This window comes from Schistocerca americana, chromosome 5 (genome assembly GCF_021461395.2).
Source record: "Schistocerca americana isolate TAMUIC-IGC-003095 chromosome 5, iqSchAmer2.1, whole genome shotgun sequence".
NCBI classification, from domain to species: domain Eukaryota; kingdom Metazoa; phylum Arthropoda; class Insecta; order Orthoptera; family Acrididae; genus Schistocerca; species Schistocerca americana.
In genome coordinates, this window is record NC_060123.1 from 495,072,758 (window position 1) to 495,216,936 (window position 144,179).

At 41.2% G+C, this 144,179-nt stretch overlaps 1 protein-coding gene and 1 pseudogene across 1 annotated transcript; one reads left to right on the forward strand and one right to left on the reverse strand.

The window, feature by feature from the left end:
* The first annotated feature begins 2,338 nt into the window (after positions 1-2,338).
* LOC124616471 (glycine-rich protein 23-like) lies at positions 2,339-70,023 on the forward strand. The gene is made up of 2 exons (XM_047144780.1): positions 2,339-2,511; positions 69,708-70,023. Exons 1-2 carry the CDS (start codon positions 2,339-2,341, stop codon positions 70,021-70,023), a joined length of 489 nt encoding a protein of 162 aa, XP_047000736.1.
* LOC124616930 lies at positions 48,267-48,384 on the reverse strand (annotated as a pseudogene).
* Positions 70,024-144,179: the final 74,156 nt, after the last annotated feature.

A 144,179-nucleotide genomic window follows, 5' to 3' on the forward strand; every position in this document is an offset into this window, starting at 1 on the left:
GGACGCACACTACCGGATGTGTTACCTGTTTAACTACTTTGGTAATTCTATAGACAGTTTTTTGGGAATTCAGCGTCCAAATACCATTTCATGAGAAACAGGGCAACATGTCGTCCTTTTGGCATTATGTTGTATACTTCAGTACCAAGCTCATGAAATGCAAGTGGTAAATAGTACTGTTTTCCCCTATATTTGCAAGGCGTGCGTATGAGTAGCAAAAACGTTAGCTTTCCTGTGCCTCTATCCCAGTTACAAACATTTGCTGTAGGTGATTAGCTATGTGTGAACGACAACCCGTAAATATTCTGTGCTTAAAGTTACAGATGCTCTACTTTATAGTAACATGTAGTGTTTGTGGTTAATAAGCACTTTTAGTCATTCACTATCAGTCAAATGTATTACTTGCTTCATACAGATTACGTGAACGTCGCTAGTTATATTTACTTCGCGAAGGGTATTTAGAAATTGTATATACTTCTGAACTAGGTATTACACTGCAACAGAAGTATACAACGATGATTCCATTTCCGTTCTCCTACAGTTAATTTTGGCTCTTCTTTTTGGCTACTGTTTCTCCATTTACTCCAATTAGTGCTTCTTACCCAGTAGTACAATTTTTGCGCTGTTTGCGTGACTGTATTGGCTGCTACCACTCTATTGACATATATAAGCGAGTTCAGCGATAAGTTCTAAAACTTGCTGTACCATATAGCTGGTATGAATGCCGCTAGTTACAGTTCTCTCACGAATCGTATTTGCGACTTGCTTATAGTCCACTAACAGCTGTTTCTTATAACACATCTGTCCTCACGCCTCCTTTCCCCTATAGTTACTTTCCTTCACTTAATATTAACTAATGACTGAGAATCCCCTCTCTCCTTGTTCCAGCTACAAGCTCCGGCCCCAGAATAAACTTTGAACTTTGTACATGTTGACAGATTGCCTGCTACGTTTCTACTGATCACACTACACCTGTTTGGAGATTTGTTCCCAAATTTCCCATCCATTGCGCCACTTGTCGTCGGTATTAATTTATTTGTCGTTAAGTTTTATATATTACTTATTATGCTGCTTATGCGCACTTATATTTTCGTTGCAAAGATTTAGATTTATCATTTTATCGTACTTTTACTCCCACACTGAGAGCCATCTCAAGATGTGCATGTCATCATCTGATTAACTCCAGTTCTGGCATGATTTCTGTACGTGTTATGTAAAACATTCTGTTTTCTTGCCGCTACAGTTGATTTCTGTACATGTTATGTAAAACATTCTGTTTTCTTGCCGCGTCAATTCAGGATAAAACTAAAACTTTCTGCGCTAGCCTCTATCGTCATCGTCAGGAGCAGATGGCTGTCTTCATTACTGCGGTGGCGGCCTTATATAGCCTGTGGACGGCTTCTAATTGGTCGGCTTGTGATTCGTCGCCGATTACGTACTGCCGTTGCAGACGGTGTAAATGTCTGCTCTGATGGCGCCACCACTTCCGTGAGACCGTAAACCCTGCAAGGAATGTCTCTGCTGCTTCTATGCATCCAGCGCCCGTTTCCGTGCACCGCTTGGATAGTATCCGGTATCACTTGTTGTTTGCTTTCCTTATACCATTCTTTTTTTACAGCCACTATGAACAACATGTAAGCATTTAAGAAATTCTTTCCTATTAATGGATTCATTATTTTATTACATTTTTTTAGGACCACAGAAATATGCTGCATGCATTTTATGTTCGACAGTCGCAAATAATGCAATGATTATAATATGTCGTATTTTGGAACCTTTGAATTAAAAAAAATTATTTAAACATCAAGTTCGGAAATTTTAATATTCTTATCTAACGTAAACTTAGTTGTCTTACATTATTCTGTACAACCTTATGAAGAAGGGCACTAAGTGCCCGAAACCGGTTAAGGAAATAAAATATCATCTGTGCAACTGGTTGCTGATTATTTCAAAAATACAACTATAGTTCCTGGAGATGGATATAACACTTAACAAAAAATGTGTGTGAAGTCTTATGGGACTTAACTGCTACGGTCATCAGTCCCTAAGCTTTCACACTACTTAACCTAAATTATCCTAAGGACCAACACACACACCCATACCCTAACACTTAACAATTACAGACTGTAGGTAATTCGGTGGGTCATTTACAGTAGCTGTCCACGATACTCGTGCCATTATACAGATATTACTTACCTTTTCGGTATTGTTTGGACTGACCTTCGGAAGTATGTCTTGTCGCAGGTGACTTCTGTCTGTTCCTGGAACAGTGTAGGCGTGGTACACCCGAAGATAGCGCTGATGACGCCATCGTCGCTGACGCCACCCCTGGGATGGAATGGCCAGAGCGCGGGCCGCCCACCGCCGGCGACTATATTTAGTTGGTGAACAACGAAGTTTGCTGAGCAAACACGGGGGCGGCAACCCCCGGCCGGGTGGTGGCGGTGGGGGCGGCGGCGGCTACGGCGGCGGGGCTCCGATGCTCGCTTCATTAGTTGGCTCGACCGCAGCGTGCATATTGGCGAGAGGCAAACACGCCGGTTGCAGAGGGCGGCGTCTCTGGGGCATCGGCAAGTCCCACGTCACACACCAAAAGTCACCCAGCGAGTGTACACAGCTCGAGACAACCTGAGTCTAAACGCACTGCTAGTACTACGGCACGTGTGCCCAGATGGCATACACGGTATCTGTCATAATTAATAACAAAAACTTAACGTGGAGTTACACGATGATAGAAACGTAATATTTTCGGTAAATATGGGGGCGGTAAAGGCACCAGAGGGGCAGTTGTAACATTAAGCTTGATAATGAGCGCTAAACTTAAGATAATTCAAGTCAGGGTGTGTTTGCCTATGTACCCGACAACGTAACATCGTAGGCGTACAAGATGTTCGAGAAGTCTAAGCTATAGGGAAAGACAAGTAATACAAGGCCGCCCATAGAGGGGGCCAGTAGGAGCAGCCGCCCGTAGTGAGAATTTATTTCGTTTACGGACAGGAAACAGGACCAGTAACTGCAGGGTCCGGATTTTTACAGCAGTAAACACCTGCATAATTATCACTGAACTAAGCTCAAAGATCGGTAACATGACGTAAAACACATACAAAGTGAGTTACAGAATGAATTACAGTAATGAAAAACTTTATTACAGGTTGGAACTGAAAGTACAATAAGTACAATTAATTTAAAGTCGTTATGTTGTCCCTCAAGATATCACATACTTTAAAGATGAACGAAATTTTAGTATAACCACCTTAGAGCTATTGCGGTGTATGGCCCCACCAAGACGAGAGTGAGGGACCATTTGTTATAGCACAACACGTGCTTCTAGTTTGAAATTCTTTGCATATTTTCTGTAAGAACTCAAGCGTGTGCTTTGATATTTTGCTTTCGTTTCAAAAAAGAACAGTAATAAAACGACGTACAAATATCGATATTTCACAAACGAACAAATTACATTTGATACAAAATCGATACAAAATATCAATATTCTTTAAAATAATATCCGTTTTGAGTCTACGGATTGCCTTTCTTTATTTGCATATGACAAGTTTCGGGTCAGCTGCCCATGTTCGGATCATTTGTTATAGCTACAGAGTAATTTGCTGATACAGTTGTTCATTGTCATCGGTTATTTGAAAACAAAGAAGAGGAATTGGCAGACTGAGATTTGAGACATTTACCACTATGGATCGCGGGCACTCTCTAATTGGTAATTATGTTTGACTTAATGAGCATACCTGGCAAAACTTAACATTAGTAAGTGACACGACAATGACGATAAGAAGATGAACCATCATTCTGTTTCCTACACGTACGAATTTATTATTGAGCAACATTATCACAATTTTCGTAGATCATGCAGTGTTCGTTCTTACTAATAAAGTGTGATTTACTAAGTCATAAATCCACATTAGAAAAAAAAAGCATGTAAAAAATCAAGCAAATTTTTTAAATGTACACCCTTGTGGTACGCGTTATCTACACGTTATGTAAGAATGGGAACGCAATGTAATTTCCACATAATTTGATTTGAAAATAGACGATAAAGCTTGCGGCAGTGGTTCAAAAGCGCAAGATGTGGCAAATATAATCCATAAGAAATTTAAATTGCAGAAAAAACTTAATTGAAGGAATAAGGCTTAAGTTAAAACGAACAGAAAATCACTTGAATGCTGACAAATGTGAATGTAAAACGTAGGTCTTACTAAAACTAAACTGTTCGTACATATTTACAACACTCTCTGGGTACTATCAGTGCTTTGTAGAAACTAATATGGGGAACTGACGAGCGCACAGCAGTGTTCTCAATATTTGTGTACAACATCTATGGGAGAAGTATAATGGCTCTACTGACAAGAAAACACGTACAAGAGCCAAGAGGCAACACAGTAATCATATTGATTAGGGTACAGGGCACCAATTCATCCTTTCGTCCCTACTATATAGTATGTAGAGCCAAGGAGCCATGAGGGAGATTAAGAGATACTTGCATGTAAGAAGAGGTTTAAGGTGAATAGACATCAATCTTAAGATTCGTTGATGACATTGCAATGCTCAGTGAAATTGAGAACCAGCACCTGCTGAAAGGTAAGAACAATCTAATGTAGATTGAGAGTCTCGTCCCCATCTGTGAAGGACATCTTCGAGGGGGAGGACAGTTTTCTGAATGATCCTGTGGTGCTCAACCTGGCTCGCTACCGAGTGAAACACGAAACAGTTTCCAAATGACAGCGCAAAATTGTGATGTTTTGAAAACTTGAGTTCAACTGGTGGTAGTCGGTTGCTGTCACCCGATATTGTGTGGGGGTGGACTGATATATATCTTCTTCAGCACTGGCTGCTGCCAGAGTCTGCATCGGACCTTCGACAAAGTCGAAACCCCACTAGAAGATGATCTCTGCATATGCGGATCAGATGCTACTTTTCAACATGAAATTCATACGACAACGACTTAGTATCCAGAGTATTTTAATAAGTGTAAGTGTGAAATTTCCGGCCGTGAAAGCTTATCTTTTACACTTCCAAGAAAGATTAAATTAATGCGGTGTAGAAGAAACAGGGATAGCAAAATGGTTCAAATGGTTCCGAGCACTATGTGACTTAACATCTGATGTCATCGGTCCCCTAAACTTAGAACTACTTAAACCTAACTAACCTAAGGACATCACACACATCCATGCCCGTGGCAGGATTCGAACCTGCGACCGTAGCAGCAGCGCGGTTCCGGACTGAAGTGCCTAGAACCACTCGGTCACAACAGCCGGCTTAGGACTAGCGCAACTGGCGTCCATGAAGCACACAAAGTGAAGCAAAACCTTCGAAGCAAAATAACCTGCTTAGGATAGACAAATAGCATAAGGAAGTAAGTCAACAACTGCCTTTTTCCCTCTTTCCCACTAAGTCATCACTCTTCTTACTTTTGCTTTTTTTTCTAGTGGTTGTCTATTTTTGATGTCCTCCTTGCTCTGTCTGTTATTGGTTATTTTGCTGCATAGGTAGCAGAATTCATTAACTTCATCAACTTCGTGGTCATCAATACTGATGCTGAGTTTCTCACTGTTGTCATTTCTGCTGCTTCTCATTACTTCCTTCTTTCTTCAATTTACACTCAGTCCATATTCCGTACTCATTGTTTATTCCATTCCACAGATTCTGTAATTCTTCTTCAATTTCACTGAGAATAGAATTGTCATCAGTGAATTCTATCATTCATATCCTTTTACCTTGGATTTTGTCTACAACCTTGAACTTACTTTTATTTCCATGATTCCTTCTTCGATGCATAGATCGAACAAAGACTACATCAATGTCCTCGTGTCTTACACCCTTTCATAATCTGAGCACTTCTTTCTTGGTCTTCCGCTCTTAGTATTTTCATCCTGGGTCTTATACATGTTGTAAATTACCCATCTCTCCCAACCGTTTACCCCTACTTTCCTCAGAATTTCAAACATTTTGCACCATTTGACATTGCCGAATTCTTTCTCCAGGACGATAAATCCTACAAACGTGTCTTCATTATTCTTTGGCATTGCTTCTGTTATCAATCGCAACGTGATAACTGCCTGTCTGGGGCCTTTACCTTTCATAAAGCCAAACTGATCGTGCTCTAGCACGTCCTCAATTTTCTTATCCACTATTACGTATATTATTCTTGTAAGCAACTTATTGAGTGAGCTGTTAAGCTCATTGTGCGATGGTTCTCGCTCTTGTCAGATCTTGCAGTCTTCGGATACGTGGATGATATTTTTCCGACAGTCGTATGATATATCGCCAGACTCATTCATACTATACAACAATGGGAGCAGCCGTTTGCTTTCCAATCCACCCAATGAGTTTAGTAATTCTAATGCAATATTATCTATTTTTTCCGTCTTTTTTTGTTTTTTGAGTCATCTGTCTCCTGACTGATTTGATGGAGCCCGCCACGAATTCCTGTCCTGCGTCAACATCTTCATCTCAGAGTAGCACTTGCAACCTGCTCCTCAATTATTTTCTGGATGTATTCCAATATCTGTCTTCCTCTACAGGTTTTGCCCTCTGCAGCTAACTATAGTACCATGGAAGTCATTCTCTGATGTCTTAACACATGTCCTATCATCCTGTCCCTTCACCTTGTCGCTGTTTTCTAAATATTCCTTTCCTCTCCGATTCTGCGCTGAATCTCCTCATTCCCTATCGTATCTGCCCACCAGATTTTCCACATTCGTCTGTAACACCACATCTCAAATGCTTAGATTCCCTTCAGTCCGGGTTTCCAACAGTCCATGTTTCACTAGCGTACAACACTATCCTTCAAACTTACATTCTCAGAAATATCTTCCTCACATTACGGCTCATGTTTGATACTAGTAGACTTCTCTTGGCCAGGAATGCCATTTTTGCCAGTGCTAGTCTACTTTTGATGTCCTCCTTGCTAAGTCCGCCATTGATTGTTTTGTTGACTGGGTAGCAGAGCTCCTTAAGTTCATCTGTTTAGTGACCATCAATGGTGGCGTTAAGTGTTTCGTTGTTCTCATTTCTGCTGCTTCATATTAATTTCGTCTTTTTTCGATTTACTCTCAGTCCATATTCTACACTCATCAGACTGTACATTCCATTCAGGAGATCATGTAATTTTTCTTCACTTTCACTCAAGACAGCAATATCATCAGCAAATTGTATCACTGAGGTATTTTCACCTTGAATTTTAATCTCACTCTTTAATCTTTCTTTTATTTCCACAATTGCTTTTTCGATGTACAGATTGAACAGTATGGGCGAAGGACTACATCTCTGTCTTAAGCCCTTATTAATGCCAGCCTTTTGTTCTTGGTCGTCCACTCTTATTTTTCCCTTTTGGCTCTTCTGCATATTGTATACTACCCGTCTGTCCATATAGCTTACCTCTATTTTCTCATGATTTCGAACATCTTGCATCATTTTACATTATCGAACGCTTTTTACGGGTTGAGTGATCCAATGGACGTGTCTTGTTTTTCCTTCAGTCTTTGTCAACCGCAACCTTTTGCCTTATCTGATCTTAGGTCTTCCAGAGCTGTTATAAATTTTTATTTAATACTGGATCCCCTACCTTTATCGACTTCTGTTTCTTTTTCTGTCATATCATAGAGGCCTTCAGTGTACTCTTTCCACCTCATTCAACAAATGAATACCCGTTTCACTCTTAATGTTACCACTTAAGACTTAATGTCACTGGAAATTGTTTTGAGTTTTCTGTATACTGAATCAGTCTTTCTTTTGAGATTTCTTCATAGTTTTCATGCAACCATTTTGCTTGCTTTCCCTACACGTCTTATCTATTTCGTTCCGCAGTCACTTGTGTACCTCTATTCCTAAATTTCCCTTCACATTTTTGTACTTCCTTGTTTCATCGATCAACTGAAGTATTTCTTGTGTAACCCATGATTTCTTCGCAGTTACCTTCTTTGTTCCTATGTTTTTCTTTCCAGCTCTGTGGTCACCCTTTTCAGAGATGTCCATTGCTCTTCAACCGAACTGCCTACTTAGCAACTATTTATCACAGTATCTATAGCTTCGGAGAACTTTAAAATATCTGTTCATTAGTACTTCCATATAATACATCTTTGTGCAGTGATCCTTTCTGATTAATCACTTACACTTCAGTCTACTCGTTATGACTATTAAATTGTGATCTGTGTCTGTATCTTCTCTTAGGAACTCCTTACAACCCAATATCTGACTTCGGAATCTCTGTGTGACCATGATGGAATGTAACTGGAATCTGCACATGTCTCCCTGCTTTTTCCAAGTATTCCTCCTCCTCATGTGAGTCTTGAATAGAGTTATTGCAAGACTTAATTCGTCTTTCTCCTTTCTCATTCCTAATATGAAGTCCATATATTCCTGTAAGTCTTTCTTTTAATCCTTCTTCTACCACTATTCGATTTTCATCACCATTTGCGTATTGGCTTGCCCGTCCAGTATCCTTATATACTTTCACTGTCTCTTCATCTTCAGCTTGCGACGTCGGCATGTATAACTGAAGTGCTGTTGCTGACGTAGATTTGCTGTCGATGAGAACAAACCTACCACTGAACTACTCACAGTACCACTTTCTTCCTATTCACATCGAACTCTATTCCCGTCATACGATTTTCTGCTACTGTTGATATTATCCTTTACTTATCTTGCCACAAATCCTTGTCAACTTCCCATTTCACTTCACTGACCCCCACCATATCTTGATTGAGCGTTAGCATTTCCCATCTAAGATTTTCTAGCTTCCTTAACAAATTAAAATTTTTGACATTCCAGGCTCTGTCTCGTAGAACATCATCCTTTTCGTTTGCTATTCAATTCTTTCCTCGTTGTCACCTCCCCCTTGGCAGCCCCTTTCTAGAGATCCGAATGGAGCACTTTTCTGGAGTATTTTGTTAACGGAGAGATCTTCATGACATTGTTTCAGTTACAGGCCATCTAACCTGCAGATTCACATTATGCTTCTTTGGCTTCCATTGCGTTCTGCATCCTCATGCCGTTTATGGCTCCTGATTCTTCCTGTTTTTGGAGCGGTTTCGCTCTCAATTGAGAAAGAGAGTGCCTTGAATCTCTGTCCGCTTCTTCACCCTCTTTGACAAGACCATTGGCAGATTGAGGGTGACTTCGTATGCAGGTTGTCCTTGGCCTCCAATGCTGATTCTTGTTATTTAAAATTTAAGCAGTGGCCGTGTTCGAACCACGTACCGAGGACCTTTGATTTCAAATCAAAGACGCTAACCTTTTTGTATAGCAGACTTACTAGCACCGGGAGGGGGGGGGGGGGGGGGGAGGGCAGTGGGCAAAGGCCCAAAGGCCGCCACCCGCAGACTGTCAACCACGTCCCGTTCCCACCTAGAACCAATCGGCCACAGCGGCCGGCTAGGAGGCGGGGAAAGATTTCGCGTCTTCAGTAGCAGGGTCGTCATCCTACGCACACTTTCGATGGAGGCAGTCATTAGAAGAGGTATGACGTTGTCTCTTCCGTTTCCTCGGCGACCGTTGCTGCCTATAATGCTGGTTCGCGTCGGATGACCGAGCGAGGTGGCGCAGTGGTAAGACACTGGACTCGCATTCGGGAGGACGACGGTTCAATCCCGCGTCCGGCCATCCTGATTTCGGTTTTCAATGATTTCCCTAAATCACTCCAGGCAAATGCCGGGATGGTTCCTCTGAAAGGTCACGGCCGACTTCCTTCCCCATCCTTCCCTAATCCGATGAGACCGATGACCACGCTGTCTGGTCTCCTTCCCCAAAACCAACCAACCAACCGTGTCGGATGGCGGGCGGCTATCGTCCGACATGTGGCCAGATGGCACAAAAGCAGAGGTCAGTAGATCTCCATGATCAAGAACCATGGTTCCGGGACAGGCAGCCTGTGACAGCTGAGGGTCATAATTCATTTATATTGCCTCCGGCAGGAGTGAACTAGACACAGGCAAAATGTCCATCTCGTCTTCGAGAAGAGTCGATGACGATACCGACTGATTCATTGGGATGCAGAAGGCAGCACCTCCGAAGACGCGTAAGGTAGAGGTAACACAGTGTGCGCCACAGGAAGAGCGACGTCTCCGATCGGCGTCTGAACCAGTCCACGTCGGAGACATTCAGAACGCATATGGCCTTTCCGGCTGCAACCAGTTCTTGGCTGGCTATCATACATTACGACAGTCCTGCAGCAGGCAATAACCAAGAAGGAAGGCACGTGTTTCCGCAGTTCAATTTTGGTCTGACGAATACCACTGAGGAACACCATTGAGGACACGGTACGTTTCGAACGTCTTCAATGTTTCAGCAACGTGACTGAGGACATTGCCGTAAGGTCTAAAGGAGGCCACCACAACGTCAGAGTTCGAAAACCTGCAACGTTCGGAAGCTAAAACCATCGTGATCAACCACGACTGTCCCCCTATGTCCGTCAGGGTATCAACTTGAGAGCCTTAGCGTGGCGCGCACAATGTCGGCGCACAGCTCGTCATTCGCCAGCTTTATGTACACAGCAACCGCGCAAAGTAGCCGCGCGGTCTTGGGCGCCGTTCCACGGATTGCGCAGCTGCCCCCGTCAGAATTTCGAGTCCTTGGTCGGTCATAGATGTGTGTGTTGTCCTTAGCGTAAGTCATATTAATTAGTGAGTAAGCCAAGGGATCGATTATCTCAGCAGCTTGGTCCCTGAGGAACTTATCACAAAATGTATACAGTTGTACCGAGGATCAGAAAATGAATTCCGAGTACATCTTTTGGCAGAAGATGCATTTCATCCCCTATAAAACGTTCTACTTCATGTGCCTACGGTCGTTCGTGATCCAAAGGGAACGTTACTAATGTAATTCTGGTTTGGCAGTAAGTAAACGCCATGATGGTCGATGAAGTCGGACTGTGAGTTTACGCGGAAGTAAACAAACGATCTAGACTGGGTCATGGTAAAACCGACATAAATGACAACTACAGTACTTGAGATGTGATGCTATAGAAATATGATAATTAGGTTCATTAATGAAAAATAAGGTTTAACGCATAATCTGCGGGGACAGGAATGTGTAGATAGGACTGACGTGAACAGAGGACAGGATGATAGGCTACATGTTAATACTTCAGCTACTAACCTCCGGTGTAGGGGATAAAACTGCTAAAGATGTCAGAGGTTGGGATGTATCCAATAAATAATTCAAAACATCGAGTACTAATGTGAAAATGATATAACGAGCCGCCTTTGACTTCACTATGAAGTATTGTCGTAGCAGGTAAAAGCGTATTTCAAACGCTAATTTTTCTTATAGATTATCATTTAATTGGGCTCAAATTCCGTTGATGGCCCACCTTAATCAATAAATAAAGTATTGTGTCAGGGCGTTTCATCTTTAGCTCATAGCATCATAGCAATCGAGTACCTACTAAAACACTGTGTCATCCCCATATATGGATGGTTCAAAATGGTTCAAATGGCTCTGAGCACTATGGGACTTAACTGCTGTGGACATCAGTCCCCTAGAACTTAGAACTACTTAAACCTAACTAACCTAAGGACATCACACACATCCAGGATTCGAACCTGCGACCGTAGCGTCCACGCGGTTCCAGACTTTAGCGCCTAGAACCGCACGGCCACTCCAGCCGGTTACATGGATGTTTTTTAAACACAGGCGGATACCCTTGTAAAGACTGACAACTTTGGAAAATTCACTACTGCAGTTCTTGAGCAGCCGGCCGGAGTGGCCGAGCTGTTCTAGGCGCTGTAGTCTGGAACCGCGAGACCGCTGCGGTCGCAGGTTCGAATCCTGCCTCGGGCATGGATGTGTGTGATGTCATTAGGTTGGTTAGGCTTAAGTAGTTCTAAGTTCTAGGGGACTGATGACCTCAGAAGTTATGTCCCATAGTGCTCAGAGCCATTTGAACCATTTTGAGTTCTTGAGCAGCATCAATGGGAGTGTTGCATCTCCTACTGATGAGATGACACCAGGCCTCAACCCAAAACACAAAACAAAAAAGTAATCCCAAGGTCAGGTAAAATTGGAGGCTAAGCTACATACTCTGCTCTACCTACCCATCTTGGATCGTACCAGCACATTATATGTCATATTACATCTGGAACAAAATCTGGGAGTGCCCCAGCATCCATGTACATTTCCCAAAGTGGCGCAAGGAGCATGGGTATAATATGAGCCGAATAGGGTCTTAATCTAAAAGATTACACTCAAATACATTTTTACTAATTAGGGCAATACTGCTTCATTGGTTCACGGGCGTTGCGTCGGATATAGTTGGGGAAACTGCACAAAATAATGCAATGTTACACACTGATGTCTGTGGAATCTCGTAATCACTCATTCGCAATTATCTTACAAACAACATGTTTGCGGACACAGGTTTGGTGGACCATTTTGGTCTATTATTATTTGGTTCCACTCCTTACTGTTTTCGCCACTAATTATGATACTTTCTGTATTATAATAGTATAACCCAACAATGAGTTCTATCACACAATTGTATTTTCGGTTTCCAAGCAGGATGTTCAGCTTCGCAGCAGAATAATTGTCATGAGGGCTATTATGACATTAAACTGCTGTCTTTGTTAGAAGAACCATTTCAACGGAAAAGCAGAAACTTTCACGCATTTGTTTTCTGACGAAATGTGGCAGGGCAGGCCGAGGAAACGAAGGACCAATATGGGTTCAGCGTCCTTCTCCTTGACAGACATTCTAATGGTCCCAGGCAGTGAGATATTCTAAATGAAGTTCGTGGTCCTCTGCTAAAACATCTCCTTGGTAGGATAAGGACATCCGTTCTTTCGAAATAATCCCACCAATGAAACTACTATGGCGTGTATATCAATAAAGAATCATCATAATTTTTTTATTTTTTATGGTCATAATTTCTCGCGCAAAAATTTTGTATTATTCTGTTAGCTTAATGTGCAGCAAACACGCTGTAGTAGTTTCATTGTTGGGACTCCCGGTTCCTGCTCGTGAGAGGCAGGCAACATCGGACATGTTCAATATCGCCTACCGTTGCACTGGAGGTAACAAGCGAGAAACAATATGCGGCTTTGAAATCCTGCTTTCCTCTGAACAAATCTTCAGCTGAGGCCTATGCAGTGTTGCAGGAGGCCTATGGAGAGTCTGTTCTTCGCTACAGCACAGTTGGATGTTGGTTTAAAAAGAGGGGAGACAATGAAATTCAAAGGAAGGTGGACCCGTTGCTCCAGTTACTGCTCTTACGGATGAGAACATCAACACTGCTGTTGTCATTGTGAGAGAGGATCGACGAATTACCATAATATCACTTTCTGAAATAATGAACATTTCATTGGGTGCCACCCACACGTAGGTGACACAAAAATTTTGCGCGCAGAGTGGCCTCGTGGTTTGAGGCATCCTGTCACGGACTGCGCGGCCCCTGCCGCGGGAGGTTCTAGTCCTCCGTCAGGCGTGGGTGTGCGTGTTGTTCTTAGCACAATTTAGTTTAACTTAGTGTAACTAGTGTGTAAGTCACGGACCGATGATCTTAGCAGTTTGGTCTCTCAATAATTCAAACACATTTGAACATTTGACAGAAAAATTATACATGCCAAGTGTTTGTGCCGATGAGTTCCAAGACCGTTGAGTCCCGAACAAAACGACATTCCTGTGCAGGTTTGCGTGCAGTTAAAGTTGATGTTAGAGGGAGATCCGCAGTTTCTTTCAAATGTAATCACTGCAGTTGAAACTTGGCTAAATCATTTTGATCCTGAGAGCAAACAGCAAAGCTCATTGTGGAAATCTCCTTCATCACCAATCCCTAAAAAAGCATAAGGTGTGGCTTCTGCTGGGAAAGTTATGGTCACCTCATTCTTTGATACCCATGGCATGGTTTACTGCATGTTGTACCTGCACACACATCAGTAACTGGACAATACCACAGGGATGTCCTGAAAACGTTGCATCTCCATATTAGGCGCAAAAGGGCACATTTCCGTGAAGCAGTCTGGATGATACACCATGGTAATTCGCGGCCGCATATTGCCAATGTTGTTGCTGAATATCTTGCAAAAAACAACGTGAAGTGCATCCCTCACCCTCTCTATAGTCCGGAATTAGCCCTACGTGCCATTTTATATTCCCTAACATGAAGAAGCCAATTCATGAGAGGCATTACCAATCATCAGAAGCATTGATGAAGGCCGCGGATGCGAATTTGAAGGACCCCTCAAAAAATGGTTTCCAGCATGTATTTGAAGACTGACAGAAACGCTGGTACAAGTGCATCGTATTCATGGGAGACTACTTTTAGAACAACCATCAAAATTATGAGGATGAGGAAAGGTATGTTGTCAAAAAAATTATGATAATTCTTTATTGAACAACCCTCGTATATATCTCCAAATTACGGTATGATCGTCGTGGAAAACTACGTTTATTTTGGGCTACTAAAGAGCACCCTTACTAATATCAGATGTTTAGTCCCGGTGTTATGTGTTGACAACAGAAAATACAAAAAAGAATTTTGACATGATAAGCGGCCAGGAAAGTTACGTAAACCCTACCCTGAGAGAGAAATAACTTGAGGGAAACGCCTGCGCCATTTCTCCGCTTTCGCCATCCGTGGACTTGATGAACTGATGGGGTCAGCACAGTTGCAGCCTTTTGCAGCAGAGGATTTTCCTACCAAACCAGTAAGTGAGAAACTGCTTTTGCTCTCGTTTTCTGTAACAGTTACAGTTTCCTTTATTTCCAGGTAACCCAGATCGTGTGTTTGTAGGTGGGTCCACTGTAATCAAGACAGTGTTTCCCATATTTCTCATTTCCGATTACATCAACTACGAACACGTAACAACAACTAAATAGGAATAATTCTTTCTTTTGTAATCAAGGTGGCATCGACTCTAATTTCTGCAAACGTTGTACCAGTGCTTGAGAGACCACAACTCATTCTGATACTCTATGTTAATTTAAGTCTCCACTTCTAAAAGCAAAAAAAAAATCTGTTGGTTTTCAGGGAAGATATGTGTAATGACATCGAATAAATGTATAACCATCTACATCTCAAATATCTGCAATATGTCTCACGTTTCACTCTTTTTTCTCGTTTTACTTGTATGATGTGGCTGTGGGTGATTGGATATTTAAAAATTGAGAGCAGTTAGTACTGCTCTCATTACTGCAACTGAATGGCGTAGCACGAGTCTCACATGTAACCAAGGCTTGCCAAAGGGCGGTACCGGAGTGAGTTCTTTGCAAACGCCGGCCGGTGTGGCCAAGCCGTTAAAGGCGCTTCAGTCTGGAACTGCGTGACCGCAACAGTCGCAGGTTTGAATCCTGCCTCGGGCATGGATGTGTGTGATGTCCTTAGGTTAGATAGGTTTAAGTAGGTCTAAGTTCTAGGGGACTGATGACATCAGATGTTAAGTCCCATAATGCTCAGAGCCATTTTCTTAGCAAACTGGAACTTTTCGTAAGGAGATGCCGTCAATGTCAGTGAAGCTTTTAAAGCTGATCTAAATTGCGCAGCATCTTAAACAAATGCCAGCTTGATCAGTGGAATAGCGTGGTGTACAAAACATTCTATTGTGTTTCCATTACGATCCTGGAATACCGTCATCAACGGATTTCTTTATTTTCAGCTCTTTGTTTCCAGCACGAATTCATCGATCTGACGAATATCTAGTGACAGTTGAAAATCTGTGCCTTGTAGAGACTCAAAATCATTCATTCCGGAAATTTAATTCACTTAAGTTCTTCAGGAGAGCCACAAGTCGCACTTGATATATTTTATTGACAGGTTTCGTTCAGTGTAACAAGAACATAGTCAGAAATTGTGGAATTTACGCTATGGAATATATATAGTGAATAGTATCTTAAAATGACATAACAGAACATATTCAGTTTACAGTGAAGAGCGCTAGTCGTCTCCATGTTTGTCGTTTTGACTCAAAAACGAAAGAGCTTTGGAGTAAGTCTCGAATATCCTTCTTCTTCGGAAACGTAAGAAGCACTATTTAACTTTAATGCGACCCTGAATTTCACAAAAACGAAGACATCGGTATATTTTAATGCAAACTGAAGGTCCCAGCCGGCCGAAGTGGCCGTGCGGTTAAAGGCGCTGCAGTCTGGAACCGCAAGACCGCTACGGTCGCAGGTTCGAATCCTGCCTCGGGCATGGATGTGTGTGATGTCCTTAGGTTAGTTAGGTTTAACTAGTTCTAAGTTCTAGGGGACTAATGACCTCAGCAGTTGAGTCCCATAGTGCTCAGAGCCATTTGAACCATTTGAAGGTCTCAATGTATGTATATACTTTCATTACTCATATCATACCTTCACAGTATATATACATCTACATCTACATGGATACTCTGCAAATCACATTTAATTGCCTGGTAGAGTGTTCATCGAACCACATTCACAATTCTCTGCTACTCCACTCTCGTATGGCGCGGAAAGAACGAACACCTATATCTTTCCGTCCGAGCTCTGATTTCCCTTATTTTACCGTGGTGATCGCTTCTCCCTACGTAGGTCGGTGGCAACAAAATATTTTCGCATTCGGAAGAGAAATTTGGTGATTGGAATTTCGTGAGAAGATTCCGTCGCAACGAAAAACGCCTTTCTTTTAATGATGTCCAGCCCAAATCCTCTATCATTTCGGTGACTCTCTCTCATATTTCGCGATAATACAAAACGTGCTGCCCTTCTATGAACTTTTTCAATGTACTCGGTCAGTCCTATCTGGTAAGAATTCCACACCGTGCAGCAGTATTCTAAAAGAGGACGGACAAGTATAGTGTAGGCAGTCTCCTTTGTAGATCTGTCACATTTTGCAAGTGTCATGCCAAGAAAACGCAGTCTTTGGTTAGCCTTCTCCACAACACTTTCTATGTGCACTGTTGTGGATTGGCAGGAGCCAACCCACGGAGTTTGGAGGAAGCCGAAAGGCACGCGTTTAAGCTCACGCAGGCTGGCGTGAGGTCTGGGACAGGACAAGGGAATGAGAACTTAGAAAAACGGACGCAGATGGTGGAATAAATAACTTTAATCCATTAATGTTGAACGTAGCTCTTGTCTGTACATTCTTTACAATATCAGTAGCAACTGATAATGGTGTCTTGCTACGTCGTAGCAAATGACGTAGCTGAAGGCTATGCTAACTATCATCTCGGCAAATGAGAAAGTATTTTGTCAGTGAACCATCGCTAGCAAAGTCGGTTGTACAACTGGGGCGAGTGCTAGGATGTCTCTCTAGACCTGCAGTGTGGCGGCGGTCGGTCTGCAATCACTGATAGTGGCGACACGCGGGTCCGACGTATACTACCGGACCGCGGCCGATTTAAAGGCTACCACCTAGCAAGTGTGGTGTCTGGCGGTGACACCACATGCACCTCCCAATATAAGTTGTTCGTAAACGTAATACCTAGGTATTTAGTTGAATTTACGGCATTTAGATTAGACTGATTTATCGTGTAACAGAAGTTCAACGAATCCCTTTTAGCCCTCATGTGGATGATCTCACACTTTTCTTTCTTTAGGATCTACTGCCCATATTCGCACCATTCAGATATCTTTCCTAAATTGTTTTGCATTTTGTTTTGATCTTCTGATGACTTTATTAGTCGATAAACGACAGCGTCATCTGCAAACAACCTGGACAGCTGCTCAGATTGTATGCCAAACCGTTTATATAGATAAGGAACAGCAAAGGGCCTATAACACTACCTTGTGGAACGCCATAAATCACTTCTTTCTTACTCGATGACTTTCCGTCAGTTACTGCGAACTGTGACCTCTCTGACAGGAAGTCACAAATCCAGTCACATAACTGAGACGAAATTCCATAAGCACGCTATTTCACTACAAGCCGCTTGTGTGGTGCGGTGTCGAATATCAGTTTTACATTGCTGGCATACAACGTTATTTACTAAAAGCATATACTGTAAGAATTTTTAAAAAGAGCTATAGTTCTAACAAGTTATAGTACAGACAGCCTCCCTCCTGACTCTTAGGCAAAGCTTATCGTTCTTAGATCACATTATTCTGAGTACACTTGTTGTTCCTTAGCTCCAAGGAGATTCACAAAGATGTAGATATTTTTGAAATAAGTGTACATAATACGTATTTACTAAAAAAGTAAAATAAATTTTATTCCAATGTCCTGCCACGGATCTGAAGTGAACTGGTCATCCTGAATAAGACACAAGTCAAAAAATCCTATACACATTTTTATTCGTGAGATAATAACGAACTTCTCACAGAACTCCTAAACATACGCATATGGTACATCTTGTGCTACTGTAACTGCTCGTTATCAAAGAGAAAATTAGCTTAGAGTATTAATTTTTATTGACAGCCTTACAGCACTGAAGATGTTCCATCTTCACATTCCATAACATTCACGTTTGATTATACTACTAATAGAATATAACGCATTAATGGGTTCTACTAAGAAGCTGGACACTAATAAACCATGTAGGCTCGTGTTAAACTGAACTTCATTAGCAGTTACCGTCTCTAGTGCTGTTGGCAAGTTAGTGGAAACACGAGTTCCTGAAAAATGAGCACCTTTCTACAGAAAAGTGAGGTATTTTAAGTCTTCAGGAAAATTATTCTTATGAAATCATTTCAGAAAAGTGAGGAATTTTAAGTCTTCGGGAAAATTATTCTCATTAAATCATTTATGTCCTAAACGGAGATGTCAGTTTGAGAAAGAGACACATTATTTATGAGGAATTTCGTTAGGAATAAACATACTGGGAAGCATTAGTCAGTATTCTCAGTTCCTTAAAGATAGTTCTGCAGGAAGGTCTTCACGCTACAAATAATTCGTATTACATATCTTTAGACTCAAAAAAGTACTGCGTGACTTGATGGGCTACCCATTAAATGATCCTCTATTATGGAATGAAAGCAAGTGATCAATAAGAGCTCTCTGGTTTCTATATCACGTATATCTGACGTCTACCTGTCCAAATAGTCATGCATGTTAAAGAACCACCATCGAGACAGGGATGTGTCCCAGTCCTAGAACGAATCCGTCCAGCAGATGGACGACAAGGGTCAGTCTGCTAGTTAGATTGGATGTGGTTTTAGGCAGTTTTAGCAGGGCGGTGTGGCTGAGTGGTTCTAGTCGCTTCAGTCTGAAACCACGCGACCGCAACGGTAGCAGGTTCGAATCCTGCCTCGGTCATGGATGTGTGTGATGGCCTTAGGTTAGTCAGGTTTAAGTAGTTCTGTCCTAGGGGACTGATGACCTCTGATGTTAAGTCCCGTAGTGCTCAGAGCCACTTGAACCATTTTAGGCAGTTTTCCACATCCCACTATTTTAATACCAGGCTGGTACTGTAGTCCCATCTTAGTTACATAATTCACAAACATTTGGAAATCTTTCAGTCACATTCACATGCATAACGCTACTAGCCGACAGTTGGGGGTACACATATTCTGTCCCAGAAAGTAACGGAGTGACGTCAGGTATTGCATCGCTAAATATATGATACGAACGGAAACATTGTTGCTGTTGAGCATAGTGATGCATTAGAGAAGCACAAATATTTCCTTAAATGCTACAATATCCTTCCAAGTCTATCTCCAGAAATCACGTACATCACTGGTAGCGTTCCAGTCAAGACATAAAATATGAAGCATCTGCAAAAACTTGCACAACATAATCTAGTATGATGCAGTGAGCTGTATCAGTTCTCTAATGATCCACAGCATAAACACAAGGAGAGGATAATCATTGAAAAGAAAGCTGCCTGTAATTACTCTATTCATATGTTTTCTGAAGATTCTTATCTATTTTGCTCACTTCTTAATTTTCTGTTATGTGAAATAGTGATGAAGAAGGTTCTTCTGGAAGTTTGTTGTTTGTTTCATTACAACACCTAAAATTTCTGTAATTGTATAAGTTTTACATTGCAAAATGGCATATGTACAGTACATATAATTCATAATAATTGCTAGATATGTCAAAGTAGTTTTCCTTTCAGTATTCTAACAAAATATACTGCAAAACTACAGAAAAGTTTTATATGCAGTCTTTCTGTTTCAAACGGTTCATAAAGTTTTTTGTATGTACCGAACATTTTCACATTCGTTAAATATGTCCTTGAACTGTATCACATTGACCTCAAAAACAGTATGAGCTTGCCACCGAACTGTATCAGCCTGCCACCAAATTGTATAAGTGTGCACTGAAAGTGTATCAACTTCCCCTCCAAAGTACTCCTGTGTGTCCCACAGTGCCATCAACTTGCATCATAACTATACCAACCTGCCCCAAAACAGTATTATCTTTGCCTCTGAACTACCACAACCTGGCTGAAACTAAACCAGATTCCCCCACTATTGTTTCAAACCTGCCGCCAAAAATGTATCAAGTTGCCCCATACGTAGGAGATGACATGAGCCAAAAATATATTTATCGACATTTAAATGTTGCCATTCACACACATTGATCGAAAATAAAAGGGGTTAAAGTGTCATTTACACAGTCCGTTTGAAAAACAGAATGAGATAGATCTTCGTTTACACAGACTGTTTAAAAGTACAGAACAATTTATGGACATACCTAAAGAGTGTATGGCACCTTGGATATTAATATATAGTATGTGTTACCTTCCACCTTTGTGAAGACTTAAACTCTTCTGGGTACAAGCATTAAGGAGGGAAAAGGGCAGGAAAAGTAACAGACCGTGCAAATATACTGCATTGTATAAGTCAGAGAGTTGAAATTTATTGTTACAATGATGAGACAGATGCTGAAATATTTTAAATAATTTTTTCATGTTCTATCCACATGTAACCTGTGTCATCTACCTCCAAACCTGTATCAGCTGTTTCCCTCAGAAATGTATGTACTTACCCTAACGTGCATTAACTAGTCCTGAAACTGTATCACCTTGCCTCCTGAAACATCATCTAGTTGCTTCGATATTGTATCCACTTTCTGAACAGCTTCTCACTGGTTTACACACCACAGCAAATTTTCGTCCATCTCTGTATTGTGAACTTTAATGAGATAAAAACATTATAATGTATTACAGAGAGAATGAAACGAATACATGAACACATTAAAGGCCGAGCGGTCTATGGCGCTGCAGTCATGGGCTGTGTGGCTGATACTGGCGGAGGTTCGAGTCCTCCTTCGGGCATTGGTGCGTGTGTTTGTCCTTAGGATCATTTAGGTTAAATAGTGTGTAAGCTTAGGGACTGATGATCTTAGCAGTTAAGTCCCATAAGTTTCCACACACATTTTTTGAACACATTGAAGGAAGATTTACACAAGTGTCCCAGCACAGTTCAAGTCACAATATAGGGAAAACGTGGGCACAAGCCTCATATTAATGTCCACCAACCATTCTGTTTTTTTTTTTTTAAAGTTCCATGTGAATAAAGTTCCGACCAGTTTCTTCCTTTTCAACTGTATGTATTCCAAACAGTCCCATTTTCTAAATGGACAGTCTGAAAGAAGTTTCGACATGATCTGTTTCTTAAATAGTCATTGTGGTTGAAACTGCAAACCCATTCCCTTTTTAAATTACTTGACTGAAATTTAAACCCTTTCTGTCGGTTTAAACCGTCTCTGTGAACAAAGCTGCGACGCCTTTTGGGTTTTAAATTGTTTCGGTAAATGAAAATCAGACCAGTTTTGTTTTCTTCAGTGGTCAGTTTGGATTAAACTTTAATCCACCCCCTTATGTGAACAGGGTGTACAGATGAAATTGCTACCCTCTCTGTTGTTTAAATGGTTTGTGCTTGTGCTATCAAACGTAGTTTAAGAACTATATTTTTATTTGTTCGCATCCACTAGATGTGGGCAAGTTGATGAAGGTTTTTTGGTTGGTTGACACATTTTATATCATTTTTATGGAATGTTGATACAATTGGAAGCAAGCTGACAGAGCTTTGGGGAAAGGTGATTTGGAGGTAAGATGGTGGACACTTGGAGTACAGTTATAAAGTTTTAGGAAAAGCTGATCAATTCCAATTAAAGTTGATATAGCCTCAGAGCAAGTTGATGTAGTTTTGGGCACAAGGTAACACAGTTTTACACACACACACACAGAGAGAGTAGAATGCTTCACCTCTCTAAATACAGCACTGTCTCGTAAACTTAGGCTTCCACGGCCGTTGTCACAGTCAATAAAATTCTACTGGGTTTGTGGCCGCGTTGTCATCTGTAAAATTCTGACGTTTAGGTGACTGTTGCAAGGTGCCTTCTTCGGGGTGTATTGCAGTTGACCTTGAAAATGTCCTCCGCAGATGGGGACGAAAATTCCGATTTTCAAGTGAGATCCCTTCGACCAAGGCACACCGGTCTGCAATATTTTATTAACTGTAGCAATTCGGGCTGTGAAAGTTTACATTTTGCAATTGACGTGCATGTTACGTTTTTCGTATTGCTGACCAAATTTTGGAGACATTTTACATGTTGAGTTAATATTCTGACATCTGACGTGCATCCCAGAAAAATTTCCATGTGGAAAAGATTAATTGGAGTGTCCGTTGCGCCTAACGTCATCTATGGTACAATAATCGAACACTGCCATCAATTGGTGAGGACAAGCAGTAGAAGCATAAGACAACAGTTGAATTTATTTAGATTTTCAAAGTTCTGTGGATTGGTAGTTAAAGTAAAATCTTCATCAACTATGTGATTAATTGCACTGCATGACTATTGGTTTTAATTATTTTTCGTTTGTTCTCATAGTGCATAGAAACTGCTACGTAGTTTGTAATTAAATTTACAGGATATTTTTGGTCGACACTTAAGTTTAGTTACTGATTTTAGAATCATTTCATGAAAGAACAGGCACTAAGGACCGTCATAAACAAAGTTGGTCATTTTCGACAGTTTTTGTTGTTGTTAAATATGAGGTTGTGGCTTGTGCATAATCTGTAAATATTTCGTATTCGACACACTTTACTTAAGCTATTTCAAATGTATTGTTAATTATTCAGGTTTAGAATTATTATGGTGTGTAAAATGCTGCATATTTTTCGATCTATATGTATTACATGTCACAAATTAAGCAGCATTGCGTCAGTTCTTGTACCTTGAGGCATGAATAGATCTTTTACCATGGAATATATGATACTTGCAAATGAAGTGAGTTTCTTTGGTGTCTTAAGAATTTTACTTCTCTTGAAAATTTATCTTTTTTCCAGTAACTTTTGTTTCAAAACGTAATTAACTCGTAATTAGTTTTGGATAATACTTCTGCTAAATTTAATGTCACTTATAGGTTATTGGTGTTCAGTAAGGTAATGATGAGACAAATAAACGATTAAATACAATATTGGCAACGTTTTATCGATTCGAAAGCTTTTGCATTTCAACAGAGTATTTGTTCCTAGATTCATTTATTATATTCCACCCTGGAATATTTCTTTACATTTGTATAATCTTTAATTCTGTCAAGCGACTTTTGTAATTTGAGAAAAAGACTACAGCAAATAAATGGTGAATAACAAAATTAGTAACATCTATTAGTGGCTGGTAGGAGGCAAGTAGTCTGAGAAGTGTATCATCACACAACACTCTCCCGTCCCATATTTGATACAAGCAATTTTTGTGGGAGGGTTACGTACGTTATGTACTTTTGTAATCGCGCGCGTGCGCCCATGGGTGTGTGTGTGTGTGTGTGTGTGTGTGTGTGTGTGTGTGTGTGTGTGTGTGTGTGTCTGTGTGTGTCTGTGTAAGTGTATGTTTGCGTGTGTCCACAATTCAGAGGCAGACATCTTCGAATATGGCGCCAATTGATGTTAAGCTTACATAATTACTTCGGGAAAGCTGCATATCTTTGAACTTGTTGCTGAAAGAAAGGGGAGTAGAGGTGATGGTAGGATTGCGTGACTTCTTATGTGACGATGACATCATGGTAACGTTAATGACGAAACTAATGAGAGTGATACCGTCACTCATAAGGAGGGCAGGGCTTCTGATGTCATATGAAGGGAACTGGTCTGCTCACATGGCGTCACAGATGTACACAAATTGGATCACAATACACATATACTATCACAAGGTACCTGTCAGATGCGGACAGAAATTTGTGATGCACTCTTACGACAAATGACTTGCGGCGAGAAACTAACAAGCTAGAAAAACGACTGGGCGGGTTTAAGTGTTTTTTCTTGCAGACATTCCAGTTAAATAAGCAAAATTTATCTGAAAAGACTAAATTGGTAACACTGTTCTGCAGGCTACTTCCAATCAACTGTTTTGCACCAAGTCGAGGAGCGTCAAAGTCTTCCAACTCAGATGATGGAGTATCATCGCGCCATCTGTGTGCCCCGGTTCAGCAAAACCGAGTAACGACAAGATTCTGTACGTAGGAACAGCTTCGAGATCTGTAGCCTTATATAGTCGAAGTAAAGTTTTAGGTGGTTCTCGAAAATTTTCAACCATAAATTGTTGATCCAGTGATCAACAATTGTTTAGTTCCTTTCTCTGATGAAGAGTTAATTTCAGTCCGAACCTCTCTTAAAAGTTGGTTTCTGTCTGTTCTCTACCCTATAAAAATGCTGGTCAAACACCAGTTATCACTACTATTCTGACACTTACTACAGTACCTAACGCCTTCCCCCAACCCATCTTAGGTTTTCTGCTATTAGTCCGGTTACTCTATCACCCCTTTCCTGTTCAGGTGAAGACCATGCCTAACATAATCCCATCTACTTACAAATCAATAACACCCATGCCAGCACACGACCCGACGGATGTCATAAGTAACTGTTCCGACAAATTAACTTCCCCGACCGGATAATTCAAATAGGGTCTGCCACGTCGCCTCAGAAGAGATATAACCTCACCATTGGACTGCCTCGGTGGTGACGCTATCCTTACCAGGTAGACACTATAACCACTGTTTCTTCTTTAGTGAAGGTTTCACGGAAAGATTCTAAATGTTTTGACGTACCAAGCAGTACTAAGATTGAAAATAAATTTTGACCTGCCATACCCATCCTAGAATACTATGCAGAAGTTATCTAACACCTCTTTATTCGCCTACCTAAATTTTTACTTTAGAATTTGATGCACCATGTCTACATCTACGTCTGGCTGAGGTTTATCCATTATAACTGAAAAATAGTCCGCAATTAACTTTTACATTCAGCACATAACTGTCAGCTAAAGTTCATTTCCTGTTCCTTCTATTAGCTGTTGCTACTTGCCATCTCTCTTTTCCCTTCTCACCACTTAACCTGTACAGATAATTCCTAGCCTTATCTAATTCAATCCAAATTACAGCAGTTTTCTTCCACCATTCCCCAATATGCCTACTTCTACTGCATATTGTACAAAACCGCCGAACAAATTCATTTACTTCCCCAGTTATCACGTCAAACCAGTCAGCCCAGTTGCGAAAGCTACAGCATTCATCGTACGATATCCACGAACTGACGAAGATGCGATATGTCTGGCACTTAACAATCATGGTAATGATTTGGTAAGATTAAGTCACACAAACGTCAAGAAAAAGAAAAGGAAACCAGTTCAGAAAACTTGATGTTTACTCAACCGTATGTAAACAACATAATTGCGCAAAATTATCTGTATCAGACAAATTAAAATATACTCAAAGTTTCAAAAAATTAAGTATAATAGTGAAGGGTTTCTCTAAGTTCACTGCCCCTAATTGGGAACAAAAATTAATCTACATTTCGACTTCAGGATCAAGCGTTTCCTGAAGCAATACGCAATGGAAAGAGAAATCTTCAATAGCACAAAATAGGCACTCCTTTCCTGGCATGGCGATACAAAGTGTTATGAAACGTGATGTAGTTTTATTAATGTCAGTTAAAATTCTGGCAAATAAATCGATCAAATATTAATCGTTTAAAATAAAACGTTTTAGCAGCTTTATTGATAGAACCCTAATAGCGAAATCAGTGAAACTCTATTACATTTTCCTGGCACTTGGAAGGAATGACTAAAGACTTTTGAGTACAAAGGTTAGGTGTTACACGTTTCGCACCCTAACTCACTTATTATCACAACTGAAACTCAAAGTTTAAATAATTATGTTTTAAACGCCTTAGTGTGCAAAATGAGAACACAACTAAATGTGATAGTTTCTAACAGAGTTATCAACAAAAGACTCTGTATTACGTACAAAATGAGGCAAATTATCGAGTTATTTGCGTTGTTATTTAAAGAAAGGCAAGTTCTTGATTTACGTGTTTTAATTTTGCACTGTTTGGTAGAGAACAGGACCTCGCTTTGGCAGCTTCCACACATTATTGATGTTAAAAGTTCGGTGTCGCCCATTACGCACGCCTACTGCGTGTTCCTTCGACCACAATACCGTTTCGGAGCCTACTATTTTATTATCTCGCTAAGTGACGTGCCATTGGCGCAAATGTTTGGCATTCGAAGCTAAAATGACGTTCCATTAGGGCTCAGAGCTGCTATTTACCCATGCTTTTCGATTCGCGGAACGGGGTTAATACGCATTCCACGGGTGAAACGCACTTTCAGATTCACTTCTGCTCATTGTCTCCCAATTGCGTTGTCCGTCGTCCTCTGCAAGCACTGTCACACCTATAAACGAAATGGACGTAACTGATCCGCAGTTTTTGAAACCAGTCTCAGCCTTAACGATTACTGAAGTATGAGAAAAAAATTTCGACGTTGATATCGATAGTTTATCGAATTAACTGTTAGGTTACGGAGAACTTTAGTGACTGATTACCTCCATAGTGTGGAAGACGATTATATCACGAATGTTACAAATATTATCTTCCTTACTTTTAGTGTTCAACCCTGAGTTTGGTTTGCAGCAGGGCGCCATTCCTCTATTCTTTCTGTCTTCCTCTTCATTTCCACGTGTGTGTTACATCCAACGTCATTCATGATCTGTTACCGTATGATATCCTTGGTCGCCCCTGCCGCTTCCTTCCTCTTAATAGCTCCTTCTGCTATTGTTCCAATGATCTTGTTGTATCGGAGGATGTGCCCTACAAGTTTGTCTTTTCTTGTATGGATGGGCTTCCACAGAGAAATGGTTTCCTGTACTCTTCTAATCACCTCTTCATTTGTCTCTCCAGCTGATCTTCATCATCCTTCCACTGCACCACATCTCCAGGGCCTCTAGCCGTCTTCTATCTACTCTTCCAAGTGTCCAAGTTTCACATCCGTATAGGGCCACACCCCAAACGAAACCTTTCTACATCTACGTCTACATCTACATTTATACTCCGCAAGCCACCGAACGGTATGTGGCGGAGGGCTCTTTACGTGCCACTGTCATTACCTCCCTTTTCCGTTCCAGTCGCGTATGGTTCGCGGGAAGAACGACTGTCTGAAAGCCTCCGTGCGTGCTCGAATCTCTCTAATTTCACATTCGTGATCTCCTCAGGAGGTATAAGTAGGGGGAAGCAATATATTCGATACCTCATCCAAAAACGCACCCTTTCGAAACCTGGCGAGCAAGCTACACTGCGATGCAGAGCGCCTGTCTTGCAGAGTCTGCCACTTGAGTTTACTAAACATCTCCGTAACGCTATCACGCTTACCAAATAACCCTATGACGAAACGCGCCGCTCTTCTTTGGATCTTCTCTATCTCCTCCGTCAACCCGATCTGGTACGGATCCCACACTGATGACCAATACTCAAGTATAGGTCGAACGAGTGTTTTGTAAGCCACCTCCTTTGTTGATGGACTACATTTTCTAAGGACTCTCCCAATGAATCTGGACCTGGTACCCGCCTTACCAACAATTAATTTTATTTGATCATTCCACTTCAAATCGTTCCGTACGCATACTCCCAGATATTTTACAGAAGTAACTGCTACCAGCGTTTGATCTGCTACCATATAATCATATAATAAAGGATCTTTCTTTCTATGTGTTCGCAATACATTACATTTGTCTATGTTAAGGGTCAGTTGCCACTCCCTGCACCAAGTGCCTATCCGCTGCAGATTTTCCTGCATTTCGATACAATTTTCTAATGTTGCAACTTCTCTGTATACTACAGCATCATTCGCGAAAAGCCACATGGAACTGCCGACACTATCTACTAGGTCATTTATATATATTGTGAAAAGCAATGGTCCCAAAACACTCCCCTGTGGCACGCCAGAGGTTATCTTAACGTCTGTAGACGTCTCTCCATTGATAACAGCATGCTGTGTTCTGTTTACTAAAAACTCTTCAATACCGCCACACAGCTGGCCTGATATTTCGTAGGCTCTTACTTTGTTTATCAGGCGACAGTGCGGAACTGTATCGAACGCCTTCCGGAAGTCAAGGAAAATAGCATCTACCTGGGATCCTGTATCTAATATTTTCTGGGTCTCATGAACAAATAAAGCGAGTTGGGTCTCACACGATGGCTGTTTCCGGAATCCATGTTGATTCCTACAGAGTAGATTCTGGGTTTCGAAAAACGACATGATACTCGAGGAAAAACATGTTCTAAAATTCTACAACAGATCGACGTCAGAGATACAGGTCTAGAGTTTTGCGCATCTGCTCGACGACCCTTCTTGAAGAATGGGACTACCTGTGCTCTTTTCCAATCATTTGTAACCTTCCGTTCCTCTAAAGACTTGCGGTACACGGCTGTTCAAATGGTTCAAATGGCTCTGAGCACTATGGGACTCAACTGCTGAGGTCATTAGTCCCCTAGAACTTAGAACTAGTTAAACCTAACTAACCTAAGGACATCACACACATGCATGCCCGAGGCAGGATTCGAACCTGCGACCGTAGCGGTCTCGCGGTTCCAGACTGCAGCGCCAGAACCGCGCGGCCACTTCGGCCGGCTACACGGCTGTTAGAAGGGGGGCAAGTTTTCGTGTACTCTGTGTAGAATCGAATTGGCATCCCGTCAGGTCCAGTGGACTTTCCTCTGTTGAGTGATTCCAGTTGCTTTTCTATTCCTTGGACACTTATTTCGATGTCAGCCATTTTTTCGTTTGTGCGAGGATTTAGAGAAGGAACTGCAGTGCGGTCTTCATCTGTGAAACAGCTTTGGAAAAAGGTGTTTAGTATTTCATCTTTACGCGTGTCATCCTCTGTTTCAATGCCATCATCATCCCGGAGTGTCTGGATATGCTGTTTCGAGTCACTTACTGATTTAACGTAAGATCAGAACTTCCTAGGATTTTCTGTCAAGTCGGTACGTAGAATTTTACTTTCGAATTCACTGAACGCTTTACGCATAGCCCTCCTTACGCTAATTTTGACATCGTTTAGCTTCTGTTTGTCTGAGAGGTTTTGGCTGCCTTTAAACTTGGAGTGAAGCTCTCTTTGCTTTCGCAGTAGTTTCCTAACTTTGTTGTTGAACCACGGTGGGTTTTTCCCGTTCCTCACAGTTTTACTCGGCACGTACCTGTCTAAAACGCATTTTACGATTGCCTTGAACTTTTTCAATAAACACTCAACATTCTCAGTGCCGGAACAGAAATTTTCGTTTTGATCTGCTAAACAGATAAACCTTCCTCCCTTTTTTTATATTCCTGTTAACTTCCATATTCAGGGATGCAGCAACGGCCTTATGATCATTGATTCCGTGTTCTGCACTTATAGAGTCGAAAAGTTCGGGTCTGTTTGTTATCAGTAGGTCCAAGATTTTATCTCCACGAGTCGGTTCTCTGTTTAATTGCTCGAGATAATTTTCACTCGATGCTCTGTCCCTACTAAACGTCCTAAACATCTGAGTGTCCCAGTCTATATCTGGTAAATTGAAATCTCCACCTAAGACTATGACATGCTGAGAAGATTTATGTGAAATGTATTCCCAATTTTCTCTCAGTTGTTCTGACACTAATGCTGCTGAGTCGGGAGGTCGGTAAAAGGAGCCAATTATTAACCCAGCTCGGTTGTTGAGTGTAACCTTCACCCATAATAATTCACAGGAACTATTCACTTCTATCTCTCTACAGGGTAAACTGCTACTAACAGCGACATACACCCCACTAACGGTTGCATTCAATCTATCCTTTCTAAACAAACAACGTCTGTGCCTTTGTAAAAATTTCGGTAGAATTATCTCTGGCTACAGCCAGCTTTCTGTACCTATAACGATTTCAGCTTCGTTGCTTTCTATGAGCGCTGGAAGTTCCGGTACTTTGCCAATGCAGCTTCGACAGTTTACAATTACAATACCGATTGCTGCTTGGTCCCCGCATGTCCTGACTTTGCCCCGCACCCTTTGAGGCTGTTGCCCTTTCTGTACTTGCCCGATGCCATCTAACCTAATGTGGAATGATCATATAAAATTAATTGTTGGTAAGGCGGGTACCAGGTTGAGATTCATTGGGAGAGTGCTTAGAAAATGTAGTCCATCAACAAAGGAGGTGGCTTACAAAACACTCGTTCGACCTACAGTTGGGTATTGCTCATCAGTGTGTGACCCGTACCAGATCGGTCTGACGGAGGAGATAGAGAAGATCCAAAGAAGAGCGGCGAGTTTCGTCACAGGGTTATTTGGTAACCGTGATTGCGTTACGGAGATGTTTAATAAACTCAAGTGGCAGACTCTGCAAGAGAGGCGCTCTGCATCGCGGTGTAGCTTGCTTGCCAGGTTTCGAGAGGGTGCGTTTCTGGATGAGGTATCGAATATATTGCTTCCCCCTACTTATACCTCCCGAGGAGATCACGAATGTAAAATTAGAGAGATTAGAGCGCGCACGGAGGCTTTCAGACAGTCGTTCTTCCCGCGAACCATACGCGACTGGAACAGGAAAGGGAGGTAATGACAGTGGCACGTAAAGTGTCCTCCGCCACACACCGTTGGGTGGCTTGCGGAGTATAAATGTAGATGTAGATGTAGATGTAGAGTTAGAAAACTGCTGCGGAAGCAAAGGGAACTTCACAGCTAACATAAACATAGCCAAAGCCTTGCAGACAAACAAAAATTACGCGAAGCGAAATGTAGTGTGAGGAGGGCTATGCGAGAGGCGTTCAATGAATTCGAAAGTAAAGTTCTATGTGCTGACTTGGCAGAAAATCCTAAGAAATTTTGGTCTTATGTCAAAGCGGTAGGTGGATCAAAACAAAATGTCCAGACACTCTGTGACCAAAATGGTACTGAAACAGAGGATGACAGACTAAAGGCCGAAATACTAAATGTCTTTTTCCAAAGCTGTTTCACAGAGGAAGACTGCACTGTAGTTCCTTCTCTAGATTGTCGCACAGATGACAAAATGGTAGATATCGAAATAGACGACAGAGGGACAGAGAAACAATTAAAATCGCTCAAAAGAGGAAAGGCCGCTGGACCTGATGGGATACCAGTTCTATTTTACACAGAGTACGTGAAGGAACTTGCCCCCCTTCTTGCAGCGGTGTACCGTAGGTCTCTAGAAGAGCGTAGCGTTCCAAAGGATTGGAAAAGGGCACAGGTCATCCCCGTTTTCAAGAGGGGTCATGGTACCGTTGCTATTCACAATATACATAAATGACCTTGTGGATGACATCGGAAGTTCACTGAGGCTTTTTGCAGATGATCCTGTGGTGTATCGAGAGGTTGTAACAATGGAAAATTGTACTGAAATGCAGGAGGATCTGCAGCGAATTGACGCATGGTGCAGGGAATGGCAATTGAATCTCAATGTAGACAAGTGTAATGTGCTGCGAATACACAGAAAGATAGATCCCTTATCATTTAGCTACAACATAGCAGGTCAGCAACTGGAAGCAGTTAATTCCATAAATTATCTGGGAGTACGCATTTGGAGTGATTTAAAATGGAATGATCATATAAAGTTGATCGTCGGTAAAGCAGATGCCATACTGAGATTCATTGGAAGAATCGTAAGGAATGCAATCCGAAAACAAAGGAAGTAGGTTACAGTACACTTGTTCGCCCACAGCTTGAATACTGCTCAGCAGTGTGGGATCAGTACCAGATAGGGTTGATAGAAGAGATAGAGAAGATCCAACGGAGAGCAGCGGGCTTCGTTACAGGATCATTTAGTAATCGCGAAAGCGTTACAGAAATGATAGATAAACTCCAGTGGAAGACTCTGCAGGAGAGACGCTCAGTAGCTCGGTACGGGCTTTTGTTAAAGTTTCGAGAACATATCTTCACCGAAGAGTCAAGCAGTATATTGCTCCCTCCTACGTATATCTTGCGAAGAGGCCATGAGGATAAAATCAGAGAGATTAGAGCCCACACAGAAGCGTACCGACAATCCTTCTTTCCACGAACAATACGAGACTGGAATAGAAGGGAGAATCGATAGAGGTACTCAGGGTACCCTCCATCACACACCGTCAGGTGGCTTGCGGAGTATGGATGTAGATGTAGATGTAGATGTACCTAAAAAACCGCCCAGTCCACGCCACAAAACCCCTGCTACCCGTGTAGCCGCTTGCTGCGTGTAGTGGACTCCTGACATATCCAGCGGAACCCGAAACCCCACCACCCTATGGTGCAAGTCGAGGAATCTGCAGCCCACCGGTCGCAGAACCGTCTCAGCCTCTGATTCAGACCCTCCACTCGGCTCTGTACCAAAGGTCCGCAGTCAGTCCTGTCGACGATGCTGCAGATGGTGAGCTCTGATTTCATCCCGCTAGCGAGACTTGCAGTCTTCACCAAATCAGATACCCGCCGGAAGCCAGAGGGGATTTCCTCCGATCTTAGCGACACACATCATTGGTGCTGACATGAGCGACCACCTGCAGATGGGTGCATCCTGTACCCTTCATGGCATCCGGAAGGATCCTTTCCACATCTGGAATGACTCCCCCCGGTATGCACACGGAGTGCACATTGGTTTTCTTCCCCTCTCTTGCTGCCATATCCCTAAGGGGCCCCATTACGCTCCTGACGTTGGAGCTCCCAGCTACCAATAAGCCCACCCTCTGCGACCGCCCGGATCTTGCAGACTGAGGGGCAACCTCTGGAACAGAACAAGCAGCCATGTCCGGCCGAAGATCAGTATCAGCCTGAGACAGAGCCTGAAACAGGTTTGTCAGACAAACTGGAGAGGCCTTCCGTTCAGCCCTCCGGAATGTCTTTCATGATACGTTTCCTTAGTTTCAGACTGATGTTGTTGCTGGTGAGTAAGTTCCTTCTCCGATTAAATGCAATTTTGGCCTTTTTTATTCTGGTTGCAATTTCTTTCCGGCTTCTACCATCTCTTGTGATTTTGCGTCCCAGGTAAGGAAATTCCTCTATCACTTCCGGCTCCTCTCCTCCAATTCTCATTCTCAGAGGTTCATATTCCGCTCCTGTACTGCATACAATCGTTTTAGTCTTTTTCTTGCTTATTCTCATTCCTTACTGATTGCATAGAATTTTTTCCATTGTTCTGAGGACTTCCTCTAGATCTTCTTTTGTCTCCGTGACTATAGCAAATTCATCTGCATAACGTAGCATGTCTATCTTCTCCCCATTAATTTTGATCCCCACCTCAGTAGTTTCTCGAACTTTGTCTATAGCTTCCTGGATGTAAGCAGTGAATATAAGAGGAGAGAGCGCACATCCTTGCCTTACCCCTTTTCTAATATTTGCTTCTTGTTCCTGGTGACAGTTATTAATCACTGCCACCTCATTCTTATAGTTACTGAGTATCACACGTATGTCTTTGTACTTTATTTTAATTTTCCTCTGCGCTCTGAAAATCTCTTGCCAGATAACGTTATTAAACGTCTTTTCCATGTCTACAAAGGCAATATAAGTTGGTTTATTTTTCTGTAATTCTTTTCGATAACGAGTCTCAGTGCCAGAATCGCCCCTCTTGTTCCCAAACCCCTTCTGAAACCAAACTGATCTTCACACAGCATATCCTCCACCTTCTCTTCAATTCCCTTCAAAACTATTTTTATGAGAATTTTTTAGGCATATGATATTAGGCTTAGGGTTCGGTACTGTTCGCATTTTGTAGCTGCTGCCTTCTTTGGTATAGGAACAATGATACATTTCTTGAAGTCTGTCGGTATCTCTCCTGTGTTATAGATGAACCTAATAAGTTTAAGCAGCCTAATTTTCATGGTGTCACCAGCATTGTTTATTAGTTCTGCAGGGATGTCATCAATATCCGTAGCTTTGTTGTCCCGTAGTCCTTTTAGAGCTCTGTCAAATTCTTCTTGCAAAATGTCATCTCCCTTGTCATCTTCGTCTACTTGCCCTTCTCTTCCTATTACGTCCTCCGAAAGAGGTGTTCCGTCATACAACTCCTATATGTATTCTTTCCATCTCTTCACAATGTCTTCACCAACCAGCATTTACCCTCTTCATTTTCTGTGTGCCTGAGAGTGTTGTTTTACGTTTGTTAAAAAACTGATTTGCTGTTCTGTAGGGTAAATCAGTTCTTCCGGTTTGCGTATTTTCTTCCACTTCTCTACACATTTCCTCAAGAAAAATTTCTTTTTGTTTCCTAGCTTCTCTATTAACTAAATTCCTTAGTCTTCTGTATTCAGCTTTTCCTTGTTCATCAGTTGCAGATATAATAATAAACCATATTCTGATACCATAAATCATTATTAGAACGAGTCAATCATAATAACACAGGGTTATTCAAAATGGCTAGACACTTCGAAGTGATTTTAAATCTGTTTGCAATGAGGTAAGGTATTATAGGATCATATTTATGAAAACACGAACTTCTTTTTTCTTTTCTTACAGTGATCTCCGGCAAGAAGGCTGCTGGACCGACAGAGAAGGCGGTAATGTGATTTAGTTCCGCAAGAGCCAGTAAGCAACCACATATCAATGCAAAACTGTTCCCGCAAATGTTTTTCACCGTAAGTAACGTCTTGCATGAGCTGAATCTGTTATGGTTTGATTTGCAGGAGTTTTCTCAGCAGTCTCCAAAGAGCTGGATTTAGAATTCCAAGGTCGCGACTGACAAGACGTCGACCTTTGTGGACCTCTGACGAACGTTTCCTTGATTCATTCAACCTGTTCCTCAGATGCCGATGGCCACTTCCTGTTTGCTTCAACTTCTATTTCCACTCGTAAATGAATTGTCTAGTAGGGAGAGCCTTTTCGAATGAGGTCCTGACTCTCTCGTGCCTTGTGATGGCGGACACGAACTTTGCAGAACTAAATAACGTGAAATACCTAACCGTTCGTTTGGAGAAATTCTGATGGAAATCATCCGAATAAAATACTTCTTAAATTGCTGTTTCCCCATATATCACATTTCTTAGTCGTTTTAAGGTGTCAAGATCATTTTGAATATCTCTGAATATGAGATGCTGCAATGTCTATGAAAACCGTAGCACAAAAGAATGAATTTATTTATATAACGCAATGAGATACATACCAAAACATAAACAATTCTGATGACGGAAGTTGCGTAATGATTCAGAATCTGATAATTCAGATTCGTGTTGTAATAGTGTCAGTAAGCTTCATGGCATGGTTCTCCGCAGAATCAAGAGGAAATGGACTTTCATAAAACACTAAATAGGACAGGATGATATGGCCTGTGTAACACATCCGATAATGGCAGGTATAGGACGCATAGTTATGTTCAAATTAGGCAGTGCAGTGAAATCTTGTGCTTTGGAACAAGACCTATCCTTATACGCAATCAAAATGTCTTGGCCCCCTTTTTCTCCTGTAACTGATTCTACATTTACATCCTCATACATCTCCGCAAGTTACCATGCAGTGCATGGCCGAGGGCACTACGAAACACTACTAGTCACTTTCCTCCCTGTTACATTCGAAAACAGAGAGAAGCAATTCGACTGTCTATAAGCTTACGAGCTCTAATTTCTAGCATCATATATTCGTGGTCCTTACACAAAATGTAAGTTGGTAGCCGTATCATCGTTCTGCAATCGATCTCAAACGTCTGAACTCAAAATTTCCGAAAAACTGCCTCGCAAAAACAGCGTCACCTTCCCTCCAGGGATTCCCATTTGAGTATACAAAGCAGCTCTACAATAATCGAACAGTACTCATGAATGGTTTGCACTATTGTTCAGCAAATCGGCTCCATTATAAATGAGCTACACTTTACCAAATCCTGCCATTAAAAGTAAGTCAAGCATTCGCCTTTACTAACACCAACATGACGAGCTCATTCCATTTCATACCGCTCTGAAAAGTTACCCCTAGATAATTGTTCGAGGCGTCTGTGTCAAGAAGCACGCTACTAAGGTTGTCTTCGGTCGTTCCAATATCGTTTCCCCCACTTCTAAGGATTACTTATGTTTATCTACAGTTAGAACAAGCTTCCATGCGTCACAACCACTGGAAAACAGTTTAGGACGTCTTGTAGAGTCCCACACTCGCTCAAAAGATTCACCTTCCTGTAGACCAATGCGTCATCAGCTACCAGCCATACATTGCTGCTGACGCTGACGTCAGATCATTTTTGAACGTAGAGAATAAAAGCGGTCCTCTCACACTACACTGAGGCACACCTGACGATACTCTTGTCTCTGATGAACACTCGCCGTCGAGAACAACGTACTGGATCCTATTACTCAAAATGACTACGAGCCAATGATATAATCTGGGAACCTGAACCGTATGCTCGGACCTTCGTCAAAAGCCTACAATGGGGCCACGTGTCAAACGCTTTCAGGAAGTCTAGGAAAATGGAATTTACCTGTTACCCTCCGTGCATTGTTTGTAGAATGCGAGGAAATGGCAAGCTGAGATTCTCACGAGCGATGCTATCTAAGTCCGTGCTGATTTATGAACAGGACCTTTTCTTTCACAAGGAAATTTACTGTGTTCGTACTCGGAATGTGTTCATTAATTCTGCAGCAGACCAATGTTAAGAGTATTAGTCTGCAATTTTGCGGGTCCGTTCTTTTACGTCTCTTATATATATAGTATACATAGGAGTAATCTGCGCTTTTTTCCAGTCGCTAGGGACCTTGTACTGGGCGGGATAATCGCGATATACCGAGCGAGGTGGCGCAGTGGTTAGCACACTGGACTCGCATTCGGGAGGACGACGGTTCAATCCCGTCTCCGGCCATCCTGATTTAGGTTTTCCGTGATTTCGCTAAATCGTTTCAGGCAAATGCCGGGGTGGTTCCTTTGAAAGGGCACGGCCGATTTCCTTCCCAATCCTTCCCTAACCCGAGCTTGCGCTCCGTCTCTAATGACCTCGTTGTCGACGGGACGTTAAACACTAACCACCACCATAATCGCGATAGGTGTAAACAAGCAGCGGGTCAATGCCACGAAGTACTCTCTGTAGATCCGAACAGGGACTCCATCTGGACTTGACGATTTATTTGTTTTCAACCCTTTTAGTTGCTTCTCTACGCCACTGATCCCTCTTTCTTGGTCCTCAATGCCGAAGTCTGAAAGACAGTAAAACGACAGTGCGGTTGTACGGTCCTCCTGTGTGAGTGATTTTTAAAAAACGAAATTTACTCTCAGTTTCGTCATTATTTGGCACATCTGAAGACTGAAAGTGGAATAAATTAGGCAGATATGGTATATATCGCCTTGTCGTTTAAAGTCTGCCCAGATCATTTACAAAATATGTACAGTGTAAATCACTATGAGGTAAAGTACCAAGAAAATCATTCCGCGTTATTAAGTTTTTTTTTTGTTTTCACAAAGATATTTTAATGAAATAACCGGAATAATATTTTTATTTAGGTCTATTGTTTGCAGTAAGATTCACACAAAAGTTGCAAATTTTTTAAAGTTTCCCTTCCTTCTATCAGTAAAAATGAATATTTTAGTCTGAGAAACGCAGGCCAAACTAAATTCCATATAAGTATCTGCAAAAGAGATAAGTGCAAATGCAAGAAATGGAAAGAATTTATTAGTTTTGTTAATAATAAGCACTGTACAGATACAGTATCCAGTGACTAAATTATTTTCAGTCATTCCTTTTATTTTGTAAAGCACAAAACAATTCTAACTGATTAAATGTTCGAATAATGTTCTATTAGGTACTTTCAAGTACGGTAGCATTCGTTGCAGATCCTTTATCTTTTCAACTGAGAAGTTCATGTTACAATGTTTTGACGAGGAGCAAACTTCTTTATTATGTCATGAAAATCTTGTAGGTGCTTGAGGCTTCCAGTTCTTTAAACACTGTTCTCATCTTGACGAGATCACGTTGGGAAATATTCTTTTTTTCGTTGTGATAACACTGAACAACAAATCTGAAATGGAAGTGTGTAAATAGCATGATTTTGAATTAGCTATGTTTATTTCGGTATAAGATGATACAAAATCATCATCTCCATAAATATTTAACTCTAGCATTTTTAAAAAAGTAATATAAATTTTTGTATGAATAACTCACTGACTAAATTTGCATTCATGTTTCAAGATTCAGCATAACACATTTTAAGTGAATAATTACTTGAATTGTGTTATGTGTTATGCATTGATGAATTTTAGTGCCATTCTGGAAATACAAAAGTAAAATATTAAGGAAAAGTGAAGATAATATTACATGAATGAAAACAGTTTGTATGTCCACTTTGTACCAGAACTACGTAAAGCCCAAAAGAAATTATATAAATTAACTGCTCACAGATGTATATAAGGGATTAAAAATGTTAAATATCCATATGTACAGTATATACAATTACATATTTTTTTCAGAGATAAATTCAGAAGACGACCGTTTTCGCTTGGATTGACGTTTATACACATACTCGGGAACATCCCTTATGACAGTAAAGCAGCAATCTGCTAAAATAATAGATCCCCACTTTGCGGCATACCTCTTCTCAAATGTTTCCATATCTTGATCAAATCAGTCTTCACGTTCGTGACTTACTGTACCACAATCTTTGGGGAAGAAGTCAAAAGGACTATGTAAAAAATGCATTTTCAATGATATGTTGCAACCAAGTTTTTCATCTACAATCTTCTTGTAATTTATTGCTCGTTTGTTCACTAATAAATGTAAACAGACTGTCTTAAAACATTCCCCTGCATGCTTCTCATCGCCTTGTATGATTGCATCAAAAGTATGGTCTCCAGAAAGCTCTCAAATCTGTGGGCCTACAAAGATGCGTTCCTTTGCTTTGGCATCACTTAAGTAAGGGAATTTTTTCCTTAAATACTTAAATGCATCACCATCTTTATTCAATCCCTTAACAAAGTTTTTAATCAGACCCAACTTCATGTGCAAGGGTGGGAGCTGAATCTTTTTAGGGTGTATTAGACGTTCACTCTTAATGTTCTTTATACCTGGTTGAAGGGATTTTCTGGTGGGCCATTCATGTTTACTGTAATGAGATGCACGATCTCGGCCATCCCATTCACAGACAAAACAGCAATATTTAGTATACCCTAACGGCATACCTAATAGGAGTGCTATCATTTTCAAGTCACCACAATCTGTCATTGAGAGTCATTATAGATTATGACTTCCAGCAAAATTTTAATGTTTAGGTATGACTCTTTCATATGCACAGTATGGCCAAATGGAATAGAAGGAAGTTCATTACCAATATGCAAAAGCATTGCTCTTAAACTCAACTTTGACGAATCTATAAAGTGTGTCCACTCATCAGGGTTATAATTAATTCTGAGAGTCTTCATTACACCATTTATGTCTACACATGCCACAAGACTATCTTGCATGTTAAAAAAAGGTGTGAATTGTTGCTCCCTTCTGAGGCAGAATGAATCATTTAAATTGCTTTACAGACAATTGCACTACTGCAGTCTTGATGCTTGAATCTCAGCCTTAGCTTTAGAGAGCTCCAAATCTCTAATGAGATCACTTGACTCATTTTCGGATTTTTTTTTTGGATCATCAGTTGATGAAATATTCGGAATAAACTGTGGATCTTGTAATGTACATGGTTCAGGACATACAGAATCCCCATCTGAAGTAATCTCGTATTCTGTAGGTTGTTCAGGTATTGGCAATCCTTTCCCATGTAGAACTGAATACATAGGAGATGGAATATTACGATAGATCACTGTCCGCTTCTTCTTCTTAGGTATTCCCATTCAAAAGTAGCAGTCACCGACATGGTTAGTTGGGTCACGCCAGATCATGGGCACTGCAAAAGGCATTGTACGTCCTTTCCCATGCATCCAATTTCTGAGGTTGCTGGCAAGTTTTTCAGATCACATGTGAAGCCCAGGGCTCATCCTGATCACGTATTTTGCACCCAAAACAACAACTGTAAGCTTCTTTAATCAGTGGAGTTATTTGCTGTTTTTGTGAAGCAAATGTCACTTCTCCAACATATAGCAAAATGTGTCAGCACTGATAACACAAACTCGTGGCGTTTTGGTTCACATCGATAGCAGTCAACTTGAACAACTGGTGGTTAATCAGGAAACAAATGTGCAAAAATTATTACATGCGTTAATAAAGTCAGTGAAGTTGAAGAGGAAGGAGACAAAAAAATCACTAAAATTGGTATCAAAATGTTTATATCTAAAATATTGCACACAAGTAAGAACAGGGACAATAATATAATCCTTGATTGCTAGTTATTATGACTTTGACAAACCATTAAAATATTTGATTTTAAACTTAACATAAAAATCCGTATATAATTATCTCACCGTAATAAAATAGTGTAAAATGAAAGCCGGCCGGGGTGACCGAGCGGTTCTAGGCCCTAATGTCTGGAACCGCGCGGCCGCTACGGCCGCAGGTTCGAATCCTGCCTCGGGCATGGATGTGTGTGATGTCCTCAGGTTTGTTAGGTTTAAGTAGTTTTAAGTTCTAGGCGACTGATGACCTCAGCAATTACGTCCCATAGGCCTCAGAGCCAATTCAACCATTTTTTTAAAATGAAAACTAGAGCTAATTTTGAATTGTCTTTGTGATATTCGCGATCAACACATTACTGTTGATAAGAATTGGCTGTTTCCATTCGATTTACATTTTCATTGTTGCACATTGTATGGTATGTATCGGTTGCTTTCGTTTTGAATGAAGAAGTCCTCAGGATGGGCATAGTAACCACAAATGAATTGCTAGGTGTCGCATTCTCCTTTAGCTTTGCAAGGTCCTTTGGTACTTGACACTCTGACATCCTTCCAGCCTGTTATGTTTTTGAATCTGGGAAAAATCTGTGTCAAACGCTGCCGACAATTACAAAGCTTTGTGGCACTTAGCCCTCACCAGTGGGCCGGTAGATAACATACCGCTCATGCTGTCTCTCGGGACATGTATGCACTATCAGAAATTATCGTATCACTTAGACCCCTGTTCATATTGCTGGCAACTTAGTTAGGTATTTTGGGTCTGACCCAAAAAAAATTGTTTAGGTGCTTAGTCCATTACTGATTTTCGCTCCACATATTACGAACACTGGCGACTGCGAGACATAATGCTACGTGCTACATCTGCGGGCACAAGACGCAGTAAGGAAAATACAAACACTAATAAGCCAAAACAACGAAACCACCTGCTAAATAGCTAGTATTTCGAACTACATACATCACGATTTTGTGTATTATGTATCAGTCAGTTTGTTGGTAGGTTAGTGGACGTATGTGGCATTAAATGTCTACGTACATGTCACGTAATTCTCATAAATAGAGGACCGTTGATTTTCGTACCTTTTGATGGCACCTGATAGCCACCGAGATGGGTTCCACAGGATTTGCATCAGGCGATTCGGATCGCCGAGACATCAACTTGAGTTTAATGCTCCTCAGACCATTGTAGCACGGTTCTAGCTCCAGACACGATCAATTATACTTCTGAGAGGTGACATTCCCGTCGGGAACCACATCAAGCATTAACGGATGCAGGTGGTTCACAACGTGGTTCACAGCGTGTCTTCCATTTGTACCACAGGTCCCATGCAAGCACAGGAGAATGTCTCCCACAGCATAACTCTGCTCCCACCAGACTGCTTTCGTGTCACGCTTCACGTTTCAGGCTGTCGTTCATCTCGTTGACGGCGTTTGTCGGGACGAACAACAACCTAGTGCACCAAAACTGTGATTCACCGGAAGTGCCGACACGTTTACAATGATCAGCGGTCGAAAGCCGTTTGCCCCATGCCCACTGCAATTCTAATTGACAATGTCGTTGGGCCAACATTTGAAACGTAGAGATGGTCTGCTGAGGAGCTCTATGTTCAACAATGTACATGCTCCAGCATTCCGCTCTTTTGGCAGAGATGTCACAGATCACCATTTATTCTACTTTACAGAGCTGACAAGCCTCTGAACCTCACGTTCTGTGAAAAGTCATTGACGTCCAGTCACTTAGGGCCTAGTGATAGTTTCAGTATCCTCCTATCTCTTTCTGTCGATGTTTACGACAGTACCACACGAACATTCAATCACCTTCACTGTTTTCGAGATACTCTTTCACAGCATACTTTTAATAATATTCTGCCCCTTGTCAAAGTCGCTTATCTAATAGGATTTCCCCATTTGCAGTCGATATATTCGCTAGGGTTATCCACTCTCTATGTGTGCTCAGCTTACGTACTGTTATTACCGTGTGACGTGCATCCAATATCACGTTGGATAGTATTCACAATGCTTTGGCTCATCATTGTAAGCAGAGCAGTGCCAATGGGGAATCATTCTGGTGACTGTACGAGGCAGAAAGGGGAAAATACATTGACATAAACCGAAATGACAAAGCGGGAATTGTTGTATCCCGGCATCCGAGAATGAGCATAGCTACACGTCTATTCAAGTAATACTATCGTCAAAATCTATGGAAAGTGCTTGAAGTACAATGAAACCACGAATAGGCGACGATCTGTTGGACGTCGATGCCCATCACAGATCTTAGGAGTCGGATGCTTGTCAACTCTGGAAAATGGGACAGGCAACGATCTATAGCAGATTTTACAGTGTCGTGGTCTGTCACCTCCGCCACGGCCACTGTTTAGGCACAGAGATGGCTTCGCAGTCTCCCATAAAGGGAAGAGGAGTGTACAACGGGTGCCTGATGACCCAGCACACACGCCACACAGCATTGCCCTGCGGGTTGCCGTCCCGTCAGACTCCCTGCGACATCGGCTGTAGCAACGAGGACGCCATGATCACCAGACACAGCCGGCACTATTCTCCATCCGCGAATCCACGTAACGGCTACCACTTAATGGTATCCATACACCTGCACCTATCTGGCAGTTTCACGCCGAGTCAGATTCCAAATAAACGATTCTCCAATACAGCGCTTCCCGACCAGGATAACAGCAGTGCACCCACCGATTGTGACCGCGACCGATTCCGACTTCGTAATAGACAGTGCGCTTTCACTCGTACCTTCGTAGAAGTGCGTTCAGTGAGTTATATTACTCTAATAGATCAGGAAGTTCGCTGGCGCTCTTTCCATTGAGAATCTGTTTCCTGTTGATCATGTTTTCTTGTTACTTTCTTATAGCAAATAATTTCTGTTGCTCAGTTCTACCGGGGCAGCTCCTTTATTTATGAGTACACTAGTATACTTTTTATTTGTGTTGGTTCTAATGCAGCAAGATTGTCTGTGCAAACCGTTCAGCGCACATTTGTGAATATGCTGTAGAAGACCCATATATTTTCTTGATTGACCCAACAGCACTGTCAACTAGGATCGCAGTGAATATGCGATCATCGAGAGCTTGACCATATATCAATGGAAATGTGCCATATGATATAATGAATCACATTTTTTGTTGCACCAAATCAATGTTCGCGTCTGAATATGCTCTCATTCTGGCCAACGACTACTGAAAAGATACGACGTGGCATGTACGAGAGCCGATGGGGACAGTATCACGTTCTCAGGAGGTGCTGTCACCACTATTTGAAGTATTTGAAAAATTTTGTCATTACCGTTTCTAGCGGCCGATAGAATTCATTATTTACAACCGCTTTTAGTCTACAAGCCATCCTCAGCTTCTTAAAAGTATTTACAGTATCATATTAGGTGAATATAAAATCACCGACTTAACGTAAGAAAGCCATGAATTTGTCACTATTGTTGTATCGTATGTGTCTGACTTTGTGGTGTAAATCCGTTCCTAACGCCAACATCATCTGATGATACAACATGGATAATTGCACTGCCTAGCACAGTTTACATTTTGACGATTTAATTTATATGAGTATAGCGATGTAACAAAAGACAGACTCATCCTTTAATTGGTTGAAGTCAGTGATTCTATATTCGCTTAATATGATGCTGTAAATGCATTTAGGAAGCTGATGGTGGTCTTCTAGCAGGATAGCGGTTTGTGTTACAAGACAAGAATCATGCTGCAGTTGTTCTAGGAGTATAATAGTGAAGTCACTTCAGTGTGTTGGCCACGACTTCACGCGATCTGAATCTGATGGAATACCTCTGGTACGCTATCGGGAGACAGTTCCACGTCCGCAAACGACTGGCCTGCTATATGCGTTGATTGGGTGATCTTTGCGAAGACCTTTGGTGTCATATATTTCCGGAAACCTACCAGCGACTTTTCGAATGTTTTTGTCACGCAAAAACGCTCAGATACTGCTTTCCAAAAATGAACCAACATGAGCCTAATCCAGTGATCGTAATGTTTTGGCTCATTGAGGTACATGCGCACAAAATGAGACGTTAGCAGTGATACTATACACTCCTTTATTAAAGCTGAGAATTAGGCGCGAATGATCAGTAGTTTGTTACAATTTCTTGAAAATAAGGCGGTATGTACAATTGTGTAATGAAGTAGTAATCAAATCCGCCTTAACCAGTGTAACTCTCTTACGTTTCCACACAAAATCACAGAATTGTCGTTCTGCCCACCTAGATATCAGATAACATACCAGATTGTTATAATTAATGATCAGACCCTCACAGACGTAAAGTTCAGGTACCCACTGAGGTCCAGTGTGGGCTGAAATTATTGTACTGCAGCCAACGAAACTTGTAGATGCGATTACGTAGATGTTCTAAAGCGTTAATCAGGAACCTATACCATTGAAAAAGATACAGTTTAGATTGTGGCCCCCAGGGGCAAATCTGGCGCTGTGCCCTGTACGTATGACGGTATGACATCCATGGTGTCATTTGACAAAACATAATGTGATTGAACAGTGTGGCTGTCGAGAAGAGAGACCGTGCACTGTTATTGAAATTGCACTAGAGTCCAAAATTAAAGCAACAAATCGCTGTTTTCCCGTCGTGTGTCTAATTCACGATATAATCATACAAACAGTCAAGAGATGTCGTTACGATCGTGTACCGCAATGATGGTGGCATTTCGGTCAACGGAAAATCGTACCAACAATGACGTCAGGGCACATATCAAGTGGGGTAGTGTTTGCAGGGTATTCTTACACACACTATCGCTGTGTACACAGTCACAGACGGTGCAGTATGGCTCAGAGAAGACGCCTACAGGCTCTCCCTCTAGAGGTCCATAGGAAGATTGGAATCAGGAGAGTCGCAAACTGACGTTGCCCATTTGATTAATGTGAACCATTCTGTTTTTTTTCTCTGATGAAGCGACAGGTTTTAGAGACCGAAACTGTATCCTGGAGACCAGGACAGGGCCGACAACGTGTGACATAAGAAAGAGCGGACCATTATTTGTCTGTAAGAGCACGACCGTACCGCCTTATTACTGCGCTGCAACTGGCATCTGACCTCACAGCATCCCTGGGCATGTTGTATCTAGGCAGACGGTGTACAGAAGGCTTCAGCGCAGTGGCCTTTATTGTTGGAGACTTGCTATTGGTTTACCTCTGGCATGTCTTCACAGAAGGGAATGTCCAGAGTGGAGTCGTCAACATGCCACCTGGAAGGGCGAACGTTGGGTCAATGTTCTTTTCACAGATAAGAGCCGATTTGGTCTGGTAGTGATTTTCGAAGGTTTCGCATCGCCAAGGGAACGTGAAACTCGATTTAGGGACCCTAACGTTGTGGAAATAGACCTATATCGAGGAGGATCCTTAGTGGTGTGGTCTGGATTATGTTGACCACTCGAACACCTCACCATGTAACTGTGCGAGTCAGTCAGCGAGATTTAATTGCTGTCAGGTCAGGTGAAGAGATCTTGGGATCTCATGCGCGGTTGTTGCGAGGTGTTGTGGGCCCAGACTTCGTACTGATGGACGATAATGATCGACCGCATAGAGCATTGGTGGTTGATGTTTCCTTGGAAATGGAAGATGCTGCAAGCATGGCGTGGCCCGCTCGTTCTCCCAATTTTAACACACCAGAGCATGACTGGGATGCATTAGGAAGACGAATTGCATCACGTCAGCAACCACCGACAACACTTCAAGACTTGCGAGCAGCTCTGCAGGAATAATCGGCATTATTGCCTCAACGTGAGATTCATGACATCACTCACAGCATTTCCCGCCTTTTTCAGGCCGGTAATGGTGTCAGAGGTGGTCATATACCATAGTGAGCACATTAACCTATTGTCAGAATGTGTGAGCAACTTCGTTAAATTGAAAAAATCGCAGAACATTTTTTTCTACCGTTATGCATGTTGTAGTTGATTATGTTCTGTATTCTTTTCGTTGTTTCTACTTTATTATCACCTGTCGATATTGTTTTGTGCCAAAATAAACGGAGTCTTCCAAAGTTTTCGTTTCTTGCTTTGATTTCGGACGCTTGTGTATTTTAACGGCAGCGATTACAGTGGTGCGCTGAGAGAATTTCGCCTGCTGAAAGGTATAAGCAGAGCTCTGATGTCGTTAAATGGTTTACAGAAGATTATAATGTAATTCAAAACACGTGTGAGATTTTTGTGGCGTCTGGCTGATGAAGGCATCCTATACCGTTGGGAGTCATTGACTAGGTAGCTGTTGCGTAAATGACCACGCAACACGTGCCTGTTGTAGTGCTACTGCTCGTGCAGTGTCACCAACAATTTTGCATGGAAAGTTTTGTCTGTTTTAAACTCGTACCCATATAAGATTCGGACTGTGCAGCAACCGAACTTTATGATCTGCAGTAGAGTTCTAAAAATTTCTATTCGATATATAGCACATGTCGGAGTTGATGGCATGTGGCAGGGCAATATCCTATGGAGTAACGAGGGAAATTTTGCACTATAAAGTGTAGCGAATGCACGGGAATGTGAAATTTGGAGCACAGTTACACCGCCTATTGCACACGAAGAGCCACTGCATTTTCCATATGAGTCTCTGTGATGTGGATTCACAAGAACCCTCGTTCTCAGGCTGTTATTCTTTAAAGACAATATATCCAAAAAGCCTGTCGGATGTACCGTGACGTCTGTGCGTATCGAGATCTCTTTGTACAGCATGTGATTCCTGCTCTGGATGCGTACTACTGTGAGAAAACCACTGTTTTCATGCAGGATGGGGCAACACGTCACGTCGCTCGCCCATTCACAGATGCGCTTAATGCAACCTCCCACAAATGTGTTACCTCCTCAGATTCTTCATATGCGTGACCCGTAAGATCACCTTATCGGAACAAATGCGACTTTTGGCTCTTGGAATATCTAAAAGAACGATTTGCTTCCCTGTTATGCCCACGATCCGTCCCTAATATATTACACATGGAAGCATTTCTGTACGTGTTTCTTGCATTCACAACTGAAGATTTGAACCTGGTGGCCAGAACTGAAACTAATTTTTTTTCCTGCGTAAATCGATTCCACAATAACGCGTTAGTATCTCTACCAAGTTTGGCTACCATACGATAATTACAGCCCACACTGGTCACCTGTGAGTAGTGGCACCTAAAATACAGCTACCCCTTATAAAGCTGTGAAGTAGGTGGTGTTACGGCAATGACGTAGGATACTCACTAAATTTGGTTGCATCGTGTAAGGTACTGCAGATTGTGAACAGTGCTCTTACGTTTCGGAAGCAAAGAGACACTGAAGCGGTACAGTCTTCATAGGAACTAGTGGCCGCAAACTACTAGTATCTTTCACCCTGTAGTGAGCAGCCAATTACAGGCACTAGATTTCCGTGCATATTGGACTGTTGGTGATCTGTATACCGATGTTGGAAAGGACACGTCGCGGACCCATCATGGTCGGGCAATATATATATATATATATATATATATGTCAACCCGAAGTAATACGCCAGAACTTTCCACAAAAAACGTATACATTAAGATGCAGGCAAGTCGCCACAGATCGGGTAACCAGTGACATGGCTCTGCTGTAAATTTTTACTTCCCCTTAGCGCGCTGGTTTTTATAGTCTTAGTGTAGACATGCAGGTACCACAGTTTTAGAAGACAAGCCCTAGACAAGAGCGCTAGTATGACAAAAAAAAAGACAAAGCAATATAGCACTCCGTCTGCAGGCCACGAGTGGCCTACCGGGACCATCCGACAGCCGTGTCATCCTCAGTGGAGGATGCGGATAGGAGGGGCGAGGAGTCAGGACACCGCTCTCACGCTCTTTATAATGGTATTCCTGACCGGAGCCGCTACTATTGGGCCGAGAAGCTCCTTAATTGGCATCACGATGCTAAGTGCACCCCGAAAAATGGCAACAGCGCATGGCGGCCTAGATGGTCACCCATCCAAGTGCCGACCACGCCCGACAGCGCTTAACTTCGGTGATCTCATGGGAACCGGTGTATCCACTGCGGCAAGGCCGTTGCCTCGAGCAGTACAAACGGATTAAGAACTAACCACGAGAGGTATCTCTCATACTCTTGTCATCTGTCTACGAAATGAATCCTTTGCCTCGGCCCGTTAGTGTAAACAAGATCTGTTGTGACACAGTCCAGTATTATTCCGTCCAATTAGTGACATAAAATAACAACCAGGGCCGAACAGAAGTGTATCGCAATATGCACTTGGTTCACACAGCTGAGGGCAACAAAGCTCGCTCAGTCCCAATGCTGGAGTTGTTACTGCTACCTTGCTACTGTACTGTACAATCTCAAAGATTGATCAGAAAGTGCTGGAGCAATCATCCTATTTAATCGAAAGCTTCCCATTTTTGATGATTTCTGCTAATTGAGACCAGGAGCGTGTTCCTACGGTGGAGCGAGCAACCGAGCAAACAAGGAAGGAAGGAAGGAAGGATGGTGGAGGGGATATGAAAGTTACTTAGCCTTTCTACAAACTGATGGTAATTTTGCTTTTTCCAAATATGCTCTAGTAGTATTGGGCAGATTGAGCGCACTAACTAAGAGATCAAACCCACCCCCACTCGTAAAAATAAATCTCAAAATCAAATCAATAAAATAATATTAGAAAATTTTAACCTGAGATCACGTTGGGATTAAGAAACTAAGCACACCAGGAGATAATGTAATGAGCAAACCCAAACTTCGTACAAAAATAAATATAAAAAATATAATAATAAAGATTTACTCACATTATGAGCTCCAGATCGTGAACTTCTGTATCATTACTTTTAGTTCTTTTCATTGCTTTATATTTTAGCTTAATATTACCATGTACAAAAAATTTAAAGGCTTAGGTACTTGTTATTTTATTGAACCTGTTTAGCAAAATGATTTTAAATTTATTGCCAAGCTCCATACTAATTTTCTGCCAATATGTAGTTTTTAAATTTCACAGCCTGTAATGAAACACATTTCATTACTTCTAGCTCACTAATTTTACTAAACAAATTAGAACTGTTAGCATTATTAAGCTTTTTCAGTGGAGTAGCCAATTATATAGAATAAAAATTATTATACTAAAAATTAGCACTCATAATTCTATACTGAGATTCATAAGTTAAATTTTTCTTCCCATACATGACTATGTAGGCAATTGTACCTATTGGAATTTTATTATTAAAAGTTACAACTAATTCCATTGTCATTTTCTGTGAGACTAAGACATTCATCCTAGACATGTTTTTGATGTAGACTGAATAATTTTCTATACAAAGCGCTTGACATTGACATTATCATTCAAATGAGTCAGTCCTTTAAATTCAGGGAAAGCATCATATGTTTTCAGATAATTATTTGTTTGATCTAAATTCCACAATTCTTGAGGAAAAATTTCGTTTTGTCCATCCTTTATATCGATATTCTGTAACTTAACACGACTGAATAAAGAAGAACCTATTTTCTGATTATTTTTTCGACTAGTTTAAAAGAGAACAAAAATTAAATAAGGCACATCAAATTCTGAAGAATAATAATAATCGGTAATATCTAGTTCAAATTTCATTTTCCTTCTAATGTGGCTATTTCAACTGATTGTGACTCAAAGCAAGAAACTGGAGTTTTTGAACTTTTTAGTCTTTCTTCTTATAGATCTAGAGATTATTCTGTTTCATATATTACAACAGGAACACGAAGTTTCATACATTCTATTACAATTTTGCCTTCTTTTATTTAAGTTTCACATCATTTTTATCAGCCTGTCTAAGAATAACATCTTCAGTACTTGAACTCAAAGTAAAATTTTATGCTAAATCACTTTCCCACATTACTTCTCTGTAATCTCTGAAAAACCCACAAACAAATCTAGTTGAAAAAGTGCTTATTTTTCTTACTTTTTATCTAACCGTTATTAAGGATAAGACCTTCTATGGTTAACTCACAAGCTATGGTCAAAGTCAATCTCATAAGGAAAGATGAACAAAGGAATGGATGATCCATTTTAGCTAAATATTGTTTCCATTCTTTACAGTGATGACCTTGAATACTTTTGTCACATAGTATTCAGTTAATTTTTATTGGATTTTACATCATATGAAGGGAAATCTGTACAATCACCTTGAATAACACTTAAGTTCATGATTAGGATGAAGCCAATCAACAATATAAAATATTAAAGTCTGTGTTTTTGTTGAGGAGTTTTGATTATTTTTAGTCTTTTCATTCACTGAGAATGAATAAAACTGATAATTCTATGTCTTTGTTAGGGAGCTTTAGATTAGTTTTAGTCTCTCATTACTGAAAATTACTAAAGCAGATAACTCCCGATTTTGTTTATGATTTAATAACAATTAAATATTATTAAGGCATTTCTTATGTTTCTGTTGCACGAGCAACATCAAACTCAATCAAATTAACATTTCATCAGTTACAGTAATTTCTAAACATTGACAGGTTCAGAAATTGGAATACATGCAGAACAACGTGGTTCATGAATTATTGGTCCACCAATTCTGCATAAGGTTTAAATGAAGAAGTAATATTACTTTCCCTATGAAAATGATCAGTATGCTTTACTTAAGTCCATGAGGTAGATTAAAATGTGTGTTACTTAATGTGAATGGAGTAATTTTAAGAACTTCATGAGTAATACTTTTAATTTTCATTACATATTTGATTTATATTGCGTTGTCATAACCAAAGTCCAAAAAGTTGGAAAAAAAGCCTACCACTGCCACATTACTAAAGCTGTCTCATATAGGTACACTCAATATTTTCTTAAGAACAGATGACTTGTCATATAACTGAAATAATCTCCTCATTTACTATTAAAAATGTTATTAAATAAATGGAACCTTCTTGGGAACCAAAAATAAGAATTACAGAAAAGAAATCAATAAATAAACATGGTAAGCCTTTACCAAATTCTATTCAATATGCAGTCATAGTACCAAATGGTTGTGTAAAACAAGATTAATGATCGATAATTATATTATAGCTTCAGGATGGTTAAACTGGAAATAATTAATCAGTAGTACATTTATTCTAAAAGCTTGGGTCAATTGAAACATCAAGAAGTTTTAAAAATGGGTAATATTTCACTATAAGTACACATAAAGGAACACATGGTCATCATTTAGCTCAAACATGTTCAAAAATTCCAAAACAATTAGCCAGAGATAATTTTTTTAATTTTTTCATACAAGATTATAGTAATTTAGACTATGCTTCTCATGAGTTTGTTAGTGGTGACTTAAAATTTGATAACTTTAGGGAAATGGGTAATAAATGTTGGAATGACCAATTACGACTTTTTATAATATACATGACTAGAAAACCGAATGAAAGTAAGTTTAGAAATAAAATATAGAATTTCATAACGCTAAAAAATGTTTAGTTAATGTTTGTAAATGTCTAATAAATGTTTGCAGAACACAACCCAGAAGTTGTTAAAAAAAGCTAGATGAAATACAAGGGTAGAAGAACATTTAGAAGATGAGTTAAAAATGGAACAAACAGCCAACAAGAGAACACAAAAAAATTAAAAAGGAGATGAACCGCCCATCGATGCTAGTGAACAAGTTAAAAAAGGGAACTGAAGGACTGTGTGATATTGTGTTAAAAGCAATTGAAGGGAATAGAAAAGTTGAAAAACAAATGGTTCCTCACAAACAATAGTAATTAGAAGAATATAAAAATATTCCACCAATTAAGGAATATGATAGTTATAAAAAGGACTATATATTAAGTAAATAAGAATTACAAGATTTATTAACAAAATATTTTACTAGAAAGTAAATTTATGAAATTCAAAAGTTGTTAAGGCTCTGCTCTAGAAGTACAGAAGTCTTTGGATTAAAATTAAAAATGTAATATTTTTTTACTTTATATAAATATGTAATCATGATCACATCTATGGTATGAAGTGTAAAAAATTTACTGAAATACATAATCCTCAAAGAATCATCGCTAAAAATGGAATGTTTGAAACTCTTTGTACAGTATGTAAAAGAAAAGTAAATACATAAAAATATTTCTTAGGCAAAGCGGAGAGTGAAACTCTCAACCTTAACTTTCATGAAGAAATTATTATTAAATTCCATAACCCAATGAGAAAAAATTATAAAGGAACAAATATTGTTTCACTTCGTGTAGTAGATTAATGGCAAGCTGATTTAATTGAAATGGAGTCCGGAAAATTAAAACTAATTTCAAAAATAACTATAGGATATACAAATTTATTGACGGTTATAGAAGTTTTTTCAAAATTTCCTTGGGCTTCTGAAGTGAAAAGTTAAAATTGGTAAAAATAGCTGATTCTTTCGAAAAAAAACAATAAAAAACATTTGACCAAAAAATTTACAAACAGATCACAGTAAGGAATTCTAAAATAGAGATTTTAAGGAATTAAATCATTTGCTGTTGAAAGATTTAACAGCACACTTAACAAAAAGTTTTGGAAGATCTTGAAAGTAGTTATAAATGCGTTTATTTAGCTTGAAAAAAGGTGATGAATACCACAATAGAAAACATTCAACAATAAAAATCAATCCAACAGTTGTTAAAGAAAAAATTATAAACCAACTCTAATTGTTGATAAAGATAAAAATAAATTATAAAAAGGAGATAATATCAGAATCAGTAAACTTGAAAGACTTTTTGAAAAAGGATATACGACCAATTGGTGAAGACAAATTTTCGAAATTAAAGAAGTTATTCATTCTAAGCCAATCACATACAAACTGAAAGACATCAAAGGACATTTCTATAGACAATAATTACAGATAACAAAGGATCCAGATGGATATGTTTTTGAAAAAGGTTTGAGGAAGGAAGGAGATAGAGTTTATGTTAAATTTTAAGGATTCGATAATTCACAGAATATTTGGGTAAATAAAAGTAATGTGATTTGATGAAAGTTAGACCAATTCGTGAATAAGATATTTGTTTGGATGTAAGTGTTTCTGCTGTATACACTTCAATTGTATATAATTTTTAGTATTTTATAGAAGTTAGATCTACATCTAGCAGGAAAAAATATTTTTATCAATAAAATTTCTTCTATATAAATCGACCAAACATCACAAATTAAAAAAATGCACTTTTGTTCTTTCTAGCAGTATGTTATCCAAATCAAGAGACCACTACATTCATAAATTAATTAACTGAACAAAGTGTGGACTATTTGCATAGTCTTAATCAAGATGAAACTTGTATTGCTTATGAATTATTTAAATAATAGACTGCCAACAGTTAAAATTATATTAAATCACCCTGATGAAAATTTATTACATCATTGTATACTATATCAATTATTCTTGTGTACAGTCATTGAAAATATTAAAATCATTGTGTCAACACAAATCCTTAAATTTTCTTTCAATCTTTGGTATAAATTTATGAGTTAGTATTGCATTGAAGTTACAACGTATCTTCACAGTTGAAATGTCTAACCATAATGTCATATAATTGTTTTTACAGATTTCTTCAATGTGTTCTATTGACATAATACATATATTCACATTCATCATCAAATAATTTTAAAACTACAAACATACGACTAGAATTACTACCTTGAGTTGGTGTAACTACATGTGGTTGCATTTCTCTAATTTATTTCGTATTTGGCATTCATTCGTATTCTTAAGTGTTGAATGTCTTCACTTCTTTACTTCAGAACACCAATTGCCATTTGTTTATCACTTTGTAAATCTTCAAATGGTTCTTCTAAATTGTCAGTTGTTTATTGTAGTTTACATTCACCATACTCTATAATTGAAGGTAAAACTTCTTCTGTCACCCAACTTTGAATATCTTCTGATAATCTCATTTTTTTATTTCATAATTAACGAAGATAAACCAGATTCAATGATAAATACTATGTTTGGTAAATAAATATTGTGACTGAAGAGGTGAGAAAGTCGTTCACCCGTAGTATTATGATTTTTTCCTCTTGTATGATCACGAATTGCTTCTTGATGTATCTTGTATTCTAAAATATCTGCAACTTCTTTAGCTGTAATCTGAGGATTATTCCCTTGATCGGTTAACACAATAACTCATTATTATAATCAATCATGTTGTTATTCTGAGTAACTTCAAATACATTTATCGTAGATCATTCAGCTTCAGATGTGCTTGGAAGTGCTGCTATTTATTGCAAATTATTTTTGCTAGTTTTTTATTTTTCCAGTAAAGATTATGGTTTTTTTCCCAGTGGACGATTTTCTGACGGCTGACTTTCTTTACAATCACAAAAGTTGCATTTTTGTGAGGTAGATATATAGATGGGGCTTAAAACTGGTGAAGAAGATTCATTATATCGCCAATCAATTCTTATTGTGAATAATTATCCAAAGTATTGAAATAATTTCGATGATAAATAACACTTAAAGTTCCTTTCATTCAATGATATAATGTTACTGAATTTGGTATGTAATTAATTCTTAAAAGTTCTTCATAACTAAGATGTCTATTTCTGACAATATCAGTTTTAGTGCATTTTTTAATTGTGTCTGAAAAACGTAATATACAGAATGACAGTTCTGTAACCTTACAATAACAGCAGTTTATCTTAAAATTTTGTCTCTTAATTTAAGAAAAACATGAGGAGATAGTGTATTTATTTCTTTGTTCCTTTAGTTTATTATTCAAACTGCATCACAAATTACTTCTCTTAAACTTTCTATGCTTCCATCTTTCACTTTATTTAAATTTTCCAAGGCAGTTATTTTTTCTTAATTTTTGTATTCACAACATTTTCTAGCTGTTGGCAAAAGTTCTTCATAGACCTAATCTTGAAAATATTATGCCAAACGCTTTTTGGATCTCATAACTAAAGAATACAGACCTGGTTCACTAATAGTGTTAGTTGAATTTTGTATATACTTTGCTAGCATGTTCGTAATGCTGCTGAAATTTTCATATTTTTACAATTCTTTTCTTTAACAATGAGTTTAATAGAATCCCGAAGACAAGCACATCCCTAAAGATCAGCATTTGATTCTCACTAATCCATGGATTATTTTTTCATCAATAATCATAAACACTTGGTTACCATTGTTTGCAAGCTTGTTGTTAACAAGATCTATGATTCATTCAAATTCTGCAATAAATATATATCAGGTAAATCGAAATTCTATAGTGGGCACATTCAGAATTTTGTCATAATTTTTTCTTTTCACATTTCTTTCATCAACTCTGTGTACACCAAAACAAGTATTAGGCATACATTCTACCAATTTATGATCTATATATTCAAATTTTCTGATGTAAAATAATCTTCTTTAGGTCTTCCACTATTATAAGAGGATACACTTCCTGAAAGATGATTTTTGGACAATTCACCACCAAATTTAAAATAATTTTTCTTGGCTTATTGCTTAGATGTGACAATGTAAATGATGAGTTCTTACTTCATCTCTATTATATCAGAAACTGTATTTCTTAGTTATAAAAACTATTGGTTTTTTGCTTGTATTTCTATGGCTTATTGTTCAATAATTTCTTGTGATTTTATCTTTTCCAACAGTTACTGTATACTTCAGATAATCAAGCAATATTTTTTCGAAATTAATGTCATATTTTCTTACTTGTTAAAATGTTTTTGTATTCAATATTATTACCGAATTTTTAAAATTTTCAACAGTTAATAAAGTCCGTTTCATTTGAACAAGATTACTTGGTACTAATTTTTTAATTTCATTTTCGATATACTCATATTGTAATGCTAATGTACTGCTGTATTTTATTTCTTAATATGGTATTTCATTATCATTAAGATATTTAACATAATATCATTTGGATTGTGTTAATCTTCAGGGGGGGGGGGGAGGGAAATTTTCTGGTCTGAAAATCCCTACAGAAAAGTTAAAATATCATTTATAACTGATAAATTTATCTCTTCAATTGAAGGAACCAAATATCTTTAAACCAGGCACCTAAATTAAATTGACAATTATTCTTCTCAACAAAGTCAAATATATTCACTGAATTTCAAACAGCATTGGATGTACTTGAGACTGCTTCAGCTGTCACTGGAATTGACTCCATTTCCATAGAATAATAATGTAGTAGACAAAAATATTTAGTCAGGTTTCATTAATTTCCCTCAGATGGTATCACAATGTTTTTTCGTGAAATGTGTATAATACTGCAAACTCCTAAATGAAATATATGATACATAGTAGAACTGCTAGTGACAGTAAAAAAAATAGGAGTGTAAATCTTTTATCTGTTCAACAATAGGCATATAAAATTCATGTGGCCACAGCAACATGATAGCGGATTCATTAAATAAAAGATAATTTTTGTTTCACTTACGAAAACTTAATAAATGGAAGTCAAGAAGTGTAACAGTTATGAAGTAGAGAAGTCAGTTGATGACTTTCACTCACATAAATATACAAACAATAAATATAAGAATTCATATAAGAATTCTCTTAGTAAATATATAAAAAACTGTACAAAGTTGAACAAATGATGTGAGTATATGGAAAATACATTTCTATACCTTATTACATAAAACACTTAAAAGAAATTCCAAGTGATGAACATTCTAAACTATTGAAAAGTGATGAACAAAATGAGTGCAAAAAGGTATTGGTTGTCTAGAAATGAAGGAGTCTAACTGTTATTACTTAAATTGTACCTCTAGGGCAAGCTCTCAAGTAAATGCAACATTTGTCAGCTAGAAGGTAAGAATAAAAGAAAAGTGGTATGCAAGTGTGGAAAAAAAATAATTGTAAGTGATCTCAAAAGACATTTAGTCAGTCAAACATATAAAATTCCTTGAAGGTAAAATTTAATTAATTATGATTTCTCTAATTTTTTTACATCTCGTTTTTTGCCAACTTTATGTTTTTTGATCTAGATGAATAGAAGCTTCCTTGAAAGTTTACAATCGCCCAACTTCATGATAGTTGCAGAAGGAATAATTTACGAGTATATAGCAGACACAGAAAAGATCATTTAATTTAATTATTTCACGTAATTGATATCCTCGTTAATTTGAAAGTAAGGGGACTGAAAGCTAGAGCGAAAAGTCTTGGTATTAGAGGATACAGTACATTAAAGAAATCAGAGTTAATTTATTCTATTTGGTTTCACGAGTTCTAATTTGATTCAGAATTATTCTACAGGCTAGTTCAAGAGGAAAACGAGTACCTAATATAAGTTACTTTCACAAATTTGATGATGATGTTAAGGAAAACACTCAAACACCTAGAGAAGAAAAGTGAGACTAGATCAAATTTATCCATTCAGTAGCAAACTATTTGAGACAGCAGAAGAGATTGAGTCATCTGTAAAGCATTTATTTGTGTTTATTGATATAAGATCGAGATTTAACGAAACATTACTAGCTTTGTCTGTTGACAGTAAAATTGTCCTTAATGATGATGCTAATATTGCTAAACTCGATACTGTTGGTGAGAAAACCGATTATATAACGAAAGCACTCAACTCTATGGTTGAAGCCACAAAAAAAAGGAATCTTACAAAAGGTGATAAGTTGAATATAGCCAACAAAAATCCAAGTGTTTTATGCAATTTCTACAGGCTATGATGCATCCAGTAGGACTTGAGAAGCTGTTTAAGTTTTGTGCTATAAAATCAGCGATATATTAACATCTGATGAGACTACTGATACAGCAGTGTGCTCATTTAATATTCAGATGATAACAGTTAATATAGGCAGAAGTGGTACAGGCTAAAGACAAAGGGGCTGAGAGATGTATCACAAAAATTAATGCATAATAATAATCATCTGTGCTGTCCTAGAGTAGTAATAGTGGCATTAATATACCATACAAATAATATTTTGGGTAGAGAAATAACTAGCAACGACATTAAGAAAATTACAGAAAGTGGTAAGTACAAATTACAAAAAGTGATAACTGACATATTACATCATCAGTTAGGACAATACAATAAAGACAATTTTACTTTAAATGACAATAAAATATTAAGGATTTGTTGGATATTCAAATAAATTTTGTATGGTTTGAGAATTTCAATTCGGTTCCATATTGTGGCCTTGTGAAAGAAATAAGGATTTGTCTGTATAAAAATCAAAACTACTTCTATGCTATTAACAGTTTGAAGGCTTTCTTGGGATTATAATATTTCTGTGATAAATGAGACAAATTATGTAACAGCAAATATAAATATATTTGCAAATTGAAAAAAAATCTGTCTATGCAATTCTCTGGAACATGAAAGCGCAGAAAAAAGGTATACTAAGAAAACTGCAACAGATTCTGTTATAATGAAGAATGCTTGAAAATCACCAAAAAGTTTGTGATGCAGATTATAAATGTAAAGGATGTAAAAAGATGTTTTTGAAATCCCAAGATGATAAATGTGGCCTTTACCTTTGCAGAAACTGTAATCAAGCAAAGAAAATTGAAAATCATTAGTGTCAGATGCAATTTGTATTGCAAAGGGGTGGTATTTGTGAAAAAAATTCAGTGAGGATTTTATAGTCCAAGGGTGTCTAAATTGTAATTTAGATGGTTCTTATCTTAGTGGAGAATTGCAGGATTATTATATACACCAATGCTGGGAACATGGTAAAATAGTTTCTGGTAAACAGTTGGAGTATTATTAAGATGTGTTCCCTAAGAGAGTGAATTGTACCAATACAAAACGAGACATTTATGGAACTCAAGAAGAAACTGTTATACACAGACAATCTCATAATAGTTCACAATTTTGAAGGAGATACAGCTTATAAATTTAAGGCAAATGATTAATTCTGTAGATGAATAATATCAGAGAAAAAAACAATAAATATGTTACATTCATAGCTCACTTGGCTAAAGGATATGATTCATAATTCATTTTAAAGTACTGTGTTGAAAATACAATAAAACCATATATTGTCTACACAGGAACTAAATTAGTGTTATTGGAGATCAGTCATTCGTTAAAACTTACAGGCTGAGAGGCCATGGTCTATCTGTAAAACTCCTCCTTCTTGACATGCAATGCAAGTCGGTATTTCACTTCACCATGGGAAAGAATCCGATAAAAGGCTTACTTATGTACAAGTTATTTTGTTGTTATTCTAGCTCGAATGGCAGCCTGCCACTCACTAAAGCACTGAAAGTCTTTAGTTTCTTTGTTAATCGCTGTGCTATACGTTACCCCACGTACTACTTGTATCAAATCTCGCTGGACAGTCGGCTTCACTGTGCCTGCATGTTGTGCCCATGGGGACACGTCGTTCGTGTCCGACCGAAGCGTGTCGAAAAATGCAGCCCTGTTGCAACTTAAATACGCCATTAATTAGTGTGTTCGTTTCATCACGAGCTAGCAGCGAGGATGGAGCATGAACTTCCATAATCCAGCGCGATTTTACGTGAGAAGAGTAACTTCTTCGAGCTAGAGTACTCAGAAGTACTTGAAAGAATAAGGAGTTAAATGCAAAACAGGACTGAAATAATCACACCATTTCATCGAACTTCAATTTTTTAACAAGAAACGCCATACGTAAACGCTCTGTGTCGTACCTTGAAAATGTACAGCAGATTTCGGTGCCGAAAGCTAGTTAACGAAATACTTGCTTACAAGTTCCACGTCAAAGGGGTGATGAGGTGGATTGATACGTCTTCGCGTTTATATATTTTAATTAATCTGAAGTATTGTCTTAGACGTGCTTACCCAATATCGAAATTGCTTTCAGGATATTTGTGACTATGACAGTGACTGCAACACCTTGTGGATACGTTTCAGGAAGCATAAAATTTGCTAAATCTACATAGAAAAACTGACGAAAGGTAGATACATGGCGTCTGTGAGAGGGTGGAGGGGAGGCGCTGCTTGGCAGCTTGCTTACCAACAAGGCGGTCTTCAAGTGCAACACGAGCATAAATCTTTCGACTGTTGCAATTGAGACGAATTACAAGTACTGTTGAATAGAATTAAGTGTCCATTTAGTGAAATTTTTTGCATACAAGGTGGGAGAGTTAAAACCATACTGTCAAGGATAAATAAAAAAAGAAATTTGTTTTTACTTGCTGATCATCCAACTTGATAAAGACAATGACTGCATAGAAACAAGATTTTCATATCTAATAATCGATACTGGACTAGATGTCCGAAGCTGGATAACGTCAAAAGAAAACTGATGCAGATTCATCTGAAGTGTATTTTGAAGAAAGTTATCAAAAGTTAGTTGGCCAGACAGAGATCGAAATTTTATTTTGTCCGTAGTGGAAGTTGTTGAGCTTTGTAGCCGTTCACTAGGAAACTGACAAGAGAAATCTCAATGAACTGAAAAATATGAGTATGAAATTTCTTCTTCCCTCTAGCATTAGATGGCTGCTACGATTCCTAATTATATCTTTGTTCTCTGTTCAACGCTTGTATTGTCAGTAGAGTAAGAACGTGCTGTCATTCATTTGTTGTATGTGGCTTATCCATTTATTTCGATTCATACTATCTGTCTCCAGGGTACTAATAAATTTGAAATTGCCTCTCTTTCATATCTTGTGTGACCTAGCAGTGAACTTCTTTCTAATGCTTCTAAAAAACCATATTTAATTTGTTTGAAACTTCTTCTGTCTTAAGATGTTATGATCGATGTTTTGTTACCATAGAGGTCGCTGATGTTGCTATATATCCGCAAAATTTTATTTGAAAGTCCATCATGCCTTTATATTTCCATTTCTAATTATTTAGCAAATGGGAAAAGTGATTGACACTCACTTCATTTAAATATGATATACGACGGTCTAAGATGATTAAATTACACAACTGAACTGTGTTTGTGCAGAATGTGCCTTGTCAGAATAGGAAAGATGAATGCATCTTTAGGGAGCGCAAAGATAGAACATTATGATTTTCGTGGATCGCAAATAGTTTATTTACTTGTGTGGGTTAACAGTTGGGCGCTCCAAGAATGGTTTACAAGCCAGCCAACAAGTCTTGGCGGGACCGAGCAATGGAAACATCGTTATTTTGGAGATATATCTTACCTACCTAAATGCCAGTAGAACAGACAACCGGCAGTATGGCCCTGATGTACAGGTTTGTCAAAAAAGATGTTACCCATTGTATGGAATTGAACAGAATTTGCCGTAACATGACAATCTGGAGAGTAATCACGATGAAGACAGTTTTTATTTGATCGCTTTATAACAAAGTTTTTTGGTACAACTGCTGGTTTCGGCAATGCGATAACCTTCTTCAGAATCTACAATAAAAGAAGAAGAAACCAAAGTACTAGCTGCTACATTAAGAGCTTAGAAACAAATGTCAGTAGTTGTAACAGAAACACAACATACCAAACTTTCTGCTGCACTGCAACAAGTCATATTATGTAAATTAGCACCAGTCAGAACTGCCACGCATCTATACATAGCATGCAAAGTAATCCTAGAGGTCGCTGATGCATGCATAACATACACTATATTATACAAAGCAGTTAAAGTTAACCTAAGAGTACATATCTTGAAAGTATTTTTTCTTGTACATTTGTAAGCTAACAAGATTATTAAAAGTTTGACCAACCATATGCAAAATGCGGTCTATTCTGAGCTTTTAAAACTGATCAGAATTCAACCGAATGTTTTCAAAAATAATATACAAACTCATTACAGAAAATTGAATTCATAGTGATGGCTCTAAAATAAGTCTTATAAAAAAAAGACAGAATTAAATTCGAGAGCATGCATATTGCCCTATTTTTTATATTTCATTTTATGTACTGACTCGAGCGGTAAGTTATAAAAATGGAAATGAAACAGGAACGGACGTAAAAAACAGAAAGAAGTGAATTACAAAAGTATTTCATTAAAATAAATGAAAGTTCGCATCATTAATAGCGCTAGGGTACTTAAGTGCAACGGTCGTCGCTAGATGGCACAAGTTACTTGTAGTTCCATGTGTCTTGCTCTTGACGACAGTTCTTCGTGCACCATCGAAGACTTGCAGAGACCAACAGAGTTGCCACATTTCAGAAAGCTTTTTGGATGCACAACATAGGATGCTCCCTCCAGATACGTTGGTTAGTTGGTTAGTTGATCTGGGGGAGGAACCAAACAGCGAGTTCATCGGTCCCATCGGAATAGGGGAGGATAGGGAAGGAAGTCGAACGTGCTCTTTCAAAGGAAGCATCCCGGCATTTGCATGAAGCCATTTAGGGAAATCATGGAAAATCTAAATCAGTAAGGCCGGACGCGGGTTTGAACCATCGTCCTCCCGAAAGTGAGTACAGAGCGCTGAACACTGAACCCACTTGCTCGGTTCCAGGAACGTCCGCTACCTTGAATTGCACAACAAGAGCCTTATCCAAAAGAAATCAACATGGTAACTAGAAGTTACTTGCGCCATCTAGAGATGATCACTGCATTTAACTACCTTCCCATCCCAAATTTTTTTGCCTGTTATTTATTTTGATGAAACGGTCCAATTTAGTTCCTTTCGTGACTTTACGTCCGTAGGTGTTTCATTTTTATTTTATTACTTACTGTTTGAATCAAAACATAAAATTGAATACGAAAAACTGGGAATTAGGAGTATTCTCGAATTTTATTCCGTCTGTGTAACAGTGGCAGGGAGAAGTTGTCTTAACGGTGTACTGCACCAGAAGCCGTTCCACGAACTCACAAACTCGGCCTACCGTAACAACAGTGGCAACTCAGTGTCCACAGCAGTAGCGACGAGGCCTTTACAAAACTTGTGACGAGGGTTTACAAAACTTTTAATGCACGAGGATTGTCTGTACAACAAATGACGCAACAATGATTATCGAGATTGCTGTTGACATGAAATGTGGCTTTATACGTCATAAAGAACACAACATTATTGTCCATGAGAGTCATTTTTATTCAAAATTCTGCACCTAGTACACAATGAATTAGAGCCTGTGTCATTTGAACCTATTACGGATTCATTCCTACATGAAGTTGCAAAATTCTTACGATACTTGTCTCCGCAGTTCCGGTTTTAATGGTGTTATTGTACTTCCCTTTTCTGGGCACCTAATCATTGTGCCTTGAACATTTATAATCTTATCTTCCTGAGCGTCCTTCTTTACAGTTACTTGTCACAAATCCCGTGCTCCCAAACTTCGTATTCAGTCGGATAGTCAAACGTCTTGCAGGATCTTTATGAATCAATTTCTGAAATTTTTTCTAACTATTGATCGTGACCCAAAACTTTCATCCAAGCTGCTAACTTCCGTCTCTCTTCGAAAGTATCTAGAAGGGCCGTCTGTAACCAGCAAGAAAAGAAAATTAAAAACTACGTAGTACCACAAGAATGGTAACATCTTTTGGACAACCCTGTGCATTAGCTGCAGCCAGTAGTCATTATTCAGTGATTCCTCCTTCTCATTCCCTTATGCTGCGTAGAGGTCACATTTGTCGACAGCAGGTCAAGACAACAAGTAACTTGTGCTGAAAGTAATACGCTTATTTGGCACGTAGGGCACGTGAAGCTATAACTGAATACATTCTTCTACCGTAATTTTTTCACACAACAGGTAATTTTTCTGTAAGAGACATTACTTGTTTTTTTCCTTAGAGATTGGCAAATAGAACTCTGCTAAACCAGACAAAAAGGCACAGAGGAAAGCATCGACTCATGCGTAGAAATTAACTTAAAAAAATAACAATGGTAGTGGTAAAGCAACGTGTGTCTCTTCATTATTTACAACATGTCGTCGGGTTGTACGAGGAGCTTCATTTGCCCAGACCCTCGCACAAGCACTCTCTCTCTCTCTCTCACACACACACTCACACACACACACACACACACACACACGCACGCACACAAACGCTCACACATACACACGCACGCACGCACTTACTCAAGCAGACGCGTAAGTATCCGCACCGTTGTAGATCCAGGTTAATTTCGGCCATGTATTAGGCGAGGTGGTAGCAAGTCGGGGAGGTTCCCAATACTGAATAAATAGGAAAGCATTACCAGTTCCAGTATTTGCCCCTATAACCAGGAGAAGCATCCCGAAACTTAGCTCGGAAACGGAGGAGTATAAGGTCTAGTAGTTGCTATAGTCTTTCAGTTAGAAGGGGTGTGGGGTAGCGGAGCGGTCTGAGGCACTTTGTCACGATGCGCGCGGGTGCCCCCGTCTGAGGTTCGAGTCCTCCCCCGGGCATGGGTGTGTATGTTGTCCTTTGAGTAAGTTAGTTTAAGCTAGATTACGTAGTTTGTAAGCTTAGGGACTGATGACCTCAGCAGTTTGGTCCCATAAGACCTTACCACAAATTTACAAATTAAAAAAAATCTGTCAGAAGACTATGATTTGATGCAGCTCTCCACTCTTTTCTACGCTACCCTCGCCATCTCCGCGTAACTCCTGTATCTTACTTCCATTTGGACTTACTTAAGGTACTAAAGCCTTGGTCTCCACCTACACTCTTTAATCTCCACACTTTGTTACATTACCATACTGACAGGAACATGACGCCTAGGGATGGATCCTATCAAACTATTTCTTCTTTTGTTAAAGGTGTGCTATTAATTTCTTTTTTTTTTCTCCAATTCGATTTAGTGTTTTCTTATTAGGTATTAGATCTATCCAAATAATCTTCATCATTCAACTATAACACTACATTTAAAAAGCTTCTATTCCCTTGAGTCTGCGCTGTTTATTGATCACGTTTCACTCCAGTCAAATACCTCCAGAAAATACTTCCTAAGACTACTTTAATCCTATTTTTCATATTGAAAAATAACCGTATAAGGCAGTTTTTACATTTCTATTGACGTTAAGCATTGTTAAGAGTAAAATATAAATTTATATGGAAAAATCATGCATTTTTGTACTGTATAAAATAAACGAAACATGAGTGCAATTTCAAATTAAAAATTATGACGACAAATTATTTACTATGATAAACTGCAGATCATTCAAGAGACAGTCCCACATTACATTTCTTGTACTGGGTTCGCGCTGATATCTTACAGTTTATTCCAACAAATCGTTTGCTCTTTCGAGTTCCCGTTTCTCACAGTCAGGTGTTTCATTCCATTAAACCGGAGCTCAATTGCTTCAGTACTGGAGTGCAGACTTCGTTCAGGCTATGGGTAGCGTCGGTAACCTCGTTAAGTGCAGCTGCACAATTTATATTCGAAGACTGAAATTAGAGATTGTATTTCCTTTTTTACGATAGGGCATGCAGGCATTGTGTACAGTGACATCCAATAATCAACTAAAAAAAGAGCCCACCAGCACTTTCTGTTATGCATATTTATCACGTACTGATCCACATGTCGACCCATTCGACAAGTTTCACCCATGTCCTTGTCGGATTCTGCCATCCTGGATGGCGAGAACATCTTTTAACGTTGGCTACTGGGTTCACACCAGTTGTATTTGATTCTGCAGAAACGAAATGAAATGTGGTGTGGCTAGGACCTCCCGTCGGGTAGACCGTTCGCCTGGTGCAGGTCTTTCGAATTGACGCCACTTCGGCGACCCGGGCGTCGATGGGGATGAAATGATGATAATTAGGACAACACAACACCCAGTCCCTGAGCGGAGAAAATCTCCGACCCAGCCGGGAATCGAACCCGGGCCCTTAGGATTGACAGTCTGTCACGCTGACCACTCAGCTACCGGGGGCGGACTGATTCTGCAGAAACAACTATGTTGTGCTATTTACACAGCGAGAGAATATTTCTCTTTTGTATGGTACACTGAATGATACCTCTTTCATCTCCCTCTATCTACTTCTTCTTTGGAAGGGGGCAGGTTTGGGGAATACAGTTTTCTCTCCCAATCTCAGTGACCCCAAAACCTTGTTCTTAAAAATTGCAACTTGTCAACAATGTTTCAAAATAGAAGCATAAGTTAATAGAAAGCATTCTTTGCTGCTTTATGTTGGTTTTCTGTAACGCTGAAAATGTATATGTGGTCCTCCGATGTATGTGATGTTGCGTCACTTTCAATGAATGACATGTGAATGTTGGTTTAATATTTATGGTTTTTTAAGATGAATGATAAAATATTTAAATTGTTATGCTCAGTCTAAATACAAAGTGCGATCAGATTCTGGGCGCATAAGAAATGTCAGAATTACATTGCCAATTGTTCCTATTAATGAACTGCTACTCAAAGCTATTAACACAAGTCAGAAAGAACATACCAGGTGGTTACGAAAATTATAATTAAAGTGCAAATACTAACAGAAGTGCAGTGTAGGCTGTAATTAATGCATGGCAGCGAAAATTGTTAGGTATGCTAACGTTTCAATCCATAACCGATTTACAATGAAACAAAATTAGTTCCGGTTTTGGCCACCAGGTGCAAAAATGGCGCTGTACAACATCTTGTCGAAGTCTCTTGTACTCATATTGAATAAACTGTGTGTGCGACGATAGAAAATTAAATCAATATTATGCATTACTCAATTGGTCCTTCTGCCCATAGTATGTTCCTAATCCATTACATATCGAAACGTTTCACCCTCGTCTTTCTTGCATTCCCGGCACCAGATTTCCAGCTGGTGGCTGAAATTAGAAATAATTTTTTACAGCGTAAATGGGTCCGCATAAATACAATAGGATATGAGGTCTGTTCAGATAATTCCGGAACATTCGTAATTTCGTGCCAATAGTGTGTTGGAGTGCAATGCGGTTGTCATCTCTGCACAGGCCTGTATTTGATGCGAGACCGCCAGAAGTTTCATTGTTGTATGTTACTTATTGTTCAACGCTGTATTGAATAGAACGTTGTGTCACACAGTTTACGAATTTCGAGACGAATATGTCAGAGGATCATCTCCTCTGCATTGAATTTTGCGTGAAATTCAAGAAAACCTTTGCAGAGTCACACTAAATGATGCAGGAAGCCTACGGTAATGGGTACCTCAGCCATATTCGGTGTTATGAGTGGCTCACACTGTTCAAAAATGGCTGGACAGAAGTTAAATATGGCCCTCATTCAGGATCCCATTCGACGTCGGCTCACGTCGGCTACGTCAACGAATTTTTGAGTGCCAAAGGAAGACTGACTGTACGAGACGTTCCACAAGAATGTAACATTTCAATTGGATCATTTCATGATATCCTGACACAGCATCTTGGAATGCATCGTGTTGCCGCCGAGCTCGTCCCACGGCTTTTGAGTGAAGGCCAGAAAGACCCTCGCGTCGCATTATGTGAATAGCCTTTGGACCATGCATGTGAGAACGATATGTTCCTTAATATAATCATAACTGATGATGAGACATGGATCTACGGTTATGATGTTGAGACTAAGGGTTAATCTTGGTTCGGGAAAGGTTATCAAAGTCGAAGGAAAGCTGGTCAAGTCAGGTCAAATGTCAAAGCCATACTGATAGTTTTCTTTCACTTTAAGGATTAATTCATCACAATTCGTGCCAGAGGCCCAACTGTTAATCGAGGGTACTATCAGCCGGCCGGAGCGGCCGAGCGATTCTAGGCGCTAGAGTATGGAACCGCCTGACCGCTACGGTCGTAGTTTCGAATCCTGCCTCGGGCATGGATGTGTGTGATGTCCTCAGTCCTAAGTTCTAAGGTCTAGGGGACTGATGACCTCAGAAGTTACGTCCCATAATGCTCAGAGCCATTTGAACCATTTTTTAGGGTACAATCGGGACCTATTGCGACGTCTGCGAGAAAATCTGAGAAGAAAACGTCCTGAAATGTGGTGAGACAATTCATAACTCTTGCATCACGACAACGTACCCGCACATTCATCCCTGTTGGTGCGTGACAACTACACAGAAAACGAAATCACTGTGCTGCCCCATCCTCCGAACTTAACAGGCGTGGCGCCTGAGGACTTCTTTTTATTTCGAAGCTGAAAACCGCGCTGAAAAGGCAAAGATCTACTACGACAGAAGCGATAAAACAAAGTTCGCTGTCTCTATTTTGTACGATCGAGCAAGAGGCACACCGAGAGTGCTTCCAGAAGTGTATCAGTTGTAGAGGAGAGTATTTCGAAGGAGACCACGCACAATAAGTAGATGGTAAGCGTAGAAAAATTTTGTAGACCAAGTTCCGGAATTTTTTGGTCAGACCAAGTTTCATTGCGTATAGATAATTACAGCCCACATTAGAGCTCTGTGAGTAGCTGTAGTGTAAGTAAATCCACCCGGTAAGTCGCACAGTAAATAAATAAGCATGTTGTCGTTGCTGTTGTGGTCTTCAGTCTAGCGAGAGACTGGTTTGATCCAGCTCTCCATGCTAATCTATCCTGTGCAAGCGTCTTCATCTCCCAGTACTTACTGCAGCCTACATCCTTCTGAATCTGCTTAGTGCATTCATTTCTTGGTCTCCCTCTACAATTTTTACCCTCCACGCTGCCCTCCAATGCTAAATTTGTGATCCCATGATGAATCAGACCATGCACTATCAACCGGTCACTTCTTCTCGTCACGTTGTGCCACAAACTCCTCTTCTCCCCAATTCTGTTCAATACCTCCTCATTAGTTATGTGATCTACCCATCTAATCTTCAGCATTCTTCTGTAGCACCACATTTCCAAATCTTCTATTCTCTTCTTGTCTAAACTATTTATCGTCCGTGTTTCACTTCCATACATGGCGACACTCCATACAAATACTTTCAGAAATGACTTCCTGACACTTAAATCTATACTCGATGTTAACAAATTTCTCTTCTTCAGAAATGCTTTCCTTGCCATTGCCAGTCTACATTTTATATCCTCTCTACTTCGACCATCAACAGTTATTTTGCTCCCCAAATAGCAAAACTCCATCACTACTTTAAGTGTCTCATTTCCTAATCTAATTCCCTCAGCATCACCCCACTTAAGTCGACTACATTCCAATATCCTGGTTTTGTTTTGTTGATGTTCATCTTATATCCTCCTTCCAAGACACTGTCCATTCCGTTCAACTGCTCTTCCAAGTCCTTTGCTGTCTCTGAGAGAATTACAATGTCATCGGCGAACCTCAAAGTTTTTATTTCTTCTCCATGGATTTTAATTCCTACTCCGAATTTTTCTTTTGTTGCCTTTACTGCTTGGTCATGCATAGGAAGATTATAGATATTCTTGATGCCCAAATAATCAATAAAAGTCCAGTCCTGACACTTAACGCTGGGCACTAATCGGTTAATTTGTAGGAATGCATCAAACTCTTGTGTGTCTCAGTGGGGGGAAGGCGAAGTGTGTACTGTGTGCGTGGTGTGTGGCCGTGGTCTACCTGATTTCCAACGGCCACTGTTAAGTGCTGGGTGCGATGGGGAGCGCGTAACTCGGCTGCGATAACGCGGCCTCCGAGGCGCCGTGCGGTCCTCCGCAGGCGGCGCTTTGTCAGTTCCGCATATCGGAGTGGCGCACAGTGGCACAAAGCGTCGCGTTAAGACGGCCGCGAGATTATCTGCGAGCAGGCCAGATACAAGCAGGCAGCGCGGATCAACGGCGCAGCCAGCCGCGAGATTGGACGGCGGCGCCGCGGGCACACAGCACAGCAGAGGCGGCGGGGTCGGCGGCGGCGGCGGCGGCGGCGTCGGGACGCCTCTGTTTGAGCGATCAATTACGGCCGCGGCTTATCGCCGAGCGCAGGTGTCAAAGGGCCCGCGTCCCGCTGATAGCGACGCCTGCCGCATGTCGTCACCCCACAATGGTGCCGCCGTCTCCGCCATTAGCTGCCTCAGAGTTCGCTGCGTTCGTTTCCTGCCGGCGAAGGTAGCCCTACTCAGCTAGGAGAGCGATGCTGACATCTGTCGGCGAAATGGATCCACTGACTAAATAACTATGTACTAAAACAACACTTGTCTTAGATAATCTGTATGCAATATATGGACACAGTTCCGAAATACACTCCTGGAAATGGAAAAAAGAACACATTGACACCGGTGTGTCAGACCCACCATGCTTGCTCCGGACACTGCGAGAGGGCTGTACAAGCAATGATCACACGCACGGCACAGCGGACACACCAGGAACCGCGGTGTTGGCCGTCGAATGGCGCTAGCTGCGCAGCATTTGTGCACCGCCGCCGTCAGTGTCAGCCAGTTTGCCGTGGCATACGGAGCTCCATCGCAGTCTTTAACACTGGTAGCATGCCGCGACAGCGTGGACGTGAACCGTATGTGCAGTTGACGGACTTTGAGCGAGGGCGTATAGTGGGCATGCGGGAGGCCGGGTGGACGTACCGCCGAATTGCTCAACACGTGGGGCGTGAGGTCTCCACAGTACATCGATGTTGTCGCCAGTGGTCGGCGGAAGGTGCAAGTGCCCGTCGACCTGGGACCGGACCGCAGCGACGCACGGATGCACGCCAAGACCGTAGGATCCTACGCAGTGCCGTAGGGGACCGCACCGCCACTTCCCAGCAAATTAGGGACACTGTTGCTCCTGGGGTATCGGCGAGGACCATTCGCAACCGTCTCCATGAAGCTGGGCTACGGTCCCGCACACCGTTAGGCCGTCTTCCGCTCACGCCCCAACATCGTGCAGCCCGCCTCCAGTGGTGTCGCGACAGGCGTGAATGGAGGGACGAATGGAGACGTGTCGTCTTCAGCGATGAGAGTCGCTTCTGCCTTGGTGCCAATGATGGTCGTATGCGTGTTTGGTGAGCGCCACAATCAGGACTGCATACGACCGAGGCACACAGGGCCAACACCCGGCATCATGGTGTGGGGAGCGATCTCCTACACTGGCCGTACACCACTGGTGATCGTCGAGGGGACACTGAATAGTGCACGGTACATCCAAACCGTCATCGAACCCATCGTTCTACCATTCCTAGACTGGCAAAGGAACTTGCTGTTCCAACAGGACAATGCACGTCCGCATGTATCCCGTGCCACCCAACGTGCTCTAGAAGGTGTAAGTCAACTACCCTGGCCAGCAAGATCTCCGGATCTGTCCCCCATTGAGCATGTTTGGGACTGGATGAAGCGTCGTCTCACGCGGTCTGCACGTCCAGCACGAACGCTGGTCCAACTGAGGCGCCAGGTGGAAATGGCATGGCAAGCCGTTCCACAGGACTACATCCAGCATCTCTACGATCGTCTCCATGGGAGAATAGCAGCCTGCATTGCTGCGAAAGGTGGACATACACTGTACTAGTGCCGACATTGTGCATGCTCTGTTGCCTGTGTCTATGTGCCTGTGGTTCTGTCAGTGTGATCATGTGATGTATCTGACCCCAGGAATGTGTCAATAAAGTTTCCCCTTCCTGGGACAATGAATTCACGATGTTCTTATTTCAATTTCCAGGAGTGTATAAGGGATGATCAAAAAGCTTCCTTTCGAATTGGTACGCCAATCAGGCCAATTTTGTTTGTCGTAAGGGTTGAGGCAATTCTCTCACACGCGCACCAGACTGAAGATGCTCGTTTGATAACTACCATGTCGTGCTGTGTGAAGGAGTCTGCAATCGTCTGCTGCACATCCTCGTCCGACAGGAAATATTGACCTTTCAAGTCGTTTTGGAAGGGACCGAGATTCCGACTGTAGGATGGGCGCACAAGTGTCTCCCACCTGAATTGGCGTTACCTCTCCATTCCATTTGTGATATGGGGATCTGCGTTATCATGAAGCAGCAGCAGCACCCTTTTTCGCAAGGTTTTCGCCCAGGTTTCCACAACGGTGTTGTTCGACATATACACTGACATGATCCCCCGAACATATCCTCCATTCCCCGATGGATGTCTGCCGGTGGTTGTCTTTCGGCAGCCAAGAAAGGAATAATAGGACCTTAGTCCTGTTTTGACGCGTTTCGTAATAATGTCGCCATGGATCACGTTTGTACATTTGTCGCACGCATGTAGGAAATACACAAATACCACACTAATCCTCGCTTACATGTCGGTGCCTGTATATCCGCATTCGAGTCGCGCTACATTGCATATAAACATCAGCAACTTCCTCAAACGGAAACATTTTGGTCGAACCTTATAAATCACGAAACTGTGAGGTCTCTGCGTTTTTAGTGTGTTAGTTTTCTCAAAGTCCTCAATATACAAACATTTCATGATTCACATAACAATAGGGAGAAACAGTGAAATAAAACTTTTACTCACTTGCAGTGAGTAGAGGTAGTTATAGGGTTTTGCCTTGGAGGTTACCGATATGACATCCTACGAAATGTAAAAGAGTAATTTTGTTCCTCATTATTTCATGCAAACATGCTTCACAGAAGTCTATATAATGAATCAAAGCCTGTTCATCCGTACAGCTCTTCTAGCACTTGAAGAAAATATCACAGAAAGAAAAGTAAAAGTATGTGAAGATGAGATGAGAGATACGATACTGCGAGAAAAACAGAGCTCTTGTTGACTTAAATTTGCTAGAGTAGACGCCATTACATCAGAATCACTGAAGCAGTTTGGAGAACTAGCGATGACAAAACTATTCCAACTTGTATGCAAGACACAACTGACAGGCACTATACCCTCAGACCTCAGAAGGGTGTACAATTCCTGATCCAAAGAAGATATATGCCATAGGGTGTGAATATTCCGAAATATCAGTTCAATGAGTTACTGAGGTATTACCTCTTTCAGTACATAGAAGAGATATTACACTAATAACAAGAACTGTCAAGATACTTTCAGAAAAGCTTCTTACGCAAAAAAATGGGTTTTTAATAGGAAGAGCTGGCTTAGGCATTGCTTCTCCAGTCTGCCAAGTTACTGAAAACCGTACAGAATACGATCAACTCACATACACAGTCTTTATCGACTCTCAGAAGGCTTTTGATAAAGTTAACAGAGTTAAATTATGGAAACTGTTAGGAAAGATTCTTAACCACAGTATATAATAAGTGTAATTCAAAGAAACTGCATACACAAGAAAATCACAATATGAAAAGGAAGTACGTTTGTGAAAACCGTCTCTCAAGGACTGAAACAACGGTGACCTCACTGACCCACATTATTTAGTATACACATAGATGACGTCGTAAAGACATGGCAGATTAAAGCAGTGCACTATTATTAGCTTAATAATAAAGCTAGAAGAACATTCCTCTTTCAAGATGATCAAATAATCACGTGTCGGAAAATACATTACAGAGAGCAACACGATCCTTGGGCAAGGAAGTACGCGATTATAAATTCAGAATATTAACACTAAGATAATAATACTCCAAGGGCGGGAGTATTTAAGAGCACAACAAATATCTGATGGTAATCTGCTAGATTATATAAATACTCTTAAATATAGGGAGTGTGAGGCCCTATAAGTTACTTATAATAACCGAAAACTTAACTCAAAACTATCAAAAGTAGGATGGTACTATAAATTTCACTCTGCTCGAGAAAGTTAATACAAAAGATTTATAATATGATTGCAGTAACTGTTCTATCGGACAGAGAATTCAACCCTAAATACCAGAGTAAAGATAAGGCTCCTAGGGCCATTCATTATCTGGTTACAAACTCATAGATTGGATTAAGAGCAATGAAATTAGAAATAAGATGGAGGTTCAAAGCATACATCAGTAAATAGAAATACAGAGAGAAATGGCATGCTTTAAAAGGATTTTGATGAATGAGAACCAAAATCTCCTCTCTCTCTCTCTCTCTCTCTCTCTATCTCTCACTTTCCACCCCACACCCGTTTCTTTCATGCTTAAGTGTATATATACTGGAGCGTGAAGGAAACTGGTATAAGCATAGATATTTAAATACAGACATATGTAAACTGGCAGAATACGGCGTTGCTGTATGAGGCAGCAAGTTTCTGGCGCAGTTGTTAGATCGGTTACTGCTGCCACAGTGGCAGGTTATCAGAATTTATGTGAATATGAACATGGTGTTAATAGTCGGCGATGGGACACAGCATCTCCGAGGCAGCGATGAAGTGGGCATTTTTCCTTACGTCCATTTGAGGAATCCGGTAAAAAATCAAATCTCCGACGTCGTTGCAGATATTGCAAGAACGGGAACCAAGACGACAGAAGAGAATCGTTCAAAGTGACAAAAGTGCAACCCCTCCACAAATTGCTGCACATTTCAACGCTGGGTCATCAACAAGTCTCAGCGTGCGAAACATTCAACGAAACATCATCGATACGGGCTTTCGGAGCCGAAGGCCCACTCGTGTAGCCTTGACGACTGCACGACACAAAGTTTTGTGCCGCATCTGGACACGTCAACACCGACATTGGACTGTTGATGACTGGAAACATGTTGCCTGGTCGGACAAGTCTCGTTTCAAATTGTATCGAGCGGATGGACGTGTGCGGGTGTGGGGACAATATCTTGAATCCATAGACCCTACATGTCAGCAGGCTGTAGTTCCAGCTGATAGAGGCTGTGTAATGGTGTGTGGAGCTTTTAGTTTGAGTGATATGGGACCCCTGATACTTCTCGATACGATTCCGACAGGTAACAGGTCCGTTAAGCATCCTGGCTGATCACCTGCATACGTTCATGTCATAGTGGATTCCGAAGGATTTGGGCAATTCCAGCATGGAAATGCGACACCCCACACCTCCAGATTTGCTACAGTGTGGCTCCAAGAACACTCGTCTGAGTTTAAATACTTGCACTGGCCAACAAACTCCTCAGACATGAACATTATTGAGAATAACTGGGATGCCTTCCAACATGCTGTTCAGAAGAGACCTTCACCCCCTCGTACTCTTACGGACGTCTCTACCGGATGCAAGAACCTTTGCAGCACTACTTCAGACATTAGTCCAGCACAGGACACGTCGTGCTGTGGTAATTCTGCGAGCTAGCGTCGGCCCTACACGATATTAAGCATGTGTACCAGTTTCTTTGGCTCTTCAATGTGAGCCGTGGTGGTTTGAATTTTGAAAGGTACGGCGCTCCGCATAGTATCTCGGGAGCTAGGGTCTTTCGTCGACGTGTGTGTTTTTGGTTTTTGCTGGAACCTAGTGCTGACAGTTAGCTGGAGGTACAGTCGTGCTCAAAAGTATCCGAACGACCTGAATTGCATTTCTCCTGATTCGCATGCAACCGGCATAACGCAGCTGTCTAGCTGGTCCTCTAATCGCACATTGTTACAGTCGTTTGACTATTGAAAATGGTTCCAACATGTCACCACTAGAAAACACTGCTCTCTATCGCAGTAACTCAAGGTGTAAAGTAATACCACGATGCTACAAATATCAGGGAACTCCTTATCGCAGATAAGACTGTCCTTAAGGGTTGTAAGCCCACATTTATTGCAATAAACGAAATACCTGAAATGTTACCACTCTCATTATTACGTCACATAGGTAATGCACGTAGTAAGTTCGTCGTATTCATGATTTCCTCTTCAAAGTAACATACAGTACCTATTATTTAACACAAAATGACATCATCATCATCATCATCATCATCATCATCATTTAAGACTGGTTATGCCTTTCAGCGTTCAGTCTGGAGCATAGCCGCCCTTATAAAATTCCTCCATGATCCCCTATTCAGTGCTAACATTGGTGCCTCTTCTGATGTTAAACCTATTACTTCAAAATCATTCTTAACCGAATCCAGGTACCTTCTCCTTGGTCTGCCCCGACTCCTCCTACCCTCTACTGCTAAACCCATGAGTCTCTTGGGTAACCTTGCTTCTCCCATGCGTGTAACATGATCCCACTATCTAAGCCTGTTCGCCCTGACTGCTACATCTATAGAGTTCATTCCCAGTTTTTCTTTGATTTCCTCATTGTGGACACCCTCCTGCCATTGTTCCCATCTACTAGTACCTGCAATCATCCTAGCTACTTTCATATCCGTAACCTCAACCTTATTGATAAGGTAACCTGAATCCACCCAGCTTTCGCTCCCATACAACAAAGTTGGTCGAAAGATTGAACGGTGCACAGATAACTTAGTCTTGGTACTGACTTCCTTCTTGCAGAAGAGAGTAGATCGTAGCTGAGCGCTCACTGCATTAGCCTTGCTACACCTCGCTTCCAGTTCTTTCACTATGTTGCCATCCTGTGAGAATATGCATCCTAAGTACTTGAAACCGTCCACCTGTTCTAACTTTGTTCCTCCTATTTGGCACTCAATCCGTTTATATTTCTTTCCCACTGACATTACTTTCGTTTTGGAGATGCTAATCTTCATACCATATTCCTTACATTTCTGATCTAGCTCTGAAATATTACTCTGCAAACTTTCAATCGAATCTGCCATCACAACTAAGTCATCCGCATATGCAAGACTGCTTATTTTGTGTTCACATATCTTAATCTCACCCAGCCAGTCTATTGTTTTCAACATATGATCAATAAATAATACGAACAACAGTGGAGACAGGTTGCAGCCTTGTCTTACCCCTGAAACTACTCTGAACCATGAACTCAGTTTACCGTCAACTCTAACTGCTGTCTGACTATCCATGTAAAGACCTTTAGTTGCTTGCAAAAGTCTGCCTCCTATTCCATAATCTCATAGAACAGACAATAACTTCCTCCTAGGAACCCGGTCATATGCCTTTTCTAGATCTATAAAGCATAGATACAATTCCATGTTACACTCATAACACTTCTCCATTATTTGTCGTAAGCTAAAGATCTGGTCCTGACAACCTCTAAGAGGCCTAAACCCACACTGATTTTCATCCAACTGCTCCTCAACTAATACTCGCACTTTCCTTTCAACAATACCTGAGAAGATTTTACCCACAACGCTGATTAAAGAGATACCTCTGTAGTTGTTACAATCTTTTCTGTTTCCATGTTTAAAGATTGGTGTGATTACTGCTTTTGTCCAGTCTGATGGAACCTGTCCCGACTCCCAGGCCATTTCAATTATCCTGTGTAGCCATTTAAGACTTGACATTCCACTGTACTTGATGAGTTCTGACTTAATTTCATCCACCCCAGCTGCTTTATTGCACTGCAATCTATTGACCATTTTCTCCACTTCCTCAAACGTGATCCTATTTCCATCATCATTCCTATCCCATTCTACCTCGAAATCTGAAACATTACTGATCGTAGTTTCACCTACATTGAGCAACTCTTCAAAATAATCCCTCCATGTGCCCAAGGCATCCACAGGATTCACCAGCAGTTTTCCTGACCTGTCCAAAATACTTGTCATTTCCTTCTTACCTCCCTTTCGAAGACTGCTAATTACACTCCAGAATGGTTTTCCAGCAGCTTGACCCGATGTCTCCAACCTGTTTCCAAAGTCTTCCCAAGATTTCTTCTTGGATGCTGCAATTATCTGTTTGGCTTTGTTTCTTTCTTCAACATAACTTTCTCTGTCTACCTGAGTTCTAGTATGTAGCCATTTTTTATATGCCTTCTTTTTCCTTTTACAGGCTGCCTTGACTGTGTCATTCCACCAAGCTTTTTGCTTCCTCCTACTTTTACACACTACTGTTCCAAGACATTCTTTAGCCACTTCTAGTACTGTGTCCCTGTACCTTGTCCATTCCTTTTCCAATGACTGTAATTGACTACATTCAACTAACTGGTACCTTTCTGAGATCGCTGTTATGTACTTGTGCCTGATTTCCTTATCCTGAAGATTCTCCACTCTTAGCCTCCTACATATGGACCTGACCTACTGCACTTTCAGCCTCGCAATCCCAATTTCACTGCAGATTAAATAATGATCAGTGTCATCAAAGAATCCCCTGAATACACGTGTGTCCCTCACAGCCTTCCTGAATTCCTGATCTGTTATTATATAGTCAATGACAGATCTGGTTCCCCTGCCTTCCCAAGTATACCGGTGAATGTTCTTATGTTTAAAAAAGGAGTTTGTGATTACTAAGCCCATACTGGCACAGAAATCCAAGAGTCGCTGCCCGTTCCTGTTCGCCTTCATATCCTCTCCAAATTTACCCATAACCTTTTCATACCCTTCTGTTCGATTTCCAATCCTGGCGTTAAAATCACCCATGAGCAGAACACAGTCCTTGTCCTTTACTCTAACAACTACATCACTGAGTGCCTCATAAAAACTATCCATCTAATCTAGATCAGTCCCTTCACAATGCGAATATACTGACACAATCCTAATTTTCTTGCTAGACACTGTCAAATCTATCCACATCAGTCGTTCGTTTACATACCTTATTGCAACTACGCTGGGTTCCATTACTTTCCTGATGTAAAGCTCTACACCCCATTGTGCTATTCCTGCTTTGACTCCTGACAAGTAGACCTTGTATTCTCCCGCTTCTTCTTCTTTCTCACCCCTTACCCGAACGTCACTAACAGCTAAAACGTCCAGCCCCATCTTACTTGCAGCCTCTGCCAGCTCTACCTTCTTCCAAGAGTAGCCCCCATTGATATTACCATTTGTTTGCCAAGTCGTATCTTAGGAGTCCCTGGTTTGTCAGTTAGAGGTGGGACTCCGTCACCTCCAAAGGTCCGAGGCATTTTGCTCTGATTGTTGCCAGCATCATATTTAAAGTACCAGGGAAGCAGGTTGCTAGCCTTACTTGCCCCGAGTCCCATTGGGTTTTACCCCTAACGGCTGAGGGACTAACCGGTGGATTTGGTAGTCTTTAGCAGGTCCTCTAATCGCTCCTTGGTACAGTCAATTAAAAATTTAATTTATCCACGAGCAGCCAGTAGAGAATATGTATGAACTTCAAATGACACGACGAACCGTCTCGTTCTGCCTATGGATTCAAACCCAGATCAGGCAGACTAAGCAAAGATTTCGTGACTGACGCAAACTAACAGTCATTCCTGATTAGGCATACAGAGAGTGATATACCCGCGATTTTTGACAGTATCAGTTAGCAAATATCAACTTTAAATTACATAACGCGAACATTTTTAACGGACGCGAATTCCTACCCAGCATCTATTGTCCCTGTTAACGAACTACAAGAGACGTTAAATATTGCTTCTTCACAAGTAACTTACTTGAAAGGCCGTGAGGCAAAGCTTTGAGTTGCACAGGGATTACAACCCAGGACCTAATCGGATTGATATCGAAGCAGAACCAACTGTGACATATCGGATTTTCTCGGCAGTAGCTAGATGTATTAACTGAAATGGCGAGACGAAACATTAATTATTTCCTTCCCACGACTCCAACCCGGCACCCATCGCTGTTATATTCTAGAGAAAACGAACGTTAACTATGGGTTTGTTGCACCAGCAGCGACATGTGAGCATGTTAGAACTAGAAATAATATGATGAAGAGTTCGGTGCTCACTGGGAATTGAGCCATACATATATCGTTGTTGACCACACACAATGAGACGTCAGCTGCCGAATTTTTCTCCACCAGCAGCTCGGAATAACATCTTGAACTTACAGTGATCTCGCAAATAGTTCTGTGTCCCAGTGGGAGTCAAAAACGTCAGATATCGTTAGTGTTGACAACGAATGAAAAAACATTAAAAATCAAAATTATTATCCACCAGCTGATAGGTGTTCTCATGCTAGAGCTTGATAATACATAATGAAATCTTTAGCGCCGGGCCAGGATTCGAACCCATTCACGCGTAATACGTGGAGATGTTGAGGAACCTGCAGTTTTGAACAAACAACAAATTGTAGCCGAGCTGTATAGTCACGAAGGGACCAAATTCCGCCTTGGAGCGGTCTGAGTTGCATTCTCAGTTCACAACCAATTTTATCGACATACAGAAGCTCAGATAAAAGATGGAATAAGTGTCGTGTGACCCTACATACCGTTTGTTTCGTCACTAGAAATAAATAACTAGTATAAGAAAGGTTTCTGGTGATACAGTTTCTACATGTCGCCACTGCAGACTTTATTGTGGTTCAACCTAACGTCTACTTGGCAGAGAAGGAATATCATCTTTAATGTCTATTTCAGACCACACTGCCATCATATCTTCTTCACTTTGTGTAGCCAGAAGAGAATGGAATCTTTCTCGCCTTATCTAAAATCATCGATGGAAGTGGGAATCGAACCCAGATCATAGGTATAAGAACCTATCGTCACTCCAACTTCTTTTTTTTTTTTTTCTTCTGAACGACAAACGAAGTATGCCCCTTCTGTTGCCTTTGTTTGCAACATGGCTTGAATAAAAGTAAATGTAAATTCCAATTAGAAGGCAGTCACATAATTGTTATGGAAATGTAACTGCATCTGTAAATTTCGTTCTCCGTGCGTGGAAAAACGGAATGAAGCAAACTCATTATTGATGATAAGTAAAATTCTCTTCTTCAGAAAGGTAATGAATTAAAGTATGCTTCTGCTGCTTGACTCTACACAAAAGTTACATAAATATGTCTTCCTGTGAAAAGAAGGAGTGAAAGAAAGAAACTAAATAAAGTATAGATACCAGTTTCATCACTGTGTCGTATGCTTTCCTCAAAACAAAGTAATATATACATGTAGGCCTAACTGGTTCATATTTATGATCTACTCTGATTACTGGCTGTTGGATATCCTCCTCTTGCTTTGTGAAGTGCAACCTTGTACCACAAAGCATTCGTCTAATATACGAAATGCTTCGGTGGATAATGTAAATTACGCACTTCTATTGGTCACAGTATTGTTTTAGTTAAAAAATTTGCGTAGTTTTCCTTGTATTTTTTAGTACACATCAACTTTTGGTGCTCAGATGTAAGGTATACCCAGAAGTCCTCCCTATTGCTTGATTCTTTTGTTAGGATGTAATGCACCGTTTGGCCTTTCAACCAGTTGATTGCGTTTCGTTTTGTATTAGGGTAAGGTATACTGTCAGGGTTTAAAAATGCAGCAGGCGTAACGGCGTTGGGCGTAGTTCTGCTGACGCTCGCTATCTTTTGTCTTATGTAGAGCCATATGTCTTTTACCTTGTCACACAACAATCTATGCTCTTCGGTATCTGGTATATTACATAATGAACACAGTGGTGACTCGGCCAATCGAATAGAGTGCAGTTTAGAGTTGGTCGTAATTTTCCTGTTTACAGCATAGTACCAGGTCGATCTAACATACGTTGGCAGGTTTCGGCAGTGAATATTTTGCCATATTGTTTCCCAGTTATAACAAGGATACTTTTGTTCTACGTCGTTTCTGGGTTTGTCTTCCATCAAGTTATTGTAAGGTCTTTCACTTTCATAATGTATTTTTCAGGGATCCTTGCCTGTATGTAGCTGTATTCCACTAAAAAGTATTTCAAGTGGTATAGTCCGTTGGGTATGTGTTGGGCATTTATAGGTGCACTGATGTCAGCAGGAGCTATTTCATTAAACAAATGTGCAGCAAGGGTGCCACGCGGTTCCTTCCATTGTTTGTATGTGATTGAAAGGTATTAGGCATGCGCTTTCTTGCTGATATCGGTGAGATTTAACCCACCGCATTTCGAAGGGAGCATCAGAACGTCATATTTGACTTTGAAAATATGACCGCGGCTGACAAAATGTCCTAGTGCAGATCCGATACTTTTCGAGAAAGGCGCAAGTGGTGGCAGAACTTGTGCTACGTAATTAACTTTGGATGTGATATATACATTTGCCACTATTACTTTCTGAAGTTCATCGAGTTTTCTAATTCTATGTGCTTGTACAGAGGCGCGTATGCTGTTAAGTAATTTTCGATAATTCGCAGCAATAGTGTGCTTGATATTTCTTTTAAAATCTATGCCGACACATTTCATGGTGTCAAGCTCGCGTAACAGACCCTGCGTTTGCGTCCCAATTCCACGGCCGATGTTGAAAATCCCCGACTTTGTTCTATTTAGTTTTGCACCAGATGCCTTTTCATACTTTGTTACTATTTGTAGTGCGCTCTCTACTTCAGTGCCATGCCCATTCATGACAAATCTGGCTGAGTTGTTTGTTAATGTGTTTCCTACTACTGCTATGAATCTAGGAGGGAAGCCCATTGCGCCCATGTTCCGAAGGAGAAAACGATGATTTACCCTGTCGAATGCTTTGTCGAAGTCGAGTGAGATGAGTGCACATTTTATTTTGCAGACGTCGGCCGTTGAGATTAGGTCTCTGTAATCACAAAGGGTCTGGAGAATTCTTCTATCTTTGCCCACACTTGTTTGATAAGGGCCAGTGACGCTGGTCATTGTGGTTTTCAGCCTTCGAGCGAGGATGCGGCCAAAGATTTTGTAATCGCTGTTTAAAAGCGTGATTGGCCTCAGAGCGCTTACAGTTTTCATGTTGGTGGTTTTTGGCACTAATACTACGAGTCCCTCACGAAATTCTTTCGGGATGTCATTTTCAGGGTTTAGTAGTTCGTTGCAGATGAGAGTTAACTTAGCTTTTACGATGTCACTAAATTTGCGATAAAATTCTGCCGGAATTCCGTCTGCCCCTGGAGCCTTATTTTTCATGCTTCCATATATAGCTTCTTCGACATCTTCTTCAGTCACTTCCGAGATGAGAGTTCGTGCTTCCGCGTGGCATACTTTGCCCTGGAGGTTGATCGTTAACTCGTCTTGAAGCTGTTCGTCAACTGGTTGATAAGACATTAAGGATTCAAAATGCTGTACGATTGCCTCTTTAAGCTCTCTTTGCTTCGTCAGCTGCCTTCCATCATCAGTTGTTATTTCAGAGAATATATTGCGAGACGCCCTTTTTCTTTCACGAATGACATGATAAATGGAAGTGACCTCGTGCTGTGCTATATTCTGGGCACGCGACCGTATTTGGTAGCCTTCCACTTGTTTACGCCGAAGAGCTAAAATTTTTCCTTTAATTCTGTTAATTCTTTCGTAGTTTTCCACTGAACCCGTGGTCTAGGGGTAGCGTCTCTGATTCATAACCAAAACTTCTTCGGTCCCAGGTTCGAACCCCGCCACTGCCTAAATTTTGATAAATAATCAGCATTGGCGGCCGAAGACTTCCGGCATAAGAAGTCAGCCTCATTATGCCAACGGCCTTGTCACAGAGGGTGGAGGAGCGAATAGAGGTTCAGGGCACTCTCTTGTCCTAGGGGTGGGAAATTGGCCCTAAAGGCGGAAGAATCAGCAATGATCAACGACATGAGGATGCAGAAGGCAATGGAAACCACTGGATTAAAGACACGTAACGTGTATCCACAGGACATGTGGCCTGTATTTGAAGAAGTGTCATGATGATCTCTCCATTGGCAAAAGATTCCGGAATAGTCCCCCATTCGGATCTCCGGGAGGGGACTGCCAAGGGGGAGGTTACCATGAGAATAAGATTGAATAATCAACGAAAGGATAACGTTCTACGAGTTGAGGCGTGGAATGTCAGAAGCTTGAACGTGGTAGGGAAACTAGAAAATCTGAAATGGGAAATGCAAGGGCTCAATCTAGATATAGTAGGGGTCAGTGAAGTGAAGTGGAAGGAAGACAAGGATTTCTGGTCAGATGAGTATCGGGTAATATCAACGGCAGCAGAAAATGGTATAACAGGTGTAGGATTCGTTATGAATAGGAAGGTAGGGCAGAGGGTGTGTTACTGTGAACAGTTCAGTGACCGGGTTGTTCTAATCAGAATTGACAGCTGACCAATACCGACAACGATAGTTCACGTATACATGCCGACATCGCAAGCTGAAGATGAACAGATAGAGAAAGTGTATGAGGATATTGAAAAGGTAATGCAGTATGTAAAGGGGGACGAAAATCTAATAGTCATGGGCGACTGGAATGCAGTTGTAGGGGAAGGAGTAGTAGAAAAGGTTACAGGAGAATATGGGCTTGCGACAAGGAATGAAAGAGAAGAAAGACTAATTGAGTTCTGTAACAAGTTTCAGCTAGTAATAGCGAATACCCTGTTCAAGAGTCACAAGAGGAGGAGGTATACTTGGAAAAGGCCGGGAGATACGGGAAGATTTCAATTAGATTACATCATGGTCAGACAGAGATTCCGAAATCAGATACTGGATTGTAAGGCGTACCCAGGAGCAGATATATACTCGGATCATAGTATAGTAGTGATGAAGAGTAGGCTGAAGTTCAAGACATTAGTCAGGAAGAATCAATACGCAAAGAAGTTGGATCCGGAAGTACTAAGGAATGACGAGATACGTTTGAAGTTCTCTAACGCTATAGATACAGCAATAAGGAATAGCGCAGTAGGCAGTACACTTGAAGAGGAATGGACATCTCTAAAAAGGGCCATCACAGAAGTTGGGAAGGAAAACATAGGTACAAAGAAGGTAGGTGCGAAGAAACCATGGGTAACAGAAGAAATACTTCAGTTGATTGATGAAAGGAGGAAGTACAAACATGTTCCGGGAAAATCAGGAATACAGAAATACAAGTCGCTGAGGAATGAAATAGATAGGAAGTGCAAGGAAGCTAAGGCGAAATGGCTGCAGGAAAAATGTGAAGACATCGAAAAAGATATGATTGTCGGAAGGACAGATTCAGCATACAGGAAAGTCAAAACAACCTTTGGTGGCATTAAAAGCAACGGTGGTAACATTAAGAGTGCAACGGGAATTCCACTGTTAAATGCAGAGGAGAGAGCAGATAGGTGGAAAGAATACATTGAAAGCCTCTATGAGGGTGAAGATTTGTCTGATGTGATAGAAGAAGAAACAGGAGTCGATTTAGAAGAGATAGGGGATCCAGTATTAGAATCGGAATTTAAAAGAGCTTTGGAGGACTTACGGTCAAATAAGGCAGAAGGGATTGATAACATTCCATCAGAATTTCTAAAATCATTGGGGGAAGTGGCAACAAAACGACTATTCACGTTGGTGTGTAGAATATATGAGTCTGGCGATACACCATCTGACTTTCGGAAAAGCATCATACACACAATTCCGAAGACGGCAAGAGCTGACAAGTGCGAGAATTATCGCACAATCAGCTTAACAGCTCATGTATCGAAGCTGCTTACAAGAATAATATACAGAAGAATGGAAAAGAAAATTGAGAATGCGGTAGGTGACTATCAGTTTGGCTTTAGGAAAAGTAAAGGGACGAGAGAAGCAATTCTGACGTTACGGCTAATAATGAAAGCAAGGCTGAAGAAAAATCAATACACTTTCATAGGATTTGCCGACCTGGAAAAAGCGTTCGACAATATAAAATAGTGCAAGCTGTTCGAGATTCTGAAAAAAGTAGGGGTAAGCTATAGGGAGAGACGGGTCATATACAATATGCACAACAACTAAGAGCGAATAATAAGAGTGGACGATCAAGAACGAAGTGCTCGTATTAAGAAGGGTGTAAGACAAGGCTGTAGCCTTTGGCCCCTACTCTTCAATCTGTACATCGAGGAAGCAATGATGGAAATAAAAGAAAGGTTCAGGAATGGAATTAAAATACAAGGTGAAACGATATCAATGATACGATTCGCTGATGACATTGCTATCCTGAGTGAAAGTGAAGAAGTATTAAATGATCTGCTGAACGGAATGAACAGTCTAATGAGTACACAGTATGGTTTGAGAGTAAATCGGAGAAAGACGAAGGTAATGAGAGATAGTAGAAATGAGAACAGCGAGAAACTTTACATCAGGATTGATGGTCACGAAGTCAATGAAGTTAAGGAATTCTGCTACCTAGGCAGTAAAATAACCAATGACGGACGGAGCAAGGAGGACATCAAAAGCAGACTCGCTATGGCAGAAAAGGCATTTCTGGCCAAGAGAAGTCTACTAATATCAAATATCGGCCTTAATTTGAGGAAGAAATTTCTGAGGATGTACGTCTGGAGTACAGTATTGTATGATAGTGAAACATGGACTGTGGGAAAACCGGAACAGAAGAGAATCGAAGCATTTGAGATGTGGTGCTATAGACGAATGTTGAAAATTAGGTGTACTGATAAGGTAAGGAATGAGGAGGATCTACGCAGAATCGGAGAGGAAAGGAATATGTGGAAAACACTGATAAGGAGAAGGGACAGGATGATAGGACATCTTATAAGACATGAGGGAATGACTTCCATGGTACTAGAGGGAGCTGTAGAGGGCAAAAACTGTAGAGGAAGACAGAGATTGGACTACGCCAAGCAAATAATTGAGGATGTAGGTTGCAAGTGCTACTCTGAGATGAAGAGGTTAGCACAGGAAAGGAATTCATGGCGGGCCGCATCAAACCAGTCAGTAGACTGATGACAAAAAAAAAAAAAAAAAAATGTTTTCCACAACTGTTGCATCGGACTTGTACAAATCCCTTAGACACTGAAAGTAGAAGTCTATAGTTGATTTGTACCAAAAATTTTTGTCTTTTGAGTAATTTATGAAAAACCTCCGTATTTTAGGTTTGGCATGTTTCAGCCACCAGTCAGTGTCAGAGTTGTACGAGCTAAATTTGCTTTCGCACTCTCTCCATAACGTGTAAAATGCCTCCTGACAAGCTTGGTCTTCCAGATGTGACACGTTGAGCTTCCATGTGCCTCTACCTCGATAGGTCCCTTGTTTTGTCAGATTGATTGTGCATATGTACGCAGCGTGATCCGAGAAAACGGTAGGCCATATTTCGGACTGCAAAATGTGGTGTTTCAAACTATGAGTTACATATATCCTGTCTAGACGGTTCGCCGAGTGACTTGTGGTGTGGGTTAAGCCAGGGGAGGCACCGTTCATATGGTCCCATGAGTCTATTAGTCTTAGGTCATTAACTATACGTTCCAGTTAAGTACACTTGTTGAAATTGGGAGTTTGGTCTTAGGCATGCAAAACACAGTTAATATCTCCTACCAGGATAAGGTGTTCATATCGAGTTCCAAATAGTGGGACAACTTCTTCTTTAAAGAACTCCACTCTGCGGTGCCTGTTGCTGGATCCTGAAGGGGGATATACGTTAATGGCTCGTATTTTGTTTATCGTGGCCGCTGTGCCTTTACTGTTTGATAGTTTTACCACATCTTGGACTACTATGCCCTCCTTTGCGAGCATAGCTGTGCCCATTTCCGTTCCATGCCCTGGGTTTATAATGGCGTTGAAGCCAGGTACGTTACCGAGCTCAATGTCTGTCACTTCTTGTAAAAGGATAATGTCACTGTCAGAAGCATATATAGAAAATCTAAAGGAACTATGAATCTTACTAAGGTTTACTGTAGCGATCTTGTACGCTTGTTGTATGTCAGATATTGTTCGTTCTACTTGATCAAACTTTAAACTACATTCTTCCGTTTTGTCTCGCAAGCGTCAGCTTTAAAACTCATTTTAATAATATTCGCCGGTAGCAAATGTTTCAGTGGTGTGTCCTTGGTCTTTAGAAAGTTCGCTCACGGAGACGTCTTAGTTGAAGAAATCAGCCACCTTTGGGGCTGGAGTACAGTCTGTTTCCGTTTCTGAAACATCCGTCATTTATTCATCCGCATTGCTATGGTCGCTTTCGTCTGCCAAGCTGGTTGACGTTGTCGTCGTGGGTTGGACGAGGGAAATTTCATGAGAATGACGCGCTTCTTGAGGGTGGGTGGATGCTTTCTTTGTTGGCTTTCCTTGGACGTCCCGTTTTTCCAGCGCTGAAGGGGAACGCTCCTCAGAAACAGGTGTCGCTTTCGTGTTGCCAGCCATCTGTTGGCTTAAGCTACTACCTATTTCCTTTGCTTTTTGTCGGAGTGTAGGAGCTGTCTCCTCTGCGCCTTTGCGCGCTAGCCGGCGTTTCTTTATTTTATTTATTTATTTTTTTTTTGTTGGGAGAATTGCCTCTCGACGGACTTTCTTCAGTATCCAAGTTAGTTGCGCTTTCCTGCAGGGTGTGTCGGTCTTCAACTTCCGGCGGATATGCTGCCTTAACAGTTTTAGGTGCCTGTTTCGGTGGAACTTCAACTGTTTTCGTAGGTTGGTGGGACTCTTGTAGGTCGTCAGCTATGACGGCACTGACATCCATCGGAATTTCAGTGTCTGGAGAATTAGTATTTGCACACGGTTCAGGGGCTTAGGAAGCAGTTGGCCGTTCGCGTGCCACGGCGGCGTAAGTTCCTGGCAGTGTTGTGATCGCCGGTATCCTGGCGGCCTCGCCGGCCGGCAGCCGCGCCACGCGCCGCTGTATACATTCTGCGCGAACGTGCCCAGGCTTGTTACAGGCGGCACAGGTTATCGGTTGGTCGTCACAAATTACAATCCCTCTATATCAGCAGACTTTGATGTACGACGGGATGTGCTTTTGTAACTCTACTAGAAGCTGCCGTACTCCATTTAATACTGGGAATTTATGCGCGCTTGACCATTTCTCGGCAAAGTTGCTGAGCACTTTCCCGAAGGGCGAAATTACGGCAGCAATTTGGTCTGTTGAAATCTCAAAAGGCAATTCGAAGTATCGAACTGTGCGAACGCCAAAACCAGCATGTGCAACGGTGACTTCACCTACGTTTCCACCTGAGTGCTTAAATTTCATGACACCTCCGGAAGACTCAACTATTTTCTCGCACAACTCGGAACTACGCATTTTAACAAACACGACACAAGCTACAATCGACAGGTGGATGCCGATTATATCATTAAAGGAGAGCTTCACATCTTCTTCTAACCAATTCTCTACTTCAAACGACTTAGGTCTGGCATATCGAGAATCAAAGGTAAGTTTCAACGTACCTTTTCGACTTGATTGAGCCATCACTGCATGCTACTCATTACTTCTCGAAGTCTTCTATAAACAGGGTTTTAAGCCGCAGCAAGCGCAAGACTTACCATGCGGAAGCACAGACGGCGCAGCGCACACCACACTACGTCCTACCTTCACGCCGTCCGCCGGCGAACTGAAAACAGACCACCAAACCCCCTATTCTGTCACTCATTCTTCTATCGTAACACCGTTGCGCCACACTGGATGAGAATTCTGACACACAGGCTCCCTGTAGTAAATTGCAGCAAGTTCAGTAAATTCATTTACTTGGTCGACCGAATCATCATGAATTAGCTGACTCGGCTACCCAGTGCACACATTCGACTCTATTTTGTAATCACCGAAATAAAATCACGTAACTGCGACCTACACAGAACTGCCAACAGTGTAGGATGCAGAAATTTAAATATAACATGTTCCTTTCCACTTGAGCTATTCTTTTGCGCTATCTGTTTGTAAAAAACGTCATGCAGCGCAAAACAAAAGTTCTTACTGTTTCTCTAAGAAGTCTAGACTCGGTCATTTGCATTATCTCTCAGCGCTGTGGTATGCAGAATGTCTGGAGGAATTGTTGTTCAGCTCTGGAGCTGTTGTAGCCATGTGTCAGCTAGTAGTGCAATGGTTAATGGTAAGTGCCGTGCGGCATAGGTAAGAGATCGCGAGTTCGAATATATTTACTGCTAAATTTTTTTAAAACTCAGTTCTGCTGTCTGCTGAAGTTACCAATCTAATGGAACTTTGAACATAATTCCCTTCACCTAACAACCCAAAATAGTCGCATGTGGAAAAAGGGCTAAATTCTGTGACAGTTTGTTCTTTTCAGGTTTAAACGCCTGTGAATGAGTTTCTTAGTTTTGAATACACTTACGAAAGAAATATAAAAACAACTATGAGAGTTACTGCTTTATGATTTTTAGCTTGCAGTCAATTCTGAGTATTATTAGAAACTACGCTCCAGTCCCTAAACCTAATTACAGAAATGCGAATCAGATGCATTACGTATTCCAGGCCGTAGCAGCTGCGAGTTGGAGACACCAGCTATCGTCACTTCCCAGCCCGCTGTAGGATCACATCGGTTCGTCTTCTTCCTTCTGGTACTGTAACTGAGATTTGGCAACAAGGCAACGTATGTTTGGCAACACTGTGATCAAATGGTTCAAATGGCTCTGAGCACTATGCGACTTAACTTCTAAGGTCATCAGTCGCCTAGAACTTAGAACTAATTAAACCTATCTAACCTAAGGACATCACACACATCCATGCCCGAGGCAGGATTCGAACCTGCGACCGTTGCGGTCGCTCGGCTCCAGACTGTAGCGCCCAGAACCGCACGGCCACTCCGGCCGGCAACACTGTGATCGACGATTTACTTCCTTGTGTGCACGGATTTAAGCCTCAAAGTTCACTTAATTTTACCTGTCATTTCCATTGAATAATCTCAGTTATTATCGCTTGAGGTGTAACAAAAGATTGTAAACTTACGGTTTTCAGCCCAGGAAAGTCGTTGCAGGTGGAAATCGCAACTAATCTCGTCCTTTCAATATCGGTTTATGATTTCTAGCGCCCAGTGCCTTCGTAAGAGGAATCTAAGACACATAACTCTTCGCCAGCTGTGTGGTAATTTTCCGACCTGTGAAAAAGCGTCTGTTATGGTTCGCAGTTCCTGTCTCACTAACTTCAACTTTTTTACCCCTTCTGTGAAAGAGCTACAAGCAGTCAGATCAAACATGAATAAGGAAATCACAAGGAAATACTTTCGGCTCATAGTGCAATGGTGAAAAACTTACAATGCTGCACAACAGGTAACGCCTGTTCCCGCTGCTGACAAGCAAATTTTGGGTCTCTAGAAATATATAACTATATTTACGAAATGCCACATTTGCATACCTCTTGAGTATGACACAGCATACCAATTAAACACAGACCCAATCAAAATCTAAGTGAGTAGTATTTTACTAATTCGTGTCGATAGAGGCATGCTTGTGTACAAAGACTCAGTTTTATTAAATCAGACTTTCATCGTAGAGTTATCATGGGTAGTTTTATTTCATTTCTTATAATACAGTGCACAATTTTCGTAAGGTTTCTTTTAGTGTTGTTGAAACAATAGTGAACATGAGAGCGAAATTAATCATGAACGATATATTCGAATCCTCTGATGTTATCTATAACAGTCTGACTTGTTCTGAGTTAAAGCTGTCAAACAACGTTTGTAGAGGAATAAAATGCCACTACCACACGACAGCTAATGTAGAAAATAATTTTCTGACGAATTTAGGCACCACGCACTCTACCCATACATAATACAAAAGCTTCGAGATGCATCTGCTGCCTTGCTTCCTATTAAACCTGAAAAGATCAAACTGTCACAGAAGTTAGCCCTTTTTCCACATGCGACTATTTGGGTTGAGAAGTGAAAGGAATTATGTTCAAAGTTCCGTGAGATTGCTAACTTCAGCAGACAGCAGAACTGAGTTTTAAAAAAATTTAGCAGTAAATATATTCGAACTCGCGACATCTTACCTATGGCGCACGACACTTACCATTAACCATTACCCTCCTTTTTTTTCTTTTTTTGCCTTTTTTTTAAATTCTCATTTTGTCCGCGTTTTTTCGTTGTATCTACTCGGAGCGATTAAGTTCGTTGATGATCGATTAACTCAGTTTTTTTTATTACAGAGGGTACGTAACCCTCTGTCCGAACACGCTGAGCTACCATGCCGGCGATTTTAACAACACACACACCCATGCCCGAGGGAGGACTCGAACCTCCGGCGGGAGGGGCGCGCAGTCTGTGACGTGGCGCCGAAGACCGCGTGGCCATTCCGCGCGGCACTACTAGCTGACATACGGCTACAACAGCTCCAGAGCTGAACAACAATTCCTCCAGAACTTCTGCATACCACAGCGCTGGGAGATCATCCAGGAATACTTCATATTTAAATTTCTGCATCCTACGGTGTTGGCAGTTCTGTGTGGGTGGCAGTTACGTGATATTATTTCGGTGATTACAAAATAGAGTCGAATGTATGCACTGGTGGCTGAGGCAGTTAATTCATGGTGATTTGGTCAAACAAGTAAATGAATTTACTGAACATGCTGCAATTTACTACAGGTAGCCTGTGTGTCAGAATTCTCATCCAGTGTGGCGCAATGGTGTTACGATAGAAGAATGAGTCACAGTAAAGAGGGCTTGGAGGTCTGTTGGACTGATGATAGGTTCTTATCCCTATGGTCTGGGTTCGATTCCCACCTCTAGCAATGATTTTAGATAAGGCGAGAAAGATTCCATTCTCTTCTGGCTACACAAAGTGAAGAAGATATAATGGCAGTGTGGTCTGAAATAGACATTAAAGATGATATTCCATCTCTGCCAAGTAGACGTTAGGTTGAACCACAATAAAGTCTGCAGTGGCGACATGTAGAAACTGTATCACCAGTAACCTTTCTTATACTAGTTATTTATTTCTAGTGACGAAACAAACGGGATGTAGGGTCACACGACACTTATTCCATCTTTTATCTGAGCTTCTGTATGTCGATAAAATTGGTTTTGAACTGAAAATGCAACTCAGACCGCCCTAAAGCGGAATTTGGTCCCTTCGTGACTATACAGCTCGGCTGCAATTTGTTGTTTGTTCAAAACTGCAGATTCCTCAACATCTCGACGTATTACGCGTGAATGGGTTCGAATCCTGGCCCGGCACTAAAGATTTCATTATGTATTATCAAGCTCTAGCATGAGAATACCTATCTGCTGGTGGATAATAATTTTGATTTTTAACGTTTTTTCATTCGTTGTCAACACTAACGATATCTGACGTTTTTGACTCCCACTGGGACACAGAAGTATTTGCGAGATCACTGTAAGTTCAAGATGTTATTCCGAGTTGTTGGTGGAGAAAAATTCGGTAGCTGACGTCTCATTGTGTGTAGTCAACAACGATATGTGTGGGGCTCTATTCCCAGTGAGCACCGAACTCTTCATCATATTATTTCTAGTTCAAACATGCTCACATGTCGCTGCTGCTGCAACAAACCCATATTTAACGTTCGTTTTCTCTAGAATATAACAGCGATAGGTGCCGGGTTGGAGTCGTGGGAAGGAAATAATTAATGTTTCGTCTCGCCATTTCAGTTAATACATCTAGCTACTGCCGAGAAAATCCGATATGTCACAGTTGGTTCTGCTCCGATATCAATCCGATTAGGTTCTGGGTTCGAATCCCTGTCCAACACAAAGCTTTGCCTCACGGCCTTTCAAGTAAGTTACTTGTGAAGAAGCAATATTTAACATCTCTTGTAGTTCGTTAACAGGGACAATAGATGCTGCGTAGGAATTCGCGTCCGTTAAAAATGTTTGCTTTATGTAATTTAAAGTTGTTATTTGCTAACTGATACTGTCAAAAATCGCGGGTATATCACTCTCTGCATGCCTAATCAGGAATGACTGTTAGTTTCCGTCAGTCACGAAATCTTTGCTTAGTCTGCCTGACCTGGGTTTGAATCCATAGGCAGAACGAGACGGTTCGTCGTGTCATTTGAAGTTCATATATATTCTCTACTAGCTGCTCGTGGATAAATTAAATTTTTAATGTCATTTTGTGTTAAATAATAAGTACTGTATGTTACTTTGAAGAGGAAATCATGAATGCGACGAACTTACTACGTGCATTACCTATGTGACGTAATAATGAGAGTGGTAACATTTCAGGTATTTCGTTTATTGTAATAAATGTGAGCTTACAACCCTTAAGGACAGTCCTACCTGCGATAAGGAGTTCCCTGATATTTGTAGCATCGTGGTATTACTTTACATCTTGAGTTACTGCGATAGAGAGCAGTGTTTTCTAGTGGTGACATGTTGGAACCATTTTCAATAGTCAAACGACTGTACCAGGGAGCGATTAGAGGACCTGCTAGACAGCTGCGTTATGCCGGTTGCATGCGAATCAGGAGAATTGCAATTCAGGTCGTTCGGATACTTTTGAGTCTGACTGTACATGGCTGGCAAGTTCTTGGTTTTGGGGGACTCCTGTTGTCCGGCTTTGGCCTCGAGAAGCTACGAGTGGTTAAACTGGCCAGATGCAAGCCATGCTGGCTGGATTGAGACTTCATAGCGGCGAGTTGCGTGAAGAAAAGTGGACTCTGCTTGCAACCTTCGTAAGCTTAAATTGTACAGCGCCTCGAAGACTGCCTGTATGGAGTGCAGGAAGTAACACTCTTGATAATTTGTTGCTCGAAGCCATTTCCGTGCAGATGTATGAGGATTCTCTCTTATAAATTGTGTTGAAGAAACTGAAATTGTAACACAGTCTGCATCAAAGGCAAAGAACCCTTTTTGATACATGAATGTACCTTGGTCACTGGATTTATAGGCACTGATGTTTCACCTTGTTAATTTTCAAGTAATTTGAATGAGTGCTAAGCTTGTGACTTCCAGAATAAGTTAATAATGCCTGTATCCTAGACATTCTTGTCTGAAGCCTTATTTGGGCAGATCACCGTTCTATTCTGATGTGTGTTGCAAGGGTAGTTTAGGCAGCACATAACCATTCCTGTTTCCTGGGCCTGTAGCACAGCCGCATTTTATTTCTGCTGCGACGGCAATTCCGTGTTGGCTCAAGTTAAGTAAATCTGATCGTCCGATACGTTCCATGGCGCAGAGTAACCTGTTAATGCGGAACTCTTGATCGATTCAGTATTGTGAATTCAGCAAGCACATAAGCTTTCGAGCGTCGTCTGCAAGCCCAATATTCCTTGTCATTATTCCAGCATTTTAACTACTCGTTTCAACCTTTGCACCCTTGTATGTATGTATGTAATGAAGTGGGGACCTAGAAACGACGTAGAGGCTTCGGCCTGCCGTAGCCCTAAATGGTTCATAACCCCACAACAGGCCTGAGCAGTCCACCCACACCACCGCCACCACACGCCGAACCCATGGTTATTGTGCGATTCCGCCCACCGTGGATACCCCTTCCCGCCATACCCTTCTCGGGAACGTCTCATCCAGACGACTGTGCCCGAAATGTTTGCGTGGTAGAGTAATTATGGTGTATGTGTATGTGGAGACAGTGTTTGCGCAGCAATCACCGATATAGTGTAACTGAGGCGGAATTAGTGGAACCAGCCCGCATCCGAGGACGCAGATGGAAAACCGCCTTAAAAACCATCCACAGGCTGGCTGGCACAGCAGACCTCGACACTAAACTGCCGGGCGGATTCGTACTGGGTCCCAGCAAGCCTTCCCGCTCGGGAAGCAGTGCATGAGACTGCGCGGCTTGCCTTGCGGGCTTTTTTGCACTCTTGAGTATGAACTGTTGGGTTTTTCCATTTTCATCCACAGTCATTACCTATCTCCAATCATTGAAAAACTTGGCCGGCCGGTGTGGCCAAGCTGTTCTAGGCACTTCAGTCTGGAAACGCGTGACCGCTACGGTCGCAGGTTCGAATCCTGGCTCTGGCATGGATGTGTGTGGTGTTCTTAGATTAGTTTGGTTTAACTAGTTCTAAGTTCTAGGGGACTGATGACTCAGATCTTAAGTCCCATAGAACTCAGAGCCATTTTGAAAAATTTGCCAGCTTGTTGCCTGTTAGCTGTGATAGCCGCCTGCTGTATTTACTTGCTTATCTTGCACTCGTAGTTTGGGAGATTATTCGTGTATTTAAGAGTCATTTTCCATGTTCCTGGTGGTGTGTACCAGCTGAGAGACACACTTAAATTATATGTCTTCCCAGCTTTTTTGTGTTTTGGCAGGTAGTATAATTTATTTCTAATTCATTTTTCTGGTGAAACTCAGTTTCTAGAACCAGCTTGCGAACACTCTCAGTTAGTGTGACTTCTTATTTGTAACTAGGACCAGCGAATTCCTGGTTTCAGGCTCTGCTCTCAATCGTACAAATTGTTAAAGTCTTTAATTAATGAACTAAGCCTGTTCCAGTTCTTTAAATTACTGCGAGCGTTGTTATTCTTTTGACAAGGTGTTTAATTTGTAGTCATAATAATTGTTAAGCAGTAACGTGTGTTACATGAAAACGCAAATGACATAACACATGGGTTCACTTACTATGAGATTTTCCTTAAAATATCACATCCCATATAGTGAGTTACTAAATATTGCCACCTAGAATAACTCCGAAAACACGATAGGAGCGGAAACGTTTGTGGGACGAATGTTGCGTGGGAAAACGAGGACCATAATACGACGTCGGTTTTTTGTTGCTGGGCGGGGTCGCTTCAGACATATTGTAACGTCTACGCGCGGGCGTACGTTAACTCTTTAAAGCCTGTACTATGGTAAGTTGACGGGCTTCACCTTATAAGAAAGGATATTAGTAAATATGTTGACCGCGTGTGCCTGAATGGAGGCAAAATCAGACCTACACCCACTCAGTAACAACAATGATACGTCAAGCAAGTCTAAAGTGCAACTACACGTTAGGACGGGCAAGAAACATATACAGTAGATGCAACCAATTGTTAACAATACGGTCGCCAGCCTACTTAGGCATTAAGTGAGTTTTTTTCTTGTACAAGTGGATGTACGTACAAGCATAACAACACATAGTAATACTGCACTATATGGTAAATTTTAGAACCATAAATATCTACTGAACTAATATTTTCCCTTTCTGTACTAATTTGGACAAGCTAAAAATACACAACATTACACTATAATGATTACTACAAACTGCGTTTTGTCTATTGATCGGACTGAAATTGGGCATAGGTTACACTAGAAATAGCACTTTTGGAACACACATACAATGTCAATTTTAAGAAGGGTAAAACACTGATAAATTTAGGTTTTATATTGACTTTAACTTTGCTGGTCAAATCAGTTCAGTACACTTCAGAATTTAAATGAACAGAAAAGAAAAGGGGGGTGGGGGGGGGGGGGGGGACCCTGAAACTGTAATTGTCACTGTATTGAAATTCTTTGACTATTGAACTCATTAAGCACTCAAGGTTTCCAATATATGAATTACTACTCTTTTTGTCTTATTTCTTGCTTATTTAACTACCATTATTTTTGTCTCAAATTAATTATACTTCATTATTAAACCAATTTCAACATTATCTTCCAATTTTGTCAGACCTATGTTCTTTACATGTATATTCATTAACAATAAAGTTCCTTAAACATCATTCTAGCATAGAAAGGTCTGCAGGTAATTCTTACTAACATAAACTTTAAATCTTCATTTCGGGACACTCGGATTGCACAACATGTGGAAAGGACCCTGTCTAGGTTAGTGATGAGGATAATTAAATGATAGGACAATTCTGGTAAAAGTTAAGTTGTTATTGAACAGTCAGGAACAAAAGTAACACTGGTCCACACGAATACAGTACTAAATGTTTCAACCTGTTCGTGTCGATGCGGCGGTTGGCGGGCGGCGAGATGGCGAGGCGCACAGCACACGTACAATCACAGCTATGGCTCTTGATGTATTGGCACTTTGCTTCTTCTTAGCGTCGCAATCCTTTTCCATTTAGTGCCTATGGAATATAGCCATGCTGTATAGTCGTCGGAAACAGCACATCCGAGGCTCAATGAAATCACGTTTTCCAGGAGAGCCTCCTCGATCCAGAGCGTGTTTCTCAGACCGATGCCCAACTCCGACTAACTCTGCTGAACCCGTTATGCCGTGCCGCGCCCGTGTGCATTTTCCCGCGCTCGCCTGCCTCCACCTTTTACCGCTCCCCTACAGACAGGGTAATCACCAAAGGTTTTGCATTCCACATATCCTAATACATTGCCTACGTATGGACCAGGCGCACAATTACAATTTTAAACATGTTACAATAGATTCAACATGGGTTACACTTCAATTCTGTTATAGCATTGCTTGAATTTTGACATAAATATTAATATTCACATCGAAAGTTGCTTACAGTTTCTTTAACATAATGACACGAAAAGAAAAAGAAATAAAATCAAAACATTGCTTACACTAATTTATCGAAAATCAGAAGAAAAAAATATTATATGTGCAGTTGTTGTTACAATAAGAAGTAAACTTTTCTTGTTTAAATGGGATACTATAGTTTGATACCTATTTTCTGATAGCGGCTATCGAGACGAATCCATTGATGTGTAACAGTAAGGCTTTTGAGTGCCAACGCTGGTCATAAAGGTGGCATGAACGTCCATTTACAGAAGGTGTTCGAAATGATGACCATTGATATAAATGCAATGCTGCAATAGTCTTATCATGGATTGAGTGGTATTCCTTATTACTTCGGCACTTATCAAAGCACATTCACTGACAATTCTCTCTCGTATATCGTGCTAAAAGTAAATATTCGCCGATTACGGCGCATCCATCTAAAGTGTGATTGACATGTAAATACCATTCGACGGTTTCGCAATACGATACTAACAGCAACGTTACAACTAGTAACGTCAAATCAAGCGAATGTGAATGATATATTCCTTCGAACAACAAGTCGACATGCTTCTCATTTCCGGAGAATGCTAACGAAGTTCAGTGAAAGCTATAGACTTATACGCTGAAGGATTTCATCAACGTACTCATCCTGCACGTCGTACATTTAAATAAGTGTGAGAAATTGAAAACAACTGGATCTTTAACGCATCGGAAACATATTCCCCAAAGGTAAGTTACTAAAGAAGAAACGGAATTTGGTACTAATGTCACTGTGGTTCGAGATCATTGGATTAGTTCGCGTCAGATCGCAAGGGAATCTGGCACGAGCCAGTGTAGTATTGTTCGTGTTCTGCAACGCCATAAATATTATACTTACCATATCAGTGGCCACCAAGAATTAACCGGTACGTATTGTATGCGTCGCATTGAATTCTGCCGATGGGCTCAATTTCAGACTCAGAGGGGTAACACATTTATTAATTTGATTTTATTTACTGATGGGGCTATATTCATGAACCATAGAAATATTAATTTGCATAACATGCTGAAAATCCATGTTGGCTACAGCAAGTTGCACACCAAAAACCTTGGTCGGTGTGTAGTATGAGATTCTGGAGGACAGAATTATAGATACCTATTTCATCGAAGGAAATCTTAACGGTAGGAAGCACAACACATTCCTGCGAGGAGCATTAGGTCTATTATTGGAAGAAACACTTTAGGAACAAGGAACGGATTGTGGTATCAACACGATGGGTGACCGGTAGATTTTTCGCTGATGGCTAGAAACGAGTTGCAGAGACAATTCCCAATTTATTGGATTGGACGTGGAGGAGTTGTGTCGTGACCGGCTGGTTCACCAGACTTGACGCCTCTGGATTTCTTCCTGTGGGGATTCGTATAAGACATTGTTTATAAAGACGTTCCAACTACACCTCAAGATATTCGAAAGAGAATTGTCGGAGCATGTGCTTCGATAAGTGCAGGTGTGATAGAGAATGCCACTCAACCCACGATAAGAAGATTGCAGCACTACGTTGATACCAATGGTCATCACTTAGAAAACCTTCTGTAAATGGACGTTCATGCCACCGTTTTGACCTTCATTGACCTTCAAGAAACATACTGATACACATCATTGAATTCGCTTCGATAGGCGCTGTCAGAAAATAAGTATCAAACTATAGTATCCCACTCAAACAAGGTTGACCCTCATATCTCTGAAGCGACCCTTCCTAGCACCAAAAAACCAACATCGTATTACGGCCCCCGTTGTTCCGTGCAACTTTTGTCCCACAAGCTTTTCATCTTCTATCATACTTCCGGAGCCATGAAAGTTGTCGTAGATAATTTGTATTTTTGCAAATTGTCTGAGTTATAACGAATTAAAGTTAAGTTGTGAAAACGATTACATTGCGACCTAGCGAACAGCCGCCATAAGTCTAGAAACCACACACACCTCGGGAACTCAGGATTTAATGTGCATCTGTTTGGTAATCTTCTTTTAGAGCGTATGGCTGGAAACCGGAACTTTGTGGGATCGAATCCCAAAAAAATTTTCAAATGTGTGTGAATTCTTAAGGGACGAAACTGCTGACGTCATCAGTCCCTAGACTTACACGCTACTTAAAGTGACTTAAACTAACTTATGCTAAGACAAACACACACACCCATGCCCGAGGGAGGACTCGAACCTCCGGCGGAAGGGGCGCGCAGTCCGTAACACGGCGCCTTAAAATGCGTGGCCACTCCGCGCGGCGATCGAATCCCACCTGGAGTACGTTTGTACTTTGCATTATAACCTAGCATTCAACCTTCCGTGATTTGGATACGCATTTCGAAGTATGACGACAATTCCAAACTGCCAAATTGTGTTTGTTTCGTATTAGCACAGTCGCAGTTTGCGCTCTTAATTCACCGCAAATTCCTTGAACAACGGCCAGTGAGTAACCCAACTTAGAAGTTTCGTAATAAATATGATGAATAGCGAGAAGATAATCACCTCATCATCAGCGCATGATGAGAGACTTTCAATTTGAATTAATTAAACATTTTTAATCAGGAATATCAGAACAACTGCGGAGCAAAGAGGTATACGATTCCAAAATATGTGGTATTTCATGTTTTATGCTACAAGTAAAACATTTTCCGAAAAAACTACTTCAGCAACTTTGCTTCATTTACATACAGCATCTTTTCTTCAGGAGTGCAGCAGATGACTCAAGTTTCAGCCTTCTTCCTTTCTTCGATCAAACGTAGACGTGGTCGCTCTCTTCGGGTGACATAGCAAAGAATAGTGGCACAAAGAGTCCACGAGAGAGAATTACGTCAATAAGTTTCAACAAAGCGTCCAAAGCACACTGTGTACTCAGCTTCACAAGAGGAGTGCCGTAACAAGAGCTATACACGTACATCACACATGCTTTTTTTATTTCCTTGTTTTTATTTTTGTGCCACCTCAACCATCCTCCAATATATATTCAATCACTCACACACACACACACACACACACACATATATATATATATATATATATATATATATATATACTGAAACAAATGTGATTTGCACACAATTCTTACATTGGTTGTAAACATTACTTATATCATCATGTGCTCCCACGAGCACCATGAGATGTCACTAAAAAACACCATTTCAGTATGGAAGCATAGCATTCATGCCTCCAGGCAATATTCTTGCCGTGCGTTCCTCATATCGCTTAAGTTAAATGAAAGATAATCAGTTACGTATCGTTGTTCTCTGAATTTTATTCGTAACTCTACACAGTGGCCTGCAAACAACATACTATACGCCACACACGACGTGAGGCGTAGATATTTGATTGACTTCCTAAAATGAAATTGCAACATCATCTACAGTGTACTTGCAATTTGAACTGGGACAGGAAGTGGTGGCCGAACCAGAACTGGAGATGATGTTGTTGATGATGATGTTCATGATGATAAGTCATGATGATAAGTCATGGTTATAAAAAACTGAGAGGCATTATTTTGCGGATGAATGGCCACTCTGCTAGAAGCTGATCTAGTGGCGTAGATATTTGATTGAATTCCTAAAATGAAATTGCAACATCATCTACAGTGTACTTGCAATTTGAACTGGGACAGGAAGTGGTAGCAGAACCGGAACTGGAGATGGTGTTGTTGATGATGATGTTCATGATGATAAGTCATGATGATAAGTCATGGTTATAAAAAACTGAGAGGCATTATTTGCGGATGAATGGCCACTCTGCTAGAAGCTGATCTAGTGGCGTAGATATTTGATTGAATTCCTAAAATGAAATTGTAACATCATCTACAGTGTACTTGCAATTTGAACTGGGACAGGAAGTGGTGGCCGAACCAGAACTGGAGATGATGTTGTTGATGATGATGTTCATGAAGATAAGTCATGATGATAAGTCATGGTTATAAAAAACTGAGAGGCATTGTTTGCGGATGAGTGGCCGCTCTGCTAGAAGCTGATCTAGTGTAAGATGTGGGGGGGGCATGCCAGGCCGCACTGACCATATGGTTCATCTTGGAAGAGAAGACATGAGAAAGGCGAATTTACACTTCTATTATTTGCAGAAACTTTGAACGTAGCAGGGGTGAAATACAGGATGCACAAAGTTACAACTTGTTCTTAAATCAGCCTGCAATTATAAGCTTCAAAGGGAATGAGGCAGGATTGTAGCCTTTGTGGGTTGTTATTTAATCCAAACACTGACCAAACTGTGAAGGAAATCTAGAATAAATTTGGAACAGCACATAAATTTTGTTCTTTACCGACCACACTGTGATTCAGTCAGAGACGACAAAGAAATTGCAATAGCAGTTGGACAGACTGGATAGTATCTTCTAAAATGGTTATAAGCAGAATATCGACTAAATTAAAACAAGGAATAGACTCTAGTCGAAATAACTCAGGTCATGCTGACGGAGAAGGAAGTGACCCACTAAATTTAGTTGATCAGATTTGCTATCTGGGCAGAAAAATAACTGGTGATGGCCGATGCAGACAAGATATGAACTGCAGATTGGCTGCAGCTGAAAAACAGTTTTTGAAAAAGAGAATTTGCCAACTTTAAATATAAATATAACTGGTAAGAAATTTTTCCGAAGTGGAACGTGGACGATAAACCGTCCTGACAAAGAGAGAACAGAAGTTTTCGAAACATGTTGATACAGAAGAATGTCTAAAATTATCAGCAGATTGAATAATTAAGGAGGAGATACTGTAATAACGGAAAACAGAATTTGTGGAACAGCTTGACTACATGAAGGTACTGATTCATAGGATCCATCGTCAGCCCTCAGATTAGATTAGATTAGATTTACTTTTATTCCAACTTATCCGTAGAGAGGAGGTGCTCTGGGATATAGAACATGTCGGGAGAACAACAATACATGACAAATATTTACAACTCAAGCAAATAAGCTAATGTATCATTCCACAGGTCCATAGTGGAATGATCGCCATTTTTTAACGAAAGCTATATGAAAGAATCATTTTACAAATACTAATGGACTGAATTTAAAATAAAAAAGTTTTTTAAATTTTTTTATAAGGTAATAAACGTGTAATACGACTTCTACAATACTTACTTACAGTGAACACATTACTGCACTGAAATGGTGCAGAAGTTATATTGTACATATATATTTATATATATATATACACACAAATCAATTGGTTCTACTGAGAAATTCATCAATGGAGTAGAAGGAGTTGGCCACCAATAAATCCATTAGGCTTCTCTTATACTGAATTTCATTGGTTGTTAAGCTTTTTATGGATGCTGGCAAGTTATTGAAAATGTGTGTTCCTGAATAATGCACACCTTTTTGTACAAGACTAAGTGACTTTAAATCCTTGTGAAGATTATTGTTATTTCTAATACTGATTCCATGAATTGAGCTGATGGTTTGAAAAAGTGATATATTTTTAATGAAAAATTTCATTAAAGAGTAAATATATTGGGAACTAGTAGTTAGTATCCCTGGTTCCCTAAACAGGCTTCTGCAGAATGTTCTTGAGTTCAAACCACATATAACTTTTACTGCACGTTTTTGTGCCCAGAAAACTTTAGCTTGGCTTGATGAATTTCCCCCAAAAAAATATTCCTGTATGACATTATGGAATGAAAGTAAGCATAGTATGCCAGCTTTTTCATTTTTATATCCCCTGTGTCTGACATATCGCATTGCAAACAGAGATTAGTTAAGTCATTTCAGCCATTCTGCGGTGTGCTTTTCCCAGTTGAATTTATTATCAAGCTACAATCCCAAGATTTTAACACTGTCCACTTCTTCTATTTGCTTGTCGTCATATGTTAGGCATATACTCGTGGGACACCCCTTACAAGTTCTGAACTGCATATAGTGTGTTTTTTCAATGTTTAGTGACAAGGAAGTGGCTAGGAACCAGTGATTAATGTCCACAAATATTTTATTAGCTGATCTTTCTAAGGCCACATTTGATTTGCTATTTACTGCAATGTTTGAATCATTGGCAAACAAAACGAACTTGGCATATGGTAATGTTACTGATGAAAGGTCATTGATATACACAAGAAAAAGTAAGGCCCTAAAATGGAACCCCGTGGGACCCCACATGTAATTAATTCCCAGTTGGATGATACCTGATAGCTTGATACATGTCTCTTTCTAATAACACCCTTTGTTTCCTGCCAGAGATATAACATTTGAACCATTTTGCAGCAATTCCTGTTACACTATAATATTCTAATTTACTTGAAAGGATATTGTGATTTACACAGTCAAATTCCTCTGATAGATCACAAAATATACCAGTTACCTGCAAGTTTTTATCTAATGAGTTAAGCACCTTTTCACTGTGAGTGTAGATAGCCGTCTCAGTATCAGAATCGTTTAGAAATATGAACTGTGACTTTGACAGTATATTATTTGAGATAAGATGGTTATAAAGCCGATTGTACATTACTTTCTCTAAAATTTTTGAGTATGCTGGCAAAAGTGAAATTGGATGGAAGTTTGATGCTATTTCTTTATCTCCCTTCTTAAACAGTGGCTTAACTTCAGTATATATTAATCATTCAGGAAATATTCCACTGTTAAACGACTGGTTACACAGATAGCTTAATATGTTACTTAACTCAAAATCACATTCTTTAATTCGCTTTGTTGGTATTTCATCATACCCACTAGAAGTTTTTCATTTTAAAGAGTTTATGAAGGACATTATTTCTGCTGGGGTAGTGAGGGTCAAACTCATATTATGGAAGTTACTTGAAATGTCTGGTGTGAGGTATTCGATAGCAGCATCTACAGAACCTGACAACTCCATCTTTTCAGTCACACTTATGAAATGTTTGTTAAGAAGTTCTGCAACACTATACACATCTGTCACCAATGTATCATTTACTCTTAATGCTATTTGTCCCTCTTCATGTCTGGTTCTACCGGTCTCCTCCTTCACTATATTCCATTTTGTCTTTATTTTGTTATCTGATACGACTATCTTTTCCTTGTAATATATTTGCTTTGATGTCCGTATTACAGTCTTTAATATTTTGCAGTATTTCTTGCAATGTTCTTCAACATCAACATCGGAACTGTTTCGGATTGACAGATACAGTTTTCTTTTTGTTTTACAAGATACCCATATTCCTTGAGTAATCCATGGCTTCTTTGTAGACTTAGCTCTAACCTTGGTAAGCTGTTGTGGAAAACAGTGTTTGAATATGCTAAACACTTTATTAGCAAAAGTGTTATATTTTTCATTAATGCCATCAGCACTGTAAACATGAATCCAGTGAATTTCTCTGAGGAGTGTCCTAAAATAGTCAATTTTGGGCTTATTGATTACCCTCTTGTGCTCAGATTTAACAGATTTTATATCCTGTTCAGTGTTAACATTTAACAGAAGGAACTGCATGCCATGATCTGAGAGGCCATTGACTATTGGTTTTGTAATATAATTTTATTCATTGGACTTTGCTTTAAAGATATTATCAATTGCTGTTTGTGAGCAATTGGCTACCCTAGTGGGGAACTTTACAGTGGGAATTAAGTTGAATGATAGTGTTACTAACAGAAATAAGTTCTTATTAGGAAAGTCTTTGAGGAAATCTACATTGAAATCACCAACAACCACTATTTCTTTGTTTTTGGTTGTTAAATGGGCCAGTACAGCTTCAAGGTGGTTTACGAGCAGATTAAAGTTACATCCAGGTGCTCGATATACACTTCATAATATGAAAGAATTTTTGTGAAATTCTACTTCTGTTGCACATGGTTCCATATGGTGTTCTAGGGAAAATTTATGAATGTCTATGTTCTCAAATTTATGACAGTTCCTGACGAATGTGGCGACTCCTCCTTCCTCCATTTCTGATCTACAAAACTGAGATGCTAATCTAAACCCTGTAACACTTAACTATAACTTTGGTACTGGAGAGAAGTGTGAGGGCAACAGTTAAACAGAGAGACCAAGGGACGAATACATTAAGCAAGTTCAGATGGATATCGGTTGGGGAAGTTATTCGAAGATAAAGAGACTTGCACAGGATAGAGGAGCGTAGGAAGCTGAATCATCTAGTCTTGGATTGAAGATCACAACACCACATTGTATGCATGGCATTACGTATGGCACTAATTTTTCCTTTGGTGGAAGAGTAGTAGTTATGCACTGAAAACAGTAACATTCTTCAGAACTGTTTGAGCATGATTGTGCATCGCTTTTAAAGGTGATAACATACAGGGTGTTTCAAAAATGACCGATATATTTGAAACGGCAATAAAAACTAAACGAGCAGCGATAGAATTACACCATTTGTTGCAATATGCTTGGGACAACAGTACATTTTCAGGCGGACAAACTTTCGAAATTACAGTAGTTACAATTTTCAACAACAGATGGCGCTGCAAGTGATGTGAAAGATATAGAAGACAACGCAGTATGTGGGTGCGCCATTCTGTACATCGTCTTTCTGCTGTAAGCGTGTGCTGTTCACAACGTGCAAGTGTGCTGTAGACAACATGATTTATTCCTTAGAACAGAGGATTTTTCTGGTGTTGGAATCCCACCGCCTAGAACACAGTATTGTTGCAACAAGACGAAGTTTTCAATGGAGGTTTAATGTAACCAAAGGACCGAAAAGCGATACAATAAAGGATCTGTTTGAAAAATTTCAACGGACTGAGAACGTGACGGATGTACGTGCTGGAAAGGTAGGGCGACCGCGTACGGCAACCACAGAGGGCAACGCGCAGCTAGTGCAGCAGGTGATCCAACAGCGGCCTCAGGTTTCCGTTCGCCGTGTTGCAGCTGCGGTCCAAATGACGCCAAGGTCCACGTATCGTCTCATGCGCCAGAGTTTACAACTCTATCCATACAAAATTCAAACGCGGCAACCCCTCAGCGCCGCTACCATTGCTGCACGAGAGACATTCGCTAACGATATAGTGCACAGGATTGATGACGGCGATATGCATGTGGGCAGCATTTGGTTTACTGACGAAGCTTATATTTACCTGGACGGCTTCGTCAATAAACAGAACTGGCGCATATGGGAACCGAAAAGCTCCATGTGGCAGTCCCATCGTCCCTGCATCCTCAAAAAGTACTGGTCTGGGCCGCCATTTCTTCCAAAGGAATCATTGGCCCATTTTTCAGATCCGAAACGATTACTGCATCACGCTATCTGGACATTCTTCGTGAATTTGTGGCGGTACAAACTGCCTTAGACGACACTGCGAACACCTCGTGGTTTATGCAAGATGGTGCCCTGCCACATGGCACGGCCGACGTCTTTAATTTCCTGAATGAATATTTCGATGATCGTGTGATTGCTTTGGGCTATCCGAAACATACAGGAGGCGGCGTGGATTGGCCTCCCTATTCGCCAGACATGAACCCCTGTGACTTCTTTCTGTGGGGACACGTGAAAGACCAGGTGTACCGCCAGAATCCAGAAACAATTGAACAGCTGAAGCAGTACATCTCATCTGCATGTGAAGCCATTCCGCCAGACACGCTGTCAAAGGTTTCGGGTAATTTCATTCAGAGACTACTCCATATTATTGCTACATATGGTGGATATGTGGAAAATATCGTACTATAGAGTTTCCCGGACCGCAGCGCCATCTGTTGTTGAAAATTGTAACTACTGTAATTTCGAAAGTTTGTCTGCCTGAAAATGTACTGTTGTCCCAAGCATATTGCTACAAACGGTGTATTTCTATCGCTGCTCGTTTAGTTTTTATTGCCGTTTCAAATATACCGGTCATTTTTGAAACACCCTGTACCACTGACATGAAATTATGTGCTTTTACATATGTTCGGATAATATTTGAGCATTAAGTTTTATAATGCCACATTTTACGCGTTACAAACTTACCAAATAGTTTGATGTAAGTCTACTGTTCCATTATGATCTGCTGCGTGTTATTGCAAACTTGCAGTACATTTTCTAAAGAGTTTATTTGCTTGCATTGTCAACAAAATTCGCGTAAAACTCGTTTTTTGATGTGTCTCTGACACCATTTCACGGGAAAAGTCTGTTACTTCTTTGAAATAAGGGCAATGACAATCTGGCTCAGTTACATCTATTTAACAACACTGTTTCGCGGATTTGTCACTTATCCGCTCTAATATATCCAAAATGCAATGTTATATCGAGATGTAATTTTCAGTAAATTGTGGCCAACAATATGGCAAAATTTTCTGACGTACCAAAGTAAACTTTAAGATTTTTATTGACTTCTGTGGGAGTCAGCACCGACACAGACAAGGAAGGAGAGAGTTGCGATTGCCGGTGACAGGAATCCAAAATCATCCGTACAAAACACTTTCTAATTAAAAGAAAACTTTATTTCTATTAAGAAACGAGATCCGCCCCCGGTATCTGAGTTGTCAGCGCGGCAGAATGTCAATTCTAAGGGGCCGGATTCGATTCCCGATTGGGTCTGAAATTTTCTCGCTCAGGGACTGGGTGTTGTGTTGTATTAATCATCATCATTTCATCCCCATCGATACGCAAGTCGCCGAAGTGGCGTCAAATCGAACGACTAGCACCCGGCGAACAGTCCGCCCGACGGGAGGCCCTAGTTATACGACATTCACATGAAGGGAAGAAACATAAATTGATTCCTATGCTTCTTGTGTCTCCTACAAATAAGTACCCTACTTTCTATTACTGCTTTTAGAACGCAGGCTAAGTAACGTCTTCCTATTGCTCAGTAATGATGCTCTTGAAATCAGTGACCGAACCAGGCCGACCAGCGTCGGGCAGCTGGTTAAATTAGCGTTGACAATGAGGAGCTGAACTCTGTCTTCCTGTAGTTGTGGCGCTGCCATCTCTTTCTATTGGCACGTGGGTCAGCGCCATCTTGTAGGTGTTTCACGGTGCTGCGCTGGTAGGTGTACATACGATGCTTTAGCACTGCACAGTTATAGCCACCAATTTTTTTAGTTGACATATACACTTGTGTCATTAGAAAGAAATTTTTGTTACTAATGCGACACAACATGTATAGAACTCCACGAAATACACTGTCTGCTCAAATTAATGTGACCACCGTGTATGTCCGACGTCAACGAGCAATAACTACTCACAGACGGCAAGTGTCAGCACTGGCAGTGGATTTTATATAAATCACTTCGGTGTACGCGGAAAACAGTGCAAACGTTCTACTCAGAAACATAGCAACTTATCTGACGTCTTAACGGACATGATCATGGGCATGGTCAGTAGCTATCGGGCTTGCTGCGGAAGACGCTGTGGTTAAACTACATCGTGCATGACAATATGGAGCTATCCAAACCAGGCGCTGCGGAAATTGTAGAGCACCACAGTCCACAGATGAAAGGAGTGATCGCCGGCTGCGGAGTCGCGTACTGGCGAATGGACGTACAACAGTTGAGTAACTGACCACCCAGATGAACCAAAGGGCTACCAACACAGTGTCTCCTCAACGATCATCGGTGACTGGATTTGTGATTTCCTGTCAGAGAGGTCACAGTTCACAGTAATCGACAGAAAGTCATCGAGTAAAACAGAAGTGATTTATGGCGTTCCCCAAGGTAGTGTTATAGGCCCTTTGCTGTTCCTTATCTATATAAAGGATTTGGGAGACAATCTGAGCAGCCGTCTTAGGTCGTTTGCAGATGACGCTGTCGTTCATCGACCAATAAAGTCATCAGAAGATCAAGACAAACTGCAAAACGGTTTAGAAGTAATATCGGAATGGTGTGAAATGTGGCAGTTGACCCCAAATAACGAAAAGTGTGAGGTCATCCACATAAGTACTAAAATGAATTCGTTAAACTTAGGTTACACGATAAATCAGTCTAGTCTAAAAGCCGTAAATTCAACTAAATACCTAGGTATTACAATTATGAACAACTTAAATTGGAAGGAACATATTGAAAATGTTGTGGAGAAAGCTATCTAAGACTGCGTTTTATTGGCAGGACACTTAGAAAATGTAACAGACCTACTAAGGAGACTGCCTACACTACGCTTGTCCGTCCGCTTTTAGATTACTGCTGCCCAGTGTGGCATTCTTACCAGATAGGACTGACGGAGTACATCGAAAAAGTTCAAAGAAAGGCAGCGGGTTTTGTATTATCGTGAAATATTGGAGAGAGTGTCACAGAAATGATACAGGATTTCGGCTGGAAACCATTAAAAGAAAGACGTTTTTCTTTGCGACGGAATCTTTTTACGAAATCCCAATCACCATCTTTCTCCCCCGAATGCGAAAATATTTTGTTGAGACCGACCTACATAGGGAGGAACGATCACCACGATAAAATAACGGAAATCGGAGGTCGTACGGAAAGATATAGGTGTTCATTCTTTCCGCGCTAAACGAGATTGGAATAATAGATAATTGTGAAAGTGGTTCGATGAACACACTGCCAGGCACTTAAATGTGATTTTGCACAGTATGCATGTAGTTGTAGATGTAGAACGTTGCTGCGTATGCACCTCCGCAGCAGGCGCCTGTTTCACGAACCCGTAGGCAACGAAGACTGAAATTTTCACGCCGGTACAGCAACTGGACACCACTGAGAGGCGATAGGCGGCATTTTCAAACGAATCACGTTTAATGCTATATCGCACAGATGACCGTCGGCGTGAGTAGCCCTGAAGCTATCTCCGCAAGGCTTATCGTCTGTTTCTGTGGCATTCCCTGGCTCATCTCGTCATTCTGGAAGGCAAAATGGATTAACCCATGTGCGCATGTATCTTGTGAGACCATTTCCACGCCTTCGTGCAGTTTGTTTTTTCCTCGGTGTCAGTAGGACATTGCAACGTGTCACACACCTTGCATTGTACCTGAGTGGTTCAAAGATAACCCTGATGAGCTTACCGCACTCTCTCTGCCACCAAAAAAATGGTTCAAATGGCTCTGAGCACTGTGGGACTTAACAGCTGAGGTCATCAGTCCCCTATAACTTAGAACTACCTAAACCCAACTAACCTAAGGACATCACACACATCCATGCCCGAGGCAAAAAAATGGCTCTGAGCACTATGGGACTCAACTTCTGAGGTCATTAGTCCCCTAGAACTTAGAACTAGTTAAACCTAACTAACTTAAGGACATCACACACGTCCATGCCCGAGGCAGGATTCGTACCTGCGACTGTAGTGGTCTCGCGGTTCCATACTGCAGTGCCTAGAACCGCACGGCCACTTCGGCCGGCGGCCGAGGCAGGATTCGAACCTGCGACCGTAGCGGTCGCGCTCTCGGCCGCCAAACAACTCGGATGTAAGCACTTCTATAATCTGTGTGACACCTCGCGGTGTTTATCCTCAACCGAGAAAACTAGCTTAGCTGGCCACTGCACTGCAGTCAGCATGCCTCAATATTGCTGTTGCATTCTCCCAGAAGCTCAAAATGGTTCAAGCGGGGCCGCGCGGGGTCAGCCGAGCGGTCTTAGGCGCTGCAGTCATGGACTGTGCGGCTGGTCCCGGTGGAGGTTCGAGTCCTCCGTCGGGCATGGGTGGGTGTGTTCGTCCTTAGGATAATTTAGATTAAGTAGTGTGTAAGCTTAGGGACTGATGACCTTAGCAGTTAAGTCCAATAAGCTTCACACACATTTTAACATTTGGTTCAAATGGCTATGAGCACTGTGGGCATAACTGCTGAGGTCATCAGTCCCCTAGAACTTAGAACTACTTAAACCTAACTAACCTAAGGACATCACACACATCCATGCCCGAGGCAGGATTCGAACCACTGACTGTAGCGGTCGCGCGGTTCGAGACTCTAGCGCCTAGAACCGCTCGGTCCCTCAGTTACTCTCCTCCTGCACGTCTGCGCTGCGAAAGATGGTTAATCAGGTTTGTGACATGTGGTCACATTATTTGACAGGATCGTGTAGCATCAGTGTCACAGCGGTGAAAAATCACAGTCCCACCATTAGGAAAAAGGTGGAAAATCGTCTTCGTAACTGTGATATAAACCCACACCGAACTCAGGTATTTCCCTGTGCGCTTGAAACCTAGCAGCCTGTGCTGCACAGTTGAGTGATCACACACATTCCCCGTGATGCTGTTCAGTCTTTTACAATTATAAAAATGTGGATGCTGTTTTCGTTCTTGAGGAAAGCCTCCAAACTGTCATAGCAACAGTGCGATTGTATACTGAACGTACCCTGATGACGCCAGGCCCTGACAATATATCGTGTGAGACAGTATAATATTTTGACAGTAACTAAAGTTTTCATAAAAAATCTACCAGCGAAAAGTAACAGCAACTAATGAGAAACCTGTACTAATATTTTAGCAGTAACATGCAAATTTCAGTGGCACTGAAAATGCAAATTGCGGAGTTAAAGTATAAAACAACTCTCGGAACATTTCCATAATACTTTTGGAGCCAACAAGGAGACGCATTGACACGTTCACTTATCAGTATTGTTATGGTGCAAACCAACAGGAGAATAATATCACAAGTTAGAACGAAACTGGTGCATAAAGGAACGTGATCCCAGTCTAAGAAAAAGATAAAAAAGAAATCAATGGCTTGGTTCAAGTGGCTCTGAGCACTATGGGACTTAACATCTGAGGTTATCAGTCCCCTACAACTTCGAACTACTTAAACCTAACGAAGCTAAGGACGTCACGCACAACCATACCCGAGGCAGGATTCGAGGCTGCGCCATAGCGGTCGCGCGGTTCCAGACTGAAGTGCCTAGAACCGCTCGGCCACAGCAACTGGCAATCAGTGCCTTACTACAATACTCTGTAACAGAACTACAAATTATTATGGTTAAAACCAAATACATGACTGTCTCACCGGAAAATAAAGCAAGTCATACCTTTAAAATTTGTACAGGGGAAATAAAAACGGCAACTGCCTTCATCTATCTTGCAACTTTACTAACTACAGACACCAGTGTCAATCGAGAATCTAAAAAAACAGTTAGATATTCATTCGCGTAACTAGAAGAAATAAAAAGCATACATAAATCTCTTGTCCTACCCGTTATGAGATACACTTGAGACGTGGACATTAAGAAAATCAGAAGAAGCAAAATTAAGGATCTCTGAACTGAAAATTTTTCGAATACGAGATGAGAATACAACCAATAAGTATGTGATCTATATGAAGAACCAGACAGTGAATCTAGAATTAAAGCTAGGAGACTGTTTGGATATGCACTTCGAGCAACACAAGGAAGGAAAATCAGTGTACAGGAAGGAGAAGGAAGAAGACCTCTTGAGAGACCTACACTACGTTACTTGGCGCAACAGCTTGAATATGTGAGTGGGATCAATGTAAGTATATTTTTTACATTTCATTCTGTCACTGATTTCATGGCAATGACTTTCAAATTCGGTTACACTTATCTCATTGCTGTCTACGTAAATTCAATTAAATGCGGCGTTTCCTTGGGGGACATGTTTACGGATTAAGAATAATTTGATTCCTGAGGACGTAAAACGCCTCCTGAAATGTGGTTGTGAAGCAGTAAGCCCAAGTGGAATTCAACATGTAGTATTTCCTGCCCAGAATCACAGTATAGTACACGTTAGTAGCTTTCTGTGCGCTTGATATGACGCCAGATTTACGTGACTGCTTACATTCGGTACAACAAGGCAGACGTCTGTACGACCTCTTATCCTGCAGATACTTCACAGGTTTGTAGTCTATATTTTTAATTATTTAATTCAATAAAAAAGCAAATTCGGTATGATGAAAGGGTCGCTGCAATTGGGTTTTTTTCTGTTTTTTTTTTTTTTTTTTTTTTTTTTTTTTTTTTTTTTTTTTTTTTTTTTTTTTTTTTTTTTTGAGCTTCTGACCAGCCACGAAGTGTAAACTACAGTTCAAAACAAAATTGTTTCATTTTTAACATTAAACTATACCTTGCAGCTACGTCTCTACATAATCGCCGATCTGCCTTTGATATTTCCAACATCCTCGTCATAGAAGGCTTTTCGTCAGATCCCTACGCTGGTCTACAGCTCGCTGTCTATGCCAAAATGCTGACCTATAGCAAGCGGTTAATGTGAGCGTGGAGATGAGTATCACACGCAGCCGAGTCCGAGTTGTATCGTGAGCGATCGAACACTTACCATTGAAAACGCAGCAGCAGATTCGTTGCTGCACCAGCATTCTCATGAAGAAGGAAACGCTTGACAGTTACGTCATGTGGGCTGCGTGAAATCATGTGGAACTCCTCAGCAGACGCTTCATACTTGATGGGAAGTTATTATTATAAGCATCCTTACGCACTCTATGTGAGCTCAGTCTTGATAAGTGGTAGATGGGTATACTAGAGCCCATGTGCAACACAGCTGCACGAAGCTTCACCGCGTTTTCACTGTGGTTTAAATTTCGCAACGGATCTGAGGTCGAAGAAATAGATCTTGGATATTCCTTTGTCGTAGCTGAGCTCGCCGAACCGAACAAAATGTTAGTCACCTCTAGAGAAAGCATTACAAGCATCATTGTACAGCGGATAATTCCATCCGTAGTTACCTAATCGCTTGGATTGGTTTATGAAGGCAGTCGGCAATGTTGTGCAGGGATGTCGCATCTACGTTAACCTACTCCCTGACAATTTTATCGCGCTATTCCACCTGATTGTGGTGATTCTGATGTCGGACTGTTCCGGCATGTCCCACAGATTTTCCATGGCGTTCCAGTCAGGTGATTTAGCAGACCATTTGAGATGTAGTGGGGTGAGGGAGCGTTCATAAAACCTCTCACGTATTCTTTCAGCCCGATTAACCTTACTGTTATTGTCTTCAAGTGCCTGCGTGAGAAATATCTTGTTGCGGGTTTACCAACTCCAAAACTTCGTTGTATGTATTTCACGTCGCAGTGTTCTATCGCTAATAGGTTGGAATGGACCTTTCGACATTTTGATTCACAAGCCTCCAAACCGTCTCCAGTCGCTATGTAGGGCATTTTCCGAATAACAATTCTGATGTCATGTTTAATAGCCAAGTGTACCACACCACTGCATGAGGACACCTTGTGCAGTATACCACGAAACACCAACAAACGCAGAAACTTGAAAAACCGTATGGCCATGGGCACGGAGAAACATGATTCCCCATTTTTGGCACATATTTACCCATGTTAACGTACAATGTAAGATTGAAACATGAATGTCCTGCTGATGGCTACTGTCATTTTCTCATGTAGAGGCAGTGCATGTGAAATTGAGCACGAGACCCTATTGCTGCGTCACATATAAAGGATTAACGATTCATCTGTGAATGTGCCCTGTGGTGACTAACTTTCGTCCAGTGAGCTTATATTAAATACAGATATTTTTGTTCGGTGAGCTTTTATTAATTATGTATACGTGTGTGACCTTTGTTTGCGTCAAATGGAACTGCACTAATTTTTGCTAGGGCCTAACCTCTAGTAACATTAAACTGCATTTCACTATCCGAAATCCGATAAGTAGTTTCGGAGAAATTATCATCGGTGTATAATTGTCGGGCCGGGTTGATGGAGCGCCAGCTTGTCGCTGTGAGAGTGTCTAAACACAGGTTAGCAGATAGTTCCAGAAATACTTGTGGGGAGGTTCAGGTGAATTACCCTGTTTAGCTTCCACGTTTAGAGTCATCTGGGCAACTGTGCTCATTGCTTAAATTTCCGTGATTGATAATGTAGATCTACCGTGAGTGCTGCACTATCAGGCTGTGCGAGATGGAGATAAGTACTACCTGTTCGGCTGCCATATACACTGAAGAGACGAAGTGAGTGGTTCAGCTGCCTAATACCGTGTAAGGCCCACACTAGCCCGCAGAATTGTCACGCAGTGGACTCGACTAATGTCTGAATCAGTGGTGGACAGATTTGGCATCATGAAACCTGCAGGGCTGTGCAGAAGTCTGTAAGAATACGAGGCGATGGAGATCTCTTCTGAACAGCACGTTGCAAGGCATTCCAGATATGCTCAATAGTGTTAATGTCTGGGGAATCTGGTGGCCTGGAGTCACTGTAGCAATTCTGGACGTGTGGGGTGTCGCGTTGTCCTGCTGGAATTGTCCATGTCCATTGTAATGTACAATGGACATAAATGGATACAGGTGATCAGACAGGATGCTAAGGTGCGTGTTACCTCTCAGAGTCCTATCACTCCCACTGCTCTCGCTGTACACCATTACAGAGACTCCACCAGCATGAATAGTCCCCTTCTGACATGCAGGTTCCATGGATTCATGAGGTTGTCTCCATACCCATACTCATCTATCCGATCGATACAATTTGAAACGAGACTCCTCCGACGAAGCAACATAATTCCAGTAATCAACTGTCCAACGTCGGTACTGACGGGCCTAGGCAACCGTAAAGCTTTGTGTCGTGCAGTCATAAGATTACATGAGTCGACTTTCGGCTCTGAAAGTCCATATCAATTATGTTTCGTTGACTGATTCGCACCCTGACACCTATTGATGGCCCAGTACTGAAATCTACAGCAGTTTGGGGAAGGGTTGCACTTTGTCACGTTGAACGATCCTCTTCAGTTGTCGTTGGTCTCGTTCTTGCAGGACCTTTTCCCGGCCACAGCGATGTCGGAGTTTTCATATTTTACCAGATTCCTGATATTCGCGGTACATTTGTGAAATTGTCGTATGGTAAAATTCCCACTTCATCCTACCTCGGAGATGCTGTGTCCCATAGCTCGTGCACCGACTATAACACAACGTTTAAACTCATTTTATCTTGATAACCTGCCATAGTTGCAGCAGTAACCGATCTAACATCTGCGCCAGACATTTTTTGTCGTATATAAGCGTTGCCGACCGCAGTGCCGTGTTCTGCCTGTTTACATATCTCTGTATTTGAATACGCGTTCTTATACCAGTATTTTGGAGCCTCAGCGTAAGTAGACGCTATGCAGTATGTTTTTATGCTCGGTGTCATTGTCATATTAGATGTGCAAACATGGATTCCCATCTTTCAATACGTACCATGATGTACGTCACCGCCTTCAAAGCTCACAATGGTTGTTTTGGCGCGCTATAGCTGGTGTAGAACTGGTACCTTTGGAGCGCTATAGGTGGTATAGAACTGGAGTCGTCATCTGACCCTCGATCGTAGACGTAAGTCATTACTGTCAGGTGGTGTGTATTTACAAGACAGTTATGTGCTTATAGTGTAGTAGAATGGATCTATGCCCGCATCTCGTGGTCGTGCGGTTGCGTTCTCGCTTCCCACGCCCGGGTTCCCGGGTTCGATTCCCGGCGGGGTCAGGGATTTTCTCTGCCTCGTGATGGCTGGGTGTTGTGTGCTGTCCTTAGGTTAGTTAGGTTTAAGTAGTTCTAAGTTCTAGGGGACTGATGACCATAGATGTTAAGTCCCATAGTGCTCAGAGCCACTTGAACCATTTTTTTGAATGGATCTATTTGGAGACGCGACAGAATCATAGTGAGCTTGGATGTGCCCATAACAACACCTTAATTGTATCTGCTATATTGCCGTATATATTAGTGCGTAAATGGAGGCTCTCCAACCCGATTACGAGAAATTCCATACAATTCGCAGTCGTGTAACACAGGTTAAGAATACTGGCCACAAAACTGACAGCAGCTGTTGCCGCCATTGAATGTAGGTCCATCGCAACTAGTTTCAGAACCACATTGGTTGAGTAGCTGCATGCAGTTGGCATTTGGTGTCGGGTTCCTCATAGGCCATTGCTTACATCGGCACATAACGCTGCACGTTTCAACCTGTATTGCAGTTACCTGGTGACGCCTACAGTCCACAAAGTCATGATTATGCCCCCTTGGATATGATACAAGGTGTCGGGTTCGACGATGGCCCACTAAAGGGGTGTCTACTCTGCAGTTTCCGGAGCACATTGTTCAGATCAGAGGGTTATAGGTTTTTCATGATGTCATGATTTGGGCCCCTCAGTTGATTTTGCAGAGAAGTCATGATGTTCGTTACGATATTCTTGTTGATAAAATGTTGACCTTTCTTCTACATCTTCTTGGCGAGTGTGCTGTGGACATGACAGTTCTTTCAAGATGACAACAGCTGTAGCTAGAATGTTGCACGCACACACTGCAAGTTCAGAAACGCTCGGACACACCAGTGCATCTCGACTAACCCGATCTCGTTCTCTTTGATAATTTCTAGGAATGTATGGAACAGCGAACGAAACTTAGCAATAGGCAAGTTTGCAATAAACACGATGGTGCATTGATCGTGACCAGGCCAAATATCTCACGAAATAACCGTCAAACGAAATAAGTACAAAGAACGAAACTCGTCTAGCTTGAAGGGGGAAACCAGATGGCGCTATGGCTGGCCCGCTAGATGGCGCAGCCATAGGTCAAACGGATATCAACGGCGTTTTCTTAAATAGGAACCCCCATTTTATATTACATATTCGTGTAGTACGTAAAGAAATATGAATGTTTTAGTTGGACCACTTTTTTCGCTTTGTGAAATATGGCGCTGTAATAGTCACAAACGTATAAGTACGTGTTATAACGTAACATTCCGCCACTGCTGACGGCATTAGCTTCGTGATACATTACCCGAAATTTACCAATTTCGGAAAAGGTCGATATCGTGTTAATGTATGGCTATTGTGATCAAAATGTCCAACTGGCGTGTGCTATGTATGCTGCTCGGTATCCTGCACGATATCATCCAAGTGTCTGGACCTTTCGCCGTTTAGATACGTTATTTAAGGAAACAGGAAGTGTTCAGCCACATGTGAAACGTCAACCACGACCTGCAACAAATGATGATGCCCAAGTAGGTGTTTTAGCTGCTGTCGCGGCTTATCCGCACCTCAGTAGCACACAAATTGCGCGAGAATCGGGAATCTCAAAAACGTCGGTGTTGAGAATGCTACATCAACATCACTTGCACCCATACTATATTTCTATGCACCAGGAATTGCATGGCGACGACTTTGAAAGTCATGTACACTTCTGACACTGGGCACAAGAGAAATTACGGGACGAAGACAGATCTTTTGCACGTGTTCTATTTAGCGACGAAGCGTCATTCACCAACAGCGGTAACGTAAATCGGTACAAGATGCACTATTGGGCAACGGAAAATCCACGATGGCTGCTACAAGTGGAACATCAGGACCTTGGTGGCTTAATGTATGATGCGGCATCATGGGAAGAAGGATAATTGGCCCCCATTTTATCGATGGCAATCTAAATGGTGCAATGTATGCTGATGTCCTACGTAATGTTCTACCCATGTTACTACAAGATAATTCACTGCATGACAGAATGGCGACGTACTTCCATCATGATGGATGTCCGGCACATAGCTCGCGTGCTGTTGAAGCGGTATTGAATAGCATATATCATGACAGAATATCAAGCTAGACGAATTTCGTTGTTTGTAGTTTTTTCGTTTGATACTTATTTTGTGAGATTTATTGGCCCGGTCACTACCAATCGACCACCCTATAGTAGGCCCACGGGATCTACTCATCAGTGTATAGTTTTTGTAAATTACTCGTAAACTATGTTTCTCACTGAATTAATAGGTGATATTACGCGGTTTTAGCGTGATGTCTCCTGTGAATGAGAAATTTTTTGTCGTTTTGGCCTGTTTGTGGATCCACCCTCTTCAGTCAGCCTTTAATGTAACGTATTTCGTCGTTTTCACCTTTTTTTGGAAAAACAAATTAAGCAGCAGTGTAAACTTTAGAGTCCATTTCAAGCTGGCGGAATTAATTGCGGGCACACTAATAAAGACATCTTTCCGAAATTTGGCTGAATCACTGCTTGAGGATGTCGGCAAAGTGTAATAGTCACCTTTTATATTTTAATTTATCCGTTAGTTACAAGAAAGAGTGTTACAAGAAAAACATGATGGAACTAAATCTTTGTTTCAAACATCCGCCTCTTTATTATTATTCCTAAGAAAAAAAAAAACTGTGCTATCACTCTTTGCGCAGTATCCCGTAGATTTAAAATATAGTTTTTTGTTTTCAGATAAGATACAGCAAGACTTCCGTAATGTTGACTCCTCAGTTTGGACAGAGCAACTTTAAGTCCACGGTTGGCGGGGATAATGACTCAGTTTCTTAAAAAAAACCAGAGAATGATGTTCTAGATTCAGTAATTAAAGTGAAAAATGATTACATTGAGTGCTTCATTAGTTTTTCGAAAAGCAAATGGTAAGTGTCGCTTATATTATAATCTGACTGAGGAGAATGGGCCCTTAAATTTTCCTCGTGTTCGGAGGTCATTTGATCGAAATCCGTGTGTACCATATTCTCACTTTGCCCTATTTCGGAGCTGATTTCTGTGTGATGAGTTACAAAGGCCAACACCATAGGGAGGGCCGAAACAATCGTCACTACAACAATGACGTAAGGCTCGTGTGTGACGGCCCGACAAGACACACGGCCGCGCGTCCTCGCCTCGCATGTAAATCGGTGCGACATACGACCGGCGTAACGCCGCTGCCGCTTGATTTGGCGCCGCGCTGGTGTCGGCCTGCCTAGCTGGCTGTTAGTTAGTTAGTTAGGCCGCCCCGCCTGTGTGGGGCAGCAGTGCCTTTGAGCGTGATTAGCGGCCACGGCCCGCCTCTGAGGTAGGCTGCGCCGCGGTGCAGCCAGCGGCGTTACTCACCTCTGCTCTGCTGTGTCTGCACACAGGGCGGAGGTGAGTCGGTGGCCCGTTTGTTTAGCGCCAAACATCACACCGGCGTCTGCAGACAGACTCGACGAATCAGGATCCGACAGCAGAGCAAATGAAGCCGAAACTTGTTCCTTTGATGCTTTTCAACGGCACGGTGTCCCGTCCCGTCACCGCACGTGTTACGTCGGATTCTGTGATGCGCTGGCTGGCTGTAGTACAGTACAGTGTGTCGTAGAATATATGGTAGCAAATGCCCTAGCGAATTAATTACGCTTTCGCATATTACTGCAAAAATTCGTATCCTGCTTATGGAGCAATTGCTAGCGAGGCAAACTTTCGTTTGTTGTTTATTGTTTTGCAATTATTTTAAGTGAGAAGTATATGAGTCGCTAGAGGAGGAAAAAATTGTTCTCCAAATTTACTCCTCAGAGTCCAGCAGGCCAGGTCCGTTTCAATTCAAATAATTTTATCATCCCCAACAAATTTATTTATTCACAGCTTAAGATATTTATCAAATTTTCAAAACATTGCTGGATAAATAGTGGTACTTTGCAATAGTTACGTATTAAAATATCCCTTATCTCTTACATCCGTGTGTTGCAGTGTGCAGGGTCTGGATGGCCTGCTTTCGCTTCTTGCTGAAAACTGTTTTACAGCTGCAAATAAGGCCGGCCGGCCGAGCGGTTCTAGGCGCTTCAGACTGGACCGCTACGGTCGCAGGTTCGAATCCTGTCTCGGGCATGGATGTGTCTGATGTCTTTAGGATAGTTAGGTTTAAGTACTTCTAAGTTCTAGGGGACTCATCACCTCAGATGTTAAGTCCCATAGTGCTCAGAGCCATTTGAACCATTTTGAACAGCTGGAAATAAGTGTACATCTTCATTAGTAAAAAAAGGTGTTTACCTGCAGTAAAAGGCAAGACAATAAGACTGTTACAGTTTTGTCAACTGCTCATCTCCCGAAAGATATATGTCTCATCACCAGAAAAAGTAAACATGGCACAAACTCGGCTATATCCTGCCCTGCATCCACAGCTTTGTATATAACGGTAATGGGTTCTGTAGACGGGTTCGAACGGCGGAGAAGAAGAGGTGCTGTTGGCAGTGGGGCACTCAAACGGTGGCATGGTCTTTTTTATTTTATTTTGAACTTTGCAGTAGCATGTAGTTTCATCATTTGGAACTGTAATAATGGAGGAAAACGTGACCAACTTTCTGTACAGCTTGCTCTTGTAAGGCAGCTCTCAACTGAGAGAAATATTAAGACAAGAGAACGACAAGCATTCAACATAAAACGCAAACGAGAAGCATTAGGAGTTTTCCGCTTCATATCAAATCAAGGGAAATAAAACAGGGTTAAAGTAGTGAATAAAATATCTAAACGTTAAAATTTAGACACACATATGAATGAAACACATAAACAGAAATTCTCTACACACACTGGCCATAAAGCAGAAACATTAAACGAATTTAAAAGCGGCTCAAAGTGGCTCTGACCACTATGGGACTTAACATCTGAGGCCATCAGTCCCCTAGAACGTAGAACTACTTAAACCTAGCTAACCTAAGGACAGCACACACACCTATGCCCGAGGCAGGATTCAAACCTGCGACCGTAATGGTCACGCTGTTCCAGACTGAAGCGCCTAGAACCGCTCGGCGTCAACGGCTGGCATTTAAAAGTGTTTTATCAATAAATATGTGCACAAATAGTTCCATGGTGGAACTTAAATAGCGGAAACTATTTATTTACAGCTCGTACAAAATAGATACGTGTTTCAAAGTCTTACTGACCTTCAAAGTAGTCACCAGCATTGTGTATAACTCGTTGCCGGCGATGTGGAAGTCGTAGCATACTCTTAGCAGTGTCAGTTGTGTTGACAGTTCGAGCACGCGGTGTATTGCCCGACGAATTTGTAGCAGTTGTGAAGCGAATAACGTGCAGTGTTCCCTTCAGTTTAGAAATCGAGCTGAACTCACGAGGGCTTAAGTCAGGGGAGTGCAGTAGGTGGTATAGCACTTAGCAGCCCCATCAGTCAAACAAATCAGGAGCAGCTTGCACTGTACGTGCTTGAGCATTGTCCTGTAAAATGACGCCCAGGTCCTGCAGAAAGCGTCATCACTTCCGTCTCTAAGCTGGTCGTAGGTTGTGTTCGAAAAATGAACAGTATAGAGATTGAAGTGATGACATCTCTGCAAGACCTGACCAGTCAGGACAGATTGATACCAACTACAGGATAATTAAAGAGGTCTCTGGAGGAAACAGAGGTAGCTGTAAAAAAATCGCCGAGCGGTTCTAGGCGCTACAAAATGTAGTTCAAATGGCTCTGAGCACTATGAGGCTTAACTGCTGGTGTCATCAGTCCCCTAGAACTTAGAACTAGTTAAACCTAACTAACATAAGGACAGCACACACAACCATGCCCGAGGCCGGATTCGAACCTGCCAGCGTAGCGGTCGCGCGGCTCCAGACTGCAGCGCCTAGAACAGCTCGGCCACTACCGCCGGCTAGGCGCTACAGTCTGGAACCGCGCGACCGCTACGCTCGCAGATTCGAATCCTGCCTCGGGCATGGATGTGTGTGATGTCCTTATGTTAGTTAAGTTTAAGTAGTTCTAAGTTCTAGGGGACTGATGACCTCAGCAGTTAAGTCCTATAATGCTCAGAAACATTTGAACATTTGTAAGAAAATCAAAGCCTCAGACAGAAACCAGTCCTAGGTAAAGAAACGAAAGGTAGGAGGTGAAAGGATTATATAGAGGGTCTATTGAAGGGAGAGGTATATGGGGAGAAATTAAAATGAAAGTAATATTATGGAAATGGGAGAGGCCGTCGATGAGAAGCGCTGACAGGTGTGAAAGTTACTGACCTGACAGTTTAGTGCTTCATGGCTGAAAAATTCTAAAACGATTTCTTTACAAAAGAATGGGAAAACGGGTAGAAGCCGACCCCAAGGAAGATCAGGTAGGGTTTCGGAGAAATGTAGCAACACGCGAAGCGATAGTGACCCTATGAATTACTTCAGAGGATGTGTTAAGGAAAGCTAAACCTACGCTTACAGCATTTGGCGACATAGAAAAAGCTTTTGAAATTGTTGACAGGAATACTCTCTTTGAAATGCTAACGGTAGAGGATTAAAATACGGGGACCGAAAGGCTACCTACAACTTGTACAGAAACCAGGTAGCAGTTATGAGTCGAGGGCCATGAAAGAGAAGCAATGGTTAAGACGGGAGTGATAAAGTTTTGTATACTAGCCAGAAGTTGTCCAATATCTGCACTGAACAAACAAACACCATCAGAAGAAGTCTTGAAGGACCAACGATACCGACCAGCCGCGGTGTCACATTCAGCCATGAAGTGTCATCGGATGTGGATACGGAGGGCATAATGGCATATGGGCAACACCACATCGCTTTCTCGGCTATTGCCAGTTTTCGTGAACGGTGTCGCTACTTTTCAGTCAAGTAGCTCCTCAAATGGCCTCATATGGGCTGAGTGCATCCCGCTTGCCAACAGCACTCAGCAGATATGGACGGCGACTCATCCACATACTAGATAAGCCCGACAGCGCTTAACTTCTGTGATCTGGACGGAATCGGTGCTACCACTGAGGCAAGGCCGTTGGTATTCTGTGCACTGAACAAGCTGTAAAAGAAACCAAAGAAAAATGTGGAGGTGGAATTAAAGTTTAAGGAGCAGCAATAAAAACTTTGAGGTCTACCGATGACATTTTAATTTTGTCAGAGACAGCTAAGGACTTGGGAAAGCAGTTAATCGGAAGGGACAGTGTGTTGAAAGGATAAAAGTTGAATATCAACGTAAGGAAGATAAGGACAATGGAATGCAGCCGAATTAAATCAGGTGAGGCTGAGGGAATTATATTAGGAAATGAGACATTTGATGGCAAGAAAAGCATTTCTTAAGAAGAGAAATTTGTTGAGATCGAATTTAGATTTGTGCTAGGAAGCATTTTCAGAAGGTATTTGTCTGGAGTGTAGCCATGTATGGAAGTGAAACGAGGACGATGAGAAGAGAATAGAAGCTTTTGAAATGTGATACTGAAGATTAGATGGATGTATCACGTAACTAATGAGCATTGAAAGACCTCAGTCAAAACAAGGCCTCGGGAGTACACCACATTCCGTCAGAACTACTGATACTGATATTGAATAGAGCTACTGATACTGAATAGAGCTGGAGAGAAAAGAAATATGTGAATGAACCTGACTAGATGAAGGGATCGGTTGATACGAGACATTCTCAGACATCAAAGAATCACGAATTTACGAGAGTGGTTTGAAAAGTTCTCGGAATCACCACGAGAGGTCAGAGCAGTCGCAACGAGTAGTTCACGTGATGTTCATTGGACTGTTGCCTGTATACACGTGCCACGCCAGCGCTCTCGGAAGAGAGCTGTGGCGATGACGTGGCTCTGTTGTTCCTGCTTGGTGGTTTGCGAAGATGGAAAAATCGAGATTAAGTACTTCGTAAAGAAAGGTATGAAACCAAAGGACATTCATTCCGATTTCTAGGATAGACTGGGTGACTGTGCTCCTTCACATTCAACTGTACCAGAGGTCGGTCAAGATGTGTCACTAATCCAGAAATCATTGCAAAAGTACACAAAATTATCATGGAGGACCGTCAATTAAAAAAATGTGTGAAATTGCTCATGCTTGCCAGATGTCGTCTGAAATGGTATGTCACATTTTAACTGAATAATTAGAAATGAAAACATTACCAGCAAGATGGGTGCAGCGACTCTTGACCCTGGATCAAAAACTCATGCAGTCGCCATGGCAAAATTGCACGAACTAAGGTATGAATTCTTGCCACACCCGCCGTATCCACCTGATATGGCTCCGTCAGACTTCCATCTCTTCCCGAAACGAAAATTTTTCTTGGTGGACGAAGATTCACTCCAAACTAATAATTGATAGACGGAGTTGACAACTATTTTGTAGTGATCTAAGTACTTTTGTCTATTCCGTTCCGAGAACGTTTCAAACCACCCTCGTAATATAGGAGGGAAGCGTAGGGGTAAAAATCGTCGAAGATGACCAAAAGATGAGTACAGTAAGCAGATTCAGAACGTTGTAGGCTGCGTGAGTGTGAAATCTTATGGGGCTTAACTGCTAAGTTCATCAGTCCCTAAGATTACACACTACTTAACCTAAATTATCCTAAGGACAAACACACACACCCATGCCCGAGGGAGGACTCGAACCTCCGCCGGGATCAGCCGCACAGTCCGTGATGGAGGTTGCAGTAGTTATTTGGAGATGAGGAGGCTTTCACAGGATAGAGCTGCATCAGAGCAATCTTCTGACTGATGACCACAACAACAACAACGGCCGTATCTCTTCACCACGTTCATTATGAAACTTAACTTCTAAACATCTCCAAGACACAATAGACGTTAGTATGGGTGATAAATTGAAACTAGATTCGCTTATCTGCTACTGAGAATGAGAGGTCCAAACAGATGGACAGAAAGACAGTCGAATAACCAATGCGAACACTTTCTTCCTGTGTCATAATTACAAATTAAGAATTTTCGGAACTTTTTCTTAAGTTGTATTTCGAAACTTTACATCTTGCTAATTTCATAATTCTAGGTCAACCGGGTTTTCATGTCTGAGTTTGCGAGCATCAAAAATATGTTACGAAGGCCGGAGAATTCTATTGTTCTGACTTAGAAGCTTCCATCCTTCACACCTCAAAGAGACGTTAGACCTTAGTAGGTGTCGTAATTTCAACTTTATACTTCTACCCGTTGCTAAGAAAAAGTCGGACAGACAAACAGTCAGGTAGACACGCGGACAACAAAGTGACCCTGTAAGGATTCCGATTTTGCCGATTGAGGCACTGAACCATAAAAATCGGAATTTCGAGTGTTCGTCCTTACGACACACCGGCGATTACTTATCGGCACTCCACGGTGAAGTTAATTCATAATTTCGCAAAATTATCACATCTATTTAGAGCTCAGAATCCACGTATCCGATCATGATCAAGGCAAGCACCGAACTGAATATAAACTCCATAAAACAGTTCTATAGCCCACAAAATACACACGAACGTATTGACGTCTGATTGGCTGAGGAATACCGCAGTCAAACCGATATCAAAAATGACCGCGCAGTCCCGCGTCTTTTACATTTAACCATTTCAAAATCATTTTCATGTGGATATTATTAAAATGACGTATTTATAAAACCCATAAACATCAATATAACTCACATTTAAAATAACTGAAGTTTCGTAATATGTTTCCTGTTCCCATATTTCAATAAACTGGACAAGTACACTTTACGAATTTCTCTTGAGAGTATGAGTCAACCTCTGTACAGACATAATTTTCACGCTAACGTATACTCTCTTAATAGGCATAAAAATATTTATTTTATTACATTACATTCACACTTTCATTCAAACCAGTCACTAAACATAATTTAATCAGCAATAATTAAGATAAGTCATCTTATTAACTGGAGGTAAATTTTTATTGATGAAATCTATTATTCTGAGTAGCTGTACTTTATACTCCGTAAGATGCTGACACCTTTCGGCCACAGCCTTTGCTACTTGTAGCTAGCTTGGGCAACAGAAATTTGTCACTAGAAAGCCGTGACTCATAGACTGTATGAAACTCTTTTCGTCTGACTCCTATAGGTGGGATGTAAAGGGATTACACCACATTCTGCTTTGGTGCAGAAAATCGAATCCCGCTCTGCTCTGCATCATGTCCCTTCTTCTCTAAAGTGCTGTCCACTGACACACTTATCTTTTGCTTCTTAATATTTGCTTCCATCTTTCGTCGCCTTCACTATCGGCACTATCGCACCATTTCCCTTCTCATCGTTACAAACAGTAATGAGATTAACAGCAAGTTGTTGCGGCTACATGCGAAGGTATTTTCTGCAATCACCTTTGGCACTTGCACTGTTAGGTTACAACGAGCAATAGTTTGAACTGGAATATGGTGGTAATTAGTCACATGGCGGTCATAGGTTCCAGTACAGCCCGGTCTATGGTCACCTTGCCGAGTAATTCACTGTTCAGTGGAGAATGCATTGTAATAAGCAACGGCGTGAATGACAGCCAATCACAATCCAGGGCGGAAGTCCGCAATCACAGTTTGATAATATCCAAAACCGATGGCTAAAGGCAGGAGAGATTGAAAACACACAAGCACGACCGAAAAATGGCTGTTGAAAGATGTCGAGTCGTAAATACTGACTCCTGGATGCTAGCGGCGATAGGTGTGGTGCGGTTTGCTGAGGGGGAGGAGGAAATTAGTGTTTAACGTCCCGTCGACAACGAGGTCATTAGAGACGGAGCACAAGCTCGGATTAGGGAAGGATGGGGAAGGAAATCGGCCGTGCCCTTCCAAAGGAACCATCCCGGCATTTGCCTGAAGTGATGTAGGGAAATCACGGAAAACCTAAATCAGCATGGCAGGACGTGGGATTGAACTGTCGTCCTCCCGAATGCGAGTCCAGTGTGCTAACCACTGCGCCACCTCGCTCGGTCGGTTTGCTGAGCGGACTATTGATATGGCATCGTTATCCCAGCATCCGCTGGATATAGCAGTAATGGCCTACCTGCAGAGGTACAGTCTGTACTAAACGTCTACTAAACAAATGACTTGTTAATGTTCTGTAATGTATGCCTTCCGTATATACTACACTCAGTGACAAAAAAGGTGGAACACCTAGAAGTGGGACAAGAAACGAAAACTCCACAAGTTCAGATGGTATACTATGTTACTTCAGTGATTATAAAATCGAGTCAAATTTACAAAGAATTTGCAGTACAAGTGCCGTGGAGCCCCAGACAGCAGTCGCCGTCGACATAAAGTGGAATATATACATTGTAAGGGTTACATTAAACAGTTCAAACTATACCGAACTTCGCAACCCGAAACTCAGCTACCGTTCCAGCAGAAGGCATTAAAACTGCTCCAGGAAAGCCACCAGGTGGCGTACATGGAGACTGTAGAGGTCGTTGACAAACTGCACCTCTTCATGTATGCGCCGTCTCAAGCACTGAAAATAGGCCCGTAAGTATCCATCCGCGAGGTGGCAATGATCAGTGCATGAGCTACGGACAGCTGTTCCGTCGCGGCCAGCAAGTGGAAGGCCCTCATTTACGTCGTGCCGAGGACTCGGACGCCGCCCAAAACAAATCTCCATGGCCCTCGGACCCTTATAAGTGTTCGGCGACGTGCCAGCTGGGACTTGGCATCACCATACTGTTGTTCTGTTGACGACAAGACAGTGTAAGACTTAAGTTTTCCTTCCTTGTCAGATATATACATTTTCCTTACTGTTGGATCTTGATACTTCAGCAAGTGAAATACTTATATAAGATTTCGTCAGGTATTTGTCGTTTCTATAAACTGAAGATGGCTGCAGACCTGCTAACTAAAACCGAGCCTGGAACTTTATCCAATGCAAATTAAAGTTCCGAATATTCCTTTATTTCGTTATTTTAAGAGAGTGACTATTTCTGGCATTGTGGAAAGTAATTACTTATTGTGTAGACTTGGAGCTTCATACAAATCACGCTTGTGCAGAACTTTAATTAATTTTGTTTTTGGAGACTTTTGTTCTGTTCAGACTCACAGGAAGAAAGTTTGATCATAACAGCTGTAATTGGCCCTTGATTTCCGGGATACTAGCAATCAAGTTCTGTTGGGGATATACCTGTGAATCTGGCTGATCATTGGACTACCTCAACATTTACAGAAAACTGTGTCATATGTGGACGAGCATTATCCTGTTGAAAAGTATCATCACTGTACTGTCACAACCCTTAATGTCCAGGACATACATGATGTACTGTTGTGCTGTCGGAGTTCCCTCAATCAGTACCAGCTATGCCCTGAAGTGACATCAGATGGCTCCCCACATCATTACGTCAGCAGGAACACCACTCTGTGTCTCCAAAACAGTGGAAGGTAGCCGTCATATTCACTGACGATGGTCGTCTTGTGTGGTACAAAACAGTGATTCATCGCTGAACATAATGCGAAACCTTTCACCAGCAGACCAAGCCTCCTCGTCACTACATAACTCCTAACGCAGTAGTTTGTGTTGTGATGTTAACGGTAGCCTTCGCATGCGGTGGCCATTCCTTAGTTCTGCTGCTGCTAGGCTGTGACCACTAGTACGGGTTTTGGAGAGAATCTATTACTTGTTATCGGATAGAAGGCGGAGTTTGAAGACTCTGAATGTACTTTTCTCAGACGGTTGGGGTACCTCCGCTGTTCAGTACAGAATATCAAATCAAATACATGTCGTCGCCTAAATTTTTATTTTATTGGGCTACCAGTTTCGGCGATATACGAGGGCGGTTCAGAAGGTAACCTCAGATTGGTCACAGTGCGGGTTGTGGGGGGAGTAGCGACGCCATCTCTGCATTCACGCACTCAACAGGTCAGTCGGCATCAAGCCGTGGTCGAGTGAACGTCGTACCTGCGCTAGTTTAGTTTTTGTGGCAGTTTGAAATGTGTGCTGCAATAGAAAACCCCGCCAAATGTGAAGTGCGTGCTGTCATAAGGTTTTTTCAGCCAAAGGATATTCTGCAGCAGCTATTCATCGTGAGCTTTGTGCCGTGTACGGACCAAGAGTTATGAGTGAAGGAGTTGTCCGTGAATGGGTACGTTTATTTAAAAGTGGACGAGAAAACGTTCATGATGAAGAGAGGAGTGGTAGACCATCATTGGTGACTGACGAACTCGTTCAGACAGTTGATGCAAAAGTTCGTGAAAATCGACGTTTCTCAATGTTGGAGTTGTCTACAGGTTTTCCACAGATTTCCAAGACTCTCTTGTAGGAGATAGTGACAGCAAGATTGGGTTACCGTAAGTTCTGTGCACGATGGGAGCCCAAAATTGTTACCGACCACCACAAAACTCAAAGAATGGCCTCTGCATTAGACTTTCTGTCACGTTATGAGGACGAAGGAGAACCATTGTTAAACAGAATCGTGACCGGTGACGAAACCTGGATTAAGTACGTGAACCCTGAGACAAAAGAACAATCAAAGATGTGGGCACATTCAAATTCGCCTACCAAACCAAGAAAAGCCTCGCAAGATTTTTCTACCAGAAAACTGATGGCAACGGTGTTTTGGGATGCCAAAGGGGTGTTGTTGGTTGAATTCATGGAACGTGGTACGACCATTAATCAAGACGTGTACTGTGAAACAATAAAAAAGTTACGACGGGCTATACAGAACAAACGCCGTGGTATGCTGACTTCCGGTATCGTTTTTTTGCACGATAACGCCCGTCCTCACTCTGCTCATAGAACAACGGCCCTTCTTGAGTCCTTCAAGTGGGATGTTATCAACCATCCACCTTACAGCCCAGACCTGGCGCCAAGTGATTATCACCTCTTCATGGATTTGAAGAAATGGCTCGGGTCACAGCGGTTTGATGACGACGAAGAGCTCAAAGATGCGGTCACAGGCTGGCTCCAGGCACAAGCGGGTGATTTTTATGCAGAAGGAATTTCAAAGCTTGTGAAGAGATACGATAAGTGCCTCAATCGCTATGGAGACTATGTAGAAAAATAGTGCAAAGATGTAGTTGTAAGATGTATATATTAAAATATTTTTATTTAACTTGGTGTATTTTTTTAAATCAACCGGAGGTTACTTTCTGAACGGCCTTCGTATTACGCCATTTTCAGTTTTCGTGACCGGCATATAAGAGGGTTCCCACCCTTGGTCCAGTCAAAATACCAGCCAGCATTCAGTGCTTGGTGTCAGTAGATTTTTGAGACAGCGATCGCTTCAAACATCACCATGTCGGCTGGTGACGTATGAAGCGTTCACTCTCTCAATAATCTAAAGATAGCAGGCACTGAATGCTAGCTCCTATTTTGACTGGACCAAAGGTGGGAATCCTCCTATACGCTGGTCAGGGGGCTGGAAGATGGCGTAATATATCGCTGAAACTGGTAGCCCAATAAAATAATTTAGACTGCCTAAAGTTGTTTTATTTGACATCCTCTCCTGTTTCAAGGGTTTATGATGTTTATGCACAGTGCCACGTTCTTCTCCTGTGAGGGTTAGGTGTGCATGAGTGCTACGTTGATGATGAAGTGCCTGTGCTCACGTTGCCATGCAGTACAACATCATATCACTGTCACATCCGAAAGCTTAACAAAGCTGGAGATTGCACAAGTCTGCAAGCTGGCCAAACGGTAACCCACTGAGGCCCCTTTTCAGACTCCGTCAGGGGTACTGGCTGACACGAGTCCTTCAGCGTGATTCAATCCCCTTTTTTCAGCACCAGGGCTGGTAACAACACCAAACACGAAAAACACTATTGCACTCTGGTGGCCATTCTGTCCCAGGGAATTACAACCGTAATTATTTACATACCCGCCGATACTTTTGCCGTGTGCGAAGTTACACCGACATCCTCTGGGTTAATCATCCTTTTGTCAGGCAGGGTGTCTCTAAGGGAAATCGCATACAAGAGACTCGTGGGACCAGTTCAGACAGCTCCGGTGCTTGGTGTCCTTACCAGCTAGGCACGGCTACAGCCATACAGTGTATTCAGAGACGCCCTAGCGACAGAAATGCTCGGGGAACTAAATCATGATACGTTTTGGATGAAAGCCTACGTAGTTCTCGTGAAGACCTGACGGATAACTTTAGTGGAGCTTTATTCGAAGTAGACAGTGCGACCACTATTCTACTACCATATCTTGACGAAGAATCATGAGAATAAGACAAGACGGATCGTTCACCCAATATGCGAATGAAGTTCAAAAGGAAATCGATAATATTCCACTTCTACATGCATACTCGGCAAACATCTTGTAAGGTATCACTTTGGTCCTCTGATTTAAGAGAGTGTTTTCTTTCTATTCATTTCCACCATTCAGATATCGAGAGGGTTATTAAATTTATTTAGAAGAATTACGAAATGGATAAATTAGCATATTATAATAGATGTTAATTGTAGCTGTATTTATACTGTTTTACTCATAAATACTTGCAAGCGGCCTGTGCGAAATACGGCGATAGCAGAGCCACCTAGCAGGGAAAACCTGGATCACAGGTGCTGCCGGGAAACAGGACGCGTCGAAAATGTCCGGCCGCTAACAGAGAAGGCTGTTACTTTTATAATGATTGCAATGTGTTACATGACGTTCCTTTGTCCATAGTACAAATGGTATGTAAGTTTTGTCAAGAGCCTGAAGTCGGTATTAGTCACATGAATTTTGTGACGTATAATATTGTATACGTTTCCGTAATACTCTGGGCGAGAGTAAAGGAGCATGCTTGAACTCTCAGGTAGGGCTTGACGTTTGTGTAAGAATATTGGCAGATTTCTGATCACAGATAAAATAACGCCTGAACAGGGCCAAGTCTGTTTTTGTTTGGTAGGTTGAAAAGTGACGGTACTCACTAAGGCTGATTCTTGTTTTATTTTTTGTGCTGAGTAAGCTTTGTTTGAAAATGGGACACTTTGGTGCTTGTTTTGACTCAACACTACACAACACTACACCAATAAGTGCTCAAGTGGTCTTGCAGAAGTGATTTCGTAAATGTTGCTGGAAGAAGGTACTTCTGTAGCCGCCGGCCACTGTGGCCGAGCGGTTCTAGGTGCTTCAGTCCGGAACCGCGCTGCTGCTACGGTCGCAGGTTCGAATCCTGCCTCGGGCATGGATGTGTCTGACGTCCTTAGGTTAGGTAGGTCTAAATAGTTCCAAGTCTAGGGGGCTAATGGCCTCACATGTTAAGTCCCATAGTGCTTATTGTTAGAGCCATTTGAACAATGTTCTGTAGCCAGGTTTGCTGTTTTGAAATAAACATCCTTACAAGAAAACAGCAATATTATTTTAAAATAGTAGGTCAGTCAATTACAGTAGAGCCATGGCGTATTACTTTAAAATACGAATTCAAGTTTGTTTACAGTTTTTTAAAGAAATAGCTGTAATTGCTTTCATACAATTATTCATTCACCGATATGCTCTAAAGGAGAGATACTACTAGACGACAGACATACGTAAAACGATTCGGCGCTTCATAACGTTCTTTTGAAGTTAAAAATATCTGATCAGATCACCTAATCATACTGAATCCTAAGTTTTACACTGCACTATGGTTATCTCGTAGGAAAAACAATAATAATTATACGACTACGACTACAGTAGTCCCACAGGGCATGTCAGAAAGCAATATATTGAAGTTTTACACTGTCAAAATTGTTGTTAGACCTTGCCTCACATTTGTCACTTGTCGTGACGGCTACTTCACTTAGTGGAATTAGGATCAGAATAGGCAGAGGATACTTAGCAAGTTACCATACAATAGGACTACTTCCTGTTCCAGCCGCGTGTGGAAACTGGAGAAAATGACAGCTTACACGCCTCTGAGTGTGCAGCAATTTGTCCTGCGTGACTTTATATCACAACTACGTGTAGTTAGTCTGATCCAACCTTCACGCCGCGTGCGGGAGCGAAACGTAAGGAGTTGAAGAATTTTTCTCTTAATACTGGTTTTTGAAATTTTGTAATTTGCCTTTTGCGAAATGATCTGCATCTGTCTTCCAGTTCCGACAGTTCATCGTTTCTGAGACACTCTTCCGTGACCATCATATACACACACCAATAAAAGTTTTGAATCACCACGATTCCCAGAACTCCTGAAGATAGACGTTGACTGTGGCTACTGCGTCACAGACACAGTCACTTTGGCTGTTCAGAGATGTCACTAAACCCACCCAAAGATGTAAACAATCATGCATGTGCAGCGCTTGTCAGGTGGAAGGGGCCCGATAGGCGATCAGTTCCAGTCAAGGTACACGGCTCGTGTTGTTCAAGTGGTTCAAATGGCTCTAAGCACTATGGGACTTAACAGCTATGGTCATCATCCCCTAGAACTTAGAACAACTTAAACCTAACTAACTTAAGGACAGCACACAACACCCAGTCATCACGAGGCAGAGAAAATCCCTGACTCCGCCGGGAATCGAACCCGGGAACCCGGGCGCGGGAAGCGAGAACGCTACCGCACGACCACGAGCTGCGGACGGCTCGTGTTGTCTGTAGTTCAACCATGCCTAGAGGGTCAATACCGCCTTTCGATCACGTCCGCATTGCTACAATGTGCAAGAAAGGGCTCTCAACAAGGTATATGTCCAGGCGTCTCGGTGTGAACCAAAGCAATGTCGTTCGGACTTGGAGGAGATGCAGAGAGACAGGAACTGTCGATGACATGCCTCGCTCAGGCAGCCCAAAGGGGTACTACTGCAGTGGATTGTCGCTACCTATGAATTTTGGATCAGAGGAACCCTGACGGCAACGCCACCATATTGAATAATGCTTTTCTTGCAGCCACAGGACATCGTGTTACGACTCAAACTGTGCGCAGTAGGCTGCATGATGCCCAACTTCAATCCCGACGTCCATGATGAGTTCGATCTTCGCAACAACGACACTATGCAGCGCAGTACAAATGTGCTCAACAACATGCCGAATGGACCGCTCAGGATTGGTTCAAAAACATGGCTCTGAGCACTATGGGACTTAACTTCTGAGGTCATCAGTCCCATAGAACTTAGAACTACTTAAACCTAACTAACCTAAGGACATGACACACATCCATGCCCGAGGCAGGATTAGAACCTGCGACCGTAGCGGTCGCGCGGTTCCAGACTGTAGCGCCTAGAACCGCTCGGCCACCCCGGCTGGTGCTCAGGATTGGCATCATGTTCTCTTCACCGATGAGTGTCGCATATGCCTTCAACCACACAATTGTCGGAGACGTGTTTGGAGGCAACCCCGTCAGGCTGGACGCCTTAGACTCCCTGTCCAGCGAGTGCAGCAAGATGGGGATTCCCTGATGTTCTGGGGTAGCTTTATGTGGGGCTGACGTACGCCGCTGGTGGTCATGGAAGACACTGTAACGGCTGTTCGATATGTGAATGCTATCCTCCAACCGATAGTGCATCCGTATCGCAGCATATTGGCGAGGCATTCGTCTTCATGGACGACGATTCGCACCCCCATCGTGCACATATTGTGCATGACTTGTTTCAGGCTAACGACATGGATCTACCAGAGTGGGCAGCATGTTCTCCAGACATGAACCCTATCGAACATGCCTGGGATAGATTGAAAAGGACTGTTTGTGACCCACCAACCACTCCGAGGTATCTACGCCAAATCGCCGTTGAGGAGTGGGACAATCTGGACCAACAGTGTCTTGATGAACTTGTGGATAGTATGCCTTGACGAATACAGGCATGCATCGTTGCGATAGGACTTACTACCGGATATTAGAGGTACCGGTATTTACAGCAATTTCGACCACCACCTGTGAAGGTCTCGCTGTATGGTGCTACAACATACAATGTGTGGTATTCATTAGCAATAAAAACGGCGCAAATGATGTTTATGTTGATATCTATTCCAATTTTTTGTACAGATTCCGGAACTCTCGGAACCGAAGTGATGCAAAACTTTTTTTGATGTGTGTACATTTTTTCTCAAGTTCAGGTTCCCTCGCCATATGCTAATCGTACAGGAACGAATGAGGTACTGACAGAAAGATTTTTTAAATAGTTTCTGACTCTGCATATCGCTTTTGCGCTAAAACTTATAAATTGTGGAAAATTTGAACATAAAAGAGGCTTTTAGCTATCCAAGGCAGTAGAGATGCCCAGCTTCATTCTAATATTTTACGAAGCTAACTTACTAATCACTGATATGAGACTCTCCCTTCATATTAACGTGTTACAAATACAGTTCCAATGGCTTTAAGGTACTTGTTAACAGGTATTTATAATTTGTATATGCCATTGACATAGCTAATAACCGTGACAACTGCAGTAGTCCATTATTTTCACCCATCGTAAAAGCTGACTTTCCTAAACGAATATACTTTGCGACACGACAAACGTAATTGTCACTGTCGCGTTGAATTTCAATTCACCTCTTGCCGCTACGGCGGCCTAATGAGCTTGCAGCAAATGCATTTATTCAGAATTATGTGCATGGAAATGTATATACAAGGCTCAATCATGAATTTATGATCACTATTTCACGTCGTTCGACAAATTTTTAAAGACGTTTTGTGTTCATTCCCACAGCTACCCTTATCCCAAAGAGTGCACTTATTCCACATGCCGCCATTTCTTAAAATTATATAATTACGAAGGTTTCGCACTGGTCCCTGCTTCAAACAAATCTCTTACAATAAACGCCGCCGTTATTCGTACCCGTTTGTTATCCGTGCCACTCCTATTTGGTATGGATCCCACACCATTTAGCAGTATTCTAAGACGGGACACGGAAAGACATTTTTAAGCAGTTTCCTTTACAGACACGCTGCTATTTTGCAGAATTTTGTCTATGAACTGAAGTCTGCCACCTGACTTACTTACGAATGATACTATGTGATCGTTCCATTTCATATAACTATGAACTGTTACAGCCAGATGTTTGTATGAATTGCCTTGTTACGAATCATTGATACTGCAGAAATACTCTCTCTCTTTTTGTGAAGTGCATAATTTTACATTTCTATACATTTACAGAAAGCTAGACGTTTTTGTTCCCATTGAGCGATTATCAGGAATTGAGTAAATATTCCTACAGTATCTTTCAGACAGCACTCCATTACAGGTAACTGCAACATCTGCGAAAAAGCTGAGGTAATTACTAAGCGTTTCGTGCCCAGCTGGACATACGTACCTCACACGCACATTTATTTCCTTTAGTTCACGGGGATATGAAATTCCTACTTTTTTGTGGTGCTGCAACCTAACGTTGAATTTATCGACTGTTTAGAGCCAACAGGCTCATTGTAAGGCAATTAACGCGCATGATACCGCGTAATTGTTTCAGTTGTGCGTTGTGTGCCTCATGTTTTGGGCTGTTATATGAAAATTTTCCTGTCTGCAACGGATAAGGTCAGAAAAAATACTTATAGTCTTCTTTACATTGTTTGGTAGAAATATACGAGAGTTGGAACTTTCATAGTGGCAACTGTTTATTTAACCTTTTTGCACTTCCTCTCAATCTCATTTTAGACGTTTGTATTTCATTTAACCTGCTTCATTTGGTGCTTTTTGAAATTTCCTCCTTTCATCAGTTACATTCTATATATTCTGTGTTATACAAGGATATATACCAGGTCTGGCCTTTCCATCTATTTGACCCTCTTCTGTCTTCAGTCTTGCAGCTATTAAAGCTACGAATTCGTCTGCTGTGTTCCTTTCGCCTCATGTAGTCATCCATTGCTATGTGCCATACATTTGGATACTCGCAAACTCACTCTTCAGAATCCACCTTATATAGTCTTCCCTTTGACATACATGCTTAAAGCTTAGCAAGAAGCACCGTTTTTCAGTACAAGGAAAGGAAAAAATTTGTGAATTGTTAATTCGGATTTACATAAAATGAAAAAGAAGTTCTCATTAGAATTTCCAGGACCGATATCTTGCATCAGCCTCCTCCTGTTTAGTACACTGATAAATTTTTGGCAATGAAATACTACATAGGCCTAAATCCCATAGAAGTGGTCTGGAATCTTGCAAAGGATAAGGTCTGTAGTCATAATACGAGTACTTCAACATAACCTCACTGAAACATTTAATAATTTCTAATCACCCAGAATAACTCGCAGTTCAAGCAGTATACAACACAGCATAGAGGACGGTCCACGGATTCAAGGTATATGCGACACAGTAGAAATATATAAGCCTCCTTTATATGTATCAAATATAAACCAAATTTGGATGGGGATTAAATTCTGTGGGTAGCTTCCACTGTGAAGTAGGTAAATTGGGATACCTACGGGAGCAATACTGCTTATAAATCAAAGTTCCCAAGCATATTCTCGGATCCCGCATCCAAGAGACTAGAAAATTAACACCAATGAGAATCAGCGAATTACATAGATACTTAATTGTGTGCCTTGGAGTGACAAGCCGAGAATGCATGTCATATGTGAAGGCACCAATATTACTTTCGAGACATGTATAATAGAGGAACTGAAATTGGTGGTTTTGAAGTTACAGCAGAGATTAATAATCCCACTTTTATATATTTCTGTACAAAGACAAATCTACGTTCACTGCCCTGATTAATTCTCGCTCCACTGCACTGCAAATAAAACGTGTTCCGTACTTAAGAGGTGATAATATTGGCAAAACAAGAAAAGTGCCCAATAAACATGGGCTCTAACATGCATACCTAGTAAGTATGAGCACCTGTGTACCTTCGCTACTGTGAAACACATTTCTTCTACTGAAATCTTTTAGTAGTAAGTGAATCATACGTAATCAGTTATTTACTGAATGTATTCCAATCTCTGTCTCCCCCATAGTTTTTGCCTTCTAATACCATGGAGATTTTCCTTCATGTCCTAACACATATTCTGTCAAAACGTTCCTCTTTCTTGTAGGTGTTTTCCATACGTCCATTTCTTTCCCGATCCTGGGGATTATTTGCACAATCCTTATCAGTCCATCTAATTTCCAGTAGATCTCAAACAACTTGATTCTTTTCCATTTCGGTTTGCTGACTGTGCATATTCCATTACCATACAGTGCTGTGTTCCAAATGTACATCATCAGAAATTTATTCCTCAGATTATGGCTTATGTTTGATATCTGTAGACTTCCCTTAGCCTGGAATGCCCTCTTTGCCTATGCTAATCTGCTCTTTATGTTCTCCTTGCATCGTGAGTCGTGAGTTGTTTGGCTTTGAAGGAAGCAGAAATCCTAAATTTCGTCTACCATTACCGATATTCAGCTTCCTGTTGTTCTCATTTCTACCACATAGCTTTACCTTTGTCTTTTTCCTGTTTACTCCAATCCATTTTCTGTACTCAATAGGCTATCCATTCCGTTGTACAGAGCTTATATATTTTTTTAGCTTTCACTCAGGTAGCATGTTCATCAGCAGATCTAATCATTGATATCCCCTCACCTCAAATTTTAATCCCACTCTTGAACTTCTCTTGTATTTCCGTCAATGCTTCTTCGATGTATAGATTGAACAGTAGGGGCGTAAGATTGTATCTCCAATTGAAACACTTCTTTCTTGTTCTTCCAGTCTTGCTATTTGTTGCACATTTTGTATATTACCCGTCTTTCCCTACGATTTACTCCAATTTTTTAAGGATTTCGAACATCTTACCCATTTTACCCTGTCGAAAGTTTTTTCTAAGTCAACAAGTCCTATGGAGTTGTCTTTATCTTTCTTCAGTCTTTCTCGAATAAGCAAGAACAACTTCAGAACTAACTTTCTTGTGCCTTTAAGTTTCCTAAATTCAACCTGATCGTCGTCTAACAGATTCTAAGGTTTCTTTCCCGTAGTTGTGTACAATATTTTTGTTAGCATCTTGAAAGCATGAGACGTCAAGCTGACTGTGCGACAGTTCTCGAACTTGTCTGTCCTTCCTGACGTCATAGTTGTATTAGTAATATTTTTCCAACAGTCTGCTCGTGCGTCGCCGGTCTTGAATAGTCGTTCTGTTGCCACTTACGCCAATGACGTTAGAAATTCCGATGGAATTTTATCCATCCCCTCTGTCTTATTTGATTTCAAGACTTCCAGGGTTCTTTTAAATTCTGACTCTATTACTATTTACACTATGGCCTCCAATGAGACTGCAATTTCTTCTTCTATCGTCAGACAAGTCCTCTCCCTCTTTGAGGCCTTCAATGTACTCCTTCCACCAATCCGCAGTTACCTCTGCGTTTAAGGACGAAATTCTGATTGTACACTCCTTTTGTTACCACCCGTGCTTTTAATTTCACCGAAGGTTCTTTTGACTTCTAGGTCAGGCCTGCAAATGATCATTTCTTTCTCGACTTTTTCACATCTTTCCTGCAGCCGTTTTGCCTTGACTGTCCTATATTTTTATCTATTTTATTCCTAAGGTATTTGTGTTGCTGTCTACCTCATTTTCCCTGAACATTTTTGCACTTCCTTCCCTCGTCGATTAATTGAAGTATTTCTTGTGTTACCTAAAGTTCCTTCGCAGTTACCTTCCTTGTACTTATATTTGTCCAACATTTATGATTGCCCTCTTTATAGATTTCACTCCTCTTCATCTGAAATTTCTACTCTAGTACTGCGTATCGCAATACTTATGCTGCAGAGATTGTAGTACCGATCAAAACAAGAACAACATTTCCAGTAAACATGGGGTCTAGAGTGCTTGCGTTAAGAGCTATGAGCACTTCTTCATGTTCGCCACTGTGAAACGCATTTCTTATATTGAGCATGTGCTCATAGTTTAATTTTTATGGTCCATACTACCACTCCTCTAAATACAGGAAACAATGACATTGCAGTAGAAAAGACGTCTTTCTCAGCAGCGAAGGTAGACAAGTGCTCGTAGTTATGAAATGGTATACATTTTAAAGCAAATGTCTAATGAACATTCTTTTAAAATGCTGCACGTATCAGAGTCAGTGAAACTGAGAAACAGCCAAATTCTTTCAGATTGAGCGAAATCATTGTCACATTCAGCACAGAATTTGAGTCTGAGTGGTATACTCTTTTAACTATACCATACAGTAGGCATAAGAGATATGACATAAAAGTTTGTCCCTGGATTGAGAATTCCTTGATAGTGAGGAGGCAATACGTTTTGATGAAAGGAGAGTCACCGATATATGTCTCAGAGGGCAATGTGTAGTGCTGTTCATACAGAAAAAGGTTTGCCAGGCAACATTAGTGGAAACTTCAGTCTTTTAAAAGACGATGCAGTTATCAGAAGTGAAGTACCCTCTGACACAATCTGTGTGAATATTCAATCACATATTAAGAAAATTTCATGGTGGTGCAAAGTTTGTAAAATCACTTTAAATCTACAGAACTGTAAAACTACGTGTTTTACAAAACGAAAAAAAGGCGGTTTCTTGTGAGTGCAATATCAGTGAGATGCAAATGGAATTAGTCAATGCATAAAAATACATCGATATAGCAGTTTGATGGGATATGAAATGGAACCACCAGTAAGGTTGAATCGTAGGAAACGCATATGTACTTCGATTGGTTAGTGTTTCTGCAAGCGAGACAGCTTAAAGACAGTCTGTGGGACCCAGGGCAGATACACTATGTGATCAAAGGTATCCGGACACCCCAAAAAACATACGTTTTTCATATTAGGTGCACTGTGCTGTCACCTACTGCCACGTACTCCATATCAGCGACGTCAGCAGCCATTAGACGTCGTGAGAGAGTAGAATGGGACGCTCCGCGGAACTCACGGTCTTCGAGCGTGGTCAGGTAATTGGGTGTCTCTTGTGTCATACGTCTGTACGCAACATTTACAATCACCTAAACATCCATAGGTCCACTGTTTTCGATGTGATAGAGAAGTGGAAACAAGAAGGGAGTTGTACAGTACAAAAGCGTACAGGCTGACCTCGTCTGTTGACTGACAGAGACCATCGACAGTTGAAGAGGGTCGTAATGTGCAATAGGCAGACATCTATCCAGACCATCACACAGGAATTCCAAATTGCGTCTGGATCCACTGCAAGTACTATGGCAGTTAGGCGGGAAGTGAGAAAAATTGGATTTAATGGTCGGGCGGCTGCTCATAAGGAACACATCTCGCCGGTAAATGCCAAACGACGCATAGCTTGGTGTAAGAAACGTAAACATTGGAGTATTGAACAGTGGGAAAACGTTGCGTGGAGTAACAAATCACGGTACACAATATGGCGATCCGATGGCAGGGTGTGGGTATGGCGAATGCCCGGTGAACGTCATCTGCCAGCATGTGTAGTGCCAACAGTAAAACTCGGAGGCGGTGGTGTTATGTTGTGACCGTGTTTTTTTTACGGAGGGGTCTTGCACCCCTTGTTGTCTTGCGTGACACTAGCACAGCACAGGCCTACACTGATGTCTTAAGCACCTTCTTGCTTCCCAATGTTGAACAGCAATTCGGCGATGCAGCTACACATTGCTTCCATACGGACCACGAGGACAATATTATTCCAATAACAGCGCAAACAGAGGCAGTAAACAACATTCCTTCCCGCACTCCCCATGCCAATAAGACTGGAAGAAACTTTATACACGGTGCTGTGTGAAATTTCCTCTACCATGCACTTCTCAATTATTTGCTTGGATATTAATGTAAAAGTAAATGAAGATACTGTCCCAAAAATCAGATCTCAGAGATAAGTGGAGTCAAACACCAGCAATTAAAGATTTTAAAATTTAACTGGGCTATCATAAGAAGTGCTTTGAGTATAACAAATTACCGAAAGGAAACAGATGTAGGCGGTCTGAAGAATGGCTTTCATGTGAATGGGAGATACTCATCATGAAGTGATTACCTATCGAAACAAGTCTTTTTTCAGTGATTCGTTTTCACTTCCTGCAGAGATATGAAAATACACTTCTAATGTGGGCTTGGTGGGCTTCACTACTATTGGAGACTTGGTGGACTGCAGATGAAATAAGTAGGCAGATTTGTATGGAGTCGTAAGTAGTAGATGTGTTGAAACTCGCATCAACCTGAAAACCTCTAAACTCTTCTCTACATTTACGAGATTTTGGCATAGACTTACTGTGAGATAGAACGGTACTTACGAGAAAGGTAGTAAAAGCTCTGAAGTTTGTAGTAGTGCTCTAATGTTGTTGTAAAAGAGTTAGTAGTATTTGATTAGTTAAAGTTGCGGTCCAACACAAGAAGAAAAGATGGAAAATAACGAAATTTGTTTATTGAGCTTATATAACATAGTAGGAAGGATAAATACATGAATTTGTATGTGATTTGTTGGTTTACAGGGTGCGGAAGTTAGTATATAGATATGCCATCTTTGGTAGCAAACCGGTCTGATATCGAGTAGAGCTTAAATTAAAAACAAGTGAAGATCATTTCTCACCGTTTCAACTGGTGAAGCGCCAGTCTCTCGACAGCCCACTATCAGGTGGTTTCTGTGCGCGAGATATCTGCTAAACGTGCTGGCCACGTGAACATCGTCGATATTTTGAAGGTAGGGCACAACGTTGGCACGTCGGAAGCGTAGCACCTGTTACGCAAATTAACATCTATGCAAATCAGAGATGATCTTATCGCGTGCGCAGTGCCACGTAACACTACCACGCTAAAATGTGAGCTGTTTTACAACGACGAACGCAATCTGGCAAGCTAAGTCATTCTCGTAATTTCCACACACTCTGATACCACAGTCACATCCTTTACAGATCACAATCTTCTCCGAACAGACGACCAGGTGTCCCACTTCTGTTAAGTGTTGTCTTTGGACACACTACTTACTGCGAAATTTTCTCTGCTACCAGTGAAGGGAAGCTACAACTATGGTCATTTTCCTGAGAATCTTTCCCGTTTCCGACGTCGTCGCACTGTCCTTGTGGTTTATATAACGTAAAGGTTCGTTATTCGCCATAGTGGTCTCCATCCAGGCGTGGCCCCGCTCGTCTGCATAAGCCTTATTAAATCTGAAGGACGGCAGTGCTCCAGAGATTGTCCGCTTGAGAAATGCAATACCTTTCAGCCATATATCCCCTCAGCGCGGACGGTACCTTAGCATTAGACGGTGATTACAGAGACTTTTCTTTCTGGCTACCCGGACATAGTGTGTGATGTTCCCCCCGAGACGCCACATGGCGATCGCTGAACACACTAAGCATTGTGACTCTTCAAGCCTTCCTGGCTGATATGTAGTAAATAGTCTTCACGGGTTTGCCGCCGGATGATGTGCTAATTCAACAATACTTCCTCGGAGCAAGTTTCCGACATCTACAGGTGGTTCGACACTAAGGATTTCAGAAAAAAACTAGCAACGCATTACCAGCCCTGCACACCCCATCACCTTAGTCGCCAGAGAGGATCCGTCTTAAAATGACATGGTTACTAACATTAACAAGCAAAAAAGCGCAAATATGTCATGATGTATTGATGTAAAAGACTATGAAGCTGTCAAATAAGTCGAAAAGTTAGTTCCATTCGTTTTCATTCCCAAC

Bases quoted from the DNA above. Each gene is read 5' to 3' on its own strand.
- LOC124616471 (XM_047144780.1), top strand. From the start codon at position 2,339: ATGGCCAGAGCGCGGGCCGCCCACCGCCGGCGACTATATTTAGTTGGT. The intron at 2,512-69,707 runs GTGCATATTGGC...ATCTGCGAGCAG, and splicing joins TTAGTTGGCTCGACCGCAGC to GCCAGATACAAGCAGGCAGC.